The following is a 144,179-nucleotide window of genomic DNA, read 5'->3' on the forward strand; positions in this document are numbered from 1 at the left end:
CTGGATGCTGTCAAATACAGTCCTCGAGCATTGCGTTTACCAAGTCAGATACTTAAAGGCTGTGCATAGCACAGGAATAGTGCAAGACTTGAGAGGGATACACAGGTGGAAGAGAAGAAGAGCAGAGGGGAAATTATTTGCTTCAAAAATTCTTGAGCAATAAAATCACTTTGACTATGATTATTGCTTTTGTGAATGGAATCAGTTGTATTCAGGTAGCTTATAGAAACACTTCACATACTTAAAATGACCTTCAGGCTCATTATTACCACTACAGACAGTGTTCCCAGGTTCAACAAGCAAGCAGCTCCTAGACAGCTACGTTTAGCTCCTCTAGGCACTGCCCAGCCTGTTTCTCTGCCTCTCATATAGACTTTTATATAAAACAAATTCTCAAGCTGAAGGCTAGGAATACACATGCTAGGAGTATTTGCCTTTTCCATGTTAAATGGATTTGAAGTTTGCCAGGTAAAAGGTTTGAAAAATGTTGAAGAGAACTCCAAAGCTGGTACTACCTATAAGCTTTATAAAGGCAGGTGCAAAGACTCATCTGAACGATGTAGATGGTAGAATTCCTCTGTAGTCTACAGTTACCGGAATTTTTATTTCTACTGTTAAAAAAACAGATGTAGGTAAAGAATTACAGGATGGACTGCAGATATAGAAGAACACATGGATATCAACCGAGTGTTAAGAGTTAGCATGCATTACTTCATACGCTCCTGACATTTAAGGAACTATTTGCACTTAATTTTAGATGAAGTTAACTAAAAACTTTTCCAAAGAATGAAGCTTGCTATTTCTTTTTATTTATTTTTCTTACATTAGTTATGGCATGGGAAAGACCCAAAAGGTTTTCTTTGCAGTATTTCTAATTCAATTAAGAGCAAGAACCAATTAAAAACTCACAAATGGTTTCCCATGAACTTTTAGACTGAAGTGTTGGATATATTTAGATTCTCAATACAACATAATACAACCATCTGATTTCAAAATATTCTGGCCAAATTTTTAGAAATAGATGCCTATAGGTAGGATGCTGTGTTTATATTTAGGTAACACAGAAGAAAGGTCTGCATTTCAAAAGGTCTATGCATCTAAATACCCACAATAAATCAACATAAATAGTTGCAGGTCAGCTTGCTTTAGATCAAACGATTCTTTTAAAGATCTACTGCAAAGGCTATGTAAACGACTTTTTGTCTTCCTTATGATCCTATAGGCATAAACTACGCACAGAATTAGTAGAAATACATGCAATGTGGATTTGAGAATGTAAAGTTTGACACAATTTGTAAAAATCTGGTTTCAAAATTTGTGCAAGCATGATTAAAGCTACTCTAGAAATGTATTGAGCTTTTCAAGGGGAAACTCAGTCATTTTTCAAGGAGATGCCAGTACTCAATCCTAAGGAATTTCTGCCTGCCATCCTACTCCCACTTTATTAAAGCAAATAGAACAAAACATCACTGAGGAAGACATTCAGTCAGACTGTGCTCGTCTTTATCCAAACATGGATCCAAAATAACCACTACCGCGTGCGTGCGTGCACACACCATAAGAGCGAAACATAACAGTTAATCAGGAAAGATCAGCCTGAAACATTTTGGTGGAAGGTTCAATAAATGGGAATGTTTGGCCTGATAGAAGGGAGAGTGGGATTACATGTTTACTTGTTGCTGAAGAGCTGGAGATACTAGCCACTATGGAAATTTACATCTACACCTACCAGAAATATTTTTTTGGTCAGCAATGGCCTGCAAGGGAAAAAAAAGAATGAAGGAAAATGTCAGATCAAAAGTTTTGCAGTTATATTTATTACAACAGTTATTCCTAAAATTATGAGATTAGGTTAAACTACTAGTAAATTAAAAGATTTTTGCAAACCAGATATTACAAAGAACAGAATCCGAACACACTCTAATTGTGGTTTTGGTCATGTACTTAAAAATATTGCAAACATACATAACCGGAAAAAATTATGTAAGCTGTCAAAGAGATGCTAGGAATAAACTGAATAAGGTTTACAAAACTTTTAAATTTCTGAAAGCATAGATACCATTTTAAATAGTTAATTAAAGTGGAGACTAATTAAAATGGATGTGGAAGAAAGATTTGCTAATTACAGTTGCACACTGTCTCTGTCTTAACAACTAGCTGATAAAACAGCTGTAAGAAAGCAAAAAACCTTTTCCCCCCCCCCCCCGCATTTGGTAACTTTGGCTGGAATCAGGATAAAATGAGTACTTTGGTTTTAAGCTTATCTTAATGGTTTAAAGATAAACTTTAAAATGTACCATTATCAAAAGCTGAACACTTTTCTTATTTACATAACTTGTTGACAGATGATTGCCTAAATATTCTGAATATTCAAAATTGTGGAGCGTGGAACTGTCATATAGTATCGTTCCACCATTAAAAACATTGTGTAAAACTTAGTGTATTGAATAATTATGGTTTTTTTTTTTCCCTGAGTTTTTTTAAATGGATCCTCCTTGCAAAACTAAAAGATCCTGTAGTCAACTAATGTAAATTTTGATAAATACCACTATAAAACAGGTAGCAAGCCTTTTGAAGAAACTAAACTGTCACGTGACTTTTAACCACATAAAACACGGGAGGAAAGAGAGTCTCGATCCAAAAGCTGATGAGAAGATTCCTGTGGAATTCCACCAGGATCTTCCTGTGAGCTGAACTCCTGCTGGATAGACTTGGTAGATCGTCTTGTTACCACCAATATATATTCTCCAGTAAGCTTTTATTGTGGAAAAACAGAATTAACTAGATGACAGTGGATTGGGCAGTGACCAGCCTCACGAGGAAAAGCTTGCATGCACTGAACAAACTTGAGGCCACTGGAGAAGCTACATCACCTTAACATGTCTAAGGCTCCCGAATTACCTTCCTACGGGTGATGGACAGAGCTTAGGAACTAATTCAAAATCAGGTTTGAAAATAAGGGTAGAGGAAAATACAGCTTAGAGAGACTATGGAAACTGTTAAACGAGGAACAAGACTAACTTCTTCCCTTTATCTTTCTCCAGTTTTAAGCAATGAAAGCTATCATAAATGGATATAGATAGTAAGGCTTTAACCATCTTGGGTTTACCTTGAAAAAACTTTAGTCCTCTAAACTGTTATGAGGAGTATCTTTGAGTCAACTAGAAACTAAGCAAGACCCAAACTCACACTGAGGGTGAGAAAAAAGTAAGATTTAGTTCTTTTTGTCTTTCAACTCTGACATTTATGCAAGCATCTCAGTTTCTGAAAGGGTGAATAGACACTGACAGCATGGAAGATGCATTCAAATGCTTGCAACGAATAAATCTTTTGATATTTTATAAAAGGCCAGAGACGTGGGGTTTTCTTGAAAGAAAACTCTCTTGCAAACCTGCCATCAGTATGTGTACATGTTAGTGAATGCACACCAGCTCGACAGGTCAGAAGAAGATTCTTTATAGGGCACCTTGCAATATTGATCTGCCACTCCAGTGACCCATCACGAATCATATCCTGAGAAAAATGTTTAGGCATACAACAGAAAAAACTATTTCTGGGCACCATGAAATTCAAAATTTGAAGCCTATAATACAGTAAGACATATTTCCTCCAAAACATAATTCTACCTTGACTATTCAGGATGGTGAAACATTTAATGTGAAGATGAATTATGATTACGTTACCTGATGATGTTGAAAACAGAGCACACAGTCCTAACTATTACCCTTCGGGAATTACTTCGCTCAAAACAGAGCTTATGAAGACTTCCAGGAAATTGGGCTGCCATATATAAAATATAGTCATGAAATAAATACATAAAGTACCTGTGTTATATATATCAAAATCACCGTTGTCTGATTAACTATGCTTCAGCAATAAAAAATAGTTCTTTTATATGCTGAAGATAACTGCTTGTAAGAGCAAGATGATGAGCAGAACCTTCTGAACACCACAGCAGAAGTCCTTTGCCCATAATCTGTACCTTTTACTAAGTACCCCCCTTGAGGGCACCCTATGGCTCTATACCTCATTTTTTTCTCTTGCAGTATAGATACCCAGTGATTTGGCCCTACAGACATCTATTCTTGCAACCCCCCACTAACACCTGGATGCCAGGCACATCATAACTGGTCTACAAACACATTTAATACTTTCTGCTAAAGGCACCATCTTCAATATCTTTGCTTTCTTCTGGATCTGGGCCAGGCACCCTGTAGCAAAGGAACATGTACATGGACTTTCACGAAAACCTCCCTTACCAGTACATAAGCGTCTCTTGGGTGGGCTCTGTGTATCTCTAGGTTTTTTTGCTTGTAGACACACTGCAGAGAACTTGCTGTATAACTGCCTGTTGCTTACAGACCTCTTCGTTTACAGATTTGTGCAGACTGCCTTACACTGTAAGGCAGTAATAAGTTTGGAATTAGCCTAAGCCCACTGACATGAGTTGATTCAGCCTGCATCAAAGGGATGTAGAATCAGGCAGCAGAGTTCTGCAGGGCTTCAGGAAGGTTTGTTTTTGACAGCCAATGGCTTTTCTTGCACTAGGCTAATCCACTGAATATTTTCATGAAGAAAGAAATGTTCCAGGTATGAGATATACTTCCCATTTAATATTTCTCCCTCAAAATGCAGCTTGGATTTAGTAATTAATCAGCGCTATCCTGCAGAGTCTAAAGACTATCATGAACACTTCGATTAGACAACTCTCATTTTCCCCCAAACTCAACTAAGACAATCCAAGAAATTTACATAAACACTAAAAAGATTTTACTGTACAAGTTCATAAATTCTGACGTTTTCATGGAAGAAGACACTTGAGATGAGTTAAGAAGCTTTAACAACCGTACATAAAGCCAAGTACACTAGCAGAAAAAGCAGCCAGCATTCTGAGAATGACTAATGAAGTACTACAGCACAATTCTGCCAGTGGACGCTTCAGCTTGCACTGCGTAACTGCTGTGGTTTAACCCCAGCTGGCAACTAAGTACCACGCAGCTGCTCACTTACTCCTCCCCCCACCAGTGGGATGGGGAGGAGAATCAGGGGAAAAAGGTAAAACTCTTGAGTTAAGAAAAATATAATAATTGAAATAAAATAATGATAATAGCAATAACAACAACAACAACAGTAATGAAAAGGAGGGAGAGGGAGAGAAGAATAAAATCCAAAAGGGAAAAAAACCCCAACAAGTGATGCACAATACAAATGCTCACCACCTGCTGACTAATGCCCAGCCAGCCCCTGAGCAGCGACTGACAGGTCTCGGTCAACACCCCCCACCTTCCCCCAGTTTATATACGGAACATGATGTTCTATGGTATGGAATATCCCTTTGGCTAGTTCAGATCAGCTGTCCTGGCTGTGTCCCCTCTCAATTTCCCGTGCCCCTCAGGCCCTCCCACTGGCAAGGTCTCAGAAACTGCTAAGTCCTTGGCTTAGTATAAACATTACCCAGTAACAACCAGCCATGTGCTACCAACGTTATTCTCGTACCAAATCCGAAACACAGCACTGTACCAGCTTCTAAGAAGAAAATTAACTCTATCCCAGCTGAAACCAGGACAATAACTAAAGTGCAGCAGCAGGGTGTAATAAATGCAGGAGTGACTCTTTGTGAATATGTGGCATATCTAGCTTCTGGGTGTATTATTATTAATCCTGTTCACTGAGTCTTGATATTGGATGATTAAGTGTTTTCTTGCTTAATAAGTTATAGCTGCAGTTTATGAAAGATAGGTAAATGCAGGTTTTCCTTTCTCATTTCAAACTGGCAGATGCTACAACAGTCCATCTTAAGGCATATATTAACACTTCCACTGCAGCTACATAAGGTTATACAAGTCTTTCCAACTTGCGGGAAAATACCTTCTAAAAAAAGGTAACTCCTCTATACTAGGCTTAACCTTGCCATTCAGATGGGATAACTTAAACAGCATCTGGCAGACTAGTAGATCATAACAGCAGATGAACTGCAACTTTGTTGCTGGAAAGATCATCCATACTGATTTTCCATCTGATACTCAAGGCACTGTTGTAAGAAACAAGGACTTAACAACATACATTTTCAAGTGTGGGAAAGCTGAAACTGAAGAAGCATAATTATCACCTTGGCATTAACTCCATGTTAAGAGGCAAATTCAGCACACCCAGCAACGAGAAGGAAGCTAAACTGGTTCTCAAGAATGCCAAGTGTCATTCTCACCTCTGCTCTGATTTTTCACATCAACTTTCATAGCATAAGCATATGTATCATAAGCATCTGTAAAATTAAGTTGATTTACAAAACACTCAAAAATTAAGTTGAAATCTGAGAATGCTAGTACTATACATTATTACTACATATATCCCACAAGTATCTTCCCTATCTTACCATTAATAATTTACTCTAATTACTCTGTAATTCACTCTACATTGCTCTTTTCTTAAAGAGTAAACATTAAAAAAATCTTACATCGGAAGAAGCATGAAGATTTGTGCAAGCTCACTTGTGAACCAGGCAGAGATTTCTCTATATTGCTTTCCATCTATGGAACAAGTTCCTACAGGAGCATCATAAGCCTACATATTTTCTGGGAGGGACTATTCATGCATTTTATTAAATATTAAATATTAAACTTCCACAAATGCCCTCAAAGATGAGGGCAATATAAGACAAGCTATCAGAGAAGCTGAACTGCTTAACTATTAAACAGTTGTTTATGAAAAGGTCTTTGTACACCTAAACAAGGACAAACATCGGGGACCAGACCTGAAGTAGTTACTAAGAAAAACTGCAATGCCTGAAGTGATTTTTAAAACCAAGTATAAAAGTAATTTCTTCTGCCATACCTGCAAAAAAATTCTGTATTTAGTAAAAGTAAAGAACTCCAACTCAGAGATGGTTTGAAGCAAGTCTGAGAGCATTTATTATAGAAAGAGACCATAATTTATAATTTAATAGAAAACAGTATTTTTTCAGTATGTCTAGTTTTAAATTGTTTGTAATCTGTCCCTCATGTAAAAAATAAACCCATATAAGCAAGACAGAAGTGAAACTAGATACAAATTGGAGTACTTTTTATATGGGAACTTGCTCAGAAATAAAACCTCACCATAAACTATCACCTACTGTTTATTTAAGAAATAAGTTTAAGGGAAACTTAAACTCATTTAACGCATTTTAATTTTGTGTTACAATAGTCTTGATCAAGAATCTCATCTTAAAATCTGAAAAGTTAAAATATATTTTTCAATGTAAATATATTACTGCTTCAACATCTTCTATACAAATTTAGTTGTTACTTATGGCAACGTAATTGGCTGGAAAGATGCCAGTTTGTCCTCCTATTCTTCCTTCCCACCAATCAAACTGGCAATCTGTTTTGCTTGTGACTGTGATTTTGTCTCCAGCTTTGAAAGTCAAGTCACCTGGCTGTTGTCCTTCAAATGAATAAAGTGCTGTGACTTCTACTGGATTACTCCAAGAGTTACCTGAAGTGAAAGAAATTAAAGAAAAGGGAAGTTATTAAACTGCATATACAGTAAATCCTTAAATACAATATTCTTAAATGACAGCAGAAAACAGTAACAAAGACACCAAAATAATTTATCTGAGCATATAAAATGCTGATGAAAAACAACCTTCCATTTCCACTACATTCTTAAGAAAGTGAAATATGAATTCTACCCTATCAGCAGAGCCTATGTAATAAAGTAGTAGTGTATACACAACCAAAGATCAGCATTTTTTTCTGGATGCATAACATGGTCACAGACAGTGGGAACAAAAGCAGTGTGTTGAGGAAAGCGCAAGTGCTCCCTAAAAGACTGCTTAACAGAACCACTTTTGGGTTTTAGTTTTGATATGTGTTCTCTGTGACAGTTTCTTTATAGAAACTGCAAAACTTAAAGCAGGGATTGAATTTTTTTATCAATACTCAGGATATAGGGTGGTAAAATACATAATATCCACAGCACTTCAGTTTCCATAGGGTTTGCAGCATGTAGGATTTTGCTGTATCTTGCGTTTTAAACAAAGCACACAAAACATGCTAGTGCAAAGAATTGATTATGCTTTGATGTAGTGGAAGTGACTTGGCTTGTGCAGTTGTATTTCAGACCACATAGACAAATGGCTTTTATTCTTTTTCTGCCAGTCTCTTACATAACTCTTTCAGTCCTTAGCTGAGGTTGGAATCATGCCGTGAATCTTCTGATCTAGTTTCAAAAACATCTGAAGTCTGAGGCACCATTATCCAGTCTCCATTCCTGTTGACACTTTCTTAGCCAATGTTTATTACTACTGAACTTTTAATCCAAGTGAGTATTTTCAATTTGCTAACAACTATGTTTGCTCTCAGTTTCTTTAACTGTCTGAACTATGCGAGGTAGTTGCATTTGTTTAATGTTGATTTACAAAACAAATCTATTGCATGAATGAATCTAAAAGCAAGAAATGGAAGGTGCAATGGAAGACTGCTTAAAAGGAAATAATGAAGATGCTTACACAGTCAGGTGGAGAAGTTTCAGCATGTATGGCTCATACGGACATGATGGCTGCACAAATGTTCAAGCATGTAAGATTAAAGGCTTTTAGCATTAGCTGTGCCTGCTTGCTGCCAAAACTGTGTTGCAAAAGGGGAAACCCAAGCTCTCGTTAGTCTACATGTTGCAAGTACGGAGCTAGAAAGGATGGTGAGACAAGCATTGATAGAACCCGCAGACTTTTCTTCTAGTTGCTTTTATCACTTTAAAAGAAAGAGGAAAAGATCGTCGTCCCTCAAGCCTCTCAAATACAAATTGTAGCCAAAACAGGACAGAGAATAATGGACTACAAAAGTACGCATAAACAGCACAGATTTTTTCCCCAGTATCTGTCAATATATATGTTCATTCCACAGGCCTCTTCGTTCCCTTCATGATCTGCATTTGTAGCAATCATCAAAGATTAATACAAAATTATTTGGCCACGTGCTGGGAGAGTGCTGGTTGCAAAGAAGTCAAATGCTGTCTTCCTTGATCACACAGTTTCTATCTACTGATATCTATATACATGATCTAAAGTCACACACCACTATTTCTTTGATGTGAAAAAAAAAAAAAACCCAGACAAGAATACCCACGTTTATCAGGTCTTATCTCCACCAGTTACTCCTACCAAAAAAAGGTAGCAATACAGCTTTTCAAAATATCTTTTGTACTTTGACACCTGACAGAGTATTCAGCAATTACATGATCTTCCCCCAAGAATTCAAGCATTTGATGCAGTTTGGGTGATACAATGAGTGCCTATGGAAAGTGTGGTTTGAAGCTAGGTATTTTGATTGAGGAAATCATAGCAAAACCCACAAAAGTAAAAGATGCTTTGACTTTTTACTCCTAGTATTAATTGAAGAACAGTAAGAAAACACTGTGGCTCAGGACTCTTTCCGTGCTGAGGCATGAAAACACGACTCAGCTGCATATAAAAAGGACGAGGAAGTGTGTTTTATTCCTGTACCACATTCAGGCAGCATGTATGGTTAAAAGTGCATTTTTTAAGTTACGATGATTGCTACAAATTCTTATACCTTGAGTTCTTAACTATATGCGTTTCCATCACCTAAATGTTCAAATGGGTAATCAACCAAGGAGAATTAGTTACCATATATATATATTACTGCCCAAACTATGTTAATATACTTGAAAAATTAGATAATTGACAGCACAAAAGAAGAGACTGGAAGTGCTAAAAGTGACGGTGAGAGCTTCTTTTCATTACATTCATGTCACCGTCACTTTAATATGCTGGACTCATAGTAATGGCAGCAAGTAATAGTTACCTCCTCCATGGCTGAACATGGATTAAGAGTAAGACTTAATTCCTCTTACACACACTCACTGGGTCAGTAAAAGTAGGAAAAAAACCAAAGGGAAACTAGATACAAATTAAAGCAGGAAAAGATGGAACAAAAGAAGTGCACAAGAGATAATAAAGTGTAGGAGTGCATTTGATGCATGTCAATCAAGCCTCCAATTTTTTGCTGTCATATGAACAAGACTGTTTTATGCATTTCCCTTCCTACTTTTTGCCCCTGTGCATATGTATCTTTCCAAACATACAGAAACCTCAAAGTAAAACTGATTGTGAACATCGAGTTCTGTGTCCTTGTCCCATTTGCTACCTGCTATCATTTAAAAGTGTTTTCCAGTTTTATTCCTGCCAGCTATTTCATAACAATTCCTACTTAATTTTCCCTAGCAGCACTTTCCCATACTATAGTTTCATTTTATTTCTTACAAAGATTCTAATCTCTGTACTTTAATTCTGTATTTTTGTAGCATAAACCAGATAAAATGTATATTTATTGCCTCCAGATTGCAGCATCCCACGTCTCATATTTATACAGATCATCCTCACAAATACATAAATTAATGCAGTTATGAAATCTACCACATATATTATAAGGGGGAGCTATTTCATCTTCTTGTTTCCTGATTTCAGTTTTAAATAAAAGGGTTTTAAATAAAATTGTTATAGTCAAGGTGAAGATTGCTGAATGCATATACTGAAACTACATTTGCAGCTCACACAAGATGGTGCTACAGTGCTACATACAGCATAGGATACTGAAATCATCGAGATTTATGAGTATGCACACTGGAATAAAAACAAATTACATTGTGGAAAATCCTTAATTATTGGTATCTGAATACACACAGCACACTTCTACAAACACAGTGGTCAAAGCAGAAATACAGAAATTTTGGCTGAAGATCAATTAGTGCATCAGCCAGCATACATATTCAACGTTTTAGAATACCTGGGTATGGCGTATGCTTGATAACAAACTGCTCTGACCACAATATTCTTTCATTTTTATTCATCTTTACGTACCATAATGATACGAACAACTTTTTGCTAAGGACTACTGCTATGGATTAAGGACTTGATGAGGTGTAAACTAGAATGAATTTATGGCCTCTTGGGCGTGCTGAAGTACCAGCCAGAGAGTGAATGGAAGAGTGATAAAACCATCTTTAATTACAGCACATTTACCATAGAATGAAAGCATGCTGTAGAAAGTTGCTACAGAACAGATACACAAGCTACATTTCTATTAATCAATTGAAGAGTGTCAAGGCCTTTCCTTGCCTTTGAGGCCAACTGGCATAGACTGGCCACATACATACTAGTAAACACCATCCAGAGAGGAGAGCACATCCGAACTACCTACTGGTTTCTATACTGGAGTAACTCCTAAACCACATCTATGAAATATCTGGGAAAGTGCTAGGCAAGAATGACACCAAGGAGCTTTCTAACAACACAACCACATAGGTGACTGAGTTCTAGTGCTTGGGCCCATACCTTCACACTGTTTGATTTACTAGTAGATATAACTACTAGTTTCACAGTTTTATGTGAACCTATACAATAAAAGTAAACCCATAGGCTGATTCTAAGACTGGTTTTTAGAGAACAGGCATTTTACATCATTTTGCGTTCAGCTTTTTATGCTTTCAAAAACTATAACTGAGCCAGAAGACGGAATAGTAGAGTCCAGCTGTGGGTCCCAAATTTAATTTTACTGGCATAGATAACTCTCTGCCTCCCTAGCCACTGAGCGTCTGATGCTGAGAAGCTTGCAGAAGAATTCTACAAAAATGGTAAAGTGCTGCTTTTGGCCTTTGACACAGCAGTAAACCTGAAATAAGTTTCATGTGCTTGAGGTTAGTGGTGAGACTGCTAAACATCCACTTTGCAGAATTTGCTGACTGTGATTAGAGAGCTAGCATGATTTTGTGGGACACGTGCACCTATGTCATAGTTTAAGCCCAGACGACAACAGAGAATCACACTATAGAAATAAAAAACAGTCTCTTGCCACCAGTTGACTGACGCCCAGCCTGTACCTGAGGAATGGACTCCCAGTCAGCTTTTCCCCTAAGTTTATACGCTGAACATGGCATCATATGGTATGGAATATCCCTTTGGCTGGTTTGGGTCAGCTGTCCTGGATGTGTCCCCTCCCAGCTTCTTGTGCATCCCCAGCCCACTAGCTGGCAGGGCAGCATGAGAAGCTGAAAAGTCATTGCTCAGCAACAACTAAAACATCAGTGTGTTCTCAACACTGCTCTCATCCTAAATCCAAAACACAGGACTATACTAGCTACTAGGAAGAAAAACCCTATCCCAGCCAAAATCAGGATGATGCACGATAGAAACTATAAGTGAACTAACACAAACTATACTGCTGGTTTGGGGTTCATCTAAACCATGTTAAAGTTTGCAAAAAATGAGCCCTGTGACTCAACTGTCACCGCCAATGAGCCATCTGATCAAGGGTACTGATGACTGACAGGGTAATCCTGTTTTTCACTGTCCATACATTATGCACTTTCTGCTAAATCTTTCCTTTGGTAAATGGGCTGTGGGTCTGGTTTCTTTCGAAGTTGAAAGGTTATAACATTGCTTCTACTGGGACACAGCACACCATATGAAAATGTGATTGTCTAGGTAGATATATTTTTCCTTGAAACCAAACAGTCTATCTTACTCAAATTTTTGTGCAACCTTTAGAATGCATGCTACAGGTTTTTTTTATTTAAAAATCAATCTGAATGAGCAGCACATTCAACGTAACATTACGAAAGTAACTTCTGCTTTCTCTGTATTCTGTAAAGAAACAGAGAGAAGTGACTGGAACTGCCACACAAAGTGTTAAAAGTCATATGAGTTTCCAGCATTAGAGATGACAGAAGTTGTATAATGCTGGCATAAAAGCTCCACAAAAAGCGTAAGCTTACATGAAAGCTGTAATAGAATTCTCACTGGTTAAATAAAACCTAGAAAACTAAGCAACAACAGGAACCCTGTTTGTGCAGCAGAAGTAAGAGAAAACCGATAAACAGACCAAATGATGGAAAACTACTAATGAATCTAGGCAGATGCAAACATCTATGCTTTTAAAAACAAATATATCAAGTATCAAAAAGGTTTACTAGTACATTGTGCAGAGGCATTGAAAGCCTCAGGTATTGCTCATAGGTTTAGGATGAGAGCTGTAATTAACAGTGAACAGACAGAAATCTTAGTTATTTAGCCATTACGGGACACTAGACTTTTGTTTGGAAAGGATTAGTATTGAGTTTATAATTAAAGTTCACAAAACAATCTAAAGTAGGTTAAAGAACTAGGTTAATTGCTGGGTCCTGCAAATCTCTGAGTGAAAAATTATAGTTGGTGTCAGCAACAATAAAGAGTTTATAGGAGATTTTAAAGGCCACCCTTAGCAAATGGTCTGGACAACACCACCTGCTAAGATATGATTGTGAGTGTAAATACCATATGTGGATACATATATTTATATATTATTTATATTTATGTACATAAACTGCCTGAAGGATGTTTGCCCCAAATTATCATATTAAAAAGGAAGACTATTGAGGAAGACAACCATTAGCTTGATTCAACAGCTTTACGTGAGCCAGCAACATGCCATGCAGCAAGAGCAGGCAAACAGTATCCTGGGATGTGTTAGGAAAAGTACTGCCAAGCTCAAGGGGGGTGATCCTTCCCCTTTAGTCAGCACTGGTGAGGCCACACCTGGAGTGCTGGGTCCAGTTCTGAGCTCTTCAGTACGAGAGAGACACAGACATGCTGGAGAGAGTCCATGAAAGGGCCACGGGGATGATGAAGAGATTAGTGCATCTCTCCTATGAGCTGTCCTAAGAGCTGGGACTGTTCGAGTCTAGGGAAAAAAGGCTCATCAGCGTCTACAAATACTTGAAGGGAGGGAGGAAAGAGGACAGAGCCGGGTGCTTTTCAGTGGCACCCAGTGGCAGCAGCATAGGCAATTGGCACAAACACAGGCAGTTACCTCTGAACATCAGGAAACTTCTTTACCATGAAAGTGACTGAGCACTGGAACAGCTTGCCCGGAAAGGCAGTGGAGTCCCCATCCTTAGAGGTATTCAAAAGTCATCTGGACATGGACCTGGGCAACTGGCTTTCTGTAGCCCTGCCTGAGCCTGAGGATTGAACCGGGTGATGTCTACAGGCCCTTTCTAACCTCAATCACTTTGTGATTCGGTGGAAAACTTCAAAGAGACTTTTGAAACAAAGTTACCTTGAATCATAAAAGCACCACCGAAATTCGTAACCGGGAGCTGCAGTGTGGACTGGAAGAGCAGTCATCAAAACCCAATTTGATACAAATGGAAGTCACCTTGCCAGCCTCACCTCCTGTCTAGGCTAGGCAGAGCAGCCTCCCCGTCAGACACTGGGGACTGCCAGCACTGGGTGCACCTAACAGGGTGTCATGGTTTAACCCTGGCCGGTAACTAAGCGCCACGCAGCTGCCTGCCTGCTCCCCCCTCACCCAGAGGGATGGGGAGGAGACTCGGAAAGGAATGTAAAACTCAAGGTTTGAGATAAGAACAATTTAATAACTGAAATAAAATAAAATGAACAACAATAAGTTATAGTGAAAAAGAGGGAGAAGGGGAGAGGAGCAAAATCCAAAGGGAAGGGAGAAAAGAAAACAAGTGATACATAATACAACTGCTCACCGCCTGCTAACCAATGCCCAGCCAGTCCCCAAGTAATGATAGGCAGGCCCTGGCCAACACCCCCTCCCCCAGTTTACATATGGAACATGATGCCCCATGGTATAGGATACCTCTTTGGCCAGTTCGGGTCAGCTGTCCTGGCTGTGTCCCCTTCCCCTTCCCTGTGCCCCTCCAGCCCTCTTGCTGGCAGGGCCTGAGAAACTATAAACATCACCCAGCAACAACCAAAACCATCTGTGTGCTGTCAACACTGTTCTCACACCAAACCCAAAACACAGCACTGCACCAGCTACTACGAAGAAAATTAATTCTGTCCAGCTGAAACCGGGACAAGGGACCCACATCTCTGCGCATATGCGACTTTGTGGTGGGGCTTTAAACATATGGACTAGTGTGTTGTATGTGTGCTTGTGCAGCTCCCTAGCGCTGCAGTACCCACATCTCCTAACAAAAGGTTTGTGCAAGCAGGAGAACCTGCACTGCCAGAATAGACAGCATGTGCTCATAACCCATACTACCCACGAGAGGGGACCGGCATGAATGTTAAGCTTTGTCCACACAACACTTTATGTGCATGCATGCCTGGAAGTGCAATTGAAACTTTGGAGGTTGCATTTAGAAACTTCAGGTGTTTATTAACTTTTTGCAATTGTCATATAGTGAATTATTTGCTGTAATGCTGATACTGAAACTGAACGTATACTTCATAGATTCCTAGCTAACTATCTGTCACTAATGATTTAATAAAGCACTTAGATCTGATTTTGTTCTAAGCTACATGAACTGAGCAGTCCTTCCCTGTGACAGTTCTTGCAAAAGTGTCTTCTCCCCACAGGAAAGATCTGGGTTCAGGCTGAATGGCTCATGGCCATTGATGAGCTTTAACCAATAATTATAATGAAAGAACTTCTTTAACTTCTGGTCTAATAAGGAGGACAACTATGTGTTGTGATGACAAAGCTAGGCTGAGAGCAGGATTTCAAATATGTAATAAAAAGTTATGCTCACTAGCAGTCCCATAAGAAGCTAGGATAACTTCATTTTTTTTGCAAAAATGAATCAGTTTAGTCTATGACTGGCAGAGCAACTAGGTTACTGTTAGGGTTCAGACTAGGATCAGAGTTTAATAAGGGGCTGAAGAGAAAGATTCATTGGTGCAAAAGCAGTATTACTAATGAGATGAGGCATTAAATGGGAAGAGTAAATATCTTGCTGTGCTCATCAACTGATAGAGCTAGATCTGGAAACTAAAAGATAACACTAGATTCTTGCAGGACATGTGAAGGATAGAATAAGAGCAACAAATGACTTATGGTTCATTCTGAGGTAGATACCAGTTACCGCATCACAGTCAAAGTCAGCTTTAAGGGTAGAACCAGAATTTGAGCACAGATCCAGTCAGCAACAGTTGACTTCTACATTCACTGTTAATAGGAGTTTGAACTGGTCCAGTTCCTACAGTGCTAACTGCTGCCCCTCCTCCTTCATATTTTCAGACTTGAGGCTTATTGAGCTGTATTTTGGGTAGGAACTGCAAACAGCAGAGACACCTTTTCTGCTGGATCCACCACACTGCATCAGAATGTGGAAGGCAAGGAGTGGGCAAAGGAAATAGCACATAGTAAATTCTGAGGGCATCAGGGTAACTATATCTATATATATGATGCCCATATATATGTATGAGAGCATCAGGGTAACTATATATGACAGGGATATCTTCTGAATTAGTGCTAGGGCTCACAATAGTAGGAACTAAAGATGTAAAATTTTGACTTGAGGAATGCGGCAGCACCTGGCCATGATGATGCCTAAAGGCAGGCAGAGAAATGGCTTAAGCTTAACTTTGAAGTAGGTACGTGAACCACTGAATCCAGTCTGTAGTACTCATGAGAACAGGATGAAAGCTGGATCTGGCAGGGAGGCTTTTGGTTCTGTTTGAGCTCAAAAGATGTATTTAACCTGAGAGTCAGTGGAGGAATGTAAAAGATGGGCAAAGTGATAGGTCAGGAAATTAAATCTGAAGCAAGAACTAAATCTAGATGAGAAGAAAGGAATATTGAATTTGCAAAGGTCAGAGAAGGATGCTGCAACAATTGAATCAAAACAAGAAAAAAGCCTGGACAGAAGTAGAGACAGAAAGAAAAGGCTGCATCTGTGAAATGGTATTCAGAGAACAAGCTATAGGACTTACTTCTCAGAAAGTGAGAACTTTCAGATCTTGAGAATCACAGGTGTTCAACACTCATCATCAGCAAACAGTTCCATATTCCATTTGATCATTTTTAGCTTGAATTCATGATTAGTTAACGAAGGACTACAAGAGTAAGGGAGGAAGAGATGGATCTGGAACAAACGTAGCTGTGAGTTGCCTGTAGAAAACATTACATAGCAAATGAAAAGGGACAAACAATAGCTAGCTGGGAAATCTGAACAGAAAAATAAGAGGGCTGATAAGAATGCCTTCTCAGTGACACACTGCAAATACAGAACTAAAGGCAACTACAGACAGCCCAGCAAAGGAATTCAGGGAGCACAAACATTATCAAAGAAAACAGATGACAATTAATCTGTCGTGTTAAGGGATGATGGAATACAATTCCTAATATGTGCTTATAAAAAGGTCACTAGAAACTTGGAAGTAACATTTACACCAGTGAATGAAGCAGTACCAAGACCAGCTGCCAGTCTGGCCCTGTCCAGTTAGCACACGCTAACCTCCAAACTGCTGAGGACATCCCACTAACTTTCCCAGATCAAAATCATACCAGGAATCCAGTAACAATTTAATGGAATAAATGACAAAGTTTCAGTGCTCAAGCACATTCCCTGGCAATGTTTAATTTATCAGCATAGACAGAGCCAATGGCTTGAACTGGGTGCAAGAGAAACTGCTTTGAAGAGGGTCCAGCATAGTACTGAAGAACTCCAAAACAAGATAAAAGAAGACTGGGTAACAGCAATATCATCAGCTATGGTCTTTATAAGATGAAAGAGGACGAGATGCTAACAGTGGGAAGAGACGTTGCTGGATGAGACTGAGGGTCAAAAAGAAGCGACAAGATAGAATTAATACCTGGGAGAAACAGAGACAGACGATAAAACAATGAGAAACTTCTGCAACTGTGAAAGCTATAAATTTTACAGAAGATATGAGCTGAGGGCAAGCAGAACCATGATATCTGTATTAGGATCCTCCTGAAAGGTACCCGGTACGGACTGATAAAAGGGGACCGACACTGGCTAGGATCTGAAGAATGATCTAGTAATGCAAGACCTCCATACAGGTGAGACTGGGAGCATGTAACTAAATAAAGCACATTCTCTGAGACTTGGGTGGGTATTTGGTGTGTTGCCAGACATTAAACCATCTTCTTGGCCACTCCTCTTTTTTCCCCCCATTAGTCATCTGGGAAGACTATTTCAGAGCTGCACTACCCCAGCTGGTAAGATGGTTTTCTTAATGTCCACCTTCAAGTAATTCACTACTAGTTTACATTTATTTTTTTGTTTGTCGATATTGGGCTTTGGCTGAAACCTTTCTTGCTTGGCATTTACCTTCCCTTATGCTTTTTATAGTCAAAAAAACATTTTTTTTAAACTTTCAGACTTACACTAAAAATAACTTAGCTACCTCATATCAGTGGCTCCTTGCTCAGCTTATTGTACTTATTCTTCTCCACAGCTATTCAATTTAACCTAATTTCTCTTGAAAAAGAGTAAACAGAATATTACCATTAGGTAAGAGGTCTGTAGATAACTGACTTCTCACACTCTACCATTAAGCATAGAGCTGTTTAAATAGAAGGATGACAGAACTGAAGGAACAGAGAATTAATTTTGTGGAAATCATGGATTTATTTCTGAATGTGAAAATAAAAAAGAAAAATATTTGGGATGAATCACCACAGGAAACTATCAGAACAGATTTTTTTGATGAGGAGATAGCCATGAATGAAGAAATTAGCAAAGAAAAAATGGAAGGGGAAGGAGAACTGAGAACACTGGAGGAACTGGAAGCCACAGAAAGTTGAGGTACAGGAACAGGAGAGGTATTAGTGACATAACAGAGTCACTCTTTTAGCTGAAGTCTGAGCTGAACCAAAGCTGCAGAACTGGTGATAAAGTTAGAAAACACAGAGCTAAGGGGTCAAATGCATTTAGAAGGATGATAATGAAATTACAAAAACTAGAAAAGAAGATTAAGAGAAATAAAAATAAAGGGGATGTATACATAAAAAAACTTGAATATAGAAAGATACAGATTTTGATTATGAATGGGTGTATTCCAAATCACAGAAATTTAAACTCACAGCCATATTAGAATTCAACATAACACAATATTGAACACACGTTAATTATTAGTCTAACATCAATCTAACAAAAAGTCATTACATCTATAAACTGTTTAAATATTACTAGCTTTTGAAAGGCTAGAAAGCTCTGTGTTACAACACCACCACCACAACCTTTAGAATAGGTTCCCAAAGACAAAAAAAAGGAAGCTAGCAAACAGAAGACGAGAGGATGCAAAGTTAGGAAGGAAAATAAAGATTTGTGATTAGTGTCTTTATCTGTTTCATGACCATAAGAAGAAATACCAGCATGTGAATTAAATGGTGCAGCTATTTCAAACAGACTGAAGAAACATGCCTAAAATTGACCTGTTGATATTAATTTAGAAACAGTTAAGAACAGCATTAATCAGGTTCAAGGCAAAGCACTGTGTGTTGGACTACCAATATGGAGAAAGAAACTGCATGGTGTGTTCAATATAATACTAATTCTTCAGTTCTTTTTTTCTCCAAAGAATTATGAAGCTGAAACTAATAGTCTCAGTGACACAGCACCTTTTTCAAGAAAGAGGCAAACCCTATGTCTTGGTTAGGTGTGATCAGTTGTACTGGGGAACATCTACCTTTTACTACATCTAAACTTACGCTCTTGGTTTCAATTACATTTTACATCTACTTGTGAACTAATATGTAAAACAGCAGCTATGAAGATAACTGATGAACATGAAGTTATGCCCCACAGAGATTTGATTTTTAGGTGAATTGTGTCAGGGATAGTCAAAACAGCATGGGAAGGGAACTGAGAGGGAGTGTGTGGAAAACGTAAGGCTTAGTTCTGGATTTTTGAGGAAATCACAAATTATTCCTACATACCCTTTCCTACAAGCTGTTCAGTCCTTTAAAATTAAGCATCTTATGTCTTATGTCATTACTAAATTTTAAACTTTTAAACAAGAGTTTTAAACCAAGAATGGCTAGCTTTAAATTCAAGATATGTGAATTAACAGTGGGTTTGATCATAATAATTCTAAGGGGTTAGAAAAAAGAAACAACTGAAGACACACTTTGTTGATATTCTGAAACACAATCTTAGAAATAGTTCAGTTGTCTGAAAGCACGTGTGCATGTGACTAAACTTGTCTCCTTAGAAACAAAACAATGGAAACTATTACATCTATGTTATGATAACAGTAAAAAATGCACAGAATACCTCTGAAAACACAGAAAAACACATACTCTAAGATGTAAAAAAATAAAGCTACAAAAGTACGTAATTTTATGATTATTAACTACATGCACACATACAACAAAAAAAATATCTTTTGTTACCATTAATTTTTCCACTTGGAGTTTAGAAAGCAATCAAAAATATTGAAAACTGCAACAGAAATCAGCATTCTGTTATTGAAATAGAAAATCTGTGGCTTGCAACGGATATGACTACCAGTTTGAATATTTCTTCAAGTTTAAAAACCTCTTGCATGTATTACATAATTCCTTTATTAAAAAATGACTGGCTCATTTACTTGCTAGAATGCAAACAACGAAAAAAAATTTCCACAGTGATGTTACAAAATATTGCCTCAAAATACCCACTTTATGGCCACATGCAATAATAAAAACATGACAGATACAGTGTCTTATTCCATGTGACTTTTGGAAAACTGGTATAAAAATTGGAGGTTAAGACTTCATTAGGTATAGTTCACTGGATACTGAATACTTATCTTTGTAATGCTTCATGGATATAAAAGTTTAATGCAATTAACAGTCCATGCTTTGATGACATTTGAAGTCTGAGGCTTTACTATTTGTAAGTACTTTTTAACGAATATTGTTTGGCTCAAAGTTGGGACTCAGACCCACAAAGGTGATGTTGAGTTCACGTTCATGGCTAGGTTGCAAAAAAATTAAGTCAGATCACTGAATTTCCTAGGTTACATCATCATGATAAGGAGAAACAAAAAACTTCATAATGTTAAGATTCACTTACTGGGCACTTATTGGGCAATGTCCATTCTCAGGTTTTATCATTCCCTATGCCTGTCAAAAGGCCTAAAGCAGCAGCATTTTTAGAAAGTGGCAACTGGTCTGTGTTTAAAGACTTAAGATGGAAGTGAAGTAAGGAGAGTCAGGATGAAAGGAAGTGCCATATGAGTTATTAAACAAAGAAGGCGGCAGTATACTAAAGATGTCATGTCTGTCTTCTCTCAGAGAACACGAAACATCAGCCAGTGGGGGTGAGGAAAAGGGGAATAAAGCAGCAGTGTATCGTACTATGTTACACACTAAGAATCTCTGAAGATACTAACTTTTCAGGTCCTGTATGGCAACAAGATACTACATGTGTTAATGCCCACTTCGGAAAAATGTCTCCATGCAACTCTCATTCAGAAAGAAAAATAGTAGACCAAGTGTATCCTAAATACTACTACAAGCCATGAAAATAATTTCAGTTCTTGAGTCACACCACTATACATATCAGTTCTTTTTTCAAACTAACGTGCTTCATCTTCCATATTCTTAGATCACACCTCTCAGCCTTTAACCTAAGAAGAAAGGATTTTATCTCAGCTTCTAGAGGGGAACAGCTACTTACAAATTTTATTTTAGTTGTTTCTGGACAAATTACAAACCAAGTGTTTCTTCAGTCTTACAAGTGAAATCTCAAATGTCCCATCCACGTTAAACTACTAATTTCCTTAATGACCTTTTAGATTCTGTTTTTCAAAAGTAGACTCACCTCAGAAAACCCTCAGTATACACAAAACAACAATCTCAGATCTCACTAACAGATGTCTGGGGAGGCCTACATATGCACACTAGATTTGACATTTTATATCTACAGGTATTAATCTGCTATAACCAGATATAAGCAAAAATCTTTCTGTACAGATACTTGAAGTATGTCATATGCCACCGCTGATCCAATTAATCTCCAATAATGTTAATCTGATCAAAGGCCAGGAGACACGATATTGAGCAAACCATGCTCAGAACAAATAATCTCTTGCTTTAGCTGTTGTTTTGCCTCTAACTATGGCTTGTTTTCGGTAGGTAAACAAAACCACTTGTCTTTCTCTACTTTATGAAAAAAGTTTCTTAAAATTTTCAAAGTATTTAAATTCAACATTGAAATCTGAAAACAATTCCTTCTTCATAATTAAGAAAATGAGGATGGACTTTTTGGGGTAACTGAGCTCCACTGACACTGCAGTAAAGCAGTGCTCATTAAATGCCCCCACAAATGCTGCTTTGTGCAATCAGTTACACAAACCTGCTCTGAACAGGGAGGGCAGGCACCAGTTGCTTTGCTCTATTCTACAATCACTTACAGGCAAAGTAGTGTCCCGCATTGAGAAGATCCGATGTCTATTTTGTTAGAGCAGCTGTAGATTTAAGGCAATTTCAAAATGTTCAAGGTACCTTGGATAACATCAAGGAACACCTGTATCATTCCAGGAACTACACTCTTCAATACCTCTCGGTATTACACATACACCCCAGTCCTAGAAAGGAGTGCAAACCCAAATGTTAAGCCCTCTTCCACTTCCATGGGAACCATCTCAGCAAAGCCCATTTTCTGAATTAGTTGCAGAGCTAGACATTATGTATTAGTTTAACTAGGTACATTGTCCAGGTTTCCAGAGTCACAAAGCCCTCTGGCTGATTTCTGCAATAACTTAATAACTAAGTTCTCCATTAACAAAAAATGGTGGCTGGAAAAAAACTATTTCATGTTTAATACTTGTTGTTAAACGACAGTACAAAGCAGAGTCAGCTACAGACATTCTGTACAACATATGCTACCCTTAATTTTGCTCCAGAGCTCCAACAGACAGTAATAATCTGCTACAAATGTGTGTGCATGGAATGAAGGTGGTATACACATATCTAGAATAGACTCACAAAACCCAGAAAAAGGCTCAAGTATTTTTGACCTCTTCCACACAGACTGGAAATGGACCATTTCAGAGCAGCTTCCATGTCACCAACTTGTGTCACTACTGAACAGTGTCATGTCTAGCAAACAAAACTGGTGGGTTTATTGGTGGTTGAAACAGAGCAGACTATATTTAAAGTTTAAGTTACTATGCAAATTAAGCTCATTCAGTATGAAATGTATTTCACTGGGTTTGAGTTTCTGGCCTACCAGGGAACATGCTGGCTCATCATCTTCATCTGCTGATGGAATGCTTTCTATCTTTGTTTCAGCACACTCAGCTTTTGCATTAAAGAAGTGCCTTTTTAGTCAAGCATCTGTGGATGTATTTGATATTTAGGATATAAAAAACCCACCTCCTGCTTGCAAGACTCAATTCCATAACAGTACTTTTGCTGATTACTTTTTGCATTTTTCTGCCTTTAAAAAAAATATTTAAATTTTCATTCAAACTGAAATGGTCCAATAAACTATATCAATGTCAAGGGCTTTATTATGTTCAAGACTACATCAATGCAAATAATGCCAGTGCTGAAATCATACTGCAAAAGCTGAGATGCAATGCCAAGCATAACTTTCATACTCTGAAAAATACAGTACAGTAATGAGAACCAAGCACTGCTTTATTTAGGTAAAACTGATGATTTGCGGACTTTTTATTATGTTGATAAGCTTCTCTGTGTTTCTTCTACACATACTGCGTTAACACCTCAACCTGAAAATGCCGTCTCTGCCTTTCGCTTCTCAAATCTCTGTACTGTGACATTCAAAAGTTCTACTAATGTGTTACTGGCACATGAGCTAGTTCACGTGATAGAAGTCTTAGCTTTTAGCCCAGTCTGGAAAACAATCTACAGCCTCAAAAAAAAAAAAAAAAAAGAAAAAAAAAGAAAAAAAAAAGCAGTAAACCCAACTTAATTCTATAAAGTTTCTGCCAGGTTCTTAGCATAATGTTTTGTGAAATACTAATTGAAAATTTATTTCAGCCTTGCAAGGAGAAAAACTTCTCTGCACTGTTTAGAAAAAACAGTTTAAAAGAAAAAAACCTATAGGAGACGAAGAGGTATCTCATATGGAAACAGACAAAATAACATTAGGCACAAGGCCTCATTTGAAGTGTTGTTGGCAAGTCTCGTCACTGATGTTTAAAACTGGATGACCAGGAATAGAAAGCCTTTTTTCAAAGGGAAATGAAAATGAGTTTCACAGAATAAAACTCAGGTGAAAGAGGTTACTACTACCAGACAAAGGAGTAAGACAGAAAAGTATTTTAGCTAAAGAATAGGAAAGCATGAGACAAAACCAATTTAATCTTGCTAAGAATAAATTCAGATGAAAATAAGAAAGAAGTTTCAAGTCACTAAGAAAGATTCAGAAACTGCTTTGTGTTAAAAAAACCTGGTATCTCCTAAATATTTTAATACAAAGTCTAGCACTTTCATGATAACATATTTATACTATGTGAACATCTGCAACATATAGAAAATTCTTGTTAACTTTAGATGGATTAAAGGGCTCAGGGGCTGTTGGAATCTATGCTAGGATTTATTCTTGCCACAATTACTTATTCTCATTGCCGTTATGTTGCTCTGCTACCCATACAGCCACTATTAGCTCGACCTATACCACAGGCTCCATCAGCTTGTAACTTCAAAAGGTATTCAGCAGATGTTCCTTTCCTCTGCCAAATGGTGACCCAAGCAATTGCACTTTCACTTACAGTATCACAGGGCACACGCCTGTGTCATCTGATCACAGTGTAAACTGGTAGGAGAAAGGTAGATACCCCTAATTCATCACTGAACAGTTTCAGTAAGAGCTAGAAACAGCACAGATCCATGAACTAGAGCCTAAACTGGTCAGTGAAAATCTGCAACTTGCAACAACCGCCCTCATGAGGATGAAGTAACTTAGACTGCCACCATCACCACACCATATTCATGTTATGCTTCCCAGGCTAGCACAGCCAGCCTTCACTGAATACTCATTACAGCACCCCGGCCAAAAAGTAGACAGTTATGATAAAGTCCATGAAATGAAACAGTAAACATTCTGTAACTCTCAGTTACAATTTAAGAACAGTATTGACAGTAATCTTCATAATTTTATGAACATGATGCAAATGCTATGTATGCTTTTAGGTCAAGTGAAATACTGGATGTGTAGATGCTCCTTCACAATAAAAAGCTTATAGTAACTACATTTGTGACAAAAAATATGCCTTAGTTCCAGTATGAGGAAATTCTGGCTTGCAGATGGGATTTGGCCACTAACTCTATTTTGTCCAATGTGCAACAAACATGAAGGCGGATATTTTCCCCCCACAACAGTACCTCCAGACTCTCTCTGCTGCCCCAAACTCAGCTGTACCACTGATCTCAAATCCTTCCTCATCCTTCAGTAGTAGTTGACAAATGGCAGAACTGGTGGAAGAAGTAGCAAAGAGACAGTCTGAATCTCATGACAGGGACCAAACCATGAAATTGTGTAATAGAACAACTTCTTCCCTTCTATTTTTTCCTTACAGAAGAGTTTTCTTTTTTCTTATTTTTTTTAATCTTTTTTTGACACCTTCCTTGCCAAATACTGAAGAATTTGCTAAGAACACAGACATGTACCACTGAGAGGAAAGGGAGAAGAGGGGTGCAACTCTCACAGTGTATGAACAATTAATAATACCTCACTTCCAGAAGAGTAGAGTTGAGATTCTTAGAGAAACAAACAACTGGAAAAAAAGAGGGTGTGAAAGTTGCCTAATATATAATAAAATTGTTAATGAGAAAGAGAGACCCAATGGAATATAACCAGAGATGCCTCAACAAAATCCTTGCCAGACCTTTCCATGAACAGGTAAGAAGTTTCTTGAAACCATATATTTTCATAAAAGTAAGCATCATTACACCATTTCTAGAACAGCTATTTGTCATACTAATTCAGTTTATATTGGCATTTGCTTTGTTGATTTATTTTTGCAAGGCCTCGTCTTTCTTATTCAGGAACTAACAGTTTTTCCACAAAATGCGAATGACCTTGGTTCAAATCAACAATATCCAGCTGGCTGATCTGCACGATGTAAAACTGAACTAGCAGAGCCAAGATACATGCAGGTCCCCAGGTCCCTCCATGACAGAGAAGACATTGCTTTTTGGGGAAACCATAGCACTTAATTTTACTGCTCGTGGAAAATGTGGTTGTTCCATCAGGGTAAATAAATAAATAAATATATATCCCAAGAAAGGAAAGTATTATCGGTCTTCTTTTAGCACATAGTATAAAGTAGATGTTCAGTATCTTTCCAGGAACAGACATGCAGCATTTCTTCCCATCTCTTTCCTGTCCCTCACCAGAGATAAGGGGAATGTTGGGGACAGGATGTAGTGAAGTTTCTAGTCCCTAACTATCAAGACAGATATGTAAAGCACCAGCCTATTGTTACTGCAAAACAATCTCAATTTCTTAGACCAGTGTTAACTTTCATCTCAAGTCAATCAAGCACAGGGTATTTTGCCGCAGTCTGGATAGAAATCCTGTATATCTATCACTTCCTTGAGGTACTTCAATGTTCTGTTTGGCTTCTATTAGTATTAATGAAGCAGAATCTCCCATACTCCCAAAGGCTTTTCTAGATAAAAGATAGGAAAGCAATTTAAACTTGCCTTTGTCCTACTATTTAAACAATACAGAAAGAAAATACTATCTCAAGCAGTTCACAGCTTTGAAACAACTTTTGAAGCATATATTTCATAAATATGCTAAAACATTGAGCTGCATGCTTTACAAGGGCCTCAGAGAAAAGAATTTTAACCTATACTATTTAACAATTTTATATTTACATGAACAATTTCACATTTTTACTGATGCTAATCAGAATTATCATCTTAATAGTGCTTTACACTTAAAAAAATAAGTAGAGATTGCATGGAGATTTTTCCTGATTTAGCTCTAATTTCCTAATTTTTATTCTAAGCCATTAAAAAATGCCAAGAAAAAAATATTGTTCCCTGCATCAGTATATTTGGTTCATACTTAGAATAACAGCTCTCTGCCACTGCACGCAACACATCAGAAAGACCCCAATTTCATTCTAGCATGTCTGACCTCAATCTCTCTGTGCGGCGTTGTATTTTGAGTTAGCTGATTATATGCAGTAAGTTATTTGTTTCAGTGTGACCAGTGAAGTCCTGCATGCTACATATTTTCCTCTCAGCTTGCCACAACATAAGCCATAAGCAGCTTGATTATCTGACTTATTACATTCACAATAGTAACAGTACGATCCTAGTAAAAGTGAATCATGGATAAAAACAGTCTCAAAAATAATTTCCTGGGATTTCCTGGGTTTGGTTAGTATTAAGAAAGAGCTCATAATAGCAAGAAAATTAATACTGTGGGGGACCACCAGATGGATGTTTTATTTTTCTGGTAACTAAATATAAACATGTCACAAGCCTTGCCACGAAAAACACAAAAATAGACCAAGCTTAGATAAAACTCTTAAAAAAAAATACACACAAAAAGGCACTTTACTTTCCAGGGGGTTAACTTCTTCACGTTTACTGAAGTAGTAGACAATGTAATGAAGGATTATGACAGATACATCATATATCTCACTTTGTAAAAATTTTCTAAAACAAATATCTATTAGTCACACTGGGCTGTCTTACTGATTCTACAGTTCATAATCTGCTGGAGTTCCTCCTCAAATTATAGTATAGAAGGAACAGATTACTGCACAGCTTGACAAGGCTTCTTGCTTACAATGTGAAATAGTTCTACTTGATCCTATAGCAAATCTTTGCCTTTCTTGGAAAGGATTCATGAACTTAAGAATGAAAGGTGGCTTTTTTTCAGTTCCAAATACATGGCACAGCACATCCACAGCACCTAAAGGAATATGCACACATGTGATTTTATTGGAGCTTGTTATTTTAACTATTTTATCCAGTTTTCAGTTATTTATTGAAATCAGTATTTTTTATTCACGATAAAAAATGTCTACTCCACTTCCCCATGAAGGCACACAATGGGAAAACAATTTCATTAACCAGGTAACTTTCTTACCTACAAGGAGTAACACCTCAGAAATATCCCAGGAAAATACAGGAAAAATTCAATTGAAAGAAGGGCTTCCTTTATCAGCACTCCATCAGGTGGAGCAGACTATTCCATTTATCTCCAAGTTCTCATATTCCCATTAACGAACACACTTTTAAAAGTGTACACTCTACTGCCTATGAAAATGACTCACGGCCAATGTTTCTGAAATATCAGCTAGTCTCAGTGACAGAAATAAATCATGTTTCCATGGATGCTTTCATTTGCAGTTCAAAAGCAAAACACATTTTCCCCCTCATTGTTAAACATGGAGTCTTCCTCCGCTCTTAAAAACAACAGGTTTTGGATCCCTTCTCCCTTCCAGGGTCTATGCAGATAGTGTGGTACAAAAAACATTTTATAATCTTATGGAACTAAAAGTTAAAAGCTTTTGATTAATTTTTGCTACAATTCAAGCTGCCAAATAAATCTTCAGAATGATGACACCATTTAAAATCATCTTGATCCAGAACAGACAGAAGCAACAACTGCAATATTGACAATATTCTAGGAAGACAGACATTACACATGTTTTCTGACAACAAAGAAAAAGCAAAAATTCAGGTATTACACTGGGGAAAAAGTTAGCCTGAGACCACAGAGATACCTGAATTTTATTGGCTCCAAAACTGATGAAGTACTTTTACTCTACTATTGTGGCTTTTAGTCTTAATTACAATAAAAATGCCCAATTCAAAAGACACTTATCAAAAGGAGATCTGGGCACACTTACATTTCTCTTACTGTGCAGTTCTTAGTATTTATTTTTGTCAAGGGTATTTCTCAATGTGGAACTGCATAGCTGATATAAATACCTGTATGTTAGATTTCTAGTTAATTTTGAATTGTTCCAAGTAATACTAGTTTGTTAAAATTAAGTCGAGAAGCATATCAGAAAAATAAAGTGATTGTTGCAATACACATTTAGCCAAGCAAGCCTATTTAAATTTGCATGCACATAGGGTAATGCTCTCTTTCAGCAGCTCTATCTAAAATTTCTATTGTTTCACTACATTGTGTTTTAACAAGTTCAGCTGTACACTTAGAAGTACAGAGGTATTAATTAATGCACAGACAGCTAGAATCACGTTCACGTTCCAGGTTATATTTTGTCTTTTCCCTGAAATTGATCAATATCTTACAGGGTAGCAGCTCTATAAATAACAAGATCATAAGTCAGATGGAAACTGAGCTGCAGAACAGGCATGCAAGTAAAATAAGTGAAACAGGAGGTGGAGTCACAAGTAAGATTATGCTATTGCCCTCAGAGAGCTGCAAGATACATTTTTATTTTTTTTAAAGCTTTTTACTTCAGAAGCATTCTATGAATTCTTAGTTCATGTAATTGTTTTGGCTTAGTTAACATGTTTGTAACTGGCCACAAAAAAACCCAAACCCAGCCACGCACACCATACTGTACTAACAAAAAGAAATTCACACACAGACCCTCAAGTTTCCTTGACAAAAATACACTTAGGGAGGCATGAAAACCTGTCTTGAAATTCTCACTGCAAACATATTTTCATCGATTACTGAACCATCTGGCATTCATAGGTTACCGAAAGAAACATTGAAATCATCTCTGAAATTATAGAGAATTGGGCAAGACCTGACCCCTGGAGAACTGTAACCATGAAAGGCAGCAGCTCTGAGAGGGATTTAGTCAACACAATTAAGTCTACCACAACCTCATGGTACCACCTAATCAAAAAGGGTTGACAGTATCTCAACTGTTTTAACATAGAGTAGCAATATGTAAGGTTAATAAATGAATAAATAAATAATATAAATGGTAAGGACTGGAGTTTAGTCCAAATTCATTATAGCTTTTAGGAGCCCAAACCTTATTGATCTCAGTGAGCTCACATCTAAGTATTCACTATTTGTAGCGCTACTTAAAATCTGAGAGGAAAGAGAAAATGACATATGACAAAGAGCTCATCAATCTGTTTAGCAATCAAAAGAAAGATCAAGGAAGATCAAAAGGTGATTTGATTACAGCACAAGTGTCTCAAAGGGAACAAGAGGTGAACAAAAAAAACCCCTCTGGGTAGGAAAGGGCTCTTTAATACAGTGAAGAAAGCCACAAACATCACTGTCTGAAAGCTGCAGACAAATTCATATGGGAAGGCATGAATTTTTAATAACGAGTTGACAAATCATTCAAACCATCATTGAAGGAAGGAGGGGTTTTTTGGCTTCTTAAAAACAGTGACAAATTTCTCATCTGCCTCCGTCTTCATCAGTAGGCTTGACATAGCACTTCTTTCAGTATGTAAGAATACAAATATATGCCTAATGGGGCAGTAACAATCTGTTAATATTTTAATATAATTTTCAAAGTGAAAAGTTTCTGCTGAAAAAAATAGTTACAATTCATATTTCATTTGGTTTTTTGATAAACATTTACTGCAATCAAGTTTGGGTGTGATGATTTTATGCACAATAGTCCTAAGAGTTCAATGTCTGCAGACAGATAATTTATTCAGTTCAAAAAGTCAAAAGAAAAGGGCTCACATTTTCCCCCAAGATAAAATTTAAAAACATTTGCTTTGAGTACTTGTGGAAGGTAAGAAAACCAGTGTTTCTGAGAGAAATATAAAAATCTCCATTCCTGCCTCAATCTGTTTCCTGATTGTTTCAGCATCTTAGCAGTTTTAAGTGATTCTTTTCCAAACACGTGAACCAGTCCTTTTCTGATTAGCTGAGCTGAAGAAAAAGTGAAAACAATATCTGACTTCTGATTCTGAACAAATTGCCTGTTAATGATTCAGTTCCTGCCACTCTACCTCAGCTCCTACATTTACCAGCAGATCGCTACTCCTGCTACCAGTTCAACTGGCAAATTGCATCACTGCAACGTTTCCAGAATTGTACAGTATTCAGCAGTTAGGAGGACAGACAGGTAAGTCAAGTAACAATTTATCAACATTTTTGATTACTTGCTGCTCCATGGCAGAATCCCAAGCAGAAATAACTAGAAATCATGACACTAATGAAAACCTAAGTATTTAGGATTAGATATTCTAGTGTGACAAACTATCAACCTCATGTATCTAAAAAAATTGTCCTAATAAACTTCTTTTGACTCTACAGTGCCCAAGTAGTCCACTAAAGAACCACAAGTCATTGATGTTACCAAAGTAGTACAGAACTCCACAGAAACCTTCTATCCTGATAAAGCTAGATTGTGGTAATAAAGTTTGGAAGGACATTTTACTAGCTTGTACAACATGGAGGGGACAAGTAGAAAAATGAAGCCAAAAGTCCCTAATTCTAGTAAGGGAGGAGGCATGAACTTTCATACTCATAAGCAAATTTAATTTGTCTGAACGGTCTCCAGAAAAATCTCAACTACTGTAGAAACTTCATACTTCACTGAATCACAATAACTGTATCAGCTATTAGTTATTGTTGTTGGTTTTTTTTTAATTGTAAAAAGTGTCTACATATTATTTTTTTTCATTTTTTTTACAAATATTTGTGGTATTTCCAAGGTTCTGGAAACATTTTAAAGCATTACTGAACCTGATTTTACAACTAAGTGAATTACCTTAAGTATTATTCAGTTATATGAAAAACATCTACTTGCATTTGAGTTCAAGTATCATACTATCAATTTAGAAAAACATGTTTTTCATTTAACATCCTTCTTGCATTTGACATAGGTTATATTACATTACCTATCTAGATAATTCAGGTCCACATAAAATAATTAAAAATGTTTCATCCACAAGTCTAGCTCTTCTTCCAACTAATGAGAAGAATTAATTATTTCAGCCTTTCTACTACTTTTGTTACTGTTGCAAAACCAAAGCCTCATAACACAATGCCAAACAGCCCCCTCTCTGCTCAAAAGCAAGTCTAAGCTAAGACAGTAAGCTACTGGCAACCCAGACAGGCTTGTTACTCAACATCAAGATCTATCCCTGCAGCAGCCACTACACACCAAATGTAGCTTCCTAAAGATTAGTTCCAAGCAGTCTTTTATTAGTTATCTAAAAACTTTTTTTAAAAACTAGAAAGACACAAAAAAATGTTGAACTTTTTTTTTTTTTTTTTCAAATTACTGCAGAACATCCGTTGCAGCAACTAATCCTGCAATAAAGATTGGCTAGTACGAGTAACAGCTTCTGTTGAAATCATCTGGACTATAAGCAGGCAGGAAGAGATTATTGACAGGAGGTATGGCCTTAAGGCTCCTTGTAGTCTATCACCCAGCATTAATACACCCTTTGTTACTGATGTGAGAGGGACTGCAACCCTCTTCCAGCCCCCCACCAACATGCATGTAGGCTACAGTATTGAGACACTCAGGGGAACTGACTTCAACTTTGATTTTTTCCCTCTGATAGACCAATTCCTCAGCCTTCAGAAACATATACCACTTCTGTGGATTCAGACAGCATTTGAACTGTTACCTATGGAAATAGAGTCTGCCACAGAAAGCAAAATATACCATGCCAAGCTTGTAAGGTCAACAGAAATTTACAAAACAAGATTTCTTGCAGAAAGTGTCATTTACACAAGATCCTACTGCCTCTTACACTGCTGAAAGATAAACTTGTGTATTTCTAGAAATCATTAGGAATCCTCAGTAGCAGACTGACTGAGTCTACGTTTTGACTTCAATGAATCTTGAAAGCCATCAACAAATGACACTAGAAGATTTTTACCTTTTTACTTGCACCTGAATGGAAGAACACTCTTTTTAGTATAGCAAATGTGTGTGCAAGTTTTTCCTGCTGCTTTAGAAACAACTTCTCAGTTGGTCAGGTTTTTTTTAAGACTGGGAAAATTTAGTTTTAATGACCAGAAGACCAATTTTTCTTTGTTTTTGGATGACAGCTACTGAGTACAGATCACTAGAATCATCACACTTTTCATGGTAAAAGTGCTACAGCACAACAGCAAATTTTGATTCTCAGGAAGTCTCTGATCTGCAGAAGTCACATCAACAGCTCAGCTTAAGATCCTCCTATGCTGGTGCCCTCAACAGACACACACATCAATGCCACACATAGAGAGAAGATATGAAGGAGAATATAAAGACAATGACACATATAACATCTTAATTTTTAGTGAAAATCTCTATTTACATGAACCAAGAAATAAAAACTGCGTTCATGATTTTGGCCTTCAGACAACAGTGTTTAAATACTGTGTTAAATCACAGTACTCTGCCTGAAATACTCTTCACTGTGATCTATTATCAAGCTTGATTTTAGCTACATTTTCAACAGTAAAAGAAGAGAGGTTTTATTTAATTTTATTTCCAAGTAGTGCATGCAATGTATGAAAATGTGTGTACATATTCACATACATATAAACATATATATAAGTGTAAAATATGGAAGGCCTTGGTCATAGTAGAGACCACTTAGAAGAGACCACTAAAGCATTTATTTATCAAATTGAGAATATATTTCATGGGTGAATAATTTATTTCACCAAATTTGAAACAGCTAACAGTCTTTTACCTGTGAAAGATGAGACTCCCGGTAGGAGAGAACACTACAGCAGCCAAATGAACATAACCACTTTTATTATAAAATTTTCCCTAACAGGTCACAAGTTTGCAGATGATGGGTCTCACAGTTCAAGAGTTACATTACAAATACTACAGAGTAAGATTCTCCTATTAGAGCTGAAACTGCTTTAAGCTTAAGAGAATCAGAACTGAACAATGAACAAGTAGTATCTTTGTAGTATAATGCAGTTACCTCAACTCAATACAAAAACTTCAAGGAGTGTAACTGCAATGGAAATCTATGTTTATGCCAGCATAATCAGATATGACCTGTGGAAGCACTTTTAATTAGAAGAGGAGTCATAGTACCTTGCATAAGGACTTGGACACAAGCTTGTTACATCAGCTTTCTTTTTCACTTCAATTAGGTGGTAACATAAACCAGCATTTTTCAAGCTCACCGAATCAAGCAAAAGAACTTTGCTGTTCAGAAAAAGAACATGGTTGTTGGAATACAAAGCCTGGGAGTAAGATTCACAGTTACGAATATTTTCAGGAAAGCATACAAGGCATGCATCTTATTTTAACACATGGACAATAAAGAAAAACACACATGGCCAGCTACTGTTAGATGTCTTCTACAGTACTTCTACGTCTTCTCAGATTCCACACTGCATTAATAAAGTATGTGTACGCTTAGTACTCACTCAGAGAGGCATAATCATTTGGAAGTTCAGGATACAGTTTGTTTGTATTCTTTTTAGCTGAAAAAGAAAATAAAGTAGCAAGTTATATGATATACTAACATATTGCTTATTTCATATACTACTTTTCTAATACATGTTCAATAGTTACAAAATTATTGCAGTTATCTAAGGAGCAGTACAGAAGAAACAAATAAGGGCCTTGCCTTATATCCTTGTCCACAGAAATAAATCAAGTTAACAACAAAAGCTGCACAGTAAAGCCTCACTTTCAATGAGAGCACTTAGGTAGACAAGTAACAAACCGTTACAGAGCCAAAACTCTGCCGCCTCTGCTCTACTGGAAGACCTCTACCTATTGAAAGGTAACGACAACCTAAAAGAGAAACTAAGTTTCCTAGAAGCCAGATGTTTCTAGAAATAAGACTAGCAGTTTCTAGTAGGACTACTGTTTTTACTAAGAAGTTTCATTGAACCATGGGGCTTTTACATATTCAATAAACATGAATGCTTCCTTTGAACTATTACATGCTTCTGTAACTATACATACACTGTATCTATAGCAAATCTGTCAGTGAGAAAGTTTGTTAATATGAAACAAACAAAACCTTTACCCTTTATCATTCATGGCACTATTCCAACATGCTTCCCAAGGAAGAGTATTAGCAAAATATTTTTAGAGTTAGATACTACTATAATAATTGTGTAACATTCCTTATCTTTAATGCTTTATTTTTATATAGGGAATAAATTAATTATTATCAAAATGTTTTTAACCTGGTGGTGTTGGTCTAACAGCAGGTTTAGGTGGCTCTGGTCTTGATGATGGCCTAGCAGGTGGGTCATTTACCTAAAATATACAAATTTTTTTACAAAAAGTCGTATCAGACCTGGAAGTAGATTGCAACTTCAGAGACTAGAGGTATGTCAAGTTACACTGAAAAAACCAAAATAAAATCACTTTCTCTACTGAAACTGTACGAACTTGAGAAACATACTAAAGAACTAGTGACATATGCATGACTGTGAAGTAACTCACTACAGGTTTAACAAAGATAAAGGTAAATGACTGCCTGTAAGTAACATCAGCATCTACAAGAAAACATGTTCTACAGTCTTAGTATTGTATTGTAAATGTGATTGAGTGAAAGACAGAAAAAGTAGGAAAATTAAAATATCCACGTCAAACCTAGTATGCTTATTATTTGCGGATTATCTTGATTAGGAATAGTCAAACAAACTTTTCTAATCATCACCTCAGATTTTATTATGCACTATTATAAAAACAAGGGTATACTTTGTTATTCTGGAGGATGCAAAGCAAAATCAATATCATTCATGTCCAGAAGAGCCTACAAGGGCAATACTTGAACGAATGTATTACTCCCATGCAGCATTTGCAATGTGTTCTGCCTTTAAGCATCCAATAGAGATGTTAAGAATGCCACATGAACATCAACATTACTCCTAGCAAGGAACAGTTCAGTAATAGAAAAAGCCTATGTGAAAAAGAGGTGCACAAACCCGTCTTTGTTCCCTTACAGCTTTTCCTGGATTATTTTTTTGCTCTTCATTTTCATATACTTCAGTGAAGGATGCTAGAGTTTCATAAAGATCTTCTGCTTGAGCAGGAAAAGGCACATCACCAAGTAAGATTGCACTAGCACGAATATCCTGTCCATAAAACCTGAAACAAAAGAAAAGTATTTGATTATCATTACATTTCAATGTCTAGGTAAATTCATCTCGTGCCAATGTTTCCCCCAGGTCCCTGGCCCTGCATTTTCCTACTGATCTTCTATTGAGAAAAGACAGAACAAGTTCAATGCTGTACATTTGTAACAATAAATAATTGTAGCAAACTTGAATGCCTACCTACCACCTTATTTCAAAATGTTCTTTACGAGTAGTATTTTGCTCCTGGTCATGCAAGTATGCATCAACTAGACCATTTGAAAGCCAATCACAAAGCAAACTGAAGAAACACAGACCACTTTTCAAAACACTGTAATATATTCCTTAATGACATAGCAAAATGCCTTAATGGAAACACTGGAGCCTTAATTTTATGAATGGAGATAGCTAAAAGTTATTAACATGCTGTCATGAAGATCAGTGTTAGTCTTTGCTGCTATTAGCAAAATCAAAGTTTTCATAAACACAGAACACCGAGTGCCAGATGCTCAGAGACTCCTTATATTTTAAACTTACCAGGCTGCACCAAGGAAGCAGCATTCCATAAGCTGGCTATTTTCTCCAGTTTAGTGGCACTCTACACCAATTCTTTTTTTGTTGTTTGTTTGAAAACAGTATTTCTTATTATGCAGTGCATACCTCAATACCTGTCTTCTACAGTACTGTGTTGGGTTTAGATGGCACAGTGTTAGTAAGGGGTAGGAACTGGTAGGGATGAGTAAGAATATGTGAGTGAGACAACTCTGTCAGTGCAAAAGGAGGGGGAGGAGGCACTCCAGGTGCTGGAGCAGAGATTCCCCTGCAGCCCATGGTGAAGACCATGGTGAGGCAGGCTGTCCCCTGCAGCCCATTGAGGTTAACGGTGGAGCAGTTATCCACCTGCAGCCCACGGAGCACCCCATGTCAGAGCAGGTGGATGACCAAAGGAGGCTGTGACCCCATGGGAAGCCTATGCTGGAGCAGGCTCCTGGCAGGACCTGTGGAGAGGAGCCCACACAACGGCAGGTTTTCTGTGAGGACCTGTAACGCTGTGGGAGACCCATGCTGGAGCAGTCTGTTCCTGGAGGACTGTACCCTGTGGAAAGGACCCACACTGGAACAATTCATGAAGAACTGCAGGCTATGGAAAGGACCCATGCTGGAGAATTTCACAAAGGACTTTCTCCCGTGAAAGGGACGCCATGCTGGAGCAGGGAAAGAGCATGAGGAGGAAGGAGCAGCAGAGACGTGTGATGAACTGATCGCAACCCCTATTCCCAGTCCCCCTGTGCTGCTCAGTGGGAGGAAACAGAAGCTGGGAGTGAAGTTGAGCCCAGGAAGATGAGAAGGGTGAGGAGAAGGTGGTGGGTTTTTTTTTTTTGTTTGTTCTTATTTCTCATTATCCTACTCTCATATTAACTGGCAATAAATTAAATCAATTTCCCCAAGTTGAAGGTTTTTTTGCCCAAGACAGTAATCGGTAAGTGATCTCCCTGCCTTTACTTCAACCCATTGTCATCCTATTTTGTTTCCTCCCATCCTGTTTGGAGGAGTGACAGAGCAGTTTGTTTGGTATCTGCTGAGTAGCCAAGGTCAACCCACCAACATACAATGTCTAAACATTCAGTGTCATCTCAATACCCACTGCAAGATGTCTAAATTGAAGAAAACTTTGTCCCTCAAGAAACTCTAAACTCAGCACAGTATGTTCTGACATCAAACTTTTTCCAAAGTGAATGTGTCCTAGTTAATTTTGCCATTATGCCTTCAATGAATGTTGTAGATTTGAAGAGAACTTACTTGCGATTTGTTTCTTTCCTTTCAATTAAACATGTTCCTTCCAGAGATACACCTGCAAACAGTCCTCGAGATTTGCAGTATGTATAGACAGCAGCAGAGCTTCTCAGGGCAACATCCCCTTCTAAGTTTCTAGAAGGAAAAACGTTTTGATTGACATTCTTCAATATGGCTTTGCAACATGAACAGCAATTATCTTTTTGTGTTAATCCTACCAAAAGTCAGCAAGAGCTTTACTTCCCTCTGTTCTTACAAACTCTACAGAATATATTCAAGTGGGCCAGACCTGAAATCTATTTTCAGTTCTTGTTTCAGACAGGACCCAGTTCAAGGTAATTTAAATTGTTTGGTAAGGTTTCCTCTGAAGCACAAAACAATGTTGCCTCATGTGAACACTTCACGTTAGAATTTCTCTTGCATTCAGTAGTCTAAAAATGGTTAACCTGTGTTTTAATAATTTTTTAAAATGTTCTGATTATGTTTGTGGTGACTTGGAACTCTACTCAATATATCCAAATCCTCCTTGAGTTTATGGTGCCCAAAACAGCAAGTAAGGCCTTATCAGACCTCAACAGAATTGGAAGGTTACAAGTTTTGTCCTACATATGATCAGAAAATGTTTTCGATCTGAAAATACCTCAGGCAGGCAGCCAGTCCAACCTCCTGCTCAAAATGGATACATCAAACTGATATCAGGTTGCTCTGGCCAGTTTTTGAAGACTTCCAAGGACATAGATTTCAGACATTCTGAGCAACCTGTGTCAGTGCTCAATTATACTAATGTTGAATTTTTTTTTCTCTCATATACAGTCAGAACCTTCCTTGTTTCAATTTATGACTACCATCTCTCACTGTCTTGCCCTGAACGTCAGTAAAGAATCGGTGTCTATCTTCTTGGTGATCCCCTGTTGGGAATGCAGTTCTCTTAGAAGACCTAAAGGTCTTCTCTCCTCCCAGGTTAAATAAGTCTCATTGTTCACGTGCTCTGTGTCGCTGGCCACCTTGATAGCCATTCACTGCATGCAATCAAGTTTATAAACACCTTTCTTGTACTGCAGGGCCAGGACTGAGCACAATATTCTAGGCACAGTCTATGAAGTGCCAAGCAGAGGAAAAATCACTTGCCTTATCTCCTGGTTACAGCTCTGTTGATGCAGTTCCTTACACTGTTCACTGCCTTTCCTGTTAGGATGCACTGCTGGCTCAGCTTACTGTCACCAGGACCCCAGCAACTTCCCAACAGGGCAGCCACCCAGCCTGGCAGGCTCTGCCTATGTAACTGCAGAGGGTTCATCCAACCAAGGGTGCAGAACTCTGCATTTGTCCTTGTTTAATTTCATGAGGTTTCCTGTTAGATCTCTCCTCTACACTCTCTAGATCCATAGCTCTGAAGGATGGCCATACCCTGCAGTGTATTAGCTGCAACCCCCTGATTCAGTGTCATCCACAAACTTAGAATATTTTGCATCTGCTCCTCCAGATCACCGATAAAAATATCAAGCAGAGAGGTACAACATGAATCATTTACCACTACTCTTCAGGCCTGATGGTCTGGTTTTTCACGTGTTCGCTAGTCTGCCCCACCCTGACACTGCGGCCACAACGTCCCAGCTTGGACACAGAGATGTTGCAGAACAGCATACTGAACGCCTTTGAAAGGCAGATGACATTCACTACTCTCCCTGATCCACAGCTCTCTCTCTCATCTGTGGAATAGGTATCATCTTATCCTTTTATTTTGTCAGGAAAGGTGAAAAACTGCCAGTAAAAACTTAATCATTAAAAAAATAAAAGGCATAAGGAAGCACATGTCCCATGAGCACAGCCTGAGGCAACTGGGCTTGGTCAGCCTGGAGAAGAAAACACTTAGGGGGAATCTAACAGCAGCCTTCAAGTAGCTATGAAGAGGCAACCAAGAATATAAAGCCAGGCTCTGTACAGCAGTGTACAGTAGAAAGATAAAAAGCTGGACATGAATTGAAATGAGAAATGTTTTGACTGGATTTAAGGCAAAACTTTTCACCATGAGGACAGATGAACAGTAGAGCAGGTTGCCCAGAGAGCCTAAGCAGTCTCCATCTCTGGAGGTTTTTAAGACTCACTGAAATAAAGGCCTGAGCAACTTGATCTTCAAGTCGCAACAGACCTTACTTTGAGCAGGAGGCTGGAGTAGAAATCTGATAAGGTCCCTTCCAACTTAAATTATCCTATGATTATATCATCTCATCCTACAAAGCAAGCTAACTTTACTGCTTAAGGTTTAAAAGTAATTATTTGGTGTATTTTATTTACTATCAGGCAGACCTGCACAGACCCATAGGTTAATGGGAATAATAGGTTAGTCAGGCACAGTAGCACCCGTGCTCTTTATTGAGCCTGGCCAAGCAGTCTCCTGTCTCCCGAAAAAAAAAAGACAACCTCAGAACACTTTCCTTCTTCTAATAAATGCCTTTATCAGGAAAGTGGAAAAAAAACCAAAAAAAAAGGCCACAAGTGACTGAAAAGGTGTAAACTACAGAAACAGTATGGTCCAGTCAACATACAGGTTGCCCAGGTTGTTTTGTAACATATCCAAAAAAGCCACATCAATACCTATGTATAGCTTTAAAAGCTATCTTCCATATTTAATTCTACCACATATATATATCTACCCTATATTAGGAAGCATTTTACTCACCTCCCCAGAGGTCCAATTGCCACAGTAAGATTTCCTCCAAGTGTAAGATTCCCTCCTTTGGCAAAAGCTTCTACTGCTCTTTCATGATTCAATATTATCACTAAGTCTGAAACCTATAAAATATCAAATAAAAATACTACGCTTTTTAAAGACGACCGTGAGAATGGCACAGGATTTTGCAGGAAAACAGGTGGGAGTATCGAAGATATTCCTTTCAGCAGATGAAAACTAGCTCCAGATTTATCAAGGGTTTAGTTCAAAGAGAATCTCTCATTCTCTCAGACAATTACTTCATTTCTTGTAAAAGTTTCTTTTGAAACAGTTTGATTCTTTTTCTGCAAGGTATTTTGAAACATTTTAAATCAAATTTGACTGAATTTTTTTTCAAGTGCTGATATGGTCAGTATGTGATAAACAACAGCTGCAACAGAAACCCTATTTTAATTCAAAATTTCCTAATTAATTGATTTTTATATTCTACACCTTTTTCAAACAGTTACAAAGGCATTTTCAGATGTGAAGAGGGATCACAGAAAATAATTTTGATCCTTCCATAATTGAATTAATAACAGCAAGACAAAACTTAGTAAACAGAAATTAGAAACAGTAATAAAACTCTCCTAATACTCTTTTCCCAAACTAGGAAGCATTTCAAAGACTGGAAAAGTCTTTCAAAAACAGGCATGATCCTCTAAAGATCACTCTGTCTTACCTGAAAGCTCAGTAAACACACTACACATATTAAACAAAATAAAAATACTGCATCAGTACCAGCCTGTTCGACAGAGTAGATTACACTTCTGTAGCTTACTGTGATAGATTATCTTTTCAACAATATCTTGACTACCCAAGGACTATTGTGCTTATCTTTCATCTGAAGGACTTGAACGGAAAGCCAGGTTCAGAAAAAACTTTCAACTTACCCCAAATTCCAAACAGTGATAGCAGGGAATAGAAGAAGAAATACCAGATTATTTGCAAATCAAGGCTGGCCCAAAAGTATTACACATAGTGTAAGAGAGGCCGTTGTTATCATCCCCCTAGTAACCTCCACCCCATCCCAAACAAAACATGGTTGACGAGCACTTTCTAAATCATCCAGGGATGGAGAGAAAATTTCATTCAGGATGCTGCTACCTCCCCTTACCCACAGCTAAAGCTAAATAAATCCATAGTAGGAAAACCTTCAAGGAAAGCATTTAGATAAAATTAGAGACCAATTTTAAAATTCAATTACCAAGTTGTTTACTATGACTTCTGAAATCTGTGATTTCCTTCTTGTTGTGTAAAACCACCCATAAGTACTGCTACAACTATGCCAACTATAACCTCTCCTACAGGAATAAAATTCAGCCTGTTTCTAGAAGGTTTAAGTTTATATATGACTAAAAGAATGCTGATATTGGACTCTTGGCTCCCAAGCCACTTAGTTATTTCTGAACAGCATCTCTTGTCTAGAACTAAGTAAGATTGTATTATAATAGTGCCAGCAAGGAAACAGTATTTTGTAAGCTGACTAAAATTTCCAGTGAAGGGCACAACATTGCTCAGAAAAAACTACCCTCTCAGCAATAGCTTCTGTATTGAAATTATTGAAGTATCAATAGTAAGTGCTTACATTATCTAAAATATCAGATAGAGATGACTAAAGTTTAATAATCAGAGCATGTGAAGAGTCTGTTTCATTGTCATAAAAGCAAAAGAAACCCAAACAAACCCTGGGCCTCAAACCCAATGTTTTGTAATGCATTCAGATTCTGTAGTCAGGAAAACCAAAGAAAAACCCTTACAAAAATTAATATTTTTGCATTCACAGCATCCTCCAAAAAGCGCATAGCAATAATGCCTGAGCTCACACAGTGAGCAATAAGAAGACAATAAAATACTGATCCGTTGCTCATTATGTGAGTGCCGCCTGACTGGCTGTCAGGACAGGGATAGCTGGTTAGTGGTAGGAGACACACTGGGAACTGGTGTGGACCACCCCGATCAGCTATGCATGGATTCTGCTGAAGAGCTGAACACCCACAGCAAGAGAACTTGATGGCAGCATACTGTTACTTTGATTTTCTCTGGGAATCAGAACAGAAGCTGAACAGAAAGAAAAAAGGACAGGACTGAAGGCTAGGTGGGAAACAGGAGAAGCAAACAAGGGTGAAGGAGCTGTGAGGAAGAAGAGACGAGAAACAGAGGAAAAACACTGTCAGGGCTCAGATCAATAGTATTTCTCCGAACAGGCTGAGAATCCCATACTTAAACCATTTCGGCTGGCTGAAGAATGGCTTATTTTCTGTAGCATTCCTTCAGAGGAGGCACCATCAGTTTTGGTGCTTCCAGACAGAAGGGTGAAGTCACAAGTTTGAGTGGGAAATGCAAGGGGTACAATAACATTAGCTAGGCTTCATTCTACTCCACCTTCAATTCTTTCACTGTTTTTTTGCAAGATGGAGTCCTCTTTAACAAAGCATTTGATACAGTATGAAGCACAGGATATTTTTAATTAGCTCCAGTTGGATTTTATGTGAACAACTACAGGAAGCTTTCCATCAGGGAAAAACTCAGTCTGCTAGAAGTGAGAAATTGAGGAAATAGCTGTTATGTCACTTCATTTAAATCTTTCCAAGCAATTAGACTGATAGTATCAAACCCCTTATTTTGTTTGTCTTGTATAAATGATTTCTACAACAGCTTTTTTTACACAAATATTCTGCTACTTCCCCAACTTTTAGATCTTTGTCAATGCATTTTAAATTCTTGCAAAAAAGTTACCAACAAGTATTTCAAACGCAAAATTGTACCTCAATTCCAATTTCAAATCCACCACCAAGGCCAGCAATTCCTATCGCAGAAGGAGCAGACCAGGCTGTCACACAAAACAAGACAAATACACATACTTTTTACCATGTTACAAGAAATACTAATTTTATTATTACAGTAGAAAAGTGCTAACAAATTCTCTATTTAAAACTATGTTCAAACCCACTACAATGGAATCACGTAACTATACTGGTTTATCCCACAAGAAGGAATTAAGGAGTACAAGCTTTCATGATCGAAACAAGTCTTTGTTACAAATAATTTATCATAGTTGTCCACATTGGATATAATTCATTCTTCTAATGAGTTTTAAACTATATGCTTTTAGATTTTGTCTTTTTCTGCAAAGATACTGAAAGCATTTATATCTGGTCAAAAGTAGGTATAAAATTTTGAAAACAGCTTTCAAGCCAAACATTGTCATCTACTGACTTGATTCCTGACACAACTCATTTTATGCTATGAAAATAAACTATAAAGAAATTTTCTTTTCATTCTCCCATGAAGTACGAAAGGAAAACATCCACTTACTTCCATTAGGAAGACGAGCTAATACAATTCCACTTCCACCTCGAGCTGTCACCAAAAATCCAGCTTTGATAACGGACAAAACTGCAAGGCCTTTGGCTTTTGCTATCACATGAGCTGAAACAGCAAAAGCATTTATTCAAGATCTTGCAAGAGAAGTTCTAAGAGAAGGGAAAATAAAACTCTACATTTAACAATCTTGAACATATGAGTCAAATAACTGAAGCAAAAGCTTAAAGAAAACTGCAAAAAACCTGAACTGATTATGATGACTACTCCACAGTCAATCACAAAGCTAATCACAAGTCACATCAGCCTGCACTGATCTCCACATCATCACAACTGCTTCACCTATTCCGGTTAGCTCATACTGAATTAGTTTGCTTATTGCCACGAACACTGTATGTGAGTACCTTTAACAAGATAAACAGGCAGTGAATAGTTGACATCCACGTCTCTACAGTTTTTTGCAGGAGGGGATTCTGAATTTAAATCACAGTGACACATAGCAGCCTAATCAGCTTATACCATTAGACAATGTTTGTGGCAAATAGTGTCATCATCCTGCAAGTCTCATTACAAACCTTCTGGTACATAATAGTTATAAATGCAAAGCCACAAACGGCAACACCAGATGAAGGAAGTTACTAGGAGAAACACAGTACAACAATTGCAAAAATAAAGATGACAGCAGCAAATGAGAGTACTTAATTACTATCATAGGAGAAATATACCCTCATCTCTTTCTTTCAACTTATTTTCATCTAGCCAATTCTAATAAACACAGATATTCAAGAATTAGAGCTACAATTCCAGGTTTTCTCTTAAGAACAGATATTCACAGGGTGAGCATGTCCATCCACCGCTCAGGGAAGCCTTTCTGTGCAGATACCCTGTGGCTGTTAACATGCAAAGGATCTCTCCCAGTAAGTAATGTCTGCCTAGAGCATGGCAAACTGAACCCCTTCCAAAATGTTTTCACAAGTTATGGCACCCCAGATCTTCATTCCTCTCTATGTTATGGTCAGTGAAAACAGAGGGAATTGGTAGAGAGACCATGAGTGCAACACAGGGGAGTGCCGGAGGTTTTAGCTGAATAAAAACATTTTCTTTACTCACGAGGTATGATTTTATCAGGTCCATTTCTGGAAGTTATTTCTGTAAATTCTCGTAATATTTTGGCTGCCTTTTTAGCTTCTGACTTCAGGTTGGAAGGTATAGGGTTATTCACTGTAAAACACAAAAGAAATAAGAAATTGTATCTATGGTCAGTTCAGGATAGCTTACATAAAAATAAAACAGTGTAATTTAGATGGGAAAAGTGATTTTTTACAAATAGAGAGTAACCCAAACGAACGGCAAAACAGCAAATGTAAGTAATGATCTTCTGCATCAGATCCACATTTTGTCTCTGATTGCTGTAACAGAAGACACCACTAAGGAAGAGCACACAAGCCCGGTTCTGTTCTGCAATCTGTTCCTGTTGTACTTCCTAAGAACCCACACTGGTTAACAGCAAGGATATTGGAGATACATCCTCAGTTGTTCCTGTCACTATTTATTTATTGGCTTATTGCATATGAATTTGTCTAATAACTTCTCAAACCTGCTGATACTCTTTGCCTCCAGAATTCCTGCAGCAGTGGTTCACTTCCTGCTACTTAAAGAATACTTGATCTATTCAAAATTAATCTAGTAGTTACAGCGAATGCCTGCTTGTTCAAATCTCATGAATTCTGGTGAACAGCTACTGCATTCAACTTATCCACTACCTTCATGCTCTTACAAATATCCACAGCCCTGCACAGCCTTATCTACTTCTTCAGGAGTCCCAGCTTTCTTATCTCAAGGTAGGCTCCATCACTCTGATCACTCTAATTGCTCTTCTCTGTACCACCACAAACTCTGCTGTCCTTCAAAATGGTAACTGTTGACCAATGAACACCAAAAGGCTACCATCTCTTCAGACTTCTCTTACAGAGCTAAACTTGCAGCATGTTCTGAAAGTGAATAAAATTCTGTTTCAGACCAAGAAGTTTCCTTTAGAAATCTGCTTCCTGCTGAAGGGCTTATAATTTTTTTTCTCTCCAGTGTGATGCAGCGTAATCACCTCTGTAGATTTTGACTGAAGAAAAAGCAGGTATTAGGGACAGATTATATTTGCTTTATAAAGTTGTAAACTACAGTAGAAAACACAAAAAAAAATCTTGAAATTTACCCTCCAAATCCACAAGATCATAAATTCTACAGAAGACTGCTGTCACTAATCAACTACTGAACAGAATATAAGATATTCATGTTCTGCAACAGTAGAAGTATCACTTTATGTATGTATAGTAATGTTTCACCTCTAGATTTGCAAAAAGAGGCCTTAGTGTAGATAAAAAGATATGAGTTAGCCTTAATTTCTACATCTACTAAACCCCCTCAAAGCTATCACTTAAATTATTCTTGTTTTCCTGTCTGGACATATCAACACCCACCATTTCCAAGTTTATCAGCAACAAATCGTCCCAGTAACACATGAATATATTGTCAGACCAAAGAGGCATCTAGCCTCATGCCGTGTCCCTGAAAAGAATTAGCAACAGCATATTCATAAAATTCCACTGTTCTTAAAATCACAAAAAACATAGAAAAGACCATGCAATGAGAAAAAACTCAGTTAAAAGTGGCCTCATTTTTAAAATTGGTGTTCCCTGAATATTCATTCACCTCTTCACTCTGGGCAACATTCCCACCCATAACCAAGAAGGTGCGATTAAATAAATGAAGCTTGGACAGTAATTCAGCTCAGAGTAAGTGAAATGTTCAGCGGCAAGTCAGCCAAGTTTCTGTCCAGGCTCCACTGACTAGAATAAGAATTACACCTCTACTTTTCACAGTGAAGTATATTCTTTTAGTATGTTCTCCAAGCAAGAAGGAAGATTCCCAGAATATGAGATTTTGACAGCTGAGTCTCTGAACTAATTTCCCTGTGAAAGCTTCCAGCAACATTCAGCTTTAGTGAAAATGCGGCAGGTTTAACATTGGAGAGTTTGAAGTGACAGCAGGCATCACAAGGTTGTGCAGAAATACCAGTCTCTCTGGGAACAGGAGAAAACAGACGCAAAATGCAAAAAGAAAAAAATGCAAAAGTGTCTAAACTCTATTGCAGGAACAGAGAGACGACACACTAATTCTATCTCTTAATTATCCCTTCTGTTTTCAGAAAGCTAAGATGATGGCCAAGTCCCTGTGTGTGAAAGCGCAGGGGAAGGTGAAGCTCTAAGACCTCAGGACCTTCTGAAAAAGCTATTGGCATGTGCATTGTCTCTGACTGTTATGGCACTAAAACTGTAAGCGCGGCCGCTCCCGCCGCCCTGGCCATGGCCAGGGACTACGATCACCTCTTCAAGCTGCTCATCATCGGCGACAGCGGTGAGGGCGGGCGGCGCCGCCCGGGGGCGGGGGTAGGCCGCTGGCAGGGTGGCCGCCCCTCGCCAGCTTGCAGGAGTTTTGAACGTGTGTTTCTTCCTTGGTTGGTCGGGCTGGAACCTGGCTACGCAGTCACAGCAAGATGAAGAGACCAGTGTAACTCAAACAAAACATGAACAGACAATTGCTTTTGGTAGATCAACAAACCAGGCTGGAGTAAATGTCTCCATTACTTCTGTGGTTTGTACTTGACATTTCATTTTCAAGGTCAGGGGGGAAACATTACGAGCATGTTGTAAGAGAAAAACAGGAAGATTTTTGCTTTTGTGTGGAGATATATTGTGGTAGTCACAAAAAGCATGTTGCAACACCATTCTTCTCAAAAAGGCATGAATAGTATGCTTTTAGCATGTTATAACTTACAATTAACATTGTAACACACAGTGCATGTCCATTTGCATATCAAGTGAACACTTTTGTATGAAGGTTTTCACTTAAACTATTTTCTATGTCTAGAGGTCTTGATTTTGTGGAGGGTCACCTACCCAGTCTACCCAAGACACACATTTCTTGGTACTTAATTATTCTTATGGTTCAACATGATTTAAAGTGGAAGATAAGCTTCATTTTAACGGTGGTAATATAGACAGTTACATGCCTGACCTTGCAGGACTCCTGGCAAAGTGATCAAGACAATGAAAATAAGACATGTGTACAGCAGAGATAAAAAACATTGAGAAGATAAAAACTTTACGTAGCAAAAGCAAGCATTATCCAGGTTCTAGATTAGAGAGAAATAAAAATCTTCTCCTCTCATTATCCTCTTCCTCATCTTTGTATGCATTCCTTCCTCCCCTTTGCTTCTCTTTGGCCAATCTCAGAATTTGGAGGAAAACCTCCAATTCATACTTCTTATTACTAAAAAGGGGGAAAAAACCACAAGTTCTATTTCAAGCAGATAAGAAGATAAATCCCTTAGCAAAGTCCATTGAAAAAACATGGGATGCTTTCAGACCTAAAAGTCTGCAAACAAAAAGAGATTAGTAAAAACACTGGGAAAAAAATAATTGCTTTACAGTTTTCATATGCATTTTCAGATTCAGAATTGCTTCAGAAAGATTTGATGGTTACCAGAAGACAGTGTGTGCATGTTTATGTGCGTGCAGGAGTTCCCGTTTCATTGAAGACAATTCAAAGCTGAACTTCATGAGCCAGTAAAAGTAATAGTTACCACCTCACTGTTCCTTCAACTCTCAATACATAACTGGTTTCAAAATCAGGTTTTGGTTGCAGCTTAGGGCAGGAGGAAGAAAGTAACCCTTTTTGGTGTTTACTTCGAAAGTTTCACAAGATACCTAGGAAGACTCAATGACTTCCCTACCTCACTTATTTTTATCCTGTTGTTGCTATTTAGGATGAAATTAAGAAATTTTTTTGGCTGGGTTGGTTTTTTTGGGGTTTTTTTTTGTTTTGTTTTTTGTTTGTTCGGTTGGGTTTTTTTGGTTACAATGAGGATGGTGTTATTATGAACAGGTTGCCCAGGTAAACGGCACATGACCCATCCCTGGAAACATTCAAGGTCATGTTGGACAGGGCTCTGAACAACCTGATCTAGCTGAAGATGTTCCTGTTCATTGCAGGGGGGTTGGATTAGATGACCTTTAAAGGTCCCTTCCAACCCAAACTATTCTATGATTTATCTGCACTAGAACTCGAAACATGGTATTCCCAAATGCAAATTTTGCACAGAAAAACGGTGTTACTCAAGCAAACTGAAAATTATGTATTTCCCCTCCAATCCCTCTAAAAGGGTATATTTTTTTGTGCCAAAGGGGGGTTCCTTTATCAGTATTGATTAGGAGAGATGGAGAGAGATCCCTCATCCAACTGTACACTGCAACAGTATGCACAAGAATAACCTAACTTCCCATCCTCAAAATCACGGCAGAAACTTCACTTTCTCTCTGTATTATTTGTTTCCTACATCAATATTGTTTCTGCATTCCCTGGGTATCTACATACATTCACACTTCCATTGTCCCTTGCTTCTTCCCTTCCTGCCACAGACTGAAGCAATGCAGGATTATTTTGCCGGACTAAAAGAGCAGGAGGGATTTGACAACAACATTCTGCCAGTTACTTTGCCTGGAGCCAGATTTGTGTGCTTTCAGAAGTGGGCTAAGAAATGGGTGGTATTTCTAAAGCACAGTAGAAATACATAGGGGAAAAGAGAGAAGGAAAAAGGGAAGAGGTTGAACACACTGCCACCTGAAGAGCTCAAAGCTACACCTCATAAAGAAGGGTTACAAAGTAAGATGACTTGCATCCAGACTTTAATTTAGACAGCAACAGGTATGGAAATTAAAGTGACCTTAATTGGCAAGCAAGCATGGCACAGAAGAGGTTTAGTAACAATGGACAGTATCAACAAGCCAACTGATTAACACTTCAGTTGCTGAAAACCACCACAGTTACTCAAAGTGGCTACCATATGATTCTTTCCAGAGTGGCTCATTTTGAGTTCCTTTACTTACTTCTATAATGTTACACAGTTACTAAGGAACTGGCAGGATGCCTACAGGGGTCTGGAGGAACCGATGACAAAACAAGTCCACACCCTAATCTTAATTATGTATAATATGATGCTTGGTGAAGCTCAGCTAGACTCCCATTTTGCTAATATTACTAGAGCCATAGCAAAAGAAATGTAGTATTTTTGTCACTGAGGAACGGGAGAGATTTGGCTCTCCCTCTTTGGCTATGCCACATGAGAATTTGTTGACAGAATTCAAGTTCAAATAAGGACACAGACAACAATCAACACTAAAAATGCCAAGTTTAATGGTTAGCTATGTAGCATGGGTGAGGCCTCACTCTTACTATTAAATTTTAGATCAATCTGCTCCGTAAAACTTTGTCCAAAGGCAAAGCACATAATGCTTTTTCAGTAAAAACCTAGTAAGTAGAAAATTGCACAAATATGCCAAAGAATTAATAGCTAGCTATTTACATTTTTAAGGAGAAAAAAAAGGGAAGTACAGGGAGGTGTGCACTATAAAATGGTGGTATCTGTCTCAAAATACGATAGAAATAAAATTGCTAAAGATTATAGTTAAGGTTAGGGACAAAGTTGTGTTTGTATGTACTTTAATCAGACCAATTTTAAAACAGACAACCAGAAGTAGAATTTCTGTGACATCAAAAATGGTTTAAACTTCTGTTCACCTATCAAATTGTCCTCCCTCTCCCTCAAGCTTACTTTAGGATTTGAACTGTAAAATTATTTTCCTAAAAACCGATTTAATATTGCAAGTCTATTGAACAGATGTTGTAGAAATATCTGATTTTAATAAAAATACTGTTTGAAATCTTTAGAAATAAGCAGAAGTTCCATGTTCCATTTACCCCTTCAAGAACACAAGGAACAATCCTGTAGCACTGTCTTCACTATTAGCTTTTAAGTATGCATCTATAATTGTCTGTTTTGTATTCAAGTAATGCTCAGGAAAGAGGTAACCAGGAGCAATACGACAGTAGTATCTATCAGGAGGATACACTGACTGATGTATTTGGAATGCCATGACCAGCAAATGCTCAGCTGGGAGCAAGCTTCATTTGGACTCCTGCTTGTTGTTGAAAGAAGAAGATATTGAGCATATGTGAGTCAGCAAACACAAACCCCATGGGGGAATATCACACCAAAATTGATTAACTGCTTAATTTGTAAGCTGATGAGGCAAGTGCGTCAGCCTCTAATTTACATTCTGACTAACAGTAATAATGTGTTGGCTGAACATTTGGTGAAATTATCTGAGCAAGGTGTAATAAAGAATAAATAAAGCCTTTTTACTTAAAAGCTCTAATTCTGATATAATCAAAATGCTGCTGAATATGAACAGATGAAATAAAGCGTGGTGGCGTTATGAGAACCTGAACATCAAGAGTACAGTTTCAAAGAAGGTCGATGGTACAGTGGAGAAAAAGCCTCATATGCAGATTTCAGATATATATGTTGCACATGTATGTATGAGCTTTGAAGTATTTGGTGGAAGGCAGTTTGGGGCTTTTTTGGTTACAAAAGGAAGAAAAAACAATGGCAAATACCTTTTACAAGGCTCAGTAATTCAGCCTTCGCTTTCACTTCACTGAAAAGCACAGAAACAGCACAAGAATACATTAAAGCATCGCTGATTTGCAAATACCCATGGTTAAAGCAGCAACATCAATACTGAAAAGCTTGTATGAACAGAGAACATTCAAAATTATGATTAAGAACATTCACAAACATGAGAACTAGCCCAGTCAAAGAAGAACGTCTAATGAGAAAGAAAAACCTGAAAAGCAAGACATTGCAGTGTTGGAAAAGAGCCTAAACAAGATACTTCAATTCAGAATTACAGCTGAATGCAATTTTGGTTTCAGAAATGTGTAACATTGTGGTACTGTGGTAGCCAGCGTTAGCCTTGGGATCCATCTGGTACTTGGAATTCCTAGAACGACGTGTGAGACGTGTTTCAAAAGTATTTTACCTAACTTAAAGGAAAAAGTAGCTTTGAGTTATGCCAGGGTACAAGTAGGACAGCAGGAACTACACGGCCTTGCAGAGTTGGCAGCTGAGCTGTACTGGAAGACTAATGTGTGCTTTCACAACCTTAAAGATTTTTGTAAATTAGCGTAACTACTCTTTCCTCCTTCCCTACCCTGGATAACAAGAAGTTTACTGGATGGCACTGCATTAAGCTGCTGCTGGTAGGGAAGGGAGAAGAGAGCAGAAAAGTCCACAGAACCTGCAGCCTTCAGCATACAGAAAACAAGGAGGTGGAAGTATTTTAAGGTTTACCCAAGACTAATGGAAATATAAGAACAAGGAGATTTTTCTTTGCAAACACTGCATTGAAACCAAAATGGTGCTTACAAATAAAGGTGAAAATTTAAAAAAACCAAAAACCAAACACTCTTACCCATGTTAAAACCAGCTTGTTTTTCCTTGTTTCACCTGCAATAACCTGCTAAAGTTAGCTGTTAATGACAGCCTGTGCACAGGGTAAACCTCATCAGCATACTAAAGTTACAACTACATTCAGCTGTCAAGAACTCAAGTATGAAAAAGGAATGCCACATAAAATAGCACCTTCTCTAAAAGGAAAATAGCCAGTTATATTTCTCAAAGACAAGAATCTCACAGACATTTCTATCACTACATGAAGCTATTTAGTGTTTTGAAGATTTATTTTTTTTTATTGAATTGGGGAGAGGGTTATAATAACAAACCATTCTTAAATTTATGAGGTTTGCATTTCCAAAATTACATATATATATTTACATATTTAAATCACAGCAATTTGAGGAGGGAGAGAATTACAAATGCCATTTTAAAGATTAGTACTTCTGAAAACCTGTATGGAATCTTGCATTGCATCTGTATGTTTATTCCAAGACAGAAAAGAAGTCAGACAACGATGATGGGAAACCCAGTCATCAACATTTGGATTTTGGTATGCAAATACGCAGTATGAAGTCAACCCAAACCCTACAGAATCACACATCTTTATTCAAAAAAGAACAACTTAAACACAGAAGCCTTTCCATTTATGGAAATGAAATAATGGAGACAGACAGTAGATTTCTTCCTTTGTTGTCATCTGTGGGTTTTGGATTTTGGTGGGTTTTGTTGTATGTTTTGGTTTTGTTTTTTTTTTAAACCCGGTATTATTGTGAGTTATGGAAATCAAAATACCTCTGAAGATAACCTGAAGGAAGACAGTATTATTACAAGCATGTAACTGTGGTAACTCTGAACCTGGAGAGGGAAACTGCTTCACCCCCAACTTCCTGCACTTGTGCACTTGTACTGCTTTTATGATTAGCTGGTATTTCAAGGCCAATTGCTCTCTGCAGCCTTCACAAGCACCTCACTTTGACTTCGGGCTTTCTGCTATGACTGTTTTAAAGGAGAAAACTTCCTTTCTGGTCAAGTTTTTAGACTGTTTTCCTCAAAGCACAGGATGTTGTAAAGTCAAGCTTAGAGATATAAACTAAGATGTTAGCTGATGACCTTTCTGAAGGCAAAGCAAAATTTCTTTGAAATGCAGTAACTACACAAAATAACACATCCAAAATCAGCCTCTGCAGAGACTAAGCTTATCTAAATAAATCAAATTGTATGGAATATGATAAAAGTATTTATGCCTGTTACCTTTGTCAGTGTGAATATTGTCAGGCATAGTGTCCAAAAGCATACAGGATTTTTGGTCAGCTGCTAGTGTTGGCAAGCTGCCTTTTCAGATTTTGCTACCTGTTACGTATGGCAGCTCAATATTTTTCATACGGAATACCCATGTCATTAAAGCTTAAAAACCCCCACAACGTGCAACCCTCCCAAAAAACCCCAAAACCCACAAACCAACCAACCAACCAAAAACCTCACAGTTTCATTGTGTGCGTATTTTTTATTTTAGTTTTCTGAACAAAGAGGAAAGGAATTAACTAATCCAAACACCAAGTGTATCACTTGGTAACTCAATGGATATCAGTCCTCAATCCCACAACTATTTCCTTGAGAAAAGTCAAGGAATTTGAAAATAAAAAAACCCCAACCAAACCTGTAACACACAGAAACATCCATATTATCAAAAGCATTTGATGAGTTGGGTTCCCAGCAGTTTTTGTACTGAGGTCAGTTTGGAGGAAATTCTAATTTGAGATGCTGAATTTCCTCTTATCTCCTAGAAGGATGAACTTTCTGATGAGAGCTGGAATACATGAGGTTAAAATCATACTGACATAGCTAACAATGCACTTCAAAGAAAAAGGTATTCCCTTTGTATATGCAAGGTGTTTCAACTAGGTAATGCCTCTTTATTTCTAAAGGACCTGTTGCATGTGAAGACAGTCACTACCTGCCTGAGGTAACAGCTGAATCAGAGGATTTGCTCCAAAGAGCACATCAGACATCTGTTCAACTGCACGGGAGGCAGAGCAGGAGAAAACCTGTAGCTACAAGTCTTCAAAATCCTTGTAACTTTTAGCAGTTACATGACTGCTAAAATCCCAAGTCCACAGTTCTACAACTTGAGTTGTAGCCTTTGTACTATGACAGAGGATAAACCCAAGGGGCATGGGGAAGAAATCACTCAGTTTGTAGAAAGTCAGAAAACTACATGTTCAAGAATACAGAGACAGTGGTGTGCTCTACAACATACACCGAAGGCAGAGTTACCCTGGGGGCTGTCTGAGACTAACAAGCGAACTCTTACAAGAATTTGTACTATGAGAATTGCAGGCTTTTGCTCAAAACATGCCACCGCATCTATCCACCCTGCCACCCAAGCCCTGGAAAACTGTTGACCTAAAACACTTCTAGCAAGTCTTTCATATGCACTTGTAGTATGTTTGATGTGCAAACATTGGTACCAAAGGGTCTGGGTGCTGCCCACCAAGCAAGGCAAGTAGCATGACCGAAGCTAAGTCAGAGTTAGGAATTCAGTTCTGCCTATTTCTCCTCATGTTACTACAAGAGCTGGTATGGTATGTGAAATTTAGACAGGGGGGTAAGGGGAAAATCCCAAAGGGAATCCCAGCTTTCGCTCTCTAACTCTATTTTAATCACAAAGAATACACTTCAAGACAATCCAAACAGGTAAACAAGTACATTAACTTTTGTACAAGAAAGCTTTAACTAAAACAAAGCTGTGTTTTTTATAAAACCCTAAAAGCCATCTTGTTCATGTTCTCACCAGGGACAGAAGCACAGAGAGAACAAAAATGTTAGACTACAACTCCAACGTGCACTACAATAATAACTATGTGAAAAATATGTGGGTACCTTAAAACATTCCAGCTACTTCCTGCAGAATAAATATTTAAAACTTTATCAGTAAGACTGTCACTATCATTCAGACCCTCTTATTTCATCATTTCATAGATGTCCCACTTCCCTATGTGCATTCAAAGTAGTTACTAATTCCCAAAATGAATTAATTTCTACAATTATTCACACAGGAAACATTTGTTCAAACTAAAAGGAATAAGCATTAAAAAAAGAGAAGTCTAAGTGCTTGGCATTTATTAGTCAAGAGTTTGAAGAGCCCTAGTTCTATCTAAACTCTTTGACTGTCTTGTTCACAATAAAATTTCTCTCCCACAGGGTCACCCAGTGTATCTTAGCAGCCTCACATTACAGGCTCTTTTACAACAATGTAATGGATATTTTTTAAAAAAACACCATAATATAGACAGCTTAGCACATGAGAAATAGTAATTTTTAGTAGTGAGAAACTATGATACAACACAAAGTGAATTCTGTTAAAGTTCATTTCAAAGGTATGAAATTGATGTTAACTGAAGAAGGTACACTGACTCTTCCATTACTGAGGGCTGAGAATGCAGAACAATGCTTAAGATAATCCTGCACACGACACAGAAAAATGAAATACTTTGAGTCAAAGTTAAAGCTTGGCACATACCTACACGTAACATACATACATACAAATACCATTTTTCATATGAACTCTAGAACAGTCTTTCAAAGCACTCACTTCTATGCACAGCCATGCTTTCCCCTGACACACAAATACACGGAAAGGTGGTGGTAAATTTGCTTCCTATATTGACACCTCAAGGCGCTCCACTTGATAGAAAGCAGGAATAAAGGCACTCAGCACTGCTCAGGTTATACAATGTGGCAGAGCTACATGCGAGAATTTTACAAGCAACCCATCTTGCCATTCTCTCCTCCACCGAGGCAACATCTGATGCCATGGCACCCTTCTGACACCCCCCTTGACGCTCCTGGCACCCACAAGCTGACCTGCGCCATAGCAGGGTGCTGCAGTGCGTATGGGGTACTCTGCATAACGAATCAAGGTTTCTGTTTACAGATTATTTCCACTGCAAAGTAAAATAAATATTTAAAAAATGCAGTTGCACAACTGCGCTTACAAAAAAAAATAATGGCGATGTATGCAAAAAGCGATGTATGCATGCCAGCATATATAGTCACATGAAATGTGCTATTTGTTCAATTCCACAGAAAATATGTTATATACTGTTTTGGGGTTTTAACAGTTAGTTAGCCATCACTTTCATTTGAAAGTTAACAGATTTGACACAAAATTTAGTATGTGATGTTTTTATTTAACGTCCAAAGCGCTGCATCTTAACTGAAAAACCAGGCAAACCAGTCTTGGGAGCAGCAAAGGAATCCTGCCAGGCCCAGCCCCGCCAGCCCCAGGAACCCAGCCAGGCGCAGAATGGCCCAACAGCTGAAGCCAGATACAACAAATAAGCAAACAAACCAACCAACCCCACACCCACCCCCCCCCCAAAAAAAAATTCAAAAAAAACCCCAACCCCCCAAAAAATCAACAGCCTGGAAACGCAAGCGACGAGTGCGTGTGCTCAGCTTCGCCAGCAGCCTGCTGAGGCCAACAACGTACTCGACGCTTCTTAGGTTTCTGCACGCAGGACGCGGCACATGCCCAGCACCGGACAAGAGGCGGCATTAGCTGGGACACCAAGCGCTGCTCGCAGTAGGGGACCGCGTCTGCTTAACTGCGGGGAGAACCCGCCCGGCTCGGGGCGCCGGAGCCCCGGGGGCGGCAACGCCAGCGGCGCGGAAGGGGCCGGCCGGCCTCGCTCCGCCCTGCGCCCGTCCGGAGGCTGCCGCGGCGGGGTCCCCCCCGCCATGCCCGCCCCGGGGGCTGCCGCGGCGGGGTCCCCCCCGCCATGCCCGCCCCGGGGGCTGCCGCGGCGGGGTCCCCCCCGCCATGCCCGCCCCGGGGGCTGCCGCGGCGGGGTCCCCCCCGCCATGCCCGCCCCGGGGGCTGCCGCGGCGGGGTCCCCCCCGCCATGCCCGCCCCGGGGGCTGCCGCGGCGGGGTCCCCCCGCCATGCCCGCCCCGGGGGCTGCCGCGGCGGGGTCCCCCCCGCCATGCCCGCCCGGGGGCTCGCGGGACAGGCGGCCGGCCGCCCGGGTGGCCAACGATGAGACGGCGGCGGCGGGCGGGACGGAGCGGGCAACCGCCTCAGCGGGTAAAGCCCCGGCGGCAGCCGAGGAGGGCGGGAGCCCTTCGCCGCGGTTCCCCCGTTGAGGAGCCCACCTGCCCCCCGCGAGGATACTCACTCCTGCCCGGGCCGGGGCACCCCCGCTGCGCTGCGCTTCCACCACCCGCCGCCGCCGCACTGGGCCGTGCCGCGGCGCGCACCTGCCGCAGGTGAGGCGGGCGGGGCCGCGGCGGCTGCCAACCGCGCCTGCCTGCGGGCCGCCCCCGCCCCCACGAGTGGCCCCGGCCCGGCCCGGCCCGGCCCCGGAGCGCACACGCTTGTGCTTGGCAGAGTGCCACAGTTCGCCCCTTTTTTTTCCTCAAATCAGGCAAAAAACGTAGCCGGCTGTAACGGCCGGTGCCGTAAAGCGAGGCGCAGGCGGTGCGACAGCCGGGAAGGCCCCTTCCCTGGGTGGCTGCCCGGCCGTGAGCGAAGATGGCGGCGGGGGAGGCGAAGTCGGTGCTCTTCGTGTGCCTGGGTGAGCGGGGCGAGGGGAGAGGCGGGCCTGCTCCTGCCCTCCTCCCGCCGCGCTTCGGTCAGGGGCGCCGGGCGGGGGTGCAGGGAGCGTGGCGAGGCCAGGGCCTCCGCGGGGCAGCGGTGGGGCCCGGCGGGGCTGCGGGTAGGCCCAGCCCGGTGCGGCGGGCGGGCCGGAGCAGTGTGTGAGGAGGGAGGTAGAGAGCTGCATCCTTCTTCTTCCCGTTTGTCTTTGTGATCGGTCGGAGTAACCAGTGCGAATTAAGACGCGAAATCCAGTATTGGTAAACGCGAAAGTTACGGGTGGGGAAGAGCGGCACCTAAATGCGCATCAGCCGACGTGAGCTGTGAATGAAACCCAGCTGCTGAAGAGCGGCACTGCCTGGTGGTTGGGAACTGCTGTTGGGAACGGGCTGCTCGGTGCTTAGCTTGTGAGGCGGCAGGGAGGGAGCGGAGATCCCGCCCGCAACCGCCCCGACCCTGCGTGCCTGCAGCGGTACCGCCTGGACGCGGTTCGCAGCTGTGAGCACCCGACCCTCAGAAGGGAGAGAAACGGTGACAGGGATGGCTTACGGTAATGGAGCAGTTACTGTAGGTAGAGGGAAAACACGTTAGGACTTTAAGTAAGAAAAAGATCTTGTTGGAGGGTGGAGGTGATTTTGATCTATGTAATTATGGTCTTCATGAAAGGAGTAAAAAGAATTAAGACTTATTTTTGGAGGGTCACCCAAATGAAAAAGTAGGAAAAACTTAATTTTGTTTTCGAAAGATACTCGCTGTATTGTGTATCTCGTGTCATGAGAAGTCAGACAACAGAAGTGTAAATGGGATCAGAAAGGGTTTGGATGTTTTCCTGAAGTTTAAGACAATTGATTACGGATAAGCAAGATGATCTTCTCCACCTTCACAATGAACAAATTGCTAACCTGACTAGATGGATTACAGTGCCATGCCCCATTTTGTATATGGTTTCTCTACACATCTGCTTTTGCTCCTTTTTGGAGATAAGTTAGATGGCTTTTTGCTCTGATCTGGGCTTTAAACATCATCTGCTTCCTAGCCCTTGTAATCTTACCTATGTGCTGAGAGTTGATCCCTGTGAATCCTTGGCATTTTTCCAGGTTTGTTACAAAACCATTAGTAAATACAGGGGGTTTTTGCTGTTTGCTTTCCTGTTGTAATAGGAGAAATGCAGATTAATTGAATAGCAAAACAAGAGTATAGTTTTTTGAAATATGTTCAGATGTTTACCCTGGAGTAAAATTAGCCCCTAATAATAATTAATGGAAAACATTCGTTATTAAGGGATTATCAGTTGCTGTATGTTTGGGAGCCAGGGGCCTAGACAAACATTTTTGTATAAAAATACTAATTCATATGCATCCTTCTTTCCAAACACGGTGCTCTAAAGGCCGTAGTAATCGCCATCTCCATGTGCCAAAAGATGAGTCGGAAGGGAAGATGACCGGCTTGGCTGAATAGAGAGCTTTGGCTGGAACTCATTGGGAAAAGAGAGAATTTATGACCTTCAGAAGAAGTGGCAGGCAACTCTGGAGGACTGCAAGGATGTGAGGTTTTACAGGGAGAAAATTAGAAGGGCCAACTTAATCTGACTATTGCTGTAAAAGATGATAAATATGTTTCTATAAATATGTTAGCAACAGAAGGAGGACTAAGGAGAATCTCCATCCTTTAGTGGATGTGGGGGGAAACAGTGACAAAGGATGAGAAAAAGCCTGAGGTACTTAATGTTTTCTTTACCTCAGTCTCTTAATAGTAAGACCAGTTGTTCTCCGGTTACTTAGCCCCCTAAGCTGTAAGCTGGGGTCAGGGAGCAGAATGAAGCCCCCATAATCCAAGTGGAAATGGTCAGCGACCTGCTACACTACTTAGACACACACAATTCTATGGGTCTGGATGGGATCCACCCAGGACTACTGAGGGAGCTGCCAGAACTGCTCACCAAGCCACTTCCAGTCATTTATCAGCAGTCTTGGCTATACTGGGGAGGTCCCAGAAGACTGGAGGTTAGCAAATGTGATGCTCATTTTGAAGAATTGCTGGAAGGAGGATCCAGGGCACTATGGGCCTGTTAGCCTGACCTCCATGACAGGGAGGGTTATGGAGCAGATCATCTTGAGTGCCATCATGTGGCATGTACAGGACAGTCGGGTGAAGAGGCCCAGCCAGCATGGGTTTATGAAAGGCAGGTCCTGCTTGACTGACCTGATCTTGTGTGGCAAGGTGACCCGCTTAGTGGATGAGGGAAGGGCTGTCGATGTTGTGTGCCTAGGCTTTGGTAAAGCCTTTGACACCATTTCCCACATCATTTTCCTGGAGAAACTGAATGCTTGTGGCTTGCATGGGTGTACCGATTGCTGGGTAGAAAACTGGCTGGATGGCTGAGCTGAAAGAGTGGTGGTGAATGGTGTAACATCCAGCTGGCGGCTCATCACAAGTGGTGTTCCCCAGGGCTCTCAGTATTGGGGTCAGTTCTGTCTTCATCATTGATTTGGACAAGGGAATTCAGTGCACCCTCAGTAAGTTTGCAGATGACGCCGAGTTGTGGGAGGAGTGCTTGAGGGTAGGAAGGCTCTGCTGAGGGATCTGGGCAGGCTGAATCATGGGCCAAGGCCAACTGTACAAGGGTCAACAAGGAGGAGTGCCAGGTCCTGCACATGGGTCACAACAACCCCGTGTAATGCTACTGGCTTGGGGAAGAATGGCTGGAAAGCTGTGCAGCAGGAAAGGACTTGGGGGTGCTGGTCATCAGCTGGGTGAACATGAGCCAGCAGTGTGCCCAGGTGGCCAAGAAGGCTAATAGCATCCTGGCTAGTGTCTGAAATAGTGTGGCCAGCAGGACTAGGGAAGTGATTGTCCCCCTGTACTTGGCACTGGTAATACTGGGTCTCGAGTACTGTGTTTGGGTTTGGGCCGCTCACTACAGGACATTGATGTGCTGGAATGTGCCCAGAGAAGGGCAGCAAAGCTGCTGAAGGGTCTGGAGCACAAGTCTGATGAGGAGTGGCTGAGGGAACTGGGGTTGTTTAGTCTGGAGAAAAGGAGGCTCAGGGGAGACCTTATCACTACAACTACCTGAAAGGAGGTGGTAGTGAGATGAGTGTCAGTCTCTTCTCCTAAGAAACAAGCGACAGGACATGAGTAAACAGCCTCAAGCTGTGCCAGGGGAGGTTTAGATTGGGTATTAGGAGAAATTTCTTGCTGAAAGGGTTATCGAGCGTTGGAATAGGCTACCCAGGGAAGTGGTTGCGTTAATGTTGTTAATTACCTTTTAAATTTCCTCTTCTGTCTTACTGGGTTATAAAAAAGATAACCATAATGGTATGTGGCATGTGACATAGAACCTAATTAACATGACAAGCACTTCTTTTTCCATACAAATATGTACTCTTTTCTGTTAGGCTTTGAAAGCAACTTGTTTCTTCTCCCTGCTTTAAGTTTGCCTAATTTTTATTTTTTTTTTGCTAGTCATGAAGAGTGATACTTTTGCTTTAATAGAATTTTTTTCCTTCCTGAATTTTATTAGAAATACCTATGGTTATTGCTAAAAAGAGTAGTAAACAGATTTCTTGAACTGCATTTATCTGTAGTACTCTGTGCTGGTTGTCGAAACACATTAATTCTGAAGTTTGGCACATTCAGTGAGAGCTGATCCCCAAAAGTACCAGCCTTCATGAAAAAGTACATCTTCTTTCTGCATTATTTTGAAAGAAATTTATTACTGAAGTATCTAGTGACTGTTTTCTTTGTAATAGGATAAGCAGGTATTCATTACACAGCAAAATACAATCTAGTTAATGTGCATAACTGTGTTAATGATAAGGGTTCCTCATCACTGAGAAATAAATAAACCCAGCAACATATGTAATTACAGTATATGAAAAGGCACTGGGAAAGGGTTTTTTTTTTCTTTTAAGGCAAAGAAATAATTAAAACTGGAGGTGAACCAAAATGCAGTTTGCTCTTTTTACACTTAATGTAGCTCATCTAATTAATGGTTGAGCTCCAGAATGAGCTTAATATGATGCTGAGTTACATAAGTCAGCCTTTTCCTCTCTGATGACTTGTTCCCTATAACATAACAAGCTGATAGGCATCTTAGACCAGGCACTGGCTTACAGATCTCCTTTGGAGGAACAGTTGTGAGATGGGTGAACAGTGAGCAAAATGGTTTTGGCTGGGTCCTCAGAAAACTGATGCTCATTGTGAACCACTGAGTAGGAGTATTGCCTTCAGAGATCTAGACTGCATTCTAAAATGGCAATTCATTTTGTGTGAGGATATTAGGTTGCAGTTACAGAGAGATTTGAGTTTCCTAGTTCACTTGTCACATTCCATTATATGTGTTTATATATTGTCAAATAAAAGATTTTGTGGGATAAAATGCTGTTTATAGCTGCAGAATGGGAAAGCAGTAGGTTGGATAAGACATTGAAGAAGTCATGGAAAACAGCTGCTATAATGAGGGTTCTTAGCAAGCTGACAGAAAGAAGTAATGCCATTTTTTGGATAAAGAAGACAGTGTTAGATAAATGTAAGGAAAATTCCTTTCTTCTGCACAGAATTGGGAAGATATTGGTAAGAATATAATACCTTACTTAATCTGTGTTTCAGAATGATGCAGAAGTACTAGAGGATTGAAAGCATGGTTGTAAAAGCAATCTTGGAATTGGAAAATACTTTTAAGATGTATAAAAAATGTTAACAATCTGATTATTGTGAGTAGGTGCTTATGTGTTGAAAACTTTTATTTTTGTTGGGGAACCTTTCGGTTGCTCTCAGAAAAGCGTAACGTTCCAGTAGTTGGTAACTCGATATAATTAACCTTGCTGCAAGGCAAGATTTTTAAAATGTGAACATTCAGCTAATTAGCTGATGATTTGACTACCATGAATCTTGGCAAGTCATATAGTTATTGACATTGATCACATCGACTAAGCCTTGATTGGCTAGGAACTTTGAAACCTAGTGCTCCTGTAGACATCCGTATTTAGATACCTTGAGCTAAAATTGAGTTCTGCTTAGATTTATGTATATATATATATGCACACACAAACACACCCTAATACTCAAGAGAGAAATCCCACTGTATATTGATAGTGGGGAGGATGTATGGAAGTTGGATGATTTCTTTTAGGTAGCTATATGCTTAAGTGTTTCAGATAAAGAGTGTAAGTATTCAGTGAAATTGATTGTGAATGGAAGAGCCAGGGAATCTGGAGTAAATTTAGAGCCTTGAATAGTTTCTTACAAAGCTAATTGAATGCTGAGTGTGACAAGATAGAATTAACTAAGAACTAGGACTTACAATGAAGTTCAGACAGGAATTTGCATACAGTATGGAATAGAATAGTAAGTTTTAAACACTTAAGATGACCTGATGATGGTGTAAATGATACTGGGAGGTTTTATTACAGTTACTCAGATGAACTGACCACGCATAGAAAGATAAGTAGAGTTAAAAGCAGATTTTTAAATGTGATAGGATGAAAGCTAGTGCAACATCTGTTACAAACAGCAGACAGAAAAACAAGGGAAGAAGAGGAAAACATGTTTGCATTTGGGGAAGTGCTGAATAAGGAACAATGAAGATACAAACCCGACTGAGAGAATAGAGGATTAGATCAATAGTACCTAAAGATGAGCTATAGACCTGAGCATGAAATGGATTCAAGTTGTCTTTCCTGTCAGTAGAAGCAACGCTTCCATTTCTGTATGGAGATGGGTCAAAATTAATGCAGAGACTGGAGTAAGAACTCAAAAAATTAAGCATTGGCTTGGAAGGCTGTCAGTGAAGTCCTTGTTCCTAGAAAAATGAGTGAGAAAGCATGACTGTAAAAGTGATCAACAAATGGTTGCAGTACTGATTCTGAGATTGAAATTTAAGTTTCTTATCCTTGAATCATCATGTTTGGAAATGTTTGTAGGATTTCTTTCAATGGACAGGCTCTGTCTGGGTACCAGTTTTCTGTGATTGAAAATGTCAGTACAACTTAGGGAGTTTGAAATTAGAAAAATGAAGGGAGAAGATGGAGATTCAGAGAACTTAAATACTGTTATCTTCTGTACAAAAAGAGTGTGATCAGATCAGTCACAGAAATACAACAAAGGAGAAAGGAACATCAGAGGATGATAGGCAGCAAAGATAAGGTATAGATAACATTTAAGGTAAATATGATTCAAGTCAAAGGAGGAAGGTAGTATCTCCATGACTCTCTTTCTGAGATTTCCCCCCTTCGTTCCACAAGTATGGCTGTCAATCCATAGCTTAGGAAATACTGTGCATCTGTGAGGAACTTCAGCAAAGCCTGGAAAGACAAATGTGGGATGTAAAACTGGATATGAAATAGATTGAAATTATAGTGGGAAAGGGATGTTGACTGGAAATAAGGGTTGAAGTTTGCATGTGTCGGTGAGAGAAGATGGGGCTTTGCATTAATGATGAGGTGAATGATAACAGTCACAAGGAGTGGCGTGGGTAAACGGATTTGGTTAGGATGCAGATAATACTGCAGAGAAAAGAGCTTCTGTTAAGTCATTTCTGGGATTCTGTCCATAGTCCCCAAGAATAGATTTGAATGGTGATTGCAGTTCCATAATAGTGTTAATACCTCCGGTAATATCTGGAATGTGTCATCATGGAAGACGTTAAATTTTAAGTCACAAACTAGGTTATGTGTGTGTTCCAAAAATAATATAACTTCACTTTCTAGTTATTGCTAGAAGTGGTAGTTAATATATTTTATCAGTCAGTGGTCATGGTGTCATGCATGATGATATTTGATATGATACTATCGAAGATGATATTCATGGCATTTAAGTCGTGAGCAGGTTACAGAAGAGTGAAAATTTGGAACAAGTCATTCAGCCTAGGTAAAGCAGAAGGTTAAATAGAAAAAGCCATGAAGGGTTTATTTTAAAAGTACCATTTGGAAATTGGGGGAGTGAGTTAGTAGGACCGCAGTATTAATTATTGTTTATTACTGAAATTTTGACTGTATTAATGAAACTTAGTGTTCATGCACAGTTGTGTGGGATCATTCATACAGAGGAAAAATACTGTACAGGAAGTGGATGGCCTCAATAGCTGGTGTAATGGAAACAGAAGACTTAAAGGTCACCTGTTTGAAGCAAAAGAGAAAGAGAGGGAATGGACAACTAGGAATAGGGGATTATGGTCACACATTTGATACTTATGAAGGATTTTAAATGTGATTATAGAAGGTACCTCAGGTTATTTTCAAAAGAGCTAAGTAAATGTTTCAGACCTTTTTTCTTTTGTAAAACAAATAGGTAAATTTTTTTTCCTGCAATGTGGTCTGTGGTTTTATTTGTTGGTATTAAAGAAACATAAATTCAGATCAGAACAAGTGCAGAGTTGGCCTAACTGTAGTGATTAGATAAGGGTCAGTGAACTTCATGAGGAGATGAGAGCTTGGTTTGGTTTAGTTTAGCACAGCTATGGTTGACAAGGATCTGTATCTGTTGAAGGAAAGGTTTTAAGATAGAGTGATGTTAACCATGATCAGATGAGCATAGACTTCCAAGAATAAATATTAAGTGGGAATTGGAAGGATTCAGACTACCACAGGAAATGAATATCTGGAATAACGTTTTTAAATAGATGATGCTTTTTAAAGAGAGCTTGATGTGTTTGTAAGAAGTGATGCTGTATATGCCTGCAGTATCGAAGGATCAGGCTTATTGATCATGAAGATTCTTTTCTGTCTTATGCTGTATGTTACCATGCTCCCTCTGTTTCCTAATAAAATTATATTGTTTAATTCTTAACTTACTCAATTGAAGAAGTAAAGTTTTTAATTTATTACCATATTCTTTTATAATTAGTAAGTACTAACCTGTTTTCTCTCTTTCTTTATAAATAAACGCAGCTTTTTCCTGCTTTGTTTTTCTTCCAAGACTGATTTAGTTTCTTTGCTTGAAATAAGCTAGTTCAAACGAAGGAAATAGTATGCTTTTTCCTTGAAGACGATCCGCTGCCATCAGAATTCACTTAATGTTTCAGCAAAATCAGTTTCTCAGCCATTTCCTTTTGACCATGAAGTGATTCGATACTCTCTAAAACTTTCACAGCAAATTTGTATTACTTCAGTGGTTCGCTTCCCGCTTGGTTTTTTTGTATAGTTGGCATGCCTGACAACAAGTTACTAAATGCCTGGGTAATAGTAGCTTCTTTCTCTTCAGCAGTGAAGTATCTACCTTGATATTTTGTTTGAAAATATAGGCATGAAAATGAGGCCAGGTGCCTGATGGGAAAATTTCTTTTGGCTGCTGGAAATTAAGCTTTGTTCATGGGCGTTTCATTTTTTTACTGTTTGAGATTTGGAAAGAATTTAATCAGTAGTAGAAGAATGATTTATTTAAAAGTATAGAAATTAGTGTTGCCACTTGTGATATTTTATACTTACCTGCTCAGAAGTCAGAGATGAGCAAAGTCATATATTCTCTTTGGTGGGAAGCGAAGATTTGTTTGCATGATGTATTGTGCATCTGGGTGACATATCATATATTATGAATACCTATCTAGTTACTCAGAATTTCTGAAGGATGAAAAGGTAGAGTTAAAGTAATAGCGGAATAGACTTTTTATTGTTATTGAGACATTTCATCCTTTTTCAAAAAATACGTATTTTTTTCATAAATGTTTGAGAGGTCTGTCTTAGATGGTTAACTTAGTTACAGCTTCACAGTGGAGCAAAAATGCTGTAGATCCATAATTTGTACTTTTTATTGGAGCACTGTTTAATTGTTGAAATAGGTTCTTATTGAAATTAAGGTCAGATCAAGTGGCTAGTGCAAGTGGAGGCCATTGGAAGTGAAGGTTGATTACATATTTATATAATTAAGTACCTTAGCTGTTTGTTGGCTGATGGACAGCACTTCAGTTTTGCTGTCAGTTACGTTTTATTGCTAACTCTACATATTTTGGACAAAAAAAAAATCCTGGAAGATTTATTTTCCTGAGGTGTTTTTAGAGCTTGTGTAATTGATTTATTTTTTAGGGGTTTGGAATTTGTATGTGGAAGCTGCTCTTGATGAGGGTTCAGTTTGACCTGTAGTAACTTCATTTCAGCGATCAGGAGCATTTCTGCTACAGGTTGTTCAGCCATTTCACTACGTTGGTTCCACAGTGGTGGTGGCTGTGTTTTGGAATTGTCCAAAAGTTTTTGTTAACAGGTAGGTAGTAATGTAAGTACTTCGGGCAAATACTCGTGGTTCTTTGGTAAAGCATTAGTTGAAATTTGTCAGTGTATAGGAAGATTTGAAGATAATTTGCTGCTGTTTAAATTCAGTAATTTTGTCTGGTCCTCTGTGCCCGTGAATTCTTTGTGGAAGGAGAAAAGAGCAATGTGCTTACACAATATTCCTTCTGTTTATTTTAATAAGTTATATCTTTCCATATAATGATAGGCATTTCAAGAGACTGATGGATAATATAATAGAATGGTTTGGATGGGAAGAGACCTTCCAAGATCATCTAGTCCAGCCCCGCTGCTATGAGCAGGGATACTTTCCACTAGGTCAGGTTGCTCAAAGCCCTATCCAGCTTGACCTCAAACAGTTCCAATGGTGGGGCATCCACAGCTTCTCAGGGCAACCTGTTCCAGTGTTTCACCACCCTGATGGTAAAAAAAATTCCTTTCTTATGTCCGATATAAATCTACCTTCTTTCAGTTTAAAATTGTTGCCCCTTGTCCTGTCATTACAGCCCCCTTTATATATAGAAAGGCTGCAATAAGATCTCTCCAGTCCTTATCTTCTCCAGGCTGTACAGCCCCATTTCTCACTCAGAGGTGCTCCAGCCCTCTCACCATTTTTGTGGCTTTCCTCTGGACTTGCTCCAAGAGGTCCCTGTGTTCTTGTGCTGGGGACTCCAGAGCTGGATGCAGTACTCCAGGTGGGTCTCACCAGAGGGGAGTAGAGGGGTAGAATCACCTCCCTTGACCCGCTGGCCATGCATCTTTTGATGCAGCCGAGGATACAGTTGGCTTTCTGGACTTCAAGTGCACATTGCTGGCTCATATCCAATTTTTCACCTGCCAGTATCACCTAGTTCTCTGCAGGGCTTCTCTCAGTCCCTCTGTCCTGCAGTCTGTATTGATACTGGAGATTGCTCCAACCCAGGTGCAGAACTGGGTTTCCACCCTTGCAGAATGTTTTGGGTTATAATAACATAAACAATTGGCATTCAACCTAAGTAAATAAAAATCTTTGATCTGTGCTGACAAATCCACAAAATTAATTTTTTTGTTGTTGTTTTTCATTGTCTGAAATTGCTCTCAAATCTCTTGTTTCTGTAGGAAATATTTGTCGCTCTCCAATAGCTGAAGCAGTTTTTAGAAAACTTGTAACTGATGAAAAAGTTGAAAATAAGGTAAGTTATTTATATCTGTTCCTGCCTAAGAAATAACTGTCTCCTAGCCAGTTAGTAGAAATGTAAGCAATGAGAAAGAAAATATAAAAATACAAATTTGTTTTTCTGTAGTGGAGGATAGACAGTGCAGCGACATCTGCCTATGAAATAGGAAGCCCTCCAGACTATCGAGGACAGACTTGCATGAAGAAGCATGGCATTACCATGAATCATATTGCCAGGCAGGTACTGTACTTTAATTTTCTTTAAATATGTGTGTGTATTTGTTTTGTTGTTACAGTGGATGACAGACAGTGCTGCTGTTTCAGACTGGAACGTGGGGCGCTCCCCAGATGCAAGGGCTTTAAGCTGTCTAAGAAATCATGGCATTGAGACAGCACATAAAGCACGGCAGGTAGAAGAGAGTATATTTTCTTTCTTATTCATACCCATGCTTTGTCTAGTCCTAACCATTACAGTCACAGAAGTTATTTGACTAATGCATGGTTAAGCATCAAATAATAATACAGTTTTTCAGAATACTCCAAAGTGGTCTAACTTTTCTAGTTGAGGTTAGAGTTTCTTAAGCTTCACTGGAATTATAACCAGGAAGCGTTGGAGCAGTTTCTGCATTATAGGAAAATCCTGCATTCAAATGTTTAGTATTTTGGGTATTTTTCTGAAACATTTTTGTAATACTTCTTAAAAATGGATGTACTCTAGTAATCTGTGATGCTTCTTTCAGGAAGGGATTATATTTTTATTTAGCAGGACCAAAAAAGTAGAATACTTGTTCACCCATCACAAAAAGCTTCTGCTATCGCATGAAGATATTTTAAAAACATTTAGTGTGTTGAATTAGTATGAAGGCACTCAAACCCAAGATTAGTAGCATGCTTGGTGGTAACTTCAGAGGAAAATGAACTCTTGAAGCATTTTTAATTCAAAGCCAGGTTTGTCACTTAGTGAAATCCTCTAAATTCTACCAAAACTCCTCTCAGTTTTTTCATTAACAAAAGAACCTGTATTTCCATGCTGCATTTTAGAGAGACTGGAAATAAATGCATCTGCATCTAAATCATTCAGACACTCGACTAAATGCACATAACTTCCTTCAGTTAACTATTCTCTGGATATAAGATAGTCCTTTAGGGCTTGACCTTTACTTAGCTTGCATTTATGCCACTAGTTCTTATACTGACAAAGAGATCAGGTAGTCTTGTTATTGTCTTACATTTCTGTTCCCTTCAGAATTTTGCTAGAACTTACTGAGGTCATGTTTACTTTCTTCACTTTCAAAGACTACATGTTTAGGTTTTTAAGTTTTTAAAATAAATTCCCTCAGTTAGTCAGTTGCCCTCTGCTGAATTCTCCTGATGCTAATCTCCATTATATAAGACAAACAGGATTGAGCACAACATTGTTTCAGATTTTCAATGTTTTAGTATTAGAATCATTATTAGAAGCCTGTTGTGTTCTTTTCCTGTTGCAAGTTCTGGATTTAGTATATACCAATGCTTACAAACAGCATTATTTATCATTATACAAGCTAAATGGCATTGAAACTATTTAGTCAGTGTTTCAGTCACAGAAGTGTAACATATTTGTGTTCGTAAAAGATGAGCCTTGGAAACTTGAGAACTGTTCTTGGGTATTACTAGAGTGGTTTATGAGCAGTTAAACTAGAGCGAAACATCCCAAACAAACTGATTTTCTGCCTTGAAACAAATCCATATATCCTGCTTTGGCAGAGGGGGAATGAAAACACTGTAATGAAGACATTTGCTTATACGTTCTGACAAATGAAGGGAATTTTAAAGCACGAGAGCCTAAAATGTTACATATACAGGGAGAGGAAATTAACAAGAATGAGACAATAAAAGGAAAGATTAACAGGATGAAAATTTGTCTAAAGCATCCCAGTACAAGCAGTTTCTTCTATATATTTTATACATATATATTTTATATAAAGAAAAATTTCAAATCCCTGAACTGCAGGAAGCTGTTCATTTTGCACTGATGTTATCTATGTAACTCAAATATTTTCTTTCAGCTTTTGTCAAATGGTCTCTGCTGATTAAACTGTGGACCTGATATGGTCTTGTAGTACTTCTGGAAAGAGAGGGACTCAGCAGTGTTGGACAGGACTTTTTACAGTGGTCAGGTTATTACAAGTGGAAGTGCATTTGTTTCATTATTGGAAACAAACTCAACAGTAGAATTTTGTGGGTGACTTGTTTTAGAACAGATTAAGAAAGATTTAATACAGAAGCTCTAGAAATAGGAGGGATTTATCTTCTGTTGCCTTCGAAATACTGTCATAAGATGAGTAACTCATGCAATTACCCTCTTCACTCCTGTGGAAAACAGTTACCTACCCAGTGAAAGGCACTTTCTTTCATGTAATTTTGTGTGTAATTAACAATAATAATGCATTGAGTAATTTTTATTCAAAACTGACATAAATGCTACAAGAATAATTTATGTAACGGAGAATGTTAAATTGGTTACATCCTACCATTGTATACAGTGATCATTTAGGTGAATTTTAAGTGAACAGTGAAGTATAAAAATAAATGCATATATTTATATATAAAATAAAAATTTGTTAACATTTTAGTTGATGGTAGGTTTTTGTATATTTATGCACCCATTGAAAATCTCTAAGCTCTTAAGTCTTTGTGCACAAACCAGATAGATACTAACCAGTTTCACTTTTGTTCACGCTGAGCCCGAAATTGATTTTTGTATGACTCATACCGTGCACTTGCCTTAAATATGAAATTGAGATTAGAGGAAGTTTGTATTAAATGTGTCCTGTTGTAAAACAGTGTTTGAGGACTACTGCTTCTCTTTGGTTTTTAGACAAAGAAAAGCAGATTTCCCTTCTGTAAACAGAGGGAAATGTTTAACAAATAAATTGGAATGATGATGTGTTTCTACATTGATAGTCTTTAGTAATGGTTATATGCATTTTTTTAGTGTTAAGTTATTGTTGTTTGTGTAGTGCCATCCAAAGTGAACTACTTGAGCTCCTTCACTACCATTCTCAAAATGTACATAAATTTTTATGTCTGCAATTTATTCCCCCAAAATACTAATTTTCGTAGTTTTGAGGAGTATCTTTGGTTCAGTGGGGTTTGTTCAATTAAGCTTTTTGTGGCTGATATGACTGTAGGGCTTAAGAGCAAAAGCTAACCAGTAATATTTTTTTTAGGGATGCATTTGCCACTGTGTTACTGCTGCTTCGTAAGATACTAACTTTAAAGTATACTGAGAGTGTGGGAAGGATGGGAGGTGTGTTTTCTCTTTTCACTGTTTTTTATTTTATTCTTACATATCTGTACTGCGGAGAAATCTATGCCCAGGTATTTTCATAGGGGCCAGTGTTCAGCTGTGTAGAGCAATCAGAAGTTTGTAGAGGTATTGCTTAGAGTTGCCAGGAAAACAGAACTATTTCCACTGCAAAAATATTTTCATAGGTCAAAGGCACTGCACGAATACAGCAAATATTTTTATAGTGCAAATAAACAAGTCTGCATTAGTTTCCACCATTAACCATTTCTTTTCCAATGCTCCCCTCCCACACCTCACCCCTTCGATCCTCCTTGTATGGAATATTTCATTTACGGCTTTAATCTAGTGATAATTTCTGTATGCCTTTTCTAACTTCCTGTTATGGGAGCTTAATCAGTATCTATTTGCTGTTTGCACATAAAATAAGTGGGTGTTTTGCCATCTAAACCTTTTTTTTAATATATAGATTATTTTTACATGTTGAAACTGACTTATGGGATAATGTGTTTTGCCTTTTTGTTTGTTCACTTGCTTACTTGCTTCTCTAGCCCATCCTTCTCAGACGCCTGCCAGAGAAACCTGTACTGAGCAGACTCCAAGTTTCTTGGTTATGGTGCTACACATAGGACTATATGTGAAATGCAGTCTTAATGTGAACTCATTATAGATTTTATTATCCTCATTATGGACACTTTTTCAGATATACTAGTATATTGTGGCCGTGGTCCGGGAAGATTTTACCCTAAGCTAAGGCTTAAATGTAAACTAGGATAGAATTATACTTGTAAAAATCTGCAGCCATCCTTATTCCAATGCAGATAACATTAGTACATAAGTTAGTGGTTTATCTGCAATGTATGCCTACCTGACTCTGAATTCAGATCTCTGAATTTAGTTAATATTCATGTTTAGGAGTCAGTAAGCTACAGGAAAGAAAAAGAACAGATGGTATGGTGATAGGAAGATGTACAATAGATGACAGATTTTTTCACATCATACAATAAATTCTGTGAACTTATATGGCCTAAAATACTGTGAATGCATTTTTTTTTTTTTTAAGAGATTGTAACTCATACATCATACTTCAGCTTTGAATTTCACTTGGTATCTTTTTCTGTGTAGTGACAAATTTCCAGATTGGAAGAATTGCAACTGATTGCAGGTTACCTATATTTTTGTTTTCCTATGAAGAAAATAATTTGTCTGTATTTTTATTGCATGATTTCCACATCTGGCAATGAGCTTTATTTTTAGTAATTAGAAAGCATTAGAAATACCACTTGTAACAATGTTCTAAGTTGATGCATAAGGTGTTTTTTAATAAAAAAGTATAGCTGACTTTTTTTTTTTTCTGGAAAGCTTGCAGAAATGGATAAATAATCATGGCAGAGTATATTTAAAGTGCCTTAAGTTATTGTAAAAGTTGATGAAGGTACACAGTTTTATTCTTTCCACCTGTGTCTCAGTAAGTAAAAAATGCAAAATCTGAAAATACTTCTTTTCCTGTTTTTATAAATCAAACACAGTTTGTAGGCTAAAGCACGTATTTTTATTTCTAGATTACTAAAGACGATTTCCAGACCTTTGATTATATACTTTGTATGGATGAGAGCAATCTAAGGTAATGTATGAAGAAACTGAACAAATTCCTATGGATTACTTGTAGTGATGTGTCATGAGTCACCTTGAAGACAAATGTCTTAGCTTGTCTTGGAGTGGGTTTTGTTGTTTTGGGTTTTTTTAATATGTCTGTATATATGAGATTCTAATAGATGTATTCTTTACTTCTGACAAGTTTAATGAGCTAGAACTCAATGGTTTATTTACATGATACATGCCACTCGGGGATTAAGGACGTGGAAATTTAGTATACTTTGCGCAGCAGATGCCTGTATAGTTAAGAATGAGGACATACTGTTTTCATCAGAGATCTGTTTTCCTAATTGCATAGGATCTAAAAGACACTGTGGAAACTTGGAAGGGATTAAATATGGTGTGGGTATTTTTTCCTTTTTTAATAGAAATAGTGAGCTCTGAAATAAGTAAAGTTGCTGGCTGGAGGAAATACTGTTCGTTGCTGTTAGCCATGATCTAATTAAGTGCTTCTTTTGATGCTTTAGAAGGATTTGGTGAAGTAGCTGCCTAGTGTGAGAATTTAGATATCATTAGAAAAATTCTACCTAATTACATACATATTTACAATTGGGATTAAGCAGCTGAGCTTTAATAAACTACAGGTGTCATAATTCTTGTAAGGACTATTACTTGTAGAGTTATTTTTAAAAAACAGACAAAAAACCACCACTACCAACAACAAAACACAACCCAAATAAAACCCTATGAGTAACATAATTTTTATTATAGAATTTAAAAATTTTAGAAGCATCACCACTTAACTGAAGTAAGTATCATTTTGTTGAACTTTCTAGAATGTGTTGAATGACCTCTCTTACACAGCATGTATGAATGAAGGCTATATAACACTTGGCTTGATTGCAGTGTGTGAGGCAAAGACATGGCTAGTTTTACTTCTATTTTCACTTGATTTCTTAAACAGAAATTTCTGTTTTAACAGTTTATATGATATAAACTGGAGAGCAGAAGAAATGCCACAACTGTAATAGGGATAGTACTACCGCTACACTTAAGTTCCACCTTAAACTTGCACCCAGTTCAACTATTTTCCCTGGCTAGTTCCCTCATAGCCCTAGGAGGACAAGCTGATTCCAGGTGTTGATGGGGTGCCTGTCGTATCAGAAAAGGAGGATTTGGGGCATTGCTTTACCCTAGTACCAGAGCCACCTGGCCCTCTCCTGTACATTCAGTGGTATGCCAAAAGCCTTGAAGGAAATAGTTACGCATTTCTTTAACAATGAAAGGGTGGAGAATTTATTGAAAATCTGTAAATTCAAGCAATAACTTCGTAGCTGATAGAGGAGTCCTGGTTTTTCTTAAAGGAAAAATGGTATTGTGGTCTCACTGCTGAAGTTAATTTTTTAATCAGACAATAATTGGAATTTAATTTCTTAAAACTGATTATGCTTGTGACTAAGTATTTACAGAGTTTTCTTTGCCTTTTTTAATGCTGGGTAAGTAAAATGATGATTTGGTATACAGATGTGTAATACTGAAAGAATTTAATAAGTTCTGTCTGTTCAGCATTGTGAAAATCACAGTACTGAGCTGCTTTTAATCTGAAGATGATGAGAGGTACATTTTAACTGCGTTTGGGATAATGGATGGCCATTTGTAAGTAGATGGAGAAAATACCATCTCACAACTAGTATGTTTTATCAACGGGAGGCAATGTACAAGAAAGAGGATATGACAACTGGTGGAATGTTACAGTATGTCAAAGAAGGTCTTGCTCACCGATTTACCGTTTTCTGTTAACTGAATGCAGTATGACTTCACGTGAGTTAGAGGTATTACTGAGAGAAATTTCAACATAACAAATTAAAACACTGGTTTTGAACAGATGGCAGAAGCTTTCTTGTGCTTCTAGATAATTTCTGTTATTTTTGTTCAATACAAGCTACACGTGGATATTGAAAGTACTAATGATTGATTTGAGGAAGAAGTTGATGAACTTACTGTTACAGAATTCTGTTAAGTCATAGGTCAAGTACCTGACTGCTTGTTATGTATGCTCTGAATTAAGTTTATGTACATGTCCTACATACTTAATTAAAAATAAAAAACAACACACAAGAAACAAATGAAAACAAGGAGCAGCATAGACCATTCACAGAACGGATTGAGTCCAGAGGCACGTTATTTTCCTGTCTTCTCTAGAAAGAATCATGAGCATCTCATGCTGATGCCACAAAAGATCTGAAGAAAAATTAATGGGAAAACGTTATTTTCTCTTTTTCAGAGATCTGAAAAGGAAAAGCAACCAAGTTAAAGACTGCAAGGCCAAAATTGAATTACTTGGAACTTATGATCCACAGAAACAACTTATCATTGAAGATCCGTACTATGTATGTATAAGAAATTCTTTGGGTGGCTTGATTAAAAATTGTGTATGTATAGTATATAATCTTTCCAGATCCCATAGTTGACATGTGACATATAATCTGATGTTATACAAAGCCAAGTGTAAACATGTTTTTTAAAACAACTTAATATAAATTATTGGGATAGGAAAGGAAAACATGTCTTTATGCTTATAACAATTATTTGACTTTAAATTATGCATTCCACCTATATGTTCAATATTGGGTGAAGCCCTAGTTGGTCAGCCTCCTTGTGAAGAGGAGAGATGTAATCAGGAAAGATGGAGACAAAGGCATGGACAGAAATGGTCAAAGTTGAACAATACCAGCCAAGAGCAATCAGTTAGATTAAGATTATTCAGTTTAAGAAAGGTAAGTGGATGAAGATGCAGTAGGATTCTATAAAATCTTGGTATCATGGGGAAAATGTGAATAAGGAATTGCTGTTCATTATCCAAGAAGTAGAGAATATCAAATGGCATTAGTAGGAACCATGTTCAAAACAAGAGTTCTAGTTGGTTTTTTTGTCCACACCGTGCTTCATTAAACCATGAGATGCAACATGACAGGTTACTGTGAATGTAAAAGAAAAAAAGAAAAGGCTTATAAGGGCTCAAAGAGTGAATGGAAGAAAAGTGTGAAGGAAAGTTCACCCGGGACTGTTGAGTACAAAGTCACAGTGTTTGTCTGTGGAAATTCCTAGCTGCAGGTAGTTCAAATTAGGGAGAAATACGCAAAAGCTATCCCCAAGTATTTATGCTTTTCTTACTGTTCCCTAACGTGTTACTGCCCATTACTGACAGTGGGAAACTAGTTTGTAAAATTTTTTTGTTTGAGCCAGTATTGCTATTCTTACTTTCTCTTTCCTCTGTTCTTTTCTAGGGGAATGAAAAGGACTTTGAAACTGTTTACGAGCAGTGTGTTAGATGCTGTAAAGCATTTTTGGAGAAGTCTCATTAATGTTTCATCATCTTATTTCTAAAAGAAAATACTAGCTTCTCCTGAAATATGTAAGGTTTATTTCATTGATGTATTTAAATTGTAAAATTATGCCTCAGTGTTCAAAAAATTTTCAGTTTAATTTTATATTTTAGGTGTCATCTAATTAAAAATATAGAAGAGTTTTAATTGAATTAGGTGATCAACCATTTTGTCACACATCAACATAGTAATAAAAGTATATAATTCAGAATAAATTTATCTGTAAACACTTCCAGTGTTTTCTCACAAGCACTGCAAAAGTAATGTCTTGTTTCTTTAAACTGAGGTCTTTTCATTGTGCCCTTAATGAGTTAATTTAAATGAACTTTCAGTGGGAGTCTCTGAGTTAATAGTTCATGTATGATAACTTAGGTGTGTCATGCTAGTATCATGAGACAGCCTTTGGATTGAAGCTGTTTGATATTAAGCCTGCTAGACTGAAAGAACTGCCTGCCCCCAGACGGACATTGCTGTTAGCACTATTTCAATGCTTAAGCAAGCAAAACCTCTCTGTGTGTCATCGGGATTGTGTGGAAATGTTTTTTTTTTAATTAGTTTAAATGCTCAGTTATTCAAAGAAGAAATATTTTTTGTTCTAGTACATTTTTACACTAATTGAGATGAACTTAGTTCAGAAATAGTGATTGCTCTTAATAGGCCTTTTCTGGCTAGTCTTCCTTTGGTCCTGTAGTCAATCTAACATAGCATTTATTTGAGGACAAAACAGGTCACTGTCAAAGCCTGAACATGAAACATACATTTTGTATCTCATAGTAGTAAAATACTCAAATCCATGCAGTATAATCAATGAGAAATTTGCTATAATCCCAGTCCCTATGTGGGTGTCAGACAATATTTTCAAATCTACTCAGGAGAATGGATAGCCTGTCAAAAGTGTTTTCTGACACTGTAGTTCAACCTGAAGACAGTCCACTGGTAGTGTAATACAAAGTTAACAGGCAGCCGGGAAGTAGAAGGCTCTGCTCTTGGACAAATATTGAATACTTTGTAAAAGTCCACACCTGTTTGTCTGAACACCACCTTTCATTTCTGCCTTAGAAACATAAATGTACCAAGGTCAGTAACGTAACTGATACCATAATAATCTTCCTATTTTGAATAATACCAGCATTGGTATGAACTAGCATTACCATATGATCTGTAAAACTTGCTTTCCTATTTACTTAGCCTTGGTTTTGCTCCTGTCTGCCTTCCAAACTAGTAGAGTAGCCTCTGTATTTGTCACGGGCTCTCCTTTCTGGGAGAGGGATGCATTTCAATAGAGGGCCTTGTTATTCCTGGGGAGGGAGGAATCCTGGTGTCACTTTGTGTGTGCTGCAGCCTGCACAATGGGGATGAAGTTCCCTGTGGGACTCTTGCTGTAGAACAGCTGTGTTTGTGTTAGTGAGGTTTGTTTTGTGCTAAAATTTCAATCAGACATAAAACTTAAGAACCTGCTTATAAAAAGGCAATTGATAGATGAAACAAATATCTTTGTGCATTATTGCATTACCAGTAGTTTTGACTTTTAAAGAACAAGCTAGAAACTTGCAAGTTAACAGCTGATTCACTTCAGGGACAAAGAGTAATAATATTTTAGGTCAGATCAAGCACTGACTCAGGAGTCTTTATGAATGATTTGACAAAATAAGTAAGGGAAAATGATGGGCAGTTAGGTTCAAACCACCTTAAATGTGGTTTTATGCACTAACCTCAGAAAGGAACTATTTAGGTGTAATTTAATGTTATTCTCTGCCAGAATGACCATTTAAAATATTCCAGTGAAAGCAGAGTAACTCAGAAAATTAAGAACATGGTGGTTTGTGCTTTCCCATTCGTGGCTGACTAAGAACTGAACCTATAGTTTCTTACATGTTAAAGTTAAGATTTAAAGGTCTTTCATCTTTGAGCTGTTGGGTTAACAGGAAGGACATGAAAGGGTATGGTTGTTTACCTTCACTAGGCTTAGGAATCTTCCTGTAAAGTGATACTAAGTCAAAACTATTTGTGTTAAATTCAGTGCAGATTTTAAGTTTCAGCCTTGAGGTGTATTTTCAGCAAGTAATCTATTGGCTAAATAATTCACTAGCTCCACTAGGAAGAAAAAGCCAATTGATTGATTTTTATCCTTAGTGGGTTTCTTTTGGAGGAGGGGAAGGAGAGCACCATGGTATTTTAGAAGCATTTGTAGAATACAAGAATACAGAACAAGAATTGTCTTCGGGAAGGACAGTTGCATAGTACCATTATTTGGGTTCTAAGAGAAACAGTGAACGTAGGATTAATGTACAAATCATGTATCGTATCGATGACTACGCTCTTGCAGATTTAAAATGCCACTCGTGAAAAATGTAACGTTGAATGAAATAATACAGAACTGAGGAGTCCTTCTCTCTGTCCCCCACCATGGCTTATTTTAGTTTAGGTAGTATGGTTATACTTAAAACTAAATAAAACCAATCTGCTACAGTATAGCTGTATCTTCTGTCAAAGCATGCTGACTTCTGCTAAACCTAGAGAAAACTTCCATGGGATTAACTTATTTATATTCATTTATTAAATCATTAGATAAATTGCTGTTTTCTTTTTACTAGGAAATTTTCTGTGAAGTTTTTATTTAACAAGATTTCAGGTGTCCTACTATAGAAAGAAGGATTTTATACTAATTCAAACTCTCATGTTAAATAACATGCTGTGATCTGATTTCAGTCAGTGCAAGCACAGAGCATAGAGTTCCACCCACATGTTCACTGCAGAGAAGCAGCTAAGTGAATCCTGTAGCAGTAGATTCCTTTAACTACCAGGTTTTTGGTCTGCATGTATTGCTTCCATTGAGAAATGAAACTTTAGCATTTAGTGGTCACTGAAAGCAAATAAAAACATTTACTTTGCCCTTACTAAATACAGCCATATTCTAGGATGGAGTTTTGTACTTCTGCCATTTTTTTTTCTTTTTTTCTTCTGAAGAGCTAGATGCTGAAGGTTCTTAAGTGTGAATATCAAGAATCCCAGCTCCTAGCTATTTCTCAGGGTGGGGAGGGGTGTGTTTGGTTTTGCTTTTATATTGTGGTCTGAATTGATTATAGAATGGAAGCTAATGGTAGTATTAAGATAAAAGTACCTGAGGTTCATCTACAGATCACACGTAAAAATTTTCTTCTGGTTTGAGCCGTTTTATTACAAGTAGTTTCAACATCTGATTTAAGGAAGAAAGGGAAATGCATATCAAGGCTTCTTGAGTAAGTGTTCACTGACTCCTTAAAAATTTTATGATACTAGAATGATTTGTTGGACATTTACTGATTATATTCCCTTGCAGTATCATGAATAGATTACAGATAACTTTTTTTTTTTTTGGTAAAAAACAAAACCCAAACAAACAAAAGACCTAAACCAACCATTTGTCATAAAGAAGATTCAAATTTATAATGCTCTAGAGAACTGCAGTAGCCTTGTGGTCTGGGCGTTTTGTGGGACTGGAACACACAGATCTGCCATCCTCACAAATACATAGTCCGAATTACTGGTCTCTGAGGGTGGTACCTTTCTTTCTTACTCAAGTGAACTCTTACTGGAAAGAGGTTTAAGTGTATATAGGTGGTAGTAGCTACTGGAAGATAGCTTGTTTATCTGGAGTCAGGGAACAGAAAGCAAATATAGAACAACTTAATACCAAACACTTTATTACTTATGCTTGTTATTTACAGTATTTACATATTGCACGTTCGCTGGAATGTTTTATACATTTGTTATATAAAGTAAATTAATGGCAGCTTGTGTTTGTGTACAAAATCCATGCTCCACTGTCCCAAAAATACGTCTACTTGAATTACGTTCCTGTTTGTCATGCAATTTGTACTCCTAGGGTACAATGTGACCCCAATGCAAGTCTGTTTTAACCAAACTTTTAGAAAATTGCATAAGCATGAAGGGTATCAAGTGACCACAACTACTGTGGAGCAGATCTTTAGTAGTTCTAGATATACAAACAAACATTCCTTAAAATTGTAGAATTAAGCAATAGAACATCAATTTTCTTGGTGAAATACTTGTGTTTACATAATTTTTGGCAGCATTACACATCAGTTGTAAAGTGTGTTTTTAAGTATGGAGCATTGAGTACTACTGGCAGTTATGCTACTGTAAAGAATGTCAATCTGCAAACTGTTGATGACATACAAAATGCATGTTAAAAGAATTATGGGAAGTAGTCTGTCAATCTGCAAAAATAAATCTCTTGTTCACAATGGAATATGTTATAAAGGTAGTAAGTTCTATTTCCCTGTTGGTTTCCAAGGCACTTCTCTTGGTTCTTGGTGTTTCTTTTCATGGCAATAACATCTGGTGGATTAAAAGAAAGAAGAAAATAGCCTTTCATCATTTTTATACTCACATGCATGTGTTTAAGAATGTCTTCATCATACTGAAAATAGTAAATAAAACTGGAGAATTCATTATTAACTTTGGAAAGATCCAGTAGTGCATTTCTGATCTAGCTCAGTTAGTTCATAGAAGCCTGACTGCTATATTACCATTTCGCTTGTTTAATCAAGGCTGAAATTTTGGAAAGCATCCCTAAATTTGGAAAATACAGTTCTACCTATTCATAATGTGCTCATAGTTACATGTAGCCTGTTCCTAGGAGCGCTGTGAAGTCAAAAAGTGAATAAACCTCAAGGACAGTACTAACAGATTGCAAATTTTGGTCTTAATGTCTTGGAGTCAGGAAGCTATTGATATGATGTCCAGTAATATAAATCTGTCAAGGTAAGGTTTGAAGGATCCAGGAAGGGTCTGATGTTTCATTGGGCCCATTACTGAAGAAATTTGGACTTGTATAAACAAGAAACAAAAGTAACTTTCTGAGAATAGTCATATAAATAGCCCCTGCAACATGCAAACACTGAGGCAACACAAATGTGAGTCGGAGCTGCAGTGGTTCAGTTTGCTGCCTGTTTTCTTCCCAGAGTAGCTTCTTGGAATGAAATCAAAACTATTTATGTGACACTGGTATCAAAATCACTGATAAGAAGTTATAGGTTTCCACATTGTTTATGTTACATATATTGTCTATACTCTAGAAATGTTAATTCAAAGGCTGAGCAGTGAAGGTTTCCATGACCCTCTTCCCCCACACCTTTAAGCCTTCTGAGAAAATGTAGCGTCACCGTCTCTGCGTATACGTATCTAGAAATGTAACTTCTCCAGTAACTATGGAGTTGGTTTTCTGCTACCAGATTTTCTAGACAGGTGACCATTGGATGCTACAAGTTTGTCTACCCACTTACATGTGTTTTGAAGACAACCTGTTAATGCCTTTATTTTGAAGTAAAAAATGCACTGTCTTATTAGTTAATACGAACTGCAGGGGGTGAAAGACATGCAAACATTCAGCTGAAGCTTGTGTGTCTCATAGATGCCCAAAGTCCACGTGAGAGAGAAAAACCTGGTCCTTTGACACTAGAGTTCTGCGGATCGAAAGTGTTAACTTTCATAGTCTGTCTGAACATATGTAACTCTCTTTCCCGTGATCACTGTGAATTCTCTGATATTTTGAGTTTCTCTGCAAATTATACTTAAGCAGTAGAAAAAGTAATAAATCATCTGAATGCAAAGTCAGTCAGACTTGACATAATCCATTGGAAATCAAGCTATTGGTGCATACAGAAATACTTGTTAGTAGTATTTAAACATATTTAGTTTTGCAATTTTTTTAAAGCTATTAGGAAATGTAATAATGTTACAGAGAAGCTTAATGTAATTTAGTTTTTTTCTGGCTTTGCAGATAGGACAAATACCTTTTTTTCTTTTTTTTTTTTTTTATTAATATTCTTCCTTAAAGGGAAACTCACGTAAATTTTCCTTGGCTTGTATTTTCATCTAGGCTATTTTCTGTATGTGTGCCCATACTGTACTCTATTTAAGCTGTGGTGTTTAAAAGTTACGTTTAAAACCAAATTAACATGATTTTGGTTTGATCGGTCTGTGGTACAACTGATACAAAAAACTGTGAGAATTTAATAAACAGTTTTTTCATTGCTAATACTAATGGGAATATGCAACTCACTGAGGGTGAAAAACTGGATATGGATAGGATGCTCATTTGTCATCTCAACTGTATGTGCTTTTGTATGGATATCTGATCAAAAGCTGTGGGTCTTAGATTTCCAGCGCTTAGCTAAACTGCATTTCTAAATGTCTGGTATTTTCAGAAAACCTTGAAAGGGCTCCAGATTTTTAGTACTGATTGGTCTGTTGTTCTTTTTTATGTCACATAGTCTATGTTATATGCATCAGTCTAGGAAAATTATACTGGAATTTAACTGAAGGATGGCAGGTGGTCTTAGTGGAGATCTTCAGTGCTATTTGTCTGCAGTCTGTTGAAAACATAGGTAGCTATGTAACTCCTTTCTCCTCTTTTATTCAATTCTTAGTTCTCCTTTGCTAATGCAATTTTTTTAAAAAAAAAGCAAACCCCCAAAACCACAGACCCAACCAGCAATATTAGCTGAAACCAACCAAACAATACAATTGTTCCAATTTTAAAAAGCACAAATGAAAGCTATTTTAAAGGCATATTGCAGCTTTCCAAACATGGTTCTAGTCATTATCTGTGCGTGATGATAGATATAAACTCTCTAAGAGAAGGCTAATCTGTATAAGAGTTTAGTGTTTTAAATATAAATACAAACTTTAAAATATGGTGCCAGTAGGATCTAGTAGCAGAACTTCCTTGTGCTAACATCAAAAACTTCCTTCCCCAAGTGTGAACACCCGGGTGGAGTCTGGTCTAGTGTCAGCATCAGATCACGGAGATCCATGCATTGAAGAAGCTCTTAATGTTACATCTGGTGCTAGCCAGAGATCCCATAATAAGAAAACTCAGAATTGCCTCTTAACAGAGTTGGACTATGCCACACTAGTAACCATGTACACTGGCTGCCTATTTAACTCAAAGCAGTAGTTCTGATAAGTCTTAAATTAGTTACCTTGGAACTACTTCCTCTCTCCAAGTAGAAGTGATTGAACGTGTCGTGGGAAGTTGTATATAATGGATCAAGCTATATTTTCTAGAAAAAAAGGGTCTGCTTTCACAAATGTGCAAACCCCACATCTTAATTCCACCTTCTTTTGTGAAATTAAAGCGTCTGACGTTTCTTGAGTGCGCTCAATGTTAGTCTGAATAAGAAGCTGTGTGAGACAGAAAGCGACCAAGGGCAGTTTCCATTATTACAGACCACTTGAAACAAAACTTAAGAGCCCAAATATTATTTTGGTTTAAGAATAGTTTGAAATAATGGATATATAATACGGTGTACAGGAATGGGATATTTCATGTGGTATTTTAATTTTCTCTTTATATATTTAAAGTTTCCAAGTTTATCTTGTACTTTAAGCTTTTGTAACGTATATTACTGGTATGGTCAATATATCTTGGGGAGTTTACACAGGTTTTTCTGAGTTCCAGAGGAAATCTCAGTTATTGGTGTGTTTAGGCTTACTAGGAAATTTATAAAGAAACTTTCACCTTTGTATGTATACATATTTATTCTTGCCCTATCATGTACTTTAAGCAAGAAATACTCTATTGCCTTTAAATATTGTTAATTATATCTGCTTCTCTAGGAGACAAGCAACTGGTAATTTGTTCATACGCTCTTTATAGTATATAAAGCTCGTTTTTTCTGCTTAGCCTGAGATTCCTACTACTTGCGCTAGTCTTGTATTTATTAGTGCAAGACTGTTTGTTGCCTCTAGTTTTATTTTGTTCATTTGAAATAGCTGTGGAAACTTAATAAAAAAGTTTAAAATATGTAAATGCTTGTAAGTACAGTAATTAGAAGAAATCTTCAAAATGGAAGTACATAATCACGCGTGATAATGCAGTCCTTAGTCCTTGAACTACTTATGGTACAAGGAGGTTTTAAGCATACATTATGAGATCAGTGTTGGTCTCTAGCAAATACTTAGAGGATGGGTAACGGCAAGGGAAGGCACCAACAGTAGCACCTGCAGTTTTCAAACAAAAGCAGGAAAATCCGTATGACTGTAGCCAAAATTATCATGACAAATGCTGTCCAAGAGGCCAGATACTCTTTCTTAGATTCATCACCACCTGTTACAAGAAACCCACAAGATCTGAATTGGGAACCTTAGATGAAGACTGCAGGAATTTGTTCCTGACTTTTCTTATCTACTGCAGATACAGACAATGTAATGATTGTTGGATGTATCTGCATGGGGTGGAGCAGAGCAAGCACGGAGTATGGGAACCATTATGAAACTTGGAGAAAAATGAGGCTGAAGAACAGAACAAAAAAGAGCATCAAGGATAGGACTCCAAGTACCTGTGCTGAACATGAGAAGGTATTACAGAATAAAACTAGTCAGAGATGGTGCTGGTGGCAACCAGGGAACATGGCTTAGGTTGCTGATTTGGAAAGAAGAAAGAAAAGGGGGAGCTACTGAGTTATGTGGTAATACAAACATGCTGCTCCGGCTTCACGCATGCAATCTCAATAAGTAAAAGGGTTGTTGCTGGGTCCCTGCATTGCTTCTGTCTGTGGGACAGGCAAAATATGAACATATGCTCGAAAAGAGACAATGGAGCCCAGTTACAGAGGTGTAGGATAAATGAGAAAAAGTGAAGGCTCGATAAGATGCATTGTGTCATACACCCCCCCCCAACCTCGTCAGGTATGTATTGTGACAGTAATAGATGCCCAGCTCCTGTTTTCTCATCTTACTTTCTTGTTTGATCTTAGCACTGAGTTTCAATGTCATGTGCTTTAAAGTCATGATAGTCCAAAATGCATTTTAAGTACAAATAAAAAACAAATCTGTTCCCTTTTTCTTCCCCACCAAATTGATTTCTAAACATGGACAGATGCCCATGGATCTGAAAAATGCACCAAAACTACCAGTTTGCCAAAGTATCAAAAAAAAAAGTAATAATTCATCTATAGCCCAGCCCACTCATAAGCCTCCAATGAAATGAAAATCAGATACTGAGCAAAACAGGAAATCTAATTTGTTGGGGAAAAAAATGTAGGTGTGGCTAATTAAAAATGTTATTTTAGCAGTTTATAATACAGGAGTTACAAAAGAACTTTCTAAAATGTATTTGTCATAACAATATAAATTTTCAAATTCTGTTGGTGAATTTAGACCTTTTTGGAGTAGTATCACTTAAGAAATTTTTGTTACCCGATATTCAGGAGTTAGCCTGAGCTTTAGAACTGATACTAACTGGTAGCTTTATGGCAGAAACCAAAAGTCTTTACCTATTGCCAGACTGTAAATAAACTTTTTGTACACTAGAGAGCTATCTTAAGTAAGAAATGGCTTTGAAATCTTGTTTTGCTATGTATAAGCGTTACTATATTCACAGCTTTGCAACTTCTTGAAAACACCTTGGACTAATGATAACTATACATTTTGTAGAGGAAAAAGGATGGCTTGATAAGTGGAAAAATACAAAACTCCCTTTTTTCTACAGCTTAGTCCATGAAATGGTGAAAACAAATAAAGCCTGTATTATACTCTTCTGTGAGAGGGGATATCTTACCCACACAAATTGAACTGATGAAGTGGAAAAGCTTTGAGGAGGAAGGAATTTTATGGAGACACCTGTGATCTCATGGCATATGTGGCAGAGAATAGCCTTCCTTTCTGCTAATAGAGGTTGCTTAAGAGTGCTGATACTATTAATGATTTGTCTGTGGAGAGCAGCACTGGAGGCTTGTTACCCGCCTTGAAACACGCTGCTAGCTGAGCAAAGGAGTTGTTTGGCAAAGTGAGATGGACTTTTTTAAAATAGTCTTCCATCTTGAGATGTTAACTGCTGTAGTTATTGTTCCTTCATATTATGAGTTTGTGTTTACGTGACAGGATGTAAAGATAACAGATCAATGTTTGGAAGGAGATTCCAATGTAATGAAAGGGAGAAAAGAATTCTGTACTCTGATATATCTGCTTGGTATCGGTAGTAACATTATTCACCTGCCTTTTGCAGGTAAGTATCATTATATACTCACATATATCTCATCACGTGTTACATATATAATAGCTAATTTCTTAGGTGCTTTCTAGATTTTACAATTGAAAGGTTGAATCCCTTACATTTCTCTGAGTCAGATCAAAGGATTTACCTATTTGCTGACTTACATTTGCCCTAATACTATACGCAAATGTTTCCATAATTCCTCAACATGCGATGTATGAATAGAGATTCCTCTCCATGGCTGCATGCTCCAAATTAAGACAAGAATCATAGAATCGTTTAAGTTAGAAAAAAAATCTTTAAGATCATCAAGTCCAGCCATTAACCTAGCACTGCCAAGTCCACCACTAAACCATGTCCCTAAGTGCCACATCTACAGGTCTTTTAAATGCCTCCAAGGACGGTGACTCGACCACTTCCCTGGGCAGTTATTGGACGTTAAAAACATTCTGCATTGAAGCTGGGCTAGTTTAGGTTTATTTTAGGAAGCCAAGACAGAAAATACTTAAAAGACATTTTGAGGAGTTTAGCGTAAAGTTAGGATGCTGAATTACATCTAATGATGTAATATATTACCTCTGTCTTTGCCTCTAGAGAAGTCTTCTCTTAACATGTAGCTGGAATCCTCTCTTGTTGCAAAGTTAAACTATGTCTTTATTTATCCAACCTGGATAGAGGGAATGGCTTCTGGTTGCTTTTTATGAAATTGAATAGCTCCATCATGGTTTCCTGCAGTCGTCTTTTCTTTAAATTAAATAATCCAAATTCCTTTTAGCTGTTCTTGTAAACCAAGTTTTCTAGGTCTTTGGTTGTCCGTGTTGCTCTTCTTTGGACTTTTACAAGAAGCACCTGTATGTTTTCCAGTATTGTGTCCTTAATTAAGTACAGTGTTCCAGCAACAGTGAGTATTTCAGGTGCTTTATAAATAATCATTCTATTTATAAATTCCAGTGTGTTTGGTTTTTGTCAAGTGTGACATTGTTGACATGCTTAGTTTGTGATCCACTACACCCCCTATGTTTTCTACAGAACTGTCTGTCTAGCTGTTCACAGCATGCTCTGTATTTCTGCAGCCGATTACTCCTGCGTGACTTCATAATTCTGCTCTTTCCTTTAGATTTTATCCTGGTTTTAGACTATTCAGCTAATTTTCCAATATTATTTTCAAGATTGTACTCTGTCATGGATGTTTCTCTTACACTACTTTCATCCATAAATATACTGTCTTCTATCACCCAAGTTGTTAATGAAAATACTGCAAAACGCTATACCCATAGTGATGCTGTGTGACTCTGCTCAATACGTATTTCAGTTTGACAGTGAAGCACTAGTAACTATATTTTCCTAGCCATTTTTACGTTTATCTTGATCACATTTCCCTAGCTTGCTTTTGAGAATGCTGTGCAAAACAGTGTCAATACTCTAAAAAAAACCCACAAAACAACTAAGGTGCTTAACATTTATTGCTTTTTCTCACTGAGTCTCTCTGCAAGATGTGTATTGTCCCAGAGCTAAAATATCTTGGCTTGACAGCATCTGTTACTGACAAATCCATTTGGGTTATTATTTATCCCTTTGTCAGAGATGACATTTTTGTCTCGGGTAAAGGTTGAAGACAGGGTGTAAATCAGCCCTTTTGTATTCCTATGTATCAGTTTTCTAGAAATACAGATAGTTTGTAAGTAGTTGGTTGGTTGGTTGGCTTTTGTTTTTATTTTGGTGCATGGAAATTCCCCAAGTAATTGTGGGAATTAGAGGTACATCTAGGTAAAAAGGGAGGGATTCAACCCGAAGACATGAGAGGTGAGCACAGTGAAAATCCCAAGAAATCTGAGTAGCTTGAAGTTAGTTTAAAAAGTTAAAAGCACCTGCAACCTATCTGCATTTATAAAGCTTTCATGTGTATGGCTATGTATATATTAACTCTTACTAAAACGTACACCACAGATCTACAGCTGCACACATAAAAGGGCTGCTGCTGCCAATACAGGCAATTGTGTACTGAGTCAACCCTTGAAAAAGCAGCTACAGCTGTTGCGTTTTGTTCTGTGTATTTGCTAACTGTATGCGGCTATGAATAATGCACAGCTGATGCATGTGGACTTTTATATAATGACTTCCAGTAGGGGGTACCCTTCATTTATTGCCAGTAGTTGCCAGATTAAGCCAGTTACTTCAGGTACTTTGAAAGGGGAATACCTTAGCCAAAGGACGATTGTTACTACACTCCTATGAATTTTCATGTATAAAACACAATATCCACTGCTTTGCTATGTGTTAGAATGTCATTACTGCTACGAAAAAGCTTACCTTTATCCTTCCATGCACATTGGGCTTACTGCCAACCGAGTAAGAAGCCTGGCACATCTTTTATAGTCTGTCATGAAAAAAAGAGCATAAACGGATTACTAAAGTAACCAATTTTGACTTTAAAAATAAAAATTGGTAATGGTGTGCAAATTATTGTTGTAATAAAGTTTAGTGAACACTTTGCAGCAGTACAGAAATTGGCTCCTTAGACTTCAAAATGAGAGTGTGTAAAAATTGCATAACTGAAAGCCATGTCTAATGGCACATGCAACTATGCAGCTGACTTCTGTATATGTAGTATCTATAAACCAACAGCATGAATGTACTTGGAGGCTCTCCAAGTGTGTGTAGATATTTATGAAAATCTATACATTTGTGCCCATGCTTAAATGTGGGATCTAAACATGTGACTAGTATTTCCATACTAGAGGAATAGTAAGTAGTACGTATCCATCTTTGAAATCCAGCCCCCAGTGAGCAAGTCTGTCAACATTAAGTAATGCAACTCTCCAATAAATTTTTCTTCCTGGAAAAACTGTTACATTAGACAAATAACATCTAGTCATAGGAGTAAGTCCAGCCCAAGTAGGTGACCTCATCATACAAATTCATTTATAACTGTATCGAGTTTAATCTTGGAACTAGTGAAATTGTTTTTTCCACGGTAGTCCTATTAGTAGTTCTTACTTTAGGTACCTTCTGCTTTTTGATGCATTCACTGTAAGGGGTAGAACCAATGCAAAACTAAAAAAATAATCAAGATCTTTTCTTTAACATGGCAAACTGAAAGCAAATATTGTGAAAGTTTAATACGGACAGACAGCAGAGTAAGTTACTTTTTAGGTGCCAATGCTACCATGCTGTACAAAATACTAGAAGGTCTGGCAACAAAATGCATTTGTACTGGCTACTACAGTGTTGCAGCATCATAGATTCTTTTAATGTCTTTGTTGTTTGGCCTTTGAAAATCAGAGTATTATCTAAAAGTAATGTCACATTGTGCATAAGGAATTAAAGCAGGTGGTTAAGCTCATTTTCCTAGAAGAAAGTGACTTTAAGGAGATGCTAGTCAGTCCAGTCCCGTGACTGATGCTGATTTTTGTTAGGCATTATTAATGAGTAACTACATACAATGTTTCCTAGAGATGCAATGTTAACAGTCTCTAGCTCACAGCACAGGTACGCTGTAATTGCCATTCATACAAATTATCCTCCATTACCCAGACATTATGTTGGTGGGTATGTCACCTCTCAGGAGGAACAGGCTAATTCAGAGTTTAAGACCAACTAGTTTTTAGTTTAACAGCTTGGAGCACTCATCAGTGCTGAGTCAAATTATATTTGTGTTGTGTTCCTTATGAAAAAGGTAACATGACTACTTGCTTTTCAAAACAGACTAGTTATGAACACCTGCCATCACCATCAATGTCAACAGACTGCGATCTGGTTAGCTCTTTTCCAGAAATCCTTATCTTTCCAGGATATTCCTAATCTGAAGCCTACAAATGGAGAAAAAAGTCTGCAATTCCTACCAAATAAGCCTTTAAAATACATTGGGCTGAAATATTTAATACTCGAAACTTGGAATCTGTAACTCTTGTTTCTATTCCCAGCTCTGCTACTGACCCAACTGGTTGACCTCAGACAAGTAAAATAAAGTGTGCTTCTATTCTGAAAAGGCTGTACTAAAATAGCATCTACTTACTCAACAGATCCACCTCAGTATGAATCTGGAGTCACATCTACTGACTGATAAATGTCTATGTTTGATATTTTTTAATTTGCTGTGCTGCCAACAGTGATGAGATATCGTGAGCTGCATTTCCTTATTTGTGTCCATCTGCACCTTTTTTTTTTTTAATCTAGGCCTTAGGAGGTTATACTTTTATAATTCACTGAGGACAGTTGCAAAGATTCACTGTTGACATCATTGGTAGACTGGCAGCTGAACAGTCAAAATATAAAATTTCTGTAAAATATGTTCTACATCAATAATCAATGAAAAGGAAATAGCTCCACCTGGGTTTCTGATCCTATCTTGAATTTTAAGCACTGTAAATTTCATGATTACAAGCAGGTTTGTGAGAGGAGTCACGTGTTCCTATGAAAAGCAAATGCCTTTGATTTGGAACTAAAAAGGCATATACATCAGTACCTATGGAAGCGGTGTTTACAGCCATTCTATACAGTCTATTTGCGGTGAAAAAGTTATTTTTCAGTTTTTCTCACTGTAATACTGACACTGTTCTATCAACACTGTAAAGTGTACTTAGTATGTTTTGGAGCACTCCAAATTCTTCATTGCGAGGCAAGTATTCTAATGTCGTTTCACTACTGGTACCTCACAGGGCTATTAAATTTTAGAGTTGTTTGTTGTTTTATGAAAGTCGCTGGTTTTTGGCACTTACATGCTGGGATGGTGCAGTCCCTTGTATTGTGATAAAGCCGATGAAAGTGTTTACTACATTTTGGGCTGAAGTAGAGTGGACCTGAAATATAAAGAAAAGAAAAGTTATGAATTATGACAGCTCACAGGAAGAGTAATGCAGCTTATGCTATATATGTGAAATGATGGATACCAATGCAGGATTAAAATATACCTGTTAAATGCTTTAAGAACTTGTCTTTCATCCGCAGATCTCTGGGAACTATTTCTGTTGGACAGAAAAAAGAATAGTCACTGTGCTGCACTGGAATTGCGCTTGCCAAATATTGTATGAGATGCACACAGGTCAAAAGTCCTTTGCATACAGCAGGCCAAGCTGCAAGTATTTGTTTTACATTAGAAGCTACTGTAAAATGCACTATGAAACACACTGCAATGATTAACTATTAGGTGTGTGGTCATTAATGATGATGACAATTAACTAAGAGATTGTAGCTCTCTATGAATTACATTACCATGTTTACCTAGAATTAAATTCATCCAGAAATTTTAGTTTCATGGTTGCTCAAAAATAGCATATTCCACTAGTGGTAAAGACCCAGAGATACAGCCAGGTTTGGATTTGTGTCTTCCAATTCTCTTATGCAAATGTATCCACTCTTTTGTCACAGGTATATTTGTACAAACACTGTCCTGCTGTAATCATGAAACTGGATTGATCTACTTACAGGAATCTTCCCCTCTGCCTTTAGCAGCAAGTAAAAATTCACAGGAAATGATCCCAAGCAAATTGCTCTCTTCTGGCTCCCTACGTTTGTGGTTTACCGCCTGGCGTTTTGTGTTCAGCAGATGGCAAAATGAAACTGGTTTACTGAAATCCATTTTAGCCCTAACCCTTGCTTGTGTCTTCCTGATTTACAGCTATCCTTGATTGCTTTCTGTTACGAAGTCTATGCTGATAGCTTAGTGCTGATTGTGTACGATACACTACATGGTGCTTTATTTATTTGATGATAAATGCCTGAGCAGCCTTTTTCATTCCCCTGGCACCTCTTACCAGATATAAAGCAGAGAGCATTTCCATCCAGATCTGATTCACTTGTGAGGATAGACACTTCTCGAAAGTCATTCTTCATTTACTTCTAACTTTAGTCAGTGTAAGTAAAATTGACCTTATCATATTTGACCTAATTATGTCATGTAGAGCATTAAAAACACACATGCTTCACTCAGAAATTTCCCATGGGACAGGCTCACTGGGAAAGTGTTGCCAAAACTGAAATGGAAGATTCTAAGCAGTAGTTCCTTTTTCAAGAGTTGCTAGGAATAACTCCATTGTAATAACAGAATGAAAAATCCTGCTCAGGAGCCAGGAACACTACTACTAACCAATCTGCTCTGAAGTAAGTTTATTATTTACATAGATAACTGCTGAGCACCAGTCAGATGTTTTGCACCAATATGCTGATGTAGGGTGGCCAAAACCTATGCCCATGTTCCAAGCTGAGATTTAGAGTTGTGCAGATGAGAGTTCCCTGCTTAGTCTGGCCTCTTTAACTTTTCAACATAATTGTTTTATAAAACAATGTTCTCACTGTGCTGATCTTAAGTGGAACAGAATTGTCTTCCTTTGTATATTCATTAATCATGCAAATAGAGAAGTAATATTTTCATGACAGCCACCAAAAAATGCAAATTGTGAAGGTATTTGAATATGAATGAGAACGAAGAAAAGGTACGATGAAGCTTTATGAGATCAATAAAGGCAAAATAAATAGCATACTAGCAAAATGAAAGCCAGTTTTGAAAAAGTAGTGATGAGTAGACATCAGCTGGAAAATATTCAGAAAGTCACTTTCAGTGGGAGGGGTAAGATGAGCAGCAGTAGTGCTGTAGGGGTTTGGGAGTGACAGTTAACAGTAAATTAGATATGGCAGCAGGAGAAGCCAAATCAACTTTCAACTGGATGCACATCACGAAACAGCAGTAACTGTCCATCACTATGTGGCTTGGTACGACCACTTCCAGACTGCTGTACACAACGCCAAACATCTTATGAACAAGCCTGGGCTTTCACTGCAGGTTAGAGAAGAGCCATTCAAACAAGTAGAGGGATGACAGCAAGAGCATCCCAGAGGGATCATAGCTTGTACAGTGACAGAAGAGTACTCTGTTTCAGTTCCTTAGTATTTCAAAGGTGCTACCTCCAGAGTACAAAAGGGACTAGTAAGCAGGGCGAAAAGTTTAGTGAAGCTGAGCTGCAGGAAAGGCTTCTAGATGGGAGATCTATAAGAACATACTATAGTCTTGCAGGGGAAAATCTTGCTAGGGTCATTTCCACGCAACACTTAAACCAAGCACGTTTTAAAATGTGGTACACTTCCAGGAAAAAGAGTGTTTTCATCCCTTATTTCTTTGAACTCATCCCATTTCAGTCATTTCCCTTATTAACGGGTTTCATTCAAAGCCAATACACAGGAAGCCGGACTTTCAGTTGAGTACATTATCCAGAGAGTAAGAGACTCTGAGATGTGAATGGAGTTTTTCTATTCCAGATTTGCTGTCTGTGTCTGTTTCTGATATCAATGGGAATCTGCAGGTATTTTGAGCGGTGAATTCTTGATACAGTAACCTGATATGATGTCTCATTCACCAAGGCACCCCAGAGGAAAACAAAAAAAAAGGATCTCCTAAGTCATGGACTGTGACTTACCAACTCTCTGCTCATCCTGGTATCCTCCATAGTCGGCCACTTCCCTTCGATCCAAGTTATAGTCGTGCTTGGAGAAGTACTGCACCCCACTGTCCTTCTCCAGGTGGTACCTTTTCAGTTCCTGAATGATCTCCATGATCAGATTTAAGAGACTTTGCCTCTCCTTCAAATCTGTGGAGTCAGTTTTCTCTTTGCAATACCCTGCTGAGAGCATTAAGAGCACCAGCCCCAGCAGCCCTGGCGACCTCAGTCCACTCATTGCAGTCTGACCTGAGGGGTGCAAGAGCAGATGAAGGATCCGCTGCAGTGGGAGGCCGCCTATTCACTGGAAGAGAAAAACGGGCTCATGGGGGTGAAATCGAAACGCTACAGTAGGACAGCGCGGAGACCGCTCCGCAGGTCGCACACGGCGGGAGCGCGGCCGGCCCCGGCAGCCCCACCGCCCCCCGCAGCGCCCCGCCGGGGGAGCGGCCCCAGCGCCGGCAGCGCCCGCCCGGCAGCCTGCGCCCACGGGGGCCCCGCGGAGGGCGGGCTAAGCAGCCGCGCAGCGGGGTGCGGCGCGGCGCGGCGAGGGATGCCGCGACGGGACCTGCCTCTCCCCGCGGCCCGGCGGAGCAGATCCGCGATGGCCACGGGCTAGCGGCGCGCCCCGCCCCGCCTCGCCTTGCCTCGCCCGCGGCCGCGGAGCGGAGGGGCGCGGACGAGGGGCGCCAACTTTTTCCCCGAAGTTTCTTGCCGGGGAGCCGCGGCAGCCGCGCACCGAGCGAGGCCCCCACCCTGGCTGCGGGGCTCCGCGCCGGGGCCGCGGGCAGGAGCGGCGGGACGGGCGGTGCGCGGCTGGGGGGCGGCCGTCCCGGGGCAGGGAGCGGCAGCGCCAGCCTCCCCTTCCTCAGTCCTTCCCTCCCAGCTCAGGGACGGGGCGCGGGCGGCCGCGGCCACCTCCACGGGGAGCAGCAGTGGGCGGCAGCCCGCCACGGCGGGGGACGCCGCTTCCTCGCCGGAGCCGCTCACCTCCGGACGGCTGGCTGCCCGCTCCGCCGGCGCGAGGGGCGGCCGGTCCCCGCCCGCCGCGGCTCCCCCCGCCGGGGCTCCCCCCGCCGGCTCCGTGCGGGCTGTCAGCGGCGCGGCCCCGCCGCACGCCGCGCTCCGGCTCGGCGGGGCGGGAGGGGTGGGGTCGTGGGGAGGGAGACGGGGGGGAAGGAGGGCTGCTGGCCCTTCACGGCTGCTTTACCTGTCTCTCCGTCTCAGGAGCCGAGGCGTCTTCCCCCCGGGAGCCGCTCCCCGGCTCTCCCCGGACGGCAGCAGCCCGCGAGCGGCGGGGAGTCCAAGTTTTCCGCGGCTGGCCCGCCCGCCCCCCTCCCGTCCCTGCGCTCCCGCCGTGCCCGCGAACTACTCCATCGCCGGCAGCCCCAGCGCAGCCGCTTATATAGGCTATAGGATGGACATGAGACGGCAGATAGTATCGACTTGGAAGTGGGTGGAAAACAATAAAAGTCCACTTGGCAACCTCGGGAGCGTCGCTGCTCGCACAAGCCCCCCCCTTCCCGCCCTCCCTTCCCTCCCGCCCCGGCCCCCCCCGTCCCTCCCCCTCGCTCGGCTCTCCCGGGCAGGGCTCAGTCACCCCTTCGCCTCTCTCCGACGTAAGGAGACGGTCCCAAGCGTGCGTGTGTGTGCGTGTGTGTGTGTGGAGCGGGAGGGGGCGGCGGTGGGAAGATGGGGACGGGGGGTGGCGCGCCTCGCCCGAGCCTTTAATTAGAAACGCGCTGAGGAGCCTCTGAAATATTCATGGCCTCGGCGCGGCTCCCCGCCAGGCGGGTCCCCGGCCCCGCGGCCGCAGCGCTCCCCGCAGTCCCCCGCGGGGGGCCGTGTGGCGGGGGCGGGCGGGGAAGCCGCCTGTTTACCGGGAACTCCGGGCCGGGCTGCGGCGGGGAAAGGGAGGTGTTGGGGCGGGGGCGAGCTGCCGGGGAAGGGGCCGGCGATTTCCTGCGCCCGGCGGCCGGGAAGGCCGCGGAGGGGTGGCAGGAGCGGGGTGCGGGTGGGAGACGCGGGCGCGCCGTCCTTCTCGCCGCTGCTTGGCACGGGCGGTCCCGAGGGGCCAGGCGGCTTCCTGGGCTCGCGGCGCGGCGCTGCCTGGAACCGCTCCCGGCGGGGCCCGGCGGGGTGAGGGCGGAGGGCTCGGGCAGTGCTGCCGGCGGGAGAGCCCGGCCGGCTCCCTCAGCCGCCGGCTCCCTCGGAAGACTGACGGCCCGAGGAAGGGGAGCCAGCGGCGGAGGGTGAGGGGGCCGACGGCCTCCCGGAGGCGGTGCGCTCCCCTGCGGACGCGGTGGCCGCCTCCCCGACATACGCCCGCCCGGCCCCGTACCCTGCGCTGCTCTCCCCGCGGAGCCCCTCGGAACGTGTGGAGCGGGGCGGGTGAAACACGATCCGGCTGAACTTTTCTGTTTACTTTGATTGTGTGGATAAACCTCTCCCTTGGCAGCCGGAACGGGCAAACAGGGAGCTGCATCGCGTGGCGGCCGTACTTCCCAGACACCGAGCGACGACGCGGTGGCAGCGGGAGGCGCTGGGGACCCGCCTCCCGCGGCGGCGCCCGGACCCGCGGGGGCGGTGGCGGCCGGGAGCGGCGGGCAGTGCCGCCGGGAGCGGCGGGCAGTGCCGCCCGCCCCGCCGTGCCCCGCCGCCCGCCGCGGCGGACAGGTAGCGCGCGCGGCCGGCCCCCCCTCAGGCAGCGGCAACAGCGACCCCCGGCGGCCGCCGCCGCGCCTCAGTCCCGCGCCGCCGCCGCCTGCCGCCAGGCGGCGCTGAGGGGCGCGGCCTCCGCGTGGGCCCGCCACCCGCGCGTGAGGGGCCGGCGGGCGGGCGTTAGCGGGCAGGGCGAGCCGCGGCGGCAGGGGCCGGCTGAGGCGGGCTGAGGGGAGAAAATGACCGTTTCCCTCTCACAGCGCTTCCTGCACCTCTCGTCCCCGGTGGTATTCCCTAACTACTACTGTGTTATTTTCATCTGTATTAGCGGATTTATCTTGCCTTTCACACCGACATACAAACGGCATGTATGTCTGTTGCTACAAAAATCTTAGTCCATGCTGTCACAATGAAGTTACTAAAAAAAAACGACCAAAAAGGTAAAAAATGCACCACATGATGAAGACAGGCACCCAAAGACAAAACTGAGCAAGAACACCTTGTCAGGAGTCCAGAATCCTTCCTCCCTGGTGGCTTCATGGCCTCTTTCCAGTCACCTTAAGACTCTAGGAAAAAGGTAAATTGAACGAGCAGTTCAACAGTGAGAGAGAGTGACCCTCTGCATGATATAACTTGATATGGCTATGTTTACAAGTTAGTCATACCAAATATTGACACATTAGGGTCACCTGGTGAAGATAAGGAAGATGGAAAACGAGCCAGGTAATATACAGCCTGCTGTTCTGTTTCTACAATTACATTTCAAGTAGTCTTTCACCCGAAGTAATTTCTTTGGAATAAAGTAGATACAGCTGCAGAACTGATAGATGTGTTCAGGAAGTCAATTAAACACCTGGCTGGATTCTCCTCTGGCTTACAACTACCGTTTCCCTGTCATTTTTGGTCACTGCCCCGTAAGGAAAGAGCAGCCTGTGTTTCGAGTACACACAAGTTCACCTCAGGGAATGTCAGGCTGCCTCTTTCCTCGTAAGTTAGATGTAGCCTGGCACAGAGACCAGCTGGCATGGAAGGACATGCGACTTGTTGAATAACATGGTTTATGTAGCTTTCTTCCTTTTGAAGAGACAGTGGACATTATCAGAAATTGAGTTAATCCCTCTTACGAGCTAACTCCACCATGAAACTGGGAATGGGATGACTGGCATGGGCCAAAAACACAGCAAGGACAAATTAACATCATAGACAATTTCATCCCAATGCTCAAGAGTATTCCCTTTAAATTTACTAATGTAGACTTAAACTCAAAGTACAGTGGAGATACTGACTGAGATACAAGGTAGATAAATAAACAGCCTGTTGCTTTTTTATGCATGCAGAAACTGAGGCAAGGATCTATTCTGATTTCTTTACGCTGAGTTATACGAAGATATGTAATAGCTCCCATGACTTCAGTGGAGTTAAATTCACACTAATAGATTCAGGATGATAATTTAAAGTGCCATCGGGTTGCATTTGCTTCAGTATATTTTCTCAGGGCTTCATCTAGATGATAACCACCTGAATGCTACCAAGCTCCTCCTCTGCACATATATTGCCAAAACCATGATTACTGAGACTTCCACCCACCCTCAGCCTGACTCCTGAGGCTTCCAAAGCGAGTAGGTGCACTGCTTGCCACGACCACTCACAGGTTCTTGGACTTCTTCCTGGATATGGGGAAGTGCCTGATTCTTGTCAACAGTAAGGAGCCAGGATGATGAAGAAATCATTCTTCCTGGATTTACAACATGTAAGTTTTAATCCCTTCAGGTAGAGATGAAAAAAGATGAACAAACCTTGCCAGCCAGGACAAAAACCTGCTTGCTTTCCTTGAAAGAGGGCAGAGAGGGAGGTATGAGACCCAGTCTCAAAAAGCAACATCAACCTGGGAGAGCAGGTCATTAAAGGTAATGCTACACGGTGAGTGTTTTGGCTTGTCCCAGAGGGGTAGATTTCATTTAAAAACACCTGGTGTGATTTTTTTGTCTTATTTTTAGAGGACATAGAGTTAGTGAACTCTTCTGCAATCAAAATCTATGAATAGCTCAATGTACAATGTTATTAATAATGCCCTATATTTAAATATGGTGATCCTCAGGATATTGGCCTTGCGAAGTAAGCATACATGAAGGAGATCAAATGCAGTATTTGGTGGGCAGTTTTAACCAGTGTACTGTTCCGTGTTCCATTGGTGGTTATGAAACAGAGGCACTACATTCAGAACTCAGAATAAATGCCAGGCAGAATTTCTCGCTTTGTTAAATAACTCACATTAGTCACTGTTTTCACCAATTCCATTCTATTATGCCATGCTAAGACAGTAAAGGAAAGAGATCTTGACTTCTTTTACTTACGTGTACATGAAAACAAGAAAATGTGTTCTCTTTGGTTCTGTCTTCTAAGACTGGTGAAATTTTCATGCTAAGAGCCCTACAGTTTCAAGCATGCTCTTGTTTCAGCTGATTATAACAGACATAAGGGTTCCTATCTATATTTAATAAAAGCAAGTGCAACATTTTCTGAAGTGATTGCAGAGCAGAGCTTATTGTCTAAATCAGGCTCATAACCAATACATGAACTGAGTGTATGCTTAGGAGAAAATTCCAATGGACACTCATATGACTAGGCTACAAAAATGCCTCTTGCACGGCTCTTTATTGACCTCAGAACTTCAAAACAATATTTTGAAATACGTTTTCTCCTTAGACATCACAAAAACTTGCAAAAATCTTAAGAAGTCAAGTTGCACTGTTGGTTTAGAAAACGGACTTTTCGCTCTTCACAAGAAAAGCAGTATTTAATCTTCAGGTTACACGTCAATCCCACTAGAGATAAATATGATAGAATGAGATGGGGCTAGTAATTCTGTTGGGTTAATTGAGTGGGTATCAGTTTGTTGACATGGCAACCGGACTTCCAAATTATTGACTACACACATGGAATCTACATGCATGGTAGTTACTTTTAAAATCTGTACAGAAAAATACATACATTGCATCCAACAGATGATGCTTTCCAAAATATCTAGTCTAAGTGAGGAAAATGCAGAATATGTTTTCAATATAATGTATTGTACATAAGTATAAAATAATATTTATACACCTGGCTCAGTCATCTCTGTGAGCCTCCAACTCTCAGAGGCAATGCCCAATGACAGCTGCTGGGGAGTAAAGATGAGGCATTAAGGATTCCTGTAGCACTGAAATCAGCCAGAGAACATATATAACTAGAACAAAAACTTCAACAGATGTTAGGGGTATTAAAGCCAGTTGAGCATTTTAAGGGCTTTCCCCACTTCCTACCTGATGTGAATGTCAACAGGATTAAAATTCTATCAATCATTGCTGCAACCAAAACTAAGGAAATTTGATACAGTTCCCAAATGTTTCATCAGTATTATGGCCATGGCCAGCTTGATGTTTGGTAGAAAGTTTAAAAAAAAAAACAACAAAAACAACCCACAAAAAACCAAACCACAACAAAAAACTCAAACCATATTTCTGGCGAGAACTTTTATTTGCATGTAAATTCCAGACGGCTCTGAGTTGGCCAATGCAACCGTTATTGAGCTAGTTTCAAAATCATCTTCAATCAGCTTTGTAGTGCTGCACCAATGCAACAGTACTGCACCAGTGCAGAGCCACTGCAGGAATCCTACTGAACCAGCAGGAGGAAATTTAAGTCTTGTGAGATGACTGTCAATTTTTTTAGTTGCCTTTCATGGTCTGCAAAGTATTCCCTGAAGTCTCCAGAGACCATTTCTCTGAATTATTCCATATTTAGGTTTTCAGAGATTATTTATTTTGCACAGTAAATGTAAATGCCCCAGTGAAGCAATTCAAACCTCTCTTGACTGTAGAATGTTGCCTCAGGAGGACACTAACATCTCACTTCTGGGCAGCTAAGGAGGCTGGGGGATTAATTCCATTCTAAGAAACTATCTTTCAGGGGCATTGGCAGTTCTGTAGCTGGTGTGCAGCAGTGAGCCTACTGTATGTGTGTTCACTGTTCACTCCCATCTGTTCAGACTTACATAGCTGCAGCTGCAGAAACTGCCTTTCCACATCAAATTAAGATTATGAGCAAAAGCCCTAGCTGATGTCTCATTAGCTGAGAGAGTGCAGTACATTTTCTGGCCTGCTCTGATCCCCCTGTGCCAAAGGAAAGAGGATGGCTTCAGCGTACTTAAGAACTCGGTAGTTTTAGAGGCAGAGTAGCTTCCTCTTTCATTCTCAACTATGATTCTTAGCTCGAGGAGAGAGGAAGTGGATCACATGTGTTTTTTAGAGCCATTGCTGATAAATGATAACGTGTTTTGGTAGTGTAGCCTAGATTTGAGAATGTTATCTCACAGCTTGTTTGCACCACTTTAAAAAAAAATGTGTTGAAAAACAAATGCCATATCAGGCAACATAAGGATATCCCGTATGACTCACTATCAGCATCTGATTGCTAAGAACAAACATCAAGAACTTTAAAAAGTAAAGGTACTCTTTTTCCTTCTGCAGGTCATCAATAGGCAGGTGTGCTGTTCGTTTAGTGCGCAGGCCCCATGACTATCTGGTGGACATCTGGATGACTTTTTACAGGTCAGATTCAAAGCAGGCCTATCAGCAAGGTCATGGTCTAGAGACTGCTTGTAGGCAAGCAGACTCTTTGGAAGATCATGTGCCTACAAAAGCAGCTAAGGGAGGGTGGGAGGTTAATTCCAATCTAAGAAACTGTCTTTCAGGTCAAAAGCAGTTCTATAGCTAGTGTGGCCATGAGCCTACTATATGTGTTCTCACTGTTGACCAATGGTTCTCTCCCAGAAACCAGCACTGCAGTCCAAACTACCCAGGCCAACTTCGTAATGAAATAAGCTGCCTTCCAGGGTAAAGGCAGAAGGTTTATTCAATAGCAGCAGAAGACTATAAAGAACAGTCTATAGATCTAAGATTTCAACTCCTAGCCTTTCTTGATTCTGCACTTGATGTGGTATAAACGTATGAAAATGCAGAATATGTTTTCAGTATAATGTATCATACATCCATGAGCTCAGGGTTGTGAATGTTGTCTCTTATATTGGAAGTCTGCTGTCCTTTACAGAAAATTTAACATCCTGAGTCAGCCAAACTGTGGGAAGTCCAGGACCTGGCATACACAGGCTACATCTGCAGGAGTAAATATAATGTGCTTAAGAGCGTTGATAAAGTCTGTGGCACTTAAGCCAGCTGGCACAGGATAGGCCACATCCATTCTGTCCATTCTTCTTACTGCCTGTGAGAGGACAGCCTTACGCAAACTACTCATTAGGAACACTTCCTGGGCTGCCTAGCTTCCCAACAGTACCGAGGAATCGATCAGGAGAATTGTCACAGACTAACCACATGCCAGGGACTGCTCTAACAATTTAACAATATCGATGGGTGGGTGCCAGTGTCAGGAACCCTCTCTGGCAGTGTTCAGTTTTGTCTTTTCGTATAGGCACAACCTGGAGGTTCCAGCCATGTTGCAAGGCATAGAGACAGCTGCAAACCGGCAATCCCTCTGAAGACTCTCTCCAGTTGATAGAACTGACAAGAGCTTTTTTGCATCATGGCCTACATTGGAATGAAATAATCATCAGAGTCTGGGAACTGGAGCGGCTTCAAAATGCACCTTCACAACTTGAAATCAGCTTAAAACAAAATAGTTCCATGTCTTTATAGTTATGTAGCTGTACACAGCTTCCACTGGAGGCAGCCATGAATCAATATAAATTGTGCAGAATCGCAGTGAAATCAACTTAGTTACAGAACAGAAAAAAAAGATTTTTTTTTCCTTCCCCCCCCTCATGTGCATTGTCTGTATAAATGCAAGATCTTTTAGATCTTGTAAGGCCATGGACAAAAACTGTCAATATCTTTATTTTTAGCCCAAAAGAAAAGAAAAGGTTAAAAAATAAATTTATTTGACCTTTGCCTCACATTACATTATTTTAAATAAGCTGTATCATACTTACTGAATATTTTACTACTGTGATTGTTCTCTTCCGCCTCTTTCCTAACCTGATTTTCACCCCAAAATCGCTAGTCTGTTTTTTAATGGAGCAATTTTCGCATGTAACAGAATAATACAATTTTGAGTCCAATGAAAATGTTCTATTCATTTAAGAGATTGATTATTTTTATTACTGTTATTATTCACTTCTTTTGTCTTATCCTAAGCTGTCAGGTTTGTCCAAATTTGTCTCACAGAACATTAATGCCAAAGGGTTCTGAGACTGAAAACTGACTTGGATTTGACATTCATGACAAAGTAGGATCAATCTTCAATTTTTATGGGTTGTTTTATTATTGGTGTTGAAGTGTCATATTAAAAAAATCACATTGTAGAAGTATTTTCTACAATTTTCCCTCTAAATTGTTTCTATTTAGCAAACACAGCTAAATGGAAAAAAACCCCAACCCTGCAAAAAAACAACAAACAGGTATAGCTATGGGAGGACCCTAAATTGCTGAATTAGTACCTGTTTGTTATCATAAAAGATAAAAATCTAATTGACGATCCACTGGTCATGTTAATCATTTAGATTTTACATTGAACTGAACCTGAATAACAGAGGTAGTGCAATTGTTTTCACCTTTTCCAGCTGGCATAGTCATTGAGGAAGTCTTCATGCATTTTTGTAGTGAGTTAGTGACAAATGCCACAAGGGAAAGGTGTCTGTCTTAAAATGTTAATTTCTAGTTAAAATATTCAACCGAGAGGTTATTTCTCATGTATGCAAATTTTTAAAATGTTTTTCTGATATACCAGAGAATTTGTCTCTGTAATTAAAGGCATGCAGGTGGACTTCTATCGCTGCCATCAGGTACTGCAGATAGATATGGCTATATATGCCCATCTTCTCACTTATTTTGTAGTGCTAGTTTAGTGGAAATATCACTTTGGTAATTTCAGTTAAGTCATTTATTGCAGTCAGATGTTTCTGTTAGAGGCTGTCATAGAGAGAGAATGTTTCCTGGTCAGTGTTGCCCAATGCAGCTGTGAGCTCTGCAATTATTCTATTTGAAAACACAGAATTCAGAGTAAAAAAACAAAAGCCCTTGTTTCAGACAGAGCTATTTTTCTCCTTTTCTTTGTCCATTCCTCATTTGTTAGAGGATCAAAAGGCCAATAGTCAAAGGAAAAGGGCCATAGTAACACTAGTTAGGAGCTAGATGAAATCTGGAACTTCCATTCTCTGAAAAAGTCCAACATTTCAAAACATTTTGTGTTTGTTTTGAGACAATCTCACAAATAAATAAAAACCCTTCAAAAATATTGGCAGTGGAAAATAAATATGAAAAGAGGTTCAGCAAATCAGAATATCCTATGATTTTTCCAAAATTAAATGGTGCACCCAGCTAAATCAAAAGTGGGAGCACACTTGGGAGTTCCCCAAATTTAGGACTAGCACAGGGAACATGTGGAACAGGATGTCTAACAAATCAAGTCTTGAAGGGCCTTCCAGGGTCTGTAAAGCTTGAATCTAACTAGATTTCCCAAGGCTGCTATGTTCTTGGCTCCATGATGTCCTGCAACTCCTGACTGTGCCAAGAAACTTGATCTTGAGATAGGCCATTCAGTCTGTTAAGTTCCCAGTTGCCTGACTCTTAAGCAATCTGTTTGGTGCAACCTACTAGGGAACTGCATTTGTGATTTGTCAGAGGTTGATAGAAAGTCGTATTTCTGCAGAACTTTAAAAAGCTTTTAACAAAGGAGTGCTCCTCTTATGAAATATTGCCATGTTTGAAAAAGTCTTACTAGCTCTTTTCCTTTAGTAGGAAGTTCTCAGTCTGAGAAACTGGGTGAAGGGATAGAAATTAAAGGAGCATGATCCATTTGGAGTATTTATCAGTAGTAAACCGCTAAATATTGCTGCCTTCCCACCCCCCCACCCCCAGACAATGTAAAACTTGCTGTGTTCAGTAAGCGAGTCCTTGTGTAGGCAAGCAGTTGCCTACTGAACAATGAGGCACAAACATCAGAAAAAGTTCTGGTTTTTATGTTTATGGCAAAAATAAGTATTTTCATCTTATTCATCTTAATCTATATTCAAGGTGAGATGGCCCTAATAGCAGTACAGTTATCTGTCAGCAGTGTATCCCAGAAGGATGGCAAATGGATCTGGCAGTTTTCTATAGCATACTTTAGAAAAGAAATGTTATTCTAATATTGATCACATATGTGTCCAGAGTTAGTGGATGCTGTGATCAGTTGCTCCAGATAATGTGGAAAACAGGTACATTTTTGTTGCCATGAAAGGGAAATTGTATGGTTTTTTCTTATCTTACCCAAAGGAATATGTACAGAAGATCAAACTGAAGTGATACTTAATTCAGTAGAACCACATTAACCTCGGTCCTAGTTCTCTCAGTTGATGAAATATCCATATACTTTATGTCACTAGAGAAGTGCTTAATGAAGGCAGCCCCAATTAACTATTCAGACATCAGTGGATTAATCATAGGTTAATGGAAGATAACAGTGATTAGTTACTTCACTTACTTGCTCATTGTAACAGATTTTCATGTTATTCAAGGCAAGAACAACTGACTCTCCTTCCCATTTATATTGGAATGTTTCTTTTGACATGTTCTACAGTCCTTAAATTATTTTTATGCCCTTTTTCTTGTGATCCTTCCTCTTTTTTCCCCCACATCCTTTTGTAAAAGGAAACATCAGAAGAATTCGTAGCATGCCAGTAACAATCTCACCACCGCTATATCTGGTTTTACAGTTGTGTATATCTTGTTATCAAACTCAAGTGCCAATTCATTATGTTATTTTGCTACAGAATAGTATGGAGTTATTATATTAGTAGCACGTATTTAACTGCTTAACAATATATCTGTGTGGTTACATTTGTCAACAAAAATCTATTTTCTAAAAAAATAATTCATCTCTTCTTGTTTGACAAAATCCATTTTTTGTGAAATCTGTGTTGACTGAGATTGACTAGAATCCCATCTTTTAATTTTTTATTTATTTATTTTAAAATATTTTTCTCTTAATTTACCCCTGACTGGAATCAGACTAATCAATTATCATCCATATCACTCCATTTCCTCATCCTGAATGGTGACAAAAAAAAAAAATCAGTGTTTTCAGTCTTCTACAGTTTCATTATCACTGTAATAAATAAATAAAATTAAAATCAGGAGGCCAGATATTTCCACAGCAAACAATGAAGTGTTACTGGAAATATCTTACACCCCTGTAAGATGGTTATCTGTTTTTGATGTTGTCTAATAACTTGGTTACTAGTGAATTAAGAATCTTTCCTTTATTCCTATGTGATCCATGTATCTTATCTGGCTTTCTTCTAAAGACAGAACAAAAGTATTAATTGAATAAATGTTCCTTTTCAGCCCTATTAATAATTTAACAATTCATGTCTAGTTAAAAGGCCCGTTTCATTGCTATGATTCATTTCTTTTTCAGTGCATTAGAAATCCCTCACTCTTAGTTGTGCTGCAAATGGATCATTTTTTCTGTTGTTAGCTTTCCTATAGTTCAGGTGGTTTTAGCTACTTATCATTGTATTTCAATATTATTAACACAAGTTTTGTAAAGGAGAGTCATGACTTACATATGTATTGTGCTTTTTTGGAGGAATTAGCATGCATTAGGGAAATCTGGCTGATACTGTCAACAAATTCTCTCAAAAGGCTTCTACATAAATAAAGCATCCACAGAATAAGAACCAAAGTCATTACATAGGTAAATAATTACCTAGAATACAGAAAAAGGAGATTGGAATAAGGAGTAAATTTTCACACTGCAAGAAGGTTATCAACAGAACCCTTTAGGGATCTGTGCTAAGATTTTTAATTTCCAGCATGTTCATGTATAAGGCATTCCTTGAAAAATGTGATAGTGTTTACTGATATGAAGTTATTCAGGAAAGCCTGACTATGAAAAATTGGAGAAGAGCCTTGTAAGACTGAATGGCCACTGTAATGGCAGATGAAACTCAATATTGATACACCCAATGTTAAGCAAAATGTATGGGGAAAATAATCTAAGTTTTAGACAGAAAGTAGATCGAGCTGGTTACTGTTCTTCTGGAAAGATGTCTTGGAATTAGAAAAGATAGTTCTGTCAAAAATATCATCCTAGAGCTCAGAATCAAGACCTTTTTATAAAAGAACAGAGAACACGGTAGAAACCACTCCTTTCCTTTCTATGGAGCACGGTGATCTGTCTTTTATCTGTGTTTATCCTCCCTCCTGACTGCAGAAATACGTACTAGTACTGTAGGAGGTTCTGAAAAGTTTAACAAAGGTGATCAGGTGTGTGAAATAGCATCTGTACAGCGAACAGCTAAGTGAATTAGGACTTTCAACATGGAAATTGTATGAGTGAAGAGGTATGTGTAGAGGTCTATGAAATCAGGAGTGCCACAGGTAGAGTAGTATAGGGAATGATTGTGCCTTCCAGTGCAAGATTTGGGGTGTGTAGATTCAAAACAGATGATAGAAAGTGACCACAACGTGGTTTATCTGCAAAACACCCTTACACAGAATGCTCCACATGGTAAGCATTTAAATGTATTCAGAGGTGACTGGAAAAATCTGTGGAAGCAAAAACTAAAATAAAAGGCTACTAAATTATAAAAACTGACATCTTTGTTCTCTGAAGTTTGTGAATGAGCTCCTGGGGATTCCAAGAGTAATCTTTTCTGATGAATGTATCATTAAATGCATGCACTTCTATGCTATTTCCTATGTGCTCCCTTGTCAGACTCTGGATGCTCATCTACATGGAATCTTGATTTCAACAGGTATGGCCACCCTTCAGAAATGTTATGGGAGACAGCAAATAATTTAGCATGAAGCATTAAGAAATTTTAAACACATTGCAGTCCAGATCTGTCAGAATCAGCATTTGCAGTTGTGATTGTAGTTTGGTGCTACATTTTAAGCCTAGCCAGAGCCTGTTTGCCTTTAATTACCTCAAAATGATGGTCAATGGAATTACATCCAGTTGGCGACCGGTCACAAACGGTGTTCCCCAGGGCTTAGGATTGGGGCCAGGCCTCTTTAATATCTTTATCAATGATCTGGACAAGGGAATTCAGTGCACCCTCAGTAAGTTTGGAAATGACACTAAGTTGCAGGGGGAGTGTTGATCTGCTTGAGGGCAGGAAAGCTCTGCAGAGGGATATGGAAAAACTGGACCTATGGGCCAAGGTCAGTTGTATGAGGTTCAACAAGGAGAAGTGCCGGGTCCTGCACTTGGGTCACAGCAACCCCATGACACGCTACAGGCTTGGGGAAGAGGGGCTGGAAAGCTGCTCTGTGGAAAAGGACCTAGAGGTGCTGGTCATCAGCCAGCTGAATATGAGCTGGCAGTGTGCCCAGGTGGCCAAGAAGGCCAACAGCATCATGACTTGTGCCAGAAACAGTGTGGCCAGCAGGACTAGGGAATTGGTTGTCCTCCTGTACTCCACACTGGTGAGGCTGCACCTTAATTCTTGTGTTCAGTTTCTGGCCTGTCACTACAAGAAAAAGACTGATACACTGGAGCGTGTCCAAAGAAGGGCAATGAAGCTGGTGAAGGGTCTGGAGCACAAGTCTCATGAGGAGGCAGCTGAGGGAACTGGGGTTGTTTATCCTGGAGAGGCGACAGCTCAGGAGTGACTTTATGGCTCTCTACAACTACCTGAAAGGAGGTTATAGCCAGGTGGGGTAGGTCTCTTCTCCCAGATAACAAGAGCTAGGACAAGAGGAAATGGCCTCAGGTTGCATTAGGGGAGGTTTAGATTGGGTATTAGGAAAAAATTCTTCACAAAAAGGCTTATCAAACATTGGAACATCTGCCCAGGGAAGTGGTTGAGTCACCACCCCTGGAGGTATTTAAAAGATGTGGGGACGTGGCGCTTAGGGACATGGTTTAGTGATGGACTTGGCAGTGCTGGGTTAACAGTTTGACTTGATGATCTTAAAGGCCTTTTCCAACCTAAATGATTCTAGGATTCTATGGAAATCCACTAGAAACTGTGTCACTGGCTTTACTTTTTTCTCCTGGCTCTGAGGACACTATAAAACATAGCAATTATGTTTCAGTCCCTATTTTTGTAACTATAATTTTATTTAAAACCCAACTATAATTTTTAACCAGTTTGGTTTATATCAACTGCAGAACTTAGTCAATTCACCCTTGCTGGTATACAACATCCTTTCTCTGCAAATTTCGTAGAATCTCGTAATAGATCTGCTTTCTCTCATCATTTGTAAGATGACCTTAATCATAATATCATGCCCAGTGTTTCATTTAATAGAAGTCAGTGAACCAGCTTTTCTCTATGATTTTCAATAAATCAGTTGCCCATGTTGGGTACAGTCCTCATTTTAATCCTGCAGGTTTTGAGGGGTCCTGGCATAACCTGAGATACCCGTTAGCAACCAGCATGGAAACCTGCAGTCATAAACGTTTTGGTTCTACCAGCACCAGCCCACTTCCTGTGTTGGGGTTTGGCTTCTCGCTAGTGCTGCTCTAACCTGTATTCCTAATCCCTCTTCTCACCTAAATTTTAGTTACAAGCCTACAAAGCAATATGTCTGCCAAAGTGAAAGGACTTGAACAGAGGACAGTTGAGCAGTCAGCAATGCAAGCTAGATAGTTTGTCTGCCAACACATGAACCTTAATGCTTCCATAAGGTTAACCATGCCAACACATGAACATTTGCTGCAAAATTCTAGGCAGTACTATGTAGCCTCCATTAACAAGTTCTGTACATGATCTATGGGACCGATTTTTTTTCAGAAACCCTGTGATACCTGAAGGAGAGATACTTCAGAGGTCTGTGCACATTCAGTTCCTTGAAGTTCAAAGTGTTCACCGGTTAAAGAACATATATTTTTTGTTCTTGTCACCTTTTTGAAATTTTTTCCATTTCTTTGACTGAGGCTGGTCTCCACTCTCACTGGTTGCTGTTTCTGCACTGATTGTAATATTCGTTTATTTCTCTTTCCAAGGACACTTCCTCAGACTTACCATATTTTATTCTGTTGTTGTGTCAAGAGTATTAAACTACATAATGGCAGCTACCCTACTCATTTATGAGGGGAGAGGGGAATAATGCAGTCACAGTTTATTTATGCTGTTACTCATGACAGGAACAAGTTATTTTATATTTAGAAGTCAATTCAGAAAATGTTAACCATAAACTATGCCTGTTAACTCCAGCCTTCACCTTAATCAACCAAAGATTTGAATTGTACAGACTTTAGCACTTTTCCCAGTTCTTTTCAGTCCTAGCCCATCTCCAGACCAAAGCATTTGCTGAAGAGTAGTCCAGGATCCCATTACATCCACTATAACTTATTCTGAGTTGTTGAAAACCAGCTGTATTTCTTATATGATATGATGAACATACTTGCTTCAGAAATAAATATCAGTTTGATGGCTCCAGACCTCCAGCTATTTTGATCTTGTAAAATCTATCTTTTTAAAAAATAAATAATATTTTCAGCAGTTTCTGTTGAGAAACCTCAATTGGAAGCAGAATTATCTCTACTGTAGGCCAAGACCCATGGCAGTTACAATCTCTGACGCTCATTATAATCCTCTAAGTGACTACGTTACCCATGTTACCCTTATAAACCACCTTACTGTACTTGGTAGAAAATAAAATAAACCCCATTATATGCATGCTTGTTCTGGTTTTACCCTAGCTGTGTGAGCTTTGCAGGGTTCAATTTTAAAGCTAGTTAATCTATTCTTCCTGTTTGAATACTTTCACTTTACCAGCAATGCAGTGATGACTCACAAGAACTAATTTTGTTAGCTCTCTCAAATAGAGTTCATGTGTCTTTTTTTGAATCTAGAAAATTGACTGTTTGTGTTCCATAATGAAACAATACACACATGCATGCAATAAGCCCAGGAGGTTTAATTCCTGCCTCAGTGAATTAAGATACCTCAGGCTAGAAGGAGTAGGAGAGCTTTCATACCAATTTTTCAAGTATTTGTGGATTTTAAAAGAGTGGGGCTGCCATTGTGTGTGTCCTGATTCTTCTATAATAACTGAAAAATCTAATCTTCTTGTTTATTCAAGGAAGAAGGACTTTGTTGTTGTTGTTCCCTGGGTAAAATTGCTACATTCGCTTTGTGTTGAAGCCGTGGAGTGATACCAGCAGTCCTGCAATGACCACAGGCAAAGCCAGTCCAGAGCTGCAACCGTTGCAGCAAATGTACCTATAGCCACAGTTGCAAACGCAGAAGCAGCAGTCCTAATGGAAGCTTCAAGAAGAACCTGTGAGCAATTGCAAGAACTTAATGGCACAATAAGAGCTGCAGCTACCGGAGCAACATTGAAAACAAGACACTCCAGAACTAAGGAGAAGGATTAAAAGCTGTTGCTCTGATCATTAGACCATGATAGAAAGAAAACCAACACATACAGCAAGCATAATGATGAAACTCAGAGAGAATGGTTGACTTCCAATAAAATCAGCCTGAGGATAACCTAGAAGCATTGCTAGAGCTTTCAAGTGGCTTACTGAGATCCAGACACCCTTAGGTTGTCAAAGCATCCAGTTTGTGGAAGGCAGCTTAGGAAATCCCAGACTGCTGCAGGAATTCTTGCAGGAATGGAAGACCACAAGTCAAAATGTGGTAGATCTACTTACTTATATAAACATGATAAGAAAAACATTCTTAGGAGCTATTAGAGTATCCATGAACCAATACTGGGTTTTACCTCATTAAGAGAGAGGAAGTTGTTGAACTTTGTGGGCTTCTGTGGCAAGTTGTGAAGGATGACTGTAATATACAGGGCCTGGATATATATTCTATTTAGCAAGACCTTGATGCTTTCAACCGGCTCCTCATTTTCAGGACTGAGGCATAGTAATAGACATCCTATGCATAATAGGAGAAGTCTGGAAAGTTTTCAGAGATGTTTGTTTTGACATCAAGGACATGCATTTATTTGGACATTTCTGTCCAGGTGATTGCACAACTTCCGAATATAGAAAGCCTGGAGCATACAGTAAAAGAATAGCAGAAAATGGGTGTTAACAACATTGAAAAGCTACTGGATGGGATAGCTCAACCATATTAGTTACAAAGTCTGACAGAGATCTGACTGTGTTGACTATGATACATCTGGTGCTACAATTATCTTTTATGGATGCTGGAACCTTTTGATGTCTTTATGTCAGGTGAGGTATCAGGGGCCTGCTGTTTCTCTCTTGCATGGGCTGAAACAATGTTAATTAGGAAATAGTACTGGAAGCATAACTGAGAAATGAGCTGAGAAGCTGATTTGCTTTCTTAGGTACCTCTTTCCTGTTGGCATACATTCATTCAGCTCTCATGGTAGGAGTTTATTTCTAAAACATTGGATGGGTGTTTCCCACCCACTCTTGCTACCAAGGACCTGAATGCACCAACAAGAGCCCCTGCATTCTTTTCCTCTCTCCAAGGCGTTTGACCACCTGTGGTCAAGGCCAGATCTGATACAAAGCAGCCATGTAACCTGGGACCAGACTGCTGTGAAAGGAGTGTGAAAGAGCTCCGAGAAGCTGTGTTGGAGGTCTCAACTATCTCAAGAGCTGAATTTCAGTTCAGGCCCTTGTCCCTGGTCATTATTGAACCCTTACATTCACTCCAAACCCATCTTTACCATATCAAAGGATATGCGTAGTAGCTAGAGAAACTGCTATAAACATTTACCTGTACCACATTCAGCACTCATCTCATTTTGAATTTATGTCTGTTATGCTCCTAAGTGGAACTTTTACTAAACATCTAAACTTATAATTTTCAATAAATCAGTGATTCTGGTAATTCAATAGATGGCAATTATAGACTGGAAATAACTACACTGAACCCATCCACTTCCGTCAGTTCAAGTTTTGTTTTTGCTGGCCTTTGAGAACTCAGGAAAAGTTAAGTTTTTACTGTGTCTTATGTAAGAACCTGACACCTTTTCCAAAAGCCTAGGCACTTTAACTGTGGCCAAGAGATTTCATTCCTCCTTAAGTCCTTAGGTAAGATAATAGTGCCCACCAGTTTCATAACATTACAAATTGTTACGAAGTGAGACCAAATAGCTGATAATACAGTATTGGAGTAAAGGCTCATACTGCTGGAATAAAAGCTGGTGCCAACAGGAGTGGGGGCGTCATGGATCATTCTGTGGCAGTTATGACTAACAGATGCAAATTGATAGCAAAGATCAGGAACAGTGATGCAGTTAATGCTGGCAGGATAGTTGCTGAAGAACCTGATCTTGCAGGCATCTTGCAAGCCATGCAGAGCTAAGATGAGTGTTGAAACTACCAGGGCAAACACTTTATTTTTGTTTCTGGCTAAAGGTAGAGGTATGCTTTGATATCAGGTTCAGGTTAAGGCAAAAAAGGATACAGGCATTCCAGACCCAGCCTTCATCCAATTTCTGCATGTTTAGCAAGATCCAGAAATAACCTTAAGAAATCAATCACTCGTATGCTTAAATTTAATCTCAAAATTGGGGAAGGGTGGGGGACAGGCACACGAGAAGTGAAAGGAGGGGAGATAAAAGCACCATGCATAATATGGTTGTATTCTCAAATTTCTATACTCTCCTCTTTCCAATAGTACTACCAACACAAACCCAAATCTTATTTTCAAGCTTGTTATCAGCCTACAGTAACCTAGAAATTAAGAGTAAGATACTAGACCTTGCCAGGCCCAGCCCAAGTCCCAGTTTGCCAAGTAGCATGCCTCAACAATATAATGCAGTATACTTTTCATTTTGCCATAACCCCAACCTTTTCCTCTGTCTTAACTGCACACTAGCATGCTGGAATAGCCACAGAGTTATCTTCTAGACGATACTCAGTAGCGACTTCTTCCTATGGATCAGACTGCTGCTGACAATTTTAAAAATAAGAAGCAAGGTTATGATAATGGGGACTACAGAGTTGGGATAATGGCTTTATCTTTTCTGCAAGGTCTGTAGAACCAGAATTATAGCTAATTTTGGTTTGAATGAGAAGATAGTTCTGTGAGGGAAGGCATCATAGTTCTATGGAAAAGGTAAAGTCTGGGGTTAATTTTATGGTACAGAGTAGTACTAACAACAGCAGGGACTGAAGTCTTTTAAGATGTATTTTACAGAGGCAGAATGAGGATGAATGTCGTTAGATAAAATTACTTCTTTTGTGTCTTTAGGTATGATGGTTGTGTTGGAGGATTTATTGTTTTAATGAGGTTTAGGAATAGAATTAAGTGTAAGATGAGAGAATCAGATGAAGAAATTGTTTATTGCTAGACCGAGCAGAGCATACAGGGCCAAGAAATTCTGTCAAGGAGTTTACAGACCCTTAAAGCACAGCTGAGGGAAGGGCTAGAATTGAGGCTAGGAAAGGGTCAAATGTGGGTTCTGTACAAGAGATGGTGAAAGGTTTTGACAATTTCGTGTTTTCTGATTCCTGCAGAATTAGGATGATCCCACATCTGGCCTGGGTAAATGGTTTTATTTCTGGTTCAGATATGCTTCACATAAATCTAGGATAGGTGCTGTAATGATTGTAAAGGAATGTAACAGTTCATCAGCGACTGAAAAAAGTTGGTTGTTGTAGCCCCTGTAGACTAAAACAAAGACTTGTGTTTAAAGGAAAGCTGTGTTTAAGACTAAAGTATGGGCTGATGTCTCAGTTAGGGCCTGCTACAGAAGATATTGAGAATCTATGTTTATACTGGAGCTGAAACTACAAGTCTCACAGAGCTTGGATAAGACTTTAGTATTACAGGCAAGTGGGTTTTCCATAGGTTTGAGGCATATTTAGCTTGTGTATTTTATTTAAAGCTAAATTTATGCTTGTTTTAAAGATTAGGTGCTGTAAAGCGAGGCCTCTAGAGGTAAGCTGGTTACAATCAATATAGTTCAGGATCTTCTGAGTCAAGGTGAGGGATGGTCTTGGAAAGCCTAATGTCTAATATTAATGTGTACATCGATTGTTCGTAAAAGGAGGTTATTTATTACAGTTAGGGTTATTTTAAAGATAGGAGATCAGCTATAAGAGATTTGTTTCTACAATTTCCAGATCTCGTTTTCTGCATTTTTGCAGCTTCCAAAAATAGTCTTATCATTTAACACTTTCTGTCCCTGACTCTGTGAGTCTTATGGGTTAGATCTAGCCCATATCTTCAGTACTTCTTAATCTTCAAACTGAAATGAAATGTAAATCAAACTTTAACAGTAGGCTTGCTGGCCAGGTCCATCTCATTCTGAGCTATTTGACCCAGCTAATCATACCATCTTAAGCTTGCAAATCACAAATAACAAACTGAAAAAATCAGTTCCTGCTTTGCAAAGTTAAACTGCCAACCAAAATAGAAATTTTATTTGTACTCTACAGTTGTGCCCTATACCATGCCATGTATGTGAACCACTTCAGGCCTCTGGTACTGGGTATTCTAGAGTGCAGGGCTACAGGAACCTGAAAAGAAATCTTGTTAATTGCTCCCTCATATTCTTAAAGTTAAATCAAAGCTTTCTTCAGGTATGCTCCAATCCATACTTGCTGTAGGTGACATTGCTAGTAAACCCTGCAGGTGCTAGAGAATTCTCTATATTCTCACAACCAAACTTTACCCCTATTGATAACTATACCCAAAACCCCGTAGCATCTAGAAAACTAACCAGAACCACTTCACTTCTCCAGCCCCAGGTCTTTCACAACCTTTTCTGCTTTTCAGATGCTACGGATAACGCTATGCCCCTTCATACCTCCAGGTCCTGATCTTACACCTTTTCTTAAACAAACAGTTCACATCTGTGTTCAAACTAAGTAGAAGCCATTGTCCCTGCCACTTATATGCCCCTGTATTAGCTCTCTAGGCACTAAAGGATCCAGAAATTAGTTTAGATCTTCAGTCTTCTCTTTTCAGACACTAAATCCATTTCTAATCCAGCCTTAGCCTTACCAATAGGCTAAATTCCCTTCCCTAACTCATTTAATACCATTTTGTCATGTTCTCATGTACCTAAGTGTGTTCAGAATCCAAAAATAAAACTAGATATTCAGTCCAACTATAACTGTAACCCTAAATTTAGACAAATATTTCAAAAAGATAAGGAACTGGCTAGAATTATTGTTGGCTTCTGCTGTTGTACCAACTCTACATGCCTTGCAAATGCACATAAATTAACTTTTCAGATTCTTCTCCCTGCGACTTCTAAATGTGTGACAGTAAAGCTTTTCCATTTTTAAATGTTTTGGGTTATCATTATTGGTGGTAGCATAAATCTCTGATGGTGCCAAACCTGGCAGCAGTGTCAGGAATTTGCCAGTACTACTATAGGGAGTGCAGTGCTGGGCTAAGCCTCATTTCTTTTGTCAGCCACAATACTTGCGTGAAGTGCATCAGAAGTTCCCTTGCTCTCGGGGTCTGTTTAAGAAGAAGCTGTATGAAGCAGGGTTTATCTTATCTGTATATATATCCCTTGTTATTTTATATATCTATGTATATACATAGATATATATCTATCTTCATTACAAAATACAGAAATATCTTTTTCCTAATAATATGATTAAGTTTTAAAATATTCCATGGTCTGAAAGAAACTTGGTCAAAACTTCTCACATGCACTGAACAATAGACTTTGCATGCTCAATTCACCATATAAACAAGGCTGCTGCCTACCTTGAGAGTAAAATTTAGTACCATTTGCCAAACTTAATTAAAATCTTATTATGTTTTCTGTATCAGAGTTAAGTTTTCATCTTTTCACAGATGATTCCTTGTGTTTTCTATTAATGAGTTCTTAAATTACATAACATGCCCAGAAGACTTTGTAATCCAGAACTTATGCTTACTAAAAATACTCACATTCCTTTGCTTGCTTGTAAAAAAAATCTGTTACACAAATCTCATAATCCATGGACAAAATCAAGGCGTGGGGGTGTGTTATTTTTTTTATTCTTATTTTTTTTTCTACAGGAATTCCATCAAAATTGTTACTGGATAAAATGTCAACATAAAGATTTAGCTTTCACTTCACTACGGTAAAGTATATACAAATATATATTATGTGCTGTGATAAAATACCAAGTTTAAAAAGGCTTCCTTCATTTCCCTATATTGTGTAATTAAACCAATTTTGGATTTATTATCTGACTGTTCAAAAAACCCATTGATTTTAATAATTGAAAGCTAGAGCTTTAGATTCTGAGATGTTAATTTGTTACCAATATATGTTAGATTTAAAATGATGACTTACTGGTGGTTTGTCCTGGTTTCAACTGGGATAGAGGTTTTTTTCTTCTCAGTAGCTGGTACAATGCTGTGTTTGGGATTTGGTATGAGAATAATTCTGATAACATATTGATGTTTTTAGTTGTTGTTAAGTAATGTTTATCCTAAGTCAAGGACTTCTCAGTTTCTCAGGGCCTGCCGGTGAGAGGGCTGGAAAGGCACAAGAAATTGGGAGGGGACACAGCCAGGACAGCTGACCTGAACTGGCCAAAGAGGTATCCCATACCACTGAACGTCATGTTCAGCATATGAACTGGGGGGAATTGGCTGGGGCCTGCCACTTGCTGCTCGGGAACTGGGTGGACATCAGTCAGTGGGTAGTGAGCAACTGTACTGTGCATCACTTGGGTTTTTTCCCTTACCTTTGGATTTTATTCCTCTCCAATAGTAATATTAATGATAATAATAATGATAATTATAATAGCAACAAAAATAATAGTAATAATTTATTTCAATTATTAAATTGTGCTTCTTTCAACCCTCAAGTTTTACCTTTTTTCCAATTCTCCCCATCCCACTGGGGCAGCAGCAGGGTGAGAATGCTTTATTAGCATTTTTTTTTTTTCTCCTGTTTTGGTTTACAATTACTTCAGTTACAGCGTTTCTCTACCTCTCTTCCCTAAAAATCCCAAACAGCAGAACATAGTTGTAGGAATGATTTATTTAATATATGAACTCAGTCCTAGACATGGATGAAGCATACTAACAGGTGCTGAAAAACAAAGTCATCCCAAGACTGTTATTCTACCCACAATTTCAGTGTCAAGAAACAAATAAAACACAGTTACTACAAATATCCATTGATTCTATACTTAATAATAATTGAATATATCATTTCATGCTTTGTTCACAACTGAATAAATTTACAAAACCCACAAATGATAATGTAATAAACATAAAGATGTTAAACTGAGATAACACCAAAAACCTTCATGTAGATATTTCCAAATTTTTGATTATATTACTTTGAAACTAAAATAAGGTTATTTTTCTGTAGTTCTTTTTAGGTACCTGAAAGTAAATTATTAATTTATATTAGATCGCCCTGAATCTTTAAGTAGAGCCAGATTTTTATACAACAGGGGGATTAATCTTAGGGAGATCTAAGCACAGTTTTTACTTTTACCTTAGACCCCATAAGACACAGTGTGTGCATCTTCATGTCTTTTTACCTCTGAGCATGAGAAAGTTCAGTTATAGTTGGGATCTCTTTAACTGTCACTTACCTACAAACAGTCTCTGGTCTTGAGAGCATTTAGTAAAACACAGAGCCCTCTTAAGCTAAATAAAAATGCTCTTTTCCTATCAACACCTATTAAAAAATTCTTCCAACCTTCAAAAACCCTTTAGATTTGAAGGTTCTTCTTTAAAAATAAAAAAAATAATAAAAAAAAAATATTTACCCACATTTACTTCAGTAAATACTTGTGCTTTTGCAGTTGTATTCAAATAAGATGAAGTTATTAACACTATTAAAGTATAAATGTGCAAAGCCCTCTACTAAGAACAGTAACAACTACCATAGTTAGTATTCACTTGTAAAATAACTCTATTAGCTTTACTAACTGCCATACCTCTATATGGCCAATTTCACTCCCCACATTGACCCTATCAACTTTTTTGTATTTAAATTCAGTTGCCCCCAGTTTTGCAGTCAGTAGCATTGTGCCAAAACTGCTTTTTTTGTGTGAACTTTTTTCCCATATTATTGTATTTCTTCATTTAGGAAAGACAGAATTTAATGGCCTAAATGCTAAATTAACATGCATCCTCTCTTTTCCTGTACTTTGGCCATTTTGTACATCCTTAAAGTATTTATTCAAAGCATGGAGAAGAGCACAAATCTTTTACTTCTGTTCCACCATATGGCTGGGGTTGGTGCTGAGCTGCCACAAGGTGTCTTGTATAAAGAGAAACCTGTGCAAACACAGCACACTTTTGTGCCAAGCTCAACCAATCCTTCTTCCCCTCTGTGTAGTAGCACATAGTTACAGCCTCCATCAAGAAAGCAGAGAACCTGCATTGTATGCCATATGGAGCCTAAGAACAAACACGCACTCCACAAGAGTACATCTCCAAAGGAATATTATTTTAAGGCTGCTTTGGGTGGTGTTGACCAGGTATTTTACATCTCTTCAGAAGCTGTGTTGCCATTCAGTATAGAGTTCAAGATTTAAGAGGAGACAGAAAGAGACCAAGCCCAGAGGATGGACTGACTTTGTAGCTTAGTGACCGAGTATCACTGCTGAGACAATGGATCCATTTTAATCCTGCTCCTCATTCACTTTCTACATTTTATACTAAACAGTCACTATTTTGATAAACAACCCTCCTCTTTTCCAGAAGATCGTCCTAGGCACCTGGGAGCAATGCTATGTCTTTACTTCTTTGAAGAAATCTGTATTTTTTCATAGATTTGAAATCATGGATGATTCTTAAATCCTTCAATGTAGAAAAGGTCTACATTGATACTGAGTGGCTTTTCTTCTTGCAAAGCAATAACTCTTAAAGGACTACTTGAGTCACTCTAAGATGTGCGTGTCTGTGTGTGCATGTGAGGCCCCTTCAGACTGAAGAAGAAAGTGAAGTCTTCCCACACTTCACAAGGGGTGTTTGAGTGTGCATGTTTGTACTAATGAGAAAAAAATGGAAGGATCTCATTCTTAGTATTTGTCTGGAATAAGACATGAAATCCACCTTAGCTCTTAGCACAAAAATAAGCATCATGGACAATTTAGGCAATAGGGATGTTCAAAGACACATTTCCCTCCTCATAGTTTTTCTAATAGCTGCTTTGATCTTGCTTCTTTTGTGTTATTTGTTTCGGGTCCTGTTCTGAGGTGCCCAGCATACACAAATATAATTGAGAGGCTAGATCTGAGTTTAAGTTTCAGGGATCTAAAAATTGGCTGCAACATGTAACTTTACTGGACCTAACCTAAGCTTGACTGTAAAAAATAGGCTTTTGTTTATCTAAATGTAAATAATCAACTTAAAGTTATGTTTTCAGATCAATGTATTTTTTCAAGTTACTTCATCAGTATTACAAAGGTAACCTTAGTAACTGATACATTTACTTCCCTCAATATTTTACATCTTCTGAAATTATTTTTTTTCAGCTTTGTTTCCCTCATTCCTGTGTAAATTCTCACTAAAGTTCCATCATAAAAAAGAGACAGATAATCCTGGCAAAGTATCTGCATCCCTTATATGTCCATGTTTAAAGAAGTCTGACTAGACAGGACTTACACCCTACAGGCATTCTCTTCCTAATAGAAGACATCTGTTGAATGTGTTATAGGAGTGGGACTTCATAAGGCTAACAGGAGTTTTTCTTTATTTAGTATGAAAAAGAATGACAGAAGCCCCTTGGCAATTCAAAATGCTAGAATATATTTGGACTGTTTTCTCCAAATCCCTCACAGCATGGGATCTCATTTTCTTTGGAAAGTAAGGGTCTTTACTGCCTTTTATTTAAACAAACTCTTTTATTTGGCTTTACACTTTTTAATGGTAGGAAAGATACAAAATGAAGATGTGAGAATGATACTTTAACTCCTCAGGATTTCTGTATCTCCATTTAGGTTATCTGTGCTCCCAAAATATTCCAGTCACCTCTACTCTTCTGGGTTAGAATTAGTAGAGTAACCCTGTATCAATAGATGACTAGTTTCTTGCAAAACTCTCACATAATTGGCTGTATTTTGGGTCATGCAGGGTGTTGATCCTCAGGGATGAGTATTGGGACCAATACAGTTTAACATCTTTGTCAGTGACATGGACACTGGGACTGAGTGCACCCTCAGGACATTTGCCAATGACACCAAGCTGTGTGGTGCAGTTGACACTCTGGAGGGACGGGATACCATCCAGAGGGACCTTGACAAGCTTGAGAGGTGGGTCCATGCAAACCTTATGAAGTTCAACAAGGCCAAGTGCAAGGTTCTGCACCTGGTTGGAGGCAATCCCAAGCACAAGCACAGGCTGAGCAGAGAATGTATTGAGAGCAGCCCTGAGGAGAAAGACTTGAAGGTGTTGGTTGACAAAAAGCTCAACATGGCCCAAGAATGTATGCTTGCAGCCCAGAAAGCCAACTGTATCCTGGGCTGCATCAAAAGAAGTGTGACCAGCAGGATGAGGGAGGTGTTTCTCCCCCTCTACTTTACTCTCGTGAGACCCCACATACAGTACTGCATTCAGCTCTGGGGCTTCCATCACGAGAAGGACGTGGACCTGTTGAGGTGAGTCCAGAGTAGGGCCATGAAGGTGATCAGAGGGCTGGAGCACCTCTCATGTGAAGACAGGCTGAGAGGGTTGAGGTTGTTCAGCCTGGAGAAGAGAAGGCGGCTCCGGGGACGCCTTGTGGCAGCCTTTTGATACTTAAAGGGGGCGCATAAGAAAGATAGGGACAGATTTTTTAGTATCCCTGTAGTGATAGGACAAGGGGGAATGGTTTTAAAATGACAGTAGATTTAGATTGCATATTAGGAAGAAATTCTTTACTGTGAAAGTGTTGAGACACTGGAACAGATTGCCCAGAGAAGCTGTGGCTGCCCCATCCCTGGAAGTGTTCAAGGCCAGGCTGGATGGGGCTTTGAGCAACCTGGTCTAGTGCAAGGCGTCCCTGCACATGGCAGGGGGGTGGAACTAGGTGATCTTTAAGGTCCCTTCAAACCCAAACTATTCTGTGATTCTATGATTCCAAAAATCATCTCTGCAGTTTTATTTAACTACATTCAGAATGAAACAGATATTCATTAAACCAGAGCCATCAAAGAAGGTACCAGGGAAATCCTTCATTGTAAACTCAACTCCAGGACAAAGGGGAAGTGATGAGAACTCTTTAATATGGCTTTTGCTGTCTGTCTTTTGCACTCTAGTTGCACACCACAGGGGTGGTGTCTACTGCATTCTTTGTGAGCTGATGAAGGTACAGAATTCTGGAAAAATCACTCTTTTGAAAGCAATTTTCATCATAAAAAGATCATCAGTCTGTTATTAAGGGGTTAGATGTATAGCTAAGCTATACTGACTGTAGATAACCTATTCTTTTATATTTAATGAGAACTAATTTGATCAAATGCAGCCTTTGTGGAAGAAGTTTCTCAAATTATCTTACTAACAATAACTATTTACCTGACTTAGAAAAAACTGTTCAACCAGACAACTTAAACATGTTCTGAAATACTCAGACTCAAGTCAATCTCTTATAAAAAGAGATTTTGACATTGGGTTTAGAGATGCTACTGCTTTCAGAAAACTCAGGGTGGGTGGAGAAGCCATACATATACCGTGAGTATCTGATTACAGCCATATACAGGGAGTATTTGATGTTGTGGTTTCATTAGGACTGTTACAATTAATGTCACTCTCTTGCAGTTAATGGAATGTGACTGGTATAAATTATGTGGTGACTAGGTAGACCTACTCTGGTTTGGAATACGGCAAGCTGCAAATATAGATGAAAGCAATGTTTAATCTTTTACCTTGCTGGAAGCGGTTTCACAGTACTGGTTTGAAACTGCCTACTCATAAAAATATTTGAATTTATTTTCACAATTTTATGTCATAATATAATGCTTTGAGCCTTTATTGAATATTAAGTTAATTTTAGCTCATTTTATATGGCACATGAAAATACATAACTATTATTGCCATATCTCCTTTTAGAACATACTAGTTCTTGCTCAATTTTTTCATTGGTTTTTATTGTTAAATGAGATGTTCAAAGTAATCAATGAAAAACCTCAGTTGTCAAATGTAAAAATAGCCTTGGTTATGAAATACATGGTAGTATTTATAGAGAACTTGAAACACAGCATTTAAAAAGGCAAAGGACAGCTTTTAAAACTTCTGCTTTGTTTTAACATTCCAGAGTTTTCCTTCAGGCTGTGTTTTGGAAACAGAATGTAACACTGAGGCACTGGGATTCATACTTTTGTGTGCAATATTGGATTAAAGTCTGGAAGCCAAGGTCCTAAGTGTGCAAAAACACGGAATGGAAGTCTAGGAGCTATCTGATTGTGGTGAATTGACCTTAGCTGGATGCCAGGTGCCTACCAAGCTGATCTGCCATTCCCCTCCTCATCAGGGATGGAGGAGAAAATAAGATGGAAAAACCTCATTGGTCAAGATAAAGCCAGTTTAATAAAAACAAAAACAAAGGCTGTGCACAGAAGCAAAGGAAAACAAAAGATTTATTTACTTCCTATCATCAGGTGATGTCCAGCCACTTCCTGGGAAGTAGGGTTTCAATACAGGTAACAGTTGCTTTGGAGGGCGAACATCATAATAGCAAATGCCCCCTTCCTCATCATCTTTTCTCTTAGCATTTGTAGCTGAGCAGACATCATATGGTATGGAATATCCTTTTGGTCAGTTTGGGTAAGTTTTCCTGACTATGTCCCCTCCCAAGATCTTGCCCACACCCAGCTGAGTGGTGAGGGGGAAATGTTGGATATGCAGCCTTGATGCTGTATGAGCACTGCTCAGCAGTAGCCAAAACACCGGAGTGTTAGCAACACCTTTCCAGCTACTAATACAATGCACAGCACTATGAGGGCTGCTACGGGGAAAATCAACTCCATCTCAGCCATACCCAACACACTGATAGAGAATTAACCTCATTATAAAAGTGTTGTCTCAGAACTTAGAACTAATCTGTGAAAATCCAGGTTTTTTATGAATGTGATCTGTCTTTAAAACTGAACTTTGTGTATCTTTAGACATATTTGACACTGTAAATGGGATGAGGTTGTTTTGTTTAAGGATTCTGGTTTAAATCTGAAGAAAGGTTCTTGTGACTTAAAATTTTTTTTCAATTATATCAGGATTAGTCCTCTTAATTTTGAAAAGATTCTGTCTCTAAGGACATCTGTTCTTTTCCATTATCTCTTTTTTCTACTCGACTTAACAATACTCATACAGCTCATCCTTAGCAGTAGCTAAGTTACAAAAGAATGTATAAGAAACAAAGTAATTCAGAAAATCAGGGAACAAAAGAAGCTAGATCACAGTGCAAGAAGATGCAACTGTTCAGTTTAGCACCACTTCATCACTGATGTATCTTCAAAGAAACATCATCATGGATGAGTTATAAAGAACATCTGAATCATCAGAAGGAGTGTTTTCTTTTAACGGGTGGTGTAGAGGCCAAGATATAATGGTCTTGAAAAGAAGACGTGCTGGTCTTATGTAAGTAGAGAAAATAATGAGATTTAATCAGAATTAAGATTCATTAGTTTGTCTTTCTCAAGACTGCTTCTTGAATGCTGTCTTCTGAATAAAAGATCTCAACACTTGCTCGGGGTTAAGGCTTTGTTAAGATCATACACATTTGCCATTTATAAATTTGTTACAGTTTCCTTGATATCCTAGGCAAGATTAATCGAGCCTTAATTGACAGGATTTTCCCATAGCAAATTGAAATTATATCAGTCTTTATTTTTCATTAGTGTGATACAGAAAACTTTGTGACAACTGGAGGTAGAAGCATAAATCCTTGCAGCAGATCAGTGGAAAGTACCTTGTTCTGCATGTGTCCTTTACTAATAATGTGTTGAAAACTCTCATGTATAGCTTCTACTGTAATTAGGAACATGCTAGTGTTACAGAATTGATAAAATTTATGAAACCTGAAGCTTTCTTAAGATGTGTGATTTTTGGAAGACTGTATTTCAATGTTAGGGATTTTCAGTTCTCAGATAAATGCACCAACAGTCAGCTTCTGTGATATACAAAGGACGTATGATGCAATTAAGGTTAGAAGGTACATGCTACTGGAAAAGCAGAACTGAGCTGTAAATTTATTAGTAAAATTTGTTAATCGTACTTACAAAAGAATGTATAAGAAACAAAAGGACTAGAGAAGCCTGAGAAAGGTTATCAAGCCGGATTATCACCAGTTAGGTAAGTAAAGGGTTACAGAGAGAAAGAGTTTTTTGATTGTTTTTAGAGAAAGCAACTTGTAATGGTAATCTTCCATGGAAATAAAGGCCCAGTATGTCCATGTCTCTCTTGCACTGGGGATGCCAGAACCGAACACAGCACTCCAGATGTTGTCTCATCAGTGCTGAGTAGATGGGAAGGATCATCTCTGTCCTGGTTTCAACTGTGATAGAGTTAATTTTTTTCTTAGTAGCTGGTGCAGTGCTGTGCTTTGGATTTGGTGTGAGAACAATGTTGACAGCACACTGATGGTTTTGGTTGTGCTAAGCAGTGTTTATATTAAGAACTGTGCAGTTTCATGGGCCCTGCCAGCAAGAGGGCTGGAGGGGCACAAGCAATTGGGAGAGGACACAGCCAGGTCAGCTGACCCAAACTAGCCAAAGGGATATTATATACCATATAACATGCTAAGTATAGAAGATGGGGGGAGAAGAAGGAAGGGGGTAATGTTTGGCATTATGGTGTTTGTCTTCCCAAGTAACCATTACACGTGATAGAGCCTTGTTTTCCTGGGAATGGCTGAACACCTGCCTGCTGGTAGAAAGTAGTAAATGAATTCCTTGTTTTGCTCTGCTTGAGTGTGCAGCTTTTGGTTTACCTATTGAACCGTCTTTATCTTCCGGTCCTCTCCCTCATCCCACTGTGGGGGAAGTGAGCACGTGGCTCTGCGGTGTTTAGTTGCCAGCGAAGGTTAAACCGCATCAGTCTCCCTCACTCCGCTGGCAACACTTTTTAATGCAACCTAGAATGCTGTTGGCCTTCTTTGCTGCAAGTGAGCATTGCTGCCTTGTGGACAACTTGCTGCAGCCAGAACCCCCAGGATGTTCTCTGCAAAGCTACTTTCTGGCCCCCAGTCTATACTGGTGCCTGGCATTATTCCTCCATAAGTGCAGGATTTTTCATTTCCCTTTATACAACTTCATTACATTCCCATAGGCTAATTTCTTCAGCCTGCTGAGGTCCCTCTGAAGGGCAGCACAGGCACCTGGTGATCCAACCACTCTTCTTGGTTTTGTATTGTCTGCAAACTTGCCAAGGGTGCAGCTGGTCTGCTACACCACTTACATCATTAACGAAGATGTTTAATGGTAGTGGACCCAGTATCAGCCCATGGGATACACCACTAGTGACCAGCCTCCAGCCCAGCTTCATGCCACTGATCACAAGGCCTTCGAGCCCAGCAGTGCTGGCAGTTTCCCGTCCACCTCACTGTCCATTTATCTAGCACATGTCTCATTCGTTTGTCTATGAGGATGTGATGAAGACTGCCAGTAGCCTCACTCAAGTCAAGATAAGCAACACTCACTGCTCTCCCCTTACCTACTGAGCCACTCATCTCATTGTGGAAGGCGATGAGGTTGGACAGGTATCATTTCCCCTTTGCAAATCCATGCCGACTACTCCCAATGACTTTTCTGTCCTTCATGTGTCTGGAAATGGTTTCCAGGAGGGTTTTCTCCATCACCTTCTGATTGAAGTGAGACTGACTGTCCTGTAATTCTGTGGATCAACCCTCCTGCCCTTCTTGAAGACAGGAGTGACACTTTCTCTCCTTCGGTCCTCAGGAATGTACCCCAGTCATGATGGCCTTTTTAAAGATAATTGAAAGTGGCCTCAGAAAAAACATTGGCCAGATTTAACTCCAGGTGGGCTTCAGCTTTCCTATCCCTATCACTGCATGCTCCAGCAGTGTCTGTATTCCTACTGTGATCTGCCCCTGCTTCCACCTCCTGTATGCCTCTGATTTATGTTGAAATTTAGTGAGGAGCTCATGCATCCATGGAGGCCTTCTGCTGCATTTGCTTCTTTTCCCACCTGCCAGGATTAAGCATTCTGGAGTTTGAGGAGACGACTCTTAAAAGTCAGCCATCTCTCAGGGACCATATCTCATGGGATTCTCCCAGACTGGTGCCTGAGCAGGCCAAAGTCTTCCTGAAGTTCTGGGCTGTGATACTGCTTTTTGCCTTGTTCTTTCACCTCAAGATCCTATTCTCCACTATCTTAAGGTCACTGCAACCAAAAGTTGCCCCTGACTTCACACCCACAACTAATAATTCTTTGTATGAACCAAGTCCAGAAGAGCATGTTGTGGACTCCTGGATCACCTCTGATAGGAAGTTATCAATGTGCTCCAGAAATCTCCTGGATTGCTTCTGCCCTGCTGTGTTGCTTTTCCTGCAGACACCGGGGTGATTAAGGTCCCCCACAAGGGCCAGGGCCCGTGAATGTGAAACTTCTTCCAGTTGTCTAGGGAAGACTGTATATACTTCTTCCTGAGAAAGTGATTTGTAGCAGACACCCTCCACAATGTTGCCCAGATTGGTCTGTACTCTTAATCCCAATCAGTTAAGTCTTGGCTGGGTTATCATCTGTTTCCACGCAGAGCTCCCTGCATTCATTCTGCTTTCTAACATAAAGGGTGGCTCTCCGCTTACCACGTTCTTTGGCTATCCTTAGTAAAGCATCTGTATCCATCCACGGCAATGTGAGCTACTCCACCATGTCTCCTTAATCCCAGTGAGACTGCACACAGACCTGTAATTCCTCCTGTTTGTTCCCCGTGCTACAGCCATTGGTATACAGCTCAGTTGTGCCGATTTCTCAGAAGTGTGGGAGCTTCTTTCATAGTGCTGCTCTCTTATCACTCCTTTATTTATGTCATATACTTCAGTCCCTCTTTAGCCTTGTTTTGATGATTACCACATCTCCCTTGTCCACATCATCCTGCACCCTTTGCTTACCACACCAGTCTACCACTACCTCATTTGATTGTTTGTCATGTTCCTCCATCTTTCCTAGTTGAAAGCTCTCCTCATCAGGTTGACCAGCCAGTTGGCAAAGATGATTTTGCCCCACTTGCTCAGGTGGTCCTGTATCTTCCTAGCAGTCCTCAAATCCTCAAAAATAGTTGTAAAATCGTTATCTCTGTTGTTGATATCAGCTGTGCAACCAGTTGTTTACCCACAGGATCCATCCACCCTTCCTTGAGCTCTTTCCTCTCACCAGCAGGATTACAGAGACAGAACCCTGGGCTGTATTGCCCTTGATCATTGCCCCAGGAGCCATGTGGTCATGCTTGATACACTCCAGGTCTTCCTTGGTAATGTCATGACTGACCACTGTGGCCATATCATTGAAGCAATCAGGGGTAATGGTCTGAGGGCTGGGCAAGCCGTGATAGTCTCTTGACAACATTGTGGACCTTTAGGCCACATAAAACAGCAGGCAATGTGGTTGAAAAAAATCATCCTAGTTTGTATTGCAGAACCTCACTTCTCTGGGCACCAGTGAGTTGTAGGCACAGAGTATCCATAGTGACAGGAAATCTTCAAGATGTCTAAAAGAAATGTGACCCTTGAAGGTATATTTAAAAGAAGCTCCACCAGCCAAGCAACTGGCTCTTGCCAGTCTGAAGAGGGTGCCTGTGTTACCAGCTGCTGGTTGTAGACTGAGTTCTGCAGAGATATTGTACAGGGCGCAGGTGCCCAGGCGCTGGCGGGGGCTGCAGGGCCCCTGTGAGGAGCGGCCGGGGCTGCCCCGGGCCGGGCACAGCCGGTTCCCACCGGTTCTCACTGGCTACAGCCACCCCCGCAGGGCATGGCCGGGCCCCGCAGCCTTGTGAGGTGGTGGGGCCTCAGGGAGAGCCTTTGTAAGAAAGGGCAAAACCACCAGACAGGCAAAGGAGAAAGGCGAGAAAAAGAGCGAGAAGCAGCCCTGCAGACACCAAGGTCAGTGAAGGAGGAGGGGCAGGAGGTGCTGCAGGCCCTGAAGCAGAGATTCCCCTGCAGCACCTGGTGGAGCCCATGGTGATGCAGGTTGTTCCCCTGCAGCCCATGGAGACAACCATGCTTCTTGTGGAGGACACCACACCTGAGCAGGTAGATGTGCCTTGAAGGAAGCTGCAGCCCCTGGAGATACCATGCTAGAGCAGGCTTCTGGCAGGAACTGCATCCTGCGGAGGACCCATGCTGGAGCACTTTTACCCTGAAAGACTGAGACAGGGGAAAAGGGTGAGAGGGAAGGAGCAATAGAAAGGAAGCTGTTACAGACTGACCACAACCCCCGTTCCCCATCCCCCTGTGCCACTTCAGGTTGGGGGAAGGAATAGAGGAGTGGGGAATAAAAGAATGAAATTTGGCCTGGGAAAAGGGGAGTGGTGGTGGGAAGGTGCTTTGTTTTTATCTTTGTTTCTCACCATCCTATTGTATTTTTAATTGGCAATAAGTTAATTTTTCCTAAACTGAGTCTGTTTTGCCATGATGATAATTGGTGAGTGATCTCCCTGTCTTGATTTTGACACATGAGCTCTCCATGCTATTTTCTCCCCTCATTCTGATAAGAAGAGGGATTGAGAGAGCAGATGAGTGGGAGTCTGTCTTCCAGCAGAAGTCAAACCCACCACAGTCCTTTGTCTTCCTGCAAGATGCAGATGGAAGCAAAATTGCTTACATAGCAGTCACATCAGGAAGGAGCTTGTAGGCCAAATTGTTCCTTATACTTGACTTCCTATAAAATTCCCAAATAACTATTTAAGCAACAAGAACAGAACAGCTTATTTATATAACCTTTGTATTGATTGGACATTGCTGTTATGTCCTGTTCCTCAGGAAGAATTCCTGTCTTGAATTATGACGGGGTTTTGTGTCAGGTTTTACTATCTGTCATAGGTAGATGAACAGAAAGTTTGTGGCATGGAGGAGAGACAGTCCTATGATATGACTGATTGCTCAAAGTAGAGTTTTGACTACTCGTCTTCCAAATTCACGGCTAAAGAAAGTATATACTAACTTAGCTATCATTCATGGACAGGTGACCAACAGGTTGCAACATTTGGCTGTTAGAGTTGATGTGCAGTATATAATTTTGCTCTTGCTGTTCTGAACAGAATATGTAAACAAAGGACCACCAGAAACTCTGATTAGGTTTATTGGAATCATTAGACATGATTCAAAAGAGATGTTTGACTGGGTATAAATTATGTAAAGGACAATTTATTTTGGGACTTATGGGGAAATTTTCAAGGTCACTAGAAGAGCAAAAGCAAATTACATGGCTGTAAAACAGATTTTGGTGGAATGATAGCAAAACCCCTGATGATAAGTCACAAAATAAGGACAAATTAATACACACAGAGATAAAAGATTGAATAAAACACTTTGAGATTGTTATCAAGCCATTATGTTTGTAATTATGGTCATAAGTATGTTGAGGTGGGCAATCAATTGTGTTTCATAATTAAATGTCTTTAAAAATGAGTATTTCAGTGCTGATACTAACCAGAAACTTGTAAAAATATTTTACTTATGAGCTTGCAATGTGAGAAGTGGCCTACAATACTCAACTGATTTTGTTATGCAAAATATTAGAAGGTAAAATATGAAATACGACTATTTTGTAAACAAGGAAACACACATACAATTGCACAACCAAATGTAGCAAATACAGTGCAATTCTGGTTGCCTTGAAGTAAGCAAGTTTCCCCTTTACTAGGAATTTCATTTCTTGGTAGTTGTCAAGGAACCAAGGGACCAGTTGGAACTGAAACACTGGTCTTGCATTCCTCATGTAGCTTTATTGATTTTCAATAGGGTATCTCAGACTCCATATGTTTAAATTTCCAAATTCATTTTCATATGTGTAATCTGTCATATTCCAACTAAACCTGAAGTATGAAAGTTAAACAGTTAATGAATTTTATTTCAAAAAAGAATGATAGAATGAGTCCAGTCTGGTATTAAGTGTGGTGATAGCAGGATTTCATCCAGTAATTCTTGTGTTAAATTAAGATTTCTTGATCATATCTTGCTCAAAAATGTAATATATGATTTCACTTTCTCAAAATTGTGGCAGACATTGTTCCAATTGCTTATTGTTTGTACAATATATTGTAAAATATGTAATATATTGAAAAAAAATCTGTTTGAGACTGTACGGATAAACAAACATGAAATATTTACATATCAACAATGCTTCATGTTATAATAGTCTGAAGGTTTTTTGATTTTCTGAAGTGTCCTTTCTTCTTATGTTAGGAAATGATTTGAGGGTTCACAAAGTTAATAGGTGTCATGACATTTTTCTGGTTTTACACAGAAAGTTTTGAACATGGGAATGGTGAGAAACTTCTTCCATCCAGGCTTTTCTGCTGTGAGGAAGGACATGGCAATTTGTAATTTTTCCAAGATATAAACAATATATATATTCCAAGACACATGATCTTGGCAAATGACAACATAATGGACAAAACCTTACCAAATCTAGACATATGGGACTATTTACCTTAAACCTAATGTTAATTCTAATTAAGTTTTATTACTCAAAGTAGGCTGGGTTTTGCTATATTTTCTTAGTATTTTTTTCTTTTGCAAATGAGTAACATGAGCTACGTATATCTGTGAGACACCTCCATCTGATGCAAAATTGATGTTTATGTTTTTTTCCATCTTTGTTCTCTCTTCCTTATTTTCTGTCACCCTACCTGACAATCACAAATTTTAAAATGTACCATTTGACCTAGTAGCAGACAGCTTTGATTTTGCTTTGAAAAACAAGACATCTAGCTTATCATCTAAGCCACGGTCTATGATAGAGGACAAGAGTGGGTGCTTAGGAAATAGTATTCCTAAGTATGTCCTCCCAGGAACATCTTTCATAGAAACTTCACAAGGTGCAGTTGTATCCATACCATTATTTGTAATACTGCTAGATGAACATTTCTTCCAAAAATATGCCTAACTACTTTTGAACCTGTTTTTTATATCTTTATTATCCAGAATTTGCTGTGGCAATGAGTTAGCATTGTGAGAAAAAACTTTGAAGTGATTGTCTGTGATCACTTTAGCTACTTTTAAGTATTCATTGGTGTTTTCCACGTAAGGAGGGCCACTGAAATGCTTAAAAGCCTACAGGCATAGTGCTGATGGACAGGCAAAAAGTTTCATCAAATGTATATCAACCTCAGTCATTATCTTCCTTCTAATTCCTCTTATGGATCTATCCTTAAGAGGAATTATTGGGGAGCCAATAGAAACTCACCCATCTAAATCCTTCTGGATTTTTTAAGAGTATAATGAGCATTTTCATTTCCCATCTTGAGACACTGTATGGTATCTCTTTACATTCCTCTTTCACCCTTGTCAAAAATGGATGGATGAAACAATATCTTCTGTCTTTCTAGCTTCTAAGAACATTGTTCAATGTATCTCATTAACATTTCTACAGTGGCTGAACAGGACTACTACAGAAATCTGAAGTACTAAAGAAAAGCTCACTGAAGTTAATGAAAAGATTTCCATTGACTCCACTGAGTACATGTCACTCAGGCTCCAGAAGAGCAAGGACCTGACAGCCTTCTTAAGAACATCTCCTTTTGTACGTTTATCACAGGCTAGAGGCTTTTCTTACAAGGCTAGAATGTCTGACATTGCTCTTGGATGTTAACCTTGAAGATACTGCATGAGTGTAAATAATGACATACTCTAAAGGCTGCCTATGTAACGATAATAGTGAAAACAGAAAACCCTGCTGATACATCAGTGCAAAACATAGCGTGTCACTTATCTAATGTATTATTTTGTTGCAGAAGCCAGACTGTTAAGGACACAATATCTTTCCAATCTGTTCAATTGTATTATCTGCCAGCTAGAATGTTATATCAGTGATCACAGGCACAACACAGCTGATGTAGTAGATATGTGTAAATGATATAGCTGATGCCAGGCCTGTAAATTTACCTTGATGTTTATCTGGAAGGAGAAGAAACAGCTCACCCTGAAATTCACAATGCCTCTAAATGAGGAAGTAGTAAGGAGGTAAAAGGTATAAGAAAGAACAATTTCACAGTAATTTTCTTACTTGTCCTATCTTGACTCAAATGAACCATCTGCTAGGGCTGGCTCTTCAGCTCCACAATAAGAATGACATTTAGCATGTAACCCCAGCCCAGAGCCCAACACAGAATTCACAATGTTAGTGTCTGTCCTTCAGAAAGATGCTAGGTGAGGAGAGAAAAAGATCCATCCATGTGTTACACTGGAGCCTGGCACAAAAGTGCCCAGGCTGAGTGACAACTAGGTGTAGAGGTATGCACACACCTTTAGAATATGAACAACTGATTGTCTGTCCTTCCCAGCATTTTGAACATCCTACTTCAATTTCCTAGTAGAAAATCTTCATTGCCAGGCCATAAGTAAGACTGAGAAGATGTGAGAATAGAACCATAACCATTCCTTCTGAAGAAGTTGTGCAAATGGTTGGTCAAAAAAAGCAAGGAACTATAGTGTGAAAGACAGCATACATAAGCACACATACCTACTGCCTTGTGATAAGGTCTCTCTGTTTGGAGGATGGAATCTCAGTAACTTCCTCTTTTGCCTACTAGGATGCCGTTTTGAAACCTTAAACAAAAAAATTGCATTTGACCATTGTTGAAAAATGGATCAAAAGAAGAATCCAAAGCTATTTAAAACTGCAGATGCAAAGAAATCTCCCCAGGGAAAAAGTGTTCTGCCAACATCTGCTGGCAAGTAAAGGTAGCTGCCAAGGTAGGCTAATCCTCATTTGCAATCATGTTATGTAAAGACTTGAGGCATTGTTAGCATTCCAAGACATTTTGATACTCTTTTATTCCGAATCAAAAACCTGTGGTGAGAGATCTCAGTTCAGTGTACCTGGGTGAACAGGTAACCATGCTGTAGCCTGTGACAGTGTGAAGTTTAAAAAGAGTAAAATCAAGAAAATGGGAAGGAGACATCAATTACTTTTCCCTGTCATGTTAAGAATTTAGTCAGGACCCCCTGGTTCCTCTGCAAGAGATGAAACTCTGCTGGGTTTGCTGGAAAAGGTGGGCAGAGAAGGGTACTAATTACAGCAGTAAAGACAAGTGTTAATGATGGTACTATCATGACTGGGGCAAGAGATGAACCTTTCCAGCAGCTAGACTTCTCTATCATAGACTACAAAATAGAAGCCGGGAATAGTCTAACAGAGAGATACAGTGATAAGTTTTCCTAAGATTTCCTGCCCATACAAACACAAGGAAGCCTTTTTTTTTTTTTTTTTTTCTGCAAGTGGGGAAGTCTTATTCATTACTGAGTAACCAGACAGTGGTGTTTACTTTTTTCAAGTTTCTTCAGAATGCTTGAGACATATTAGTCATATATTTTGGTGGAAGAAATCTCCAGAAATTTTACCTCCAAATGTTCAGAGGACAACATGCAAAACTGCAATAAGGACAGATGTCTGTTGCTTCAGTGGCAGGTGGCATCTAGTATGTGGATGTTGACACCTGTTGCCGATAACAGTGTGCTAGGCTATACATAAAAGGCAGGGAATAAGACCAGGTTTTTTGAACAGTTGTAGGAGAACGGGAAGTTATCAACTTGGTTTGAGTGGAGCAAAGGTAAAGTCAGCTTCAGGGAGAAGAAAAGATGTTACTAATTTCATTGTCTTTACTAGCAGGAATATGATTCGTGCTTGATCCAGAGTGATTTTTATCTGCTTAGCAGGTAGTTAGGGGAAAAATGAGAAATGAGCACTGAGGGAAGGGAATTTTGTTTATGCACTAAAAATTCCTACATGTGTGCCTTTCAATTTTGAAATCATGCCGTGCTTACCTAGGTCATAAACATCTAATTCACAATAGAACTAATTAATGGATTTGCAGTGGTGACATATTTTTAATTTTTTTTATAATGTTATTCATAGTTTTTAAAACCTTAGTATGAAACTTCAAGATCAAGAAATGATGGCAACTTTTATTCCTATAACATGAGACAAAAAAAGGAAAAAAATCTGAAAAGTATTCAGAAATACTTGAGCATTAGAAAACTAAAATAATTCTTTTCACTAAAGCATTACATGGAAAATTAGCTCTTTCTATAACCATTTCTGGTCTCATAACAGTGCAACAACCATTATCATTTGCAATTGTGAAGGCATTTGGAATTCGAAATCTGTGGCACTTTTTGATGGATTGTGACATGCAGAAATACATTTCAGTTTATCAGTGCTACTAAGTATGAAAGTGTGAGTAGCAGAAGCCTTGTGTGGACAACGAAAGCCTAGGGTTCAAAATGGTGTAGTAAAAGAATACCCGATGGGGAACGAAGCCTGTGGATTTCAATTTATTAATTGAATTAATGTGGAAATACTGAACAAGTCTATTTTAACTATTAATAATTCAATCCAATTCCATCCATGGCATTGTGAAGTAAAATGTATTTCCTGAACTTTTTTTGGAAGAGATTTTCTGCAGTAATTAAATACCTTGTTTGTACCAGTTTCAGATTCAATATTCAATTTCAAACATATTTTTTTTTGAAACTGCAGAACATTTTTCATCTAATTGCTGGATTCCTTTATGATGCAAAAAGTTAGGCAATTAAAAATGGTGCCAAAAAGACCAATGATCAAAGCTCTTCAGCCAGCAGGTTATTTCAGTGAATATAAGCACCTAATATACTTTCAAATAACTCAACCCTAGTTACTTATTAAAATCTTGACCTTCATTCTTCGCAAAAGTTAGCCATTAATTTATGCTTTTCAGTGTGATGAAATTAAAATGACCATTAATTGCCCAAGCTGAATTTTCCTGTTATAAATATAGTTATTAACAGTTGCAATTAAATTAAAAAAATTATGATGCAGAAAATGGCAAAATCTGAACTAAGCATTCCAAGGTATCTCTAAAAATGAGATGTTAAATAAATAATGTACAGTATACCATTATGTTACCATTCTGTAGTTTTCTAGACCATAGTAATATCTAGTAATACATATTAAAAAATACCCCATTTATCTCTGAAGTGCTGATCCATTTACAGGAGGTACAAAATCCTGACAATAAGCCTGGCCATAGCAGCTCTTCCAAGATGACAGCTGCTAAAGGGGTCATGCGGATACTATCGAGGAGATATTTAATTACATGAAATAGTATTTGAATGGTTTTGTTCAAAGCATGTTTGACTTTTTAAAGTAAAATTATGTTTCTCAATGGATCATTTTGGTGGTACGTCACGTATTTTTGGGGGATGTTATTTAAAATTATTATTTGGTTAATTTAACTGTCCTTAATAAATGTTTATCTGAATAAATATCTAATGTGGAAAATATACAAATGAACTTTTTTAGGACTGTTCCTAAAATAAATGTCTGAAGACTAATCCATGAGCACCGATTTCTAATATATAGTTGAACATGCACAATTCCTTTTCTTCGGCCTATTCAAAAGATACGTTATAAATAAGTAGTTTTCCCATATTGTTAAAATAATCTTAGGGAGATGAATGATCTCATACACACATCCTTCATTTTTGTGGTCACACAGGTTAGTATCATGATTTTCTTTTGCAACCATACTACATCACAGTTTTGTATGTATATGTCTATAAGTAATATTTCTACATTGCTAACTATCACTATTAAAGTGATGGTGATGACGAAGCTGGAGTCTTTAAAGAAGGAGATTAAGCAATGAACTATTAGAAATATTAGTTTTTTCAGCCCTTACCAAGCCTATTTTTGATAAATCTGTAATGTTGTAGATGGTAGCTACCCAATGGTGCACATACGTGCAAAATGCAACAGAACAAAGACAGGAATATTTCACACAGTAGAAAGGTGAAAACAAAATGTTTGGGTTAGTAGAGAAGAAAAGGTGGCAGAAGGCCTGCATGGATGCACAAGGATCTCCTCACTAAACTCCAACATAAAATAGAGGCATACAGGAGGTGGAAGCAGGGACAGATCACTCCGAAGAAAAGCTGGGCTATACAAGGGTAGGAAGGCTGAAGCCCGTCTGAATCTGGTCAGGGATGTGAAGGACAATGAGAAGGGCTTGTATCAGCAGCAAAAGGAAGACTGAAGAAAATGTAGGCCCACTGCTGAATGGGGCAGGGGTCCTGGTGACAAAGAAAAAGATTGAGGATGATAATCCAAGGTACACAATGACTTTCTTGCTTTGGTTTTTAGTGGTAAGACTGGACTTCAGCAATTCCAGGCCCTTGAGATGTGGGTAAACACTGGAGCAAGGAAGACTCACCTCTGATACAGAAGAAATAGGTTAGGGAACATTGAAAAAACTGGAGATGCCAAGTCCACAGGATCTGATGGCATGTGGCTACAAGTGTGAATTGAGCTGGCTAATGTCCTTGTAGACTACTCTTAATTATCTTTAAAAAGGCCATCATGACTGGGGTACATTCCTGAGGACCGAAGGAGAGAAAGTGTCACTCCTGTCTTCAAGAAGGGCAGGAGGGTTGATCCACAGAATTACAGGACAGTCAGTCTCACTTCAATCAGAAGGTGATGGAGAAAACCCTCCTGGAAACCATTTCCAGACACATGAAGGACAGAAAAGTCATTGGGAGTAGTCGGCGTGGATTTGCAAAGGGGAAATGATACCTGTCCAACCTCATTGCCTTCCACAATGAGATGAGTGGCTCAGTAGGTAAGGGGAGAGCAGTGAGTGTTGCTTATCTTGACTTGAGTGAGGCTACTGGCAGTCTTCATCACATCCTCATAGACAAACGAATGAGACATGTGCTAGATAAATGGACAGTGAGGTGGACGGGAAACTGCCAGCACTGCTGGGCTCGAAGGCCTTGTGATCAGTGGCATGAAGCTGGGCTGGAGGCTGGTCACTAGTGGTGTATCCCATGGGCTGACACTGGGTCCACTACCATTAAACATCTTCGTTAACGATGTAAGTGGTGTAGCAGACCAGCTGCACCCTTGGCAAGTTTGCAGACAATACAAAACCAAGAAGAGTGGTTGGATCACCAGGTGCCTGTGCTGCCCTTCAGAGGGACCTCAGCAGGCTGAAGAAATTAGCCTATGGGAATGTAATGACTGGGTATCCTGGTAGACAAAAAGCTGATCATGATCCAGTAATGAACATTTGTGCCAAAGGCCGATAACATTCAGGGCTGCATTGAAAAGAGCACCGCTGGCAGGTTGAGAGTGGCAATCGTTTCTCTCTACTTAGTACTTGAGGCAACGTCTGGAGTACTGTGTCCAGTTCTGGGCTCCCTAGTACAAGAGAGACATGGACTTACTGGAGCAAGTCCAGTGAACGACCACAAAGATGATTAAGGGCTTGGAGCATCTGTCAGATGTAGGGTAGAGTCTGAGAGAGTTGGGATGATCCACTTTAGAGCAAATGTGGCTCAGGGATCTTTTCAATCGGAGCGAATGAAGAAGAGGGAACTAGACTGTTGTCATTAGTGCCTGCTGACGGGACAAGAGGCAATGGGTGCAAACTGAAACACAGAAAAAGGTGTTTAAAAATAAGAACAAACCTTTTTATAGTGAGAGTGGTCAAACACGAACAGATTGCCCAGAGAGGTGATGGAGACTTCATACTTGGAGATATTCAAAGCCAAACTGGACATAGTCCTGAGTTACCTGCATTAGTTGACCCTAATTTGAGCTGGGTGTTGGCCTGGATAGTCTCCACAGGACCCTTCCAATGTCATCCATTCTGTATTTCGGTGATTTTAATTCTACCATGAGTAGTTTTATCCTGCTTGGAACATGATTAAAAAACAAAATTACAGTGTTAAAAGTAAATGATATGCCCTGCTGATAGATAGAACATTCCTGAGACAGTGATTCTCTTGAAACAATGATTCTCTATCCCCTTCTCAGTCTATTAAACTGATGATATACATAATGATTTTATAGGTTTATGAGATTTGGAGAAAAGGTTATAAAAAATGCCCGATATTGTTATACATGTTCACACATAATAAGGTCAGCTACTGTTCACAGATCTTTGCAGATTACTAGGGAAATTTGGGAAGTAACTACGGAATAATGCTGCCCACAGGTTTCTTTTTTCTTAAGGAGAAACTGGTGCAGATGTTTTGTAGGTGTATACAGTATCTTTTGGCAGTGCACCTGGTTTTATTGGGGTTGTTTAGTTTGATTAAACAATAGGCATCATTTCATTCATCTATCTCAGATGACTTGTGGGCAAAACTTTGAACATATCTCTTTCAAGCAGAATCTCTATAATAAAATATTTCTTGTGATTCCTTAGTTTTGTTCATAAGTAGGCAGCACCTAATTTAAGATAATTAGATGCTTATTTCATGGTCTTTTGAAATCCTTTTCATTAATAGCAAATGAGCATCTCCCTAGATAGGCAGTCTCATATTCTGGCTATGTTCTGGGCATTTCTGCACAGTCTAGAAGTGTGCAGTGCTATAATTTAGGACAGATCTTTCCCTACCTCTCTAATTTGGCACCAGATTCCAAAGAATGTATCTGATGCATGGTACTGATATTCAAACGGCAAGATATATCAGCAGCAAGAAATCTGGGGAGTCCTTACTAAAGGATAATATTTCTTTGGAGAATGAAAGACAGTGCTGATATCCATATAAAGGGAAAGAGATACGTAACTTGGGGGACAGACTGCTAGGTGTGCTCCCTGATAAGACAGTTTTTTATTAGCAATGAGAAGGTAGTTGAGGCTGGACTCAGAGTACATAATGACAGGTTGCCTGGACCCAGGAATATTGATCCATATGTAGAATTGGTCTTTTAAACTGTTACGCCAGTAGGCAGTTTGCAGTAATAGGAACCAATTAGGATATTCACAGTGGTGCTCAGATACATTTTCAAAGATGTATGGGACAAGCTGGGAATATGAGCCTTTTTGGTGAGTCCAAGACATCTGGAAAAGTTCTGGGATCTGGTGTTGGGCTTGTCACACCCTATCCTATTTAGTTGTTCTCAAATCTGTGTGCAAATGCATTGTGCTCTGACAAAAATGTAATATCATGGTTTAGCTACTTTTGTCCAGCCTTCCCTGACCTAGACCAGTCTGCCTTGGCCTCACCCATCCAGTCGCTGTTCCAGGTCTTGCTCTCTTTCTGTATCTGTGCCACTCCCCTGACTATTTGTACTGTTATTGCTGTGTTCTCACCTCTATCTGATATTCTGTGTGCTATTGCTGTATTTCATTAGTTCCTCTACCTTCTACCTGTCCAATGGCATGATATCAAAACCTGAAATTCCCCCAAAAACATGGTCATGCTTGTTCTTCCCCTCTTTTTCTCCTACAGTCTCAGCTCATCCTCTCATGTGTCCTATCACCAGGTCAAGCCAGTTCTGGAAGCTGAAATATTTAAATTTCTTCATGAATATCATGGGGTAGTGGAAATAAATGGCAGACAGAAGTTCAACACAGCCCATGTGAAAGTTATTTCTTGGAAAGTTTAAAACATTTTTTTTTTTTTCCTTTCTGATTTGGAGGTTTTCTGAAATGCAAAAGCTGGAAATACAACAGAATTTTAGAGAAACTGTTCCAATTATTACCTGCTTTCTACACCAAGGACTGGGAAAAAAGGGGTCTGAGTGGGAAAGAAGGTAGTAGTTAAAACTATTGAAGAACCTGAGTAAGTGAATAGGCAAGGCCAAAATACTGTGGTAGCGTGATCAATTGTAGCAGGATAAATTAGCTGAGGCTTTTCTCCCAAAGTTCTCTTATTGAGTCTGAGTCTTTGTGATGCTGCAGAACACAACGTTCCTAACAAACTAATCTATCTAACTAGCAATATTGGATTCCTGTGGCATTCAGATGAAATTAATGTAAACTGATCACTGTAGAATCCCTTCCTTTTCTGTAGCTATCTTTGAGAAAATTCATGTAAGGGGCAGCTTCCTTGTAAGCACTTTTGATTGTCTTAGAGTACAAGTGCATCACATGCTGAATTTGGGGAGAAAAGGTCTCATACTGCTGTAAATATGCATGGTCTTCCATGCATGAAGATGAATTGTGTTAGAAGATTTTTCAACACTAGTCAGACAGGAATGTTGCTTTCTCTCCATCTCATATGATATGCATGTAAAGTGGCAGTGCAGGCACTATTTTAAGGTTTAAACGGTAACTGTCAAATGTTGGCCAGCCCATAAACTTTAATAAGATACATTTTCCTAGTTCTATATTTTAAATATGATAGACTTTTAATGAGAATATAAATTCCATGCCCACACCAAGCATGGTTAAGCCTGGTCTCATTACAGTGCCATAAATACAGAAACTCATATAGATACGTATTCACCTAACTTCTGAATGAATTTTATCTACTGTTTGATGTCACCTGACATGATCTTTTATATGCATCATACATGAAGAAAGAACAAGCCTGTCAGTCATGCAGTATCTCGTGCATGATCAGAAGTTCACCTGGGATTTCCTAGTGTATTCTTGATCTCTTATCCAAAGAGCATTCATTTTAATTTGCCAGCCTGCTTAAAGAAGATGCCTACAAAGATTAAACTTATATCTTAAAGGAATGATCTAATAAGATAAATACATAAAGCTATATGCAATTGTGAAACTTTATCATGATTCCTGTGGGGTGATAGAAACATCAGGCTCTTGTTGCTTCTTGAATAAATTTGAGCTGTATTTACTGTAATATCAAAAGAGAACTCACATGCTATTCATGAAAGACTCAGAGTAACATAGCTCTGTTGGTATCTTATTTTAACAATACCTGTGTCTATTAAAATGGCAGCTACTCTGTGTTTTTAATTTACTGTGTGTGAGACTGCTTTTTCAGTCTCTCTAACAAGACACATAAAAATATATTTCCATTAATAATGTTAAACATGAACATATAATTTAACAGCCTACGTTTCTATGGGTATCTAAGTCAGATTTTAGTAGTGCCAAGCCAATAAAAAATTATATTACTTGAAGTATTTTGCTAGGAGAATCAGTGGTCTTAATAGATCCTGTTACATCACCCCCCCTGAGCTATATGCAAATTAAGAGGAAAGACAAAGACAGGAAACGGAGATTGTGAATGTCAGCGTGAAGGTGCTATACTTGGTATGTATGTGTTTGAACACTGACCTCATTAAGTAATTTGTGGACTTTCAGAATTTCTTTGTGGAAAAGATTTGTGCTTGTTGATATTTGGCTAGACCTCAAGTTGCGCTGTGTTTAATTTAATCAATCACTTTCTGACAGTAAAGACACAACCCTGTATCACTGGAAAACAAAATGTGTTGACTTCAGGTCTCTATGTCAGATTTTGAGCAAAGGATCAAGAGTTCATATTTTTCCCAACTCAGCACATCTAGGTGCATATTTCAACAGAATGCTTTGGAGGGACTTTAACTTGTATAATTTGCTATTTTAATTTATAAAAACAATTCAAAATGAATTAGGAGTTTATCTGGTGTTTGCATGAGATACAGCCAATTCTCGGAAAAGTCAGGGCCAGTTTGCTGCAATTTGGAGAATAAAGTGGTGGGAGTTACTGTGTAATAAGTCCAACTGAGTGTGAAAGAGCAAAACTTATTTTTAGTTTTTGTTTCAGAGTTCTGAAAATTAATTCTCATCCTCATTTAGGAGATGCTCATGTAATAACATAAAGCCTCTTAGTCCTTGGGGAAGTGCCATGGACAGTGCTTCCCATTACATCAGAGACTGAGCTGTCTGTACACTGAAATCAATACAGCCAAGAGGATGATTTGGTATATCCCCCTTCTCAGCTGTGATTCATCATTACTAGTCATTTAGCTTTCAAAGACTTTTTCCTCTAGTCTTACTGTCCTGAGCAACCAAAAATACATGCTTTAGGAGAACAGCACCTTACCAAATTATTTCTCCATTGAGAAACCAAGACCTGTTTACCTATTTCTACTTGAAAATCACCTACAGAAACTTCAGAAAAATTTAAGACCATCAGGATATGTCCCCATTCATTCTTTTTTTCCAACCACTGCTAACAATGTTAGCAGAGAATTCACAATGTAGCAGAGAAATTTTCGGAAGTAATGGCTAAAGGATGAATATGAGAGGGAGACAGGTAAAAGCTTGCACTAAAACCAGTGAGATTGATCTCATCTAATTCCAGCCATGTAATAATTAGGCTTCTGAACTAATCTATTTGTTTAGGCTCTTTCTGTAGTCAGAAGGAACAAATAATTAGCTCATGGGGGTGGTTCAACCATGGATAATTAGTGCTATTGTTCAACAATTCAGCTCCACATTACACCGCTAGGTATCTATTTTATGGTGACCTGAATCACTCTTTCTATTTCTATTGATTCTGTTGACTAATAGTCCACTGATGATAATGAAAGTTTAAGAAACAGTATACCTGCAGACATCTATGTGTAAGCACCTGCACTTGGGTGTCTTAATTCTGAATTGAATTCCTTCAAGCCTGGGTAGCAGGCAGAGAGAATCACTGCAGAGACTTCCATTATTAACTGATCTGTTGTGCGCTGCCATCTACACACTCTTAATTCACCCTAAATGTGAGACAAATGTATTATCTTAAGTTTCAGTGAAAGAAGTCTAATTTAATGCACTTGAAGCACATTTGAGACAGGCTAGTAATACACATGGGATTGGGTACCTCAGTGAAATAGGTTTACTCTGATACATCTATGTTAACTCAAACTGACTGAGCAATAATGCTGAGTTAGTGCTATTTTTATTCATCAGTCCCTGTTGTAACTGCCTGAACCAGAACAAATCCTCCCTGAATGAAAAGAGACAGAAATGTGTCCATTTAAGCTCATTCTCCTTGTTGCCTGGAAGAAATGCAAAGCTCTTCTACTTTGCATTGTATAATTACTATTTATTGAGCAGAAAGGAAGGAGGAAAAACAGAAAAACTGATTCATTATCCCAGTGATCAGACAATTTATCTGAACTATTTATTTATCTAATTTCTTTTAGTCTTTACTTCATGGTTCTGGAGACTTAATCCAAGAAAGACTGATTAAAAGACATGTAGGTCCTCAACAGTTTACTCAGCTGGATAAGGCAGAGCTTTTGAGGTTCTAATGTTTAAATTTATGTGCCTGAGGTTGAACTAATATGTAGTGCATACTCTTAGAGGCTGGTAAATCTACAAAGGACAGCACAGTGGAGTATCACTTCTCAGATGAAGGACAACCGTGTGTAGCACTAAGCTTGAGGAAACACACCCTCACTTATATATTTAATAAAGCTGCTTTAACTTGCACTCTTTTGCACTACCAGGCTCAATGCCTGGTTTGGCACACCGACCTGCATCTGAATGCACCCAGTGCACTCATGGCCTTCATGGGTCTGGTCAAATACTCTGCCAAAACCTCAAGAGCCATACTTCTCTGAGCATCTTTGAGATATCCCATTTTTTTTGGAGTAAATCCATACAAAGCAAAATAATTCTTGGCTGGAAACAGTGAGATGACATAAAAGCTAAAAAACTTGAGCAGATGTTTGATTTAGGAAGTATATGAATGCTACTGTGATTGAATGTTTTATTAGGTGATTCATGATAGCTGTATTAAATTTAGGTTGTGCTTGTTTACTTTTGGACAGAATTTTTCTTTCTATTTTACTACCATCTTAGCAGTGATGGAAAGAATCATGTTGAGACTGAGTTCTAGCATCACCTTCAACATTTCTAGGCAAAGCTGTTGTTCTGATATACTAGGAATGTGATAAACTTTGCACGTTTACACATTTCAGGACTTGAAAGGGCCTAAACTTCATCCTGAACTTCAACAGAAACCAAGCTGAAAGGTAAGTATTTTATAAAATCTATCTTTCAGAAGAGGCAAAGAAGAAACACAGCAGAAAAAGAAAGTGCACCCCCCCCCCAAAAAAATGGTACCATAATCAAAGAATATTAAAATATTTCCAAAATTAGGTATTCACAAGAGCTAACTTCCAAGAAAGTTTCCCTGAACTTTAATACTATAATGCCCATTAT

General features: G+C 39.2%; 3 protein-coding genes and 1 long non-coding RNA gene across 11 annotated transcripts; 2 read left to right on the top strand and 2 right to left on the bottom strand.

Moving 5' to 3' along the window:
- Positions 1-6,881: 6,881 nt before the first annotated feature.
- On the bottom strand, positions 6,882-57,204 carry SH3YL1 (SH3 and SYLF domain containing 1). Of its 3 annotated transcripts, none has more exons than XM_056342446.1 (10): positions 57,071-57,204; positions 44,651-44,761; positions 43,535-43,648; positions 42,985-43,049; positions 40,187-40,299; positions 37,513-37,641; positions 35,581-35,725; positions 34,816-34,888; positions 34,042-34,098; positions 6,882-7,473 (listed from the first exon to the last, which is right to left on the bottom strand). In XM_056342446.1, coding segments are annotated over exons 1-10 (1,008 nt in total). In that variant the 5' UTR covers positions 57,072-57,204; the 3' UTR covers positions 6,882-7,273. The 3 variants fall into 3 exon arrangements, with proteins under 3 accessions (XP_056198421.1, XP_056198419.1, XP_056198420.1); XM_056342444.1 differs by having other exon boundaries at positions 35,563-35,725; XM_056342445.1 differs by lacking the exon at positions 57,071-57,204 and adding an exon at positions 56,386-56,638 and having other exon boundaries at positions 35,563-35,725.
- ACP1 (acid phosphatase 1) lies at positions 56,812-82,517 on the top strand. Of its 4 annotated transcripts, none has more exons than XM_056342447.1 (6): positions 56,812-56,979; positions 67,809-67,882; positions 67,994-68,107; positions 72,718-72,779; positions 75,036-75,141; positions 76,039-82,517. In XM_056342447.1, the coding sequence occupies exons 1-6, from the start codon at positions 56,838-56,840 to the stop codon at positions 76,114-76,116; spliced, it is 576 nt and encodes a 191-aa protein (XP_056198422.1). In that variant the 5' UTR covers positions 56,812-56,837; the 3' UTR covers positions 76,117-82,517. The 4 variants fall into 4 exon arrangements, with proteins under 4 accessions (XP_056198422.1, XP_056198423.1, XP_056198424.1 ...); XM_056342448.1 differs by lacking the exon at positions 67,994-68,107 and adding an exon at positions 68,163-68,276; XM_056342449.1 differs by lacking the exon at positions 56,812-56,979 and adding an exon at positions 57,334-57,469.
- ALKAL2 (ALK and LTK ligand 2) lies at positions 80,351-95,066 on the bottom strand. The gene is made up of 6 exons (XM_056342451.1): positions 94,781-95,066; positions 93,550-93,874; positions 91,051-91,104; positions 90,859-90,939; positions 88,451-88,517; positions 80,351-80,478 (listed from the first exon to the last, which is right to left on the bottom strand). Exons 2-5 carry the CDS (start codon positions 93,806-93,808, stop codon positions 88,453-88,455), a joined length of 459 nt encoding a protein of 152 aa, XP_056198426.1. The 5' UTR covers positions 93,809-93,874; positions 94,781-95,066; the 3' UTR covers positions 80,351-80,478; positions 88,451-88,452.
- Positions 95,067-96,442: 1,376 nt separating this feature from the next.
- Positions 96,443-102,180, top strand: LOC130151916 (uncharacterized). Of its 3 annotated transcripts, XR_008822802.1 has the most exons (4): positions 96,443-97,850; positions 98,006-98,138; positions 100,740-100,820; positions 101,698-102,180. It is a non-coding gene; the product is annotated as an uncharacterized LOC130151916 (long non-coding RNA). The 3 variants fall into 3 exon arrangements; XR_008822803.1 differs by having other exon boundaries at positions 96,443-98,151; XR_008822801.1 differs by having other exon boundaries at positions 96,443-98,138.
- Positions 102,181-144,179: the final 41,999 nt, after the last annotated feature.

This window comes from Falco biarmicus, chromosome 6 (genome assembly GCF_023638135.1).
Source record: "Falco biarmicus isolate bFalBia1 chromosome 6, bFalBia1.pri, whole genome shotgun sequence".
NCBI lineage: Eukaryota > Metazoa > Chordata > Aves > Falconiformes > Falconidae > Falco > Falco biarmicus.

What these genes read in the sequence shown, in the direction of transcription:
- ACP1 (XM_056342447.1), top strand. Translation starts at nt 56,838, where the DNA reads ATGCCCGCCCCGGGGGCTGCCGCGGCGGGGTCCCCCCCGCCATGCCCG. An exon ending in TGAATCATATTGCCAGGCAG is followed by an intron (nt 68,108 to 72,717) that starts GTACTGTACTTT and finishes TTTTATTTCTAG; the next exon opens with ATTACTAAAGACGATTTCCA. An exon ending in ATGGATGAGAGCAATCTAAG is followed by an intron (nt 72,780 to 75,035) that starts GTAATGTATGAA and finishes TCTCTTTTTCAG; the next exon opens with AGATCTGAAAAGGAAAAGCA.
- SH3YL1 (XM_056342444.1), bottom strand. An exon ending in CTGTAAGGGAACAAAGACGG is followed by an intron (nt 34,889 to 35,562) that starts GTTTGTGCACCT and finishes TGTATATTTTAG; the next exon opens with GTAAATGACCCACCTGCTAG. An exon ending in AAATGATTATGCCTCTCTGA is followed by an intron (nt 7,474 to 34,041) that starts GTGAGTACTAAG and finishes CTTTCACTTCAG; the next exon opens with GTAACTCTTGGAGTAATCCA.
- ALKAL2 (XM_056342451.1), bottom strand. Translation starts at nt 93,808, where the DNA reads ATGAGTGGACTGAGGTCGCCAGGGCTGCTGGGGCTGGTGCTCTTAATG. An exon ending in CCAGGATGAGCAGAGAGTTG is followed by an intron (nt 91,105 to 93,549) that starts GTAAGTCACAGT and finishes TCTGTCCAACAG; the next exon opens with AAATAGTTCCCAGAGATCTG. An exon ending in GTTCTTAAAGCATTTAACAG is followed by an intron (nt 90,940 to 91,050) that starts GTATATTTTAAT and finishes TTTATATTTCAG; the next exon opens with GTCCACTCTACTTCAGCCCA.